A 144,179-nucleotide genomic window follows, 5' to 3' on the forward strand; every position below is an offset into this window, starting at 1 on the left:
GGACGAGGACAGTGTCATGTGGACCACTTGACACAAGGAAGCCTGACTGGCATCTTCCGTGGTCCTGCGCACACGGGACGACCCTGTCCCGAGCGCCACGCATCAACCCCGCACAACCCTGTGAACTACAGAGGTGAAAGCAGCCCTCCTGACTCGTGAGCCAACACTCAGAACGGCTGGATAATGTGCTTGAGGTCACGGGGCCAGTAAGGATGGCCTGGCCCTTCCCGGGACAGCAGATGGCACCTGGGCCAGGCGTTAGAGCAGAAATACTAAATACACGAGTCGCATACTTGCTGATGAAAAACATTGGATTCTAGGGAGCAGCTGGCCAAAACCAGACCCATATTTATTGAAAAGTAGAATTTTAAAAGAAAACTTTCCAACTCTGTTACACTCTCCATCTGAACTTTGGTCTTACTATTTTGGCATTCTGGTGCTGGGTGGGAGGAATGGTGAATGATCAGATCACGAACCAGTCAGCACATGGAAACCAAAGACACAGCAGTACAGCACCACAAATGCTTTGGAAACGGCATATCTTCAGGAGATATCAAGGAAGGGAACTGCAAGACGTGTCCAGTTAAGAGTTTCCTTTGAGAGGCACTTTGGGAGAGCAGATAGACAGCTTGAGTGCCCAAGAAACATGAGTTTGTGGCATTCTGCAGAAGCCACATGTGGGGATCCTGGTGGCTCTAGACTGTAAATCACAGGTTCTTCCTGGAAAATGAAGGCACATTTAACGCAAACATATGAGCAGTCACACAGACCACAAACCACCAGGTGTTACTGTCCTCCAATGTCTGTGCAAAGAAGGGAACTGCAAGACTTGTCCAGGGAACCTCTGGGTGTGCAGAAAGGTGACAGCACAAGTGTACCTGGATGGACTGCTGGTGATTCACATTTCAAACCACACAGGGACCCTGCTGGACACCCCTAACCCCTCCTCATGGAACCTCATAGATGCAAATTCTGATCGACCCCAGGGAGCTAGAGATCCCCTCCTCAGTTGTCTGAGATTAAAAATAATTGTCAATTACAACCATAAACCTTAAAGAGGCTCCTTAAGCCAAAACATGTGTTTGTAATGTGTCCTTTATTTCTTCCTGAATGGCTGTATCAGTTATTTTGGTGTCCAGGCACTCTCAGTATAGAGGGACTCCTGCATGAGGTCCAGGTGGAACTCACAACAGGAAGATCTGAAAGTTGGGAGGAAGTGGGATTTCCATGACAAGGCCCAGGATCTACCTGTTTTGTCTAAGGTGATGGTCTGCCTCACTCACCTAGAGGTCCACTCTTATGTAACTGGGTGCCCCCAACCTCAGATTGTTTAGTTCCTAAGTCGTGTCCGACTCTTTTGAGACCCCATGGACTGTAGCCCGCCAGGCTCTGTCCACGGGATTTCCCAGGCAAGAATACGGCAGTGGGTTGTCACTTCCTTCTCGAAGAGATCTTCCTGACCAAGGATTGAACCCACATCTCCTGCACTGGCAGGCAGATTCTCTATCATTGAGTCACATAAGCCCCATCAATTTCAGGTACCAGACACCAAATTTCTAATTTATCATCAAATGTATAACAAAGGCAACTAAAGATACAATAAACTCGCAGAGAGGAGCCTCCCAAGGCCGGCATTGTTGGGGGGAGGTGTGGTCCTGAAGCCAGACCCTGGGCTTGCCACCTGCTCCAGGAGGCAGCAGCCACACCCTTATGCAATCATCTGGTGACTCACCTTCTCCATCTGTGTGATGGGTATGATCACAGAACCACCTCAAGGAGCTGGGACAAGGATGCTGAGTCCAGCAAAGAGGGGGAGATGAGCACATGTCTGCTGCAAGCCAGTGCTCTCTGGCTCTGTATTCCCAGTGCCCAGCACTCAGAGGGGCTGGATAATGGCTTCCCCAGTGCATGAAAGGCAGGCAGGAGATGGGAAAGGAAAGCTAGAGGAGAGAAGGCTAGCTGATAACAGGTTGGTGACGTATATAATTTCCAAAGAGTAATTTTAAGACCAAACTTGAGATTCTGGTTTCTCTTGGAGTCATGCTAATTAAAATTGATTATTTCAAGATACAAAAATGTGGTCGAAGAAAAAGAAAACACACAAGTAATAAGTTTATTAGAAGTCCTCCTCAAAGCGCTCCCCTGGGGGCACTGAATGCTCAAGCTTATAGGAACCCCTTACCCACTGCTCAGTCCAGGCTTGGCAAAAGATGAACACACACAGGGTCTCGTCATAATACTTTTTTATTACAATATCCAAAAAACTGAGTATGCAGTTTAGGAGGTCTCAAGACCCCTTCCTCAACTGTAGGAATGTGCCATCTCAAGACTGTATATTGGAACTATAAAGGAGTTCAGATGTAAAGAGAAAAGAAAATGCAATTTCTTCATAAACATTCTGTGTCTCTTACTACCAATCACATATCCTTTTGTAAACCCTGAAAAATTTCCCTGTAAAGCAAATACTATATATATATATATATTTTGTGTGTGGGTGTGTGGGTGTGTGTGTGTGTATGTGTGTGTGTGTGTGTGTGTGTGAAGTGTGGGTTGCTCCCCTCCCCAAAGATCACCTGTTTTCCTTAATCATCTGCATTAGTGTCAACAAATGGCTACAGGTACTTATGACTTTGAGAATTAAATACATCACTGTGAGCTTGAAACGAGCCGAAGGGCAAGAGGAAAGAGCACTCTGCTGATGGCACGTTGGGGGGGAATTTCCGAAACCACCGTCTCCCCCAGTCTCTGGCCCCTCTTCTGCAAACCGGCATTCCAGGACCTCTTTTCTTTATTGCAAGCGCAGCCCCAAAGGCACTGGACAGCATCTTCCCTCCCGTCTTGCCCGGTGGTTCCAGTATTGCTAACAGCGCCCAGGGTTGTCCCCGGAGAGCCTGGGAGCCGTGGGAGCGCAAACAACACGGATGGAGGGCTGCTGGGGTCAGGACTGGGGGTCCCCAGGCAGGTGCCGCCTGCTCTGTGGCTCATGGACATAAGGGCAGCTCTGGTGCATCCACATGGCGCCCGAGGTCTGTAAGGGGATCTGCTGGCTCGAGCGGTGTGAATGGACTAAGGCTGTCTCCCACGGAGGAGGAATAAAGTGAACCGACTCGCTCTGTCCACCTCTCATCACGAAAACCAGCCGGGAGGGCCCGGGATGGCAAAGAGTGGGGCGGTGGCAAATAACCGACCTGGACAAAGAGGGGACCAGGCGGAGAGAACGGGGCCTGCAGGAGAGCCCAGCCAGGGCGCCTTCCAGGGGCATCACTGCAGCGCCCGGACGAGGTAGAGCTTCTCCCCGTGCTCGCTGGTGAAGATGGGGGCCTTCTTATAGTGCTCCACCAGCTCGTCCATGGTGTGGAAGCGCCGCTGCCCAATGCAGTAGACATTGTCCACCAGCTGAACCTTGAAATGCTTGTTCTTCCCTGATGCTTTGAGAGACACGGAGAAGTCACTGGGCTGTGGGGGAAAGAGAACACACACAGGTTACCACTGGGCTCCGTGCACCGGCTGGGGAGCCTGGGCTCCGGTCCACACCCAGGGCAGCCACCTCCTGATCTTTAGAACCACCCGGAGGCTGGTGAGATGCTCGTGCTCTGGATCGAAGAAAAGTGACACTGAACTCAGTACTTTCGGTGCAAAATGTACTTTCGCTATTTGAAAACGGAGACTTGTTCTGAAACGTACAGTACCGATGCTAACCAATGCACGTTTTTCATTTCCCTAGCTAGTTCTTGGATTTGTAGAAACTGGTCTGTACATAGGCAGTGGCTAGAAATACACTTCCTCTGGCTTCTACCACTATTAGGAGCTCAGCCAACAGCATGGTGCTGGCCCGAGTATAGGCACCAAGGTCAATGGAACAGACAGATGAATGAATACAGAAACTGTGGTATATATATATGCAATTGGAAATGTTACTCAGCTATAAAAGAAAAAGAATGCATGTGAATGAGTCCTAATGAGGTGGGTGAACCTAGAGCCTATTATACAAAGTGAAGTCAGAAAAAGAAAGACAAATATTGTGTATTAACACATGTGTATGGAATCTAGGAAGATGGTACTCATGAACCTATCTGCAGGGCAGCAGTAGAGACACAGAGAGAGAACAGACCTTTGGGCACACTGGGGGAAGGAGAGAGTGGGACGAACTGAGAGAATAGCATGGAAACATATATATTACCATATGTGTACGGGAGCCAGTGGGAGCTCAACCCAGTGCTCTGTGACAACCTAGAGGGGTGGGATGCAGAGAGAAACAGGACGGGGCTTCACAAGGGAGGGGACGTATGTATACCTGTGGGTGATTCATGTTGATGTGCAGCAGAGACCAACACAATACTGTAGGGTAGTTATCCTCCAATAATTGTCTTTTGTTCTATACTTCTCTATATTGTACAATTATAATCTTTGATTTACAAAAAAGTCAATGGAACAGAATAGAGAGCCCAGAAATAAATCCACACTTTCGGGGTCAATTACTCTGTGACAAAGGAGGCAAGAATATACACCAGAAAAAAGATGGTCCCTTCAATAAGCAGTGCTAGGAAAGGTGGATAACTATAAGGAATGAGACTGGAACATGATGGGTGACACAGACCCGACCAGTGAGATGGAAGGAATGTCCCCCCTGCCCCCGTCTCACTGTCACTCCTGTTCTTGCCGTTTCTGAGCCACCCCTTGTCCCTCTCCCTGCTCAACCATTCCTGAGGGTCTCAGAGCACAGAATGGCCACGTGGAGATGCCTCTGCATCCCCAGACTGGATAAGCTCCACTCTCCTTGGCTTTGTTGTTATTGTCGCTCAGTTGTGTCTGACTCTTCGAGACCCCATGGACTACAGCCCACCAGGCTCCTCTATCCATGGGATTCTCCAGGCAAGAACACTGGAGTGGGCTGTCATTTCCTTCTCCAGGGAATTGTCCCAACCCAGGGATCAAATCCACATCTCCTGCATTGCTACATGGATTTGTTTTCACTGAAAACACCTCCTTGGCTACTGTCCAGCAGAAGACATTCTGACACATCTGTGGGTCAGGGCTGCGTCTAATCCACAGCTGTGTCCACAGAGAGCCCAACAGATAGTGGGAGCTGTATGATCCAGGTCTAAAGTGAATTCTGAGCCCAGACTTTCACCCTTCCCCAAACCAGGAACTCACTGCTGTTGATGACCTATCAACCCAGCCCCTGCTCACATGTCTCCCACCAGGACAAAACCAACAAGCATCCCTTCACTGGTTTTTACACTGACTCTGCAAATGTCTGATCAAAAGTGAACAGATCTTGCAAAATGAGAGACAACTCTATATAAACTAATGACAACTCAGGGAAAGGGGTGTCTAGGAGAACCCAGATCTGGGGTGGGCCACTGGTCCCCAACAGTCACAACTGTCAGCATCACAATATTGTAATTATCCTCCAATTAAAATAAATAAATTTAAAAACAGTATCACAGAGATAGACATATTCAATTAGTTAGTAACTGTGTGTCCCTTTGCCCAAAATAGACCAAATAAATCTTTGAGGGGAAAACCTCATCTTATCTCTATACTAAACTCAGGGCCCAATGCCTTGGGGGAAACCCAGAAAACACTGGGGGGATAAAATTTCAGGAAGAGATAGGAAGCTTTAGATCCAATTAGGCTTTGGGTTGTATGTTATTTCCAGAATCACAGCCATTAGAGGATTAGGGGTAGATGTGGGATACAGGGAGAAGGCAACGGCACCCCACTCCCATGCTCTTGCCTGGAAAATCCCATGGACAGAGGAGCCTGGTAGGCTGCAGTCCATGGGGTCGCTGAGTGTCAGACACGACTGAATGACTTCACTTTCACTTTTCACTTTCATGCATTGGAGAAGGAAATGGCAACCCACTCCAGTGTTCTTGCCTGGAGAATCCCAGGGATGGGGGAGCCTGGTGGGCTGCCGTCTATGGGGTCGCACAGAGTCGGACATGACTGAAGTGACTTAGCAGCAGGAGCAGGGGGACATAGAACTTGAAAATTATTTCCCCAACTTGATCTCTTATGCCCCTTCCCCAAAAAAGAAATGAGTCATCATGAATGATTCATCGGATCAACCAGCACACTGCTATATTTAAAACAGATAACCAACAAGGACATACTCTATAAAACAAGAAACTCTGCTCAGTGTTATGTGGCAGCCTGGATGGGAGGGGAGTTTGGAGGAAAACGGATACATGTATATGTATGGCTGAGTTCCCCTGCCATGCACCCGAAACTATCACAACATTGTTAATTGGCCACTGTTGTTTAGTTGCTAACTCATGTCCGACTCTTCGTGATCCCAGGGACTGTAGCCTACCAGGCTCCTCTGTCCATGGGATTCTCAGTCAAGAATACTGAAATAGGTTGCCATATCCTCCTCCAGGGGATTTTCTTGACCCAGGGATCGAACCTGAGTCTCCTGCATCTCCTGAATTGGCAGGTGGATTCTTTACCACTGAGCCACCAGGAAAGCCTCATTAATTGGCCATACTTTAATACAAAAAATTTAAAATAGTATAAAAGCAAGAGAGTTCCAGAAAAACATCTATTTCTGCTTTATTGACTATGCCAAAGCCTTTGACTGTGTGGATCACAATAAACTGTGGAAAATTCTGAAAGAGATGGGAATACCAGACCACCTGACCTGCCTCTTGAGAAATCTGTATGCAGGTCAGGAACCAACAGTTAGAACTGGACATGGAACAACAGGCTGGTTCCAAATAGGAAAAGGAGTATGTCAAGGCTGTATATTGTCACCCTGCTTATTTAACTTCTATGCAGAGTACATCATGAGAAACACTGGGCTGGAAGAAGCACAAGCTGGAATCAAGATTGCCAGGAGAAATATCAATAACCTCAGACATGCAGATGACACCACCCTTATGGCAGAAAGTGAAGAGGAACTAAAAAGCCTCCTGATGAAAGTGAAAGTAGAGAGTGAAAAAGTTGGCTTAAAGCTCAACATTCAGAAAACGAAGATCATGGCATCTGGTCCCATCACTTCATGGGAAATAGATGGAGATACAGTGGAAACAGTGTCAGACTTTATTTTTTTGGGCTCCAAAATCACTGCAGATGGTGTTTGCAGCCATGAAATTAAAAGATGCTTACTCCTTGGAAGGAAAGTTATGACCAACCTAGATAGCATATTCAAAAGCAGAGACATTACTTTGCCAACAAAAGTCCGTCTAGTCAAGGCTATGGTTTTTCCTGTGGTCATGTATGGATGTGAGAGCTGGACTGTGAAGAAGGCTGAGCGCCAAAGAATTGATGCTTTTGAAGTGTGGTGTTGGAGAAGACTCTTGAGAGTCCCTTGGACTGCAAGGAGATCCAACCAGTCCATTCTGTAGGAGATCAGCCCTGGGATTTCTTTGGAAGGAATGACGCTAAAGCTGAAACTCCAGTACTTTGGCCACCTCATGCGAAGAGTTGACTCATTGGAAAAGACTCTGATGCTGGGAGGCATTGGGGGCAGGAGGAGAAGGGGACGACAGAGGATGAGATGGCTGGATGGCATCACTGACTCGATGGACGTGAGTCTGGGTGAACTCCGGGAGTTGGTGATGGACAGGGAGGCCTGGCGTGCTGCGATTCATGGGGTCGCAAAGAGTCGGACATGACTGGGCGACTGAACTGAACTGAACTCAAACGGCACAGAAGGACATTTTAAGTAATCAACTGCACTATTCTCACTGCTATTTTCACATTTACACAAGACTGATCAAGATGAATGTGAGCTGGCCTCAGTGTTATGAGTATTCCCACCCAAGCTGGATGCTGTATATGGTTCTGAAAACAGAACAAAGTAAACAGGTACCGCCCGACACGTGCTCTGCACAGGACGGCCTGAGCATTAGCCCCTTGGCCCCTGTCACGTTGCAGTCAGTTCTGGTGGGTGAAGACTTGAGCAGTCACCATGCCCTGTGTCCAGCAGTATATACACGTTAGCAGTATATACACGTTAGCAGTATATACATGCTCAGCTCTCTCTTGGGGTTTCCGGTTTTCAAGAAGCAATGTGTACTTTCAAGATCTGTTCATTTTTAGAAGCATATATGTTCTGTGCCAAAAGCCTGTGCCTTCTGATAAAGATAGAAGGCGACTTCAGTTTTACGTTTAGGACCAGCCGGGCACTGAGCTAGTTTTAGAGACTCTTTAATCAGTTCATAGACAAAGCAGCATCGTACGGAGGGAGTGCGTGAGACGGCGTGTGTGAGATGGCGTGCGTGAGATGGGGTCACTATGTGATAGACTCAATTTTACTTATGCCCCACAATCAGCAGATGACTTTCTGAATTTGCTTTTCATTTAAGCACCTTAATTTAGCCTCCTGATATGTCTCCTGTACATATGTATTACGGCAGTAAAACTGGTCGCTGTAGCAGAGACAGTAATTTTAATTTTGTGGGCTCCTGAGCAGGAGCTTAAACTTAAGGACATGGGAGGAATTAAGTTTATACCAAGCAGGGGGTGCCGAACCTTCGGAGAACTCTCTGTGCTTCTGATCTATGTACTAAAGTGCACTGTTACACGTCACCAAGTTCTAAAGGAAGCCTGAGGATGAACTGGGCCAGGGCATCTCAATTTGTGCTCCCAAGTCCAGTAGCATCACCTGGGTGCTTGTCAGGAAAAGCGAATTCTCAGGGCCCACCGCAGACCCCCTGAATGAGCAGCTCAGGGGCAGGGCCGTCCAGGGGCTTCAGATGCAGTTTGAGATGAGGTCTGAGTGAACCACACACAGTGCTTTCAAGCAGTCAGGGCCGTGAGAACAAGACAGGAATGTGATTCATGTGCTAAGACGCACCTTGGAGGAGGTCCATGACAAAGCCCACCCCCAGGCTGGGGAAGCCTGTCTGACTCTGTCCTGAGGGGTTTGACCTTGCTCTAGATACTCCCTGCAGGGGCCCCCCTGGGTGGCACAGCCAGCATTCTCTTCCCTTCTCAAGAAGCCAGCCCCCTGGATCTGACTAGAAAAGGGGCTGCTCCAGAGGTGGGGGTAGGGGGCGGGGAGCGGATCCCTGAGAAGTTGGGGCCATCAGTCTTGGTCCTTACAGGCTAAATTAATTTAGCCACACTGGTCTGCACTGGCCATGGGCACTGGGCAGGAAGACTCAGCAACACTCTGAAGCTAAGCATGTCACAGAAACTTGACTGCTGGCTCAACCACACTGAGAAGAGGACTGAAGCCCACGAGCCCAGCATCTGGGGTGGGACTGACTTGCAGTCACTGGCCCCTAGAGGTCGGTGAGATGCCTCAGACACCATCTCCGGTGGGCAAGTACTTTCCTTGCTCGCATCTTGAGACCAAAATGTAAACACTTCTTGCAGAATTTCTCCGCAAGTCGAGAAGGAACTGTTTTCAAAGGACAGGCAGTAAAGACTCCTGGCAGTTGAGAGAAGAGGTGGGCTTGCCAGCCTCCAGGAAAGAAATATTTATGGAGAGCCGAGCAGAGCAGAATGCAAACCCTCCTCCCTCCATCTGGGCTCCTCAGCTCATCTCATTGGACAAGGTGTTTCCCCTTCACTGGCTGAGAAACCACAGAAAACTGAAGTCATGTCCGATTCTTTGTGACCTCATGGACTGTAACCTGCCAGGTTTCTCCGTCCATGGGATTTTCCAGGCAAGAATACTGGAGTAGGTTGCCATTTCCTTCTCCAGGGGATCTTCCCAACTCAGGGATTGAACCTGGGTCTCTCACACTGCAGGCAGACTCTTTACCATCTGAGCCACCAGGGAAGCCCCCGAGAAACCACAATCAGGGCAGAAAACATTCGCTGGGAGGGCCGGAGTGTGCCTACTGGGGCTGCAGGCCCCCCACCCCTCGCTCTGGGTCTGCCTGTGCCTGAGTGCTCTTAAAAACAAGGGATACAGTTCAAAGAAACCCTAGCAATTTCTATGTTCTTTTCTCCTTGCTAAGTGACTGCAGTGATCAGCAGATTACTGGGAGCAAAGCCTGAATTACCTCTCTTCTGTAAATGAAAATGGAGCCCTCCAGCCTAGGACACTAGCCTGTTCACAGTCCTTCTGCAGTTATGGCTAACAAGAAATGGAGTAGGAAGATAGAAAGGTTTACACTGGTGCTATTAATACATGTGCCAGCTGTACACACCATTCTCATATATTAAAATTTATTAGACCCATTTCTTTTTTTTTTTAATATTATTTGGCTGCTCTGGGTCTTAGTTGCAGCATGCAGGATCTAGTTCCCTGACCAGCGATTGAACCTGGGTCCCCCACATTGTGAGCTCGGAGTCTTAGCCACTAGACCACTAGGGAAGTCCCAAGATACAGTTTTTTTTTTGTTTTTTGTTTTTTTTTTTAAATTTCCACTACAGCTTTTAATTCTTGGAGGGAATCATTTCTAACAGGTACTTGTGAATTTACATGCGAGCAGTATATCCATAAAGAAGGCTGAGCATCAAAGAATTGATGCTTTCGAACAGTGGTGCTGGAAGGACTCTTGAGAGTCCCTTGGACTGCAAGGAGAACAAATCAGTGAATCCTAAAGGAAACCATCCCAGAATATTCATTGGAAGGACTGATGCTGAGGCTCCAATACTTTGGGCCCCTGAAGTGAAGAGCTGACTCATTAGAAAAGACCCTGATGCTGGGAAAGATTGAGAACAGGAGAAGAAGAAGGTGACAGAGGATGAGATGGTTGGATGGCATCATCAACTCAACAGACATGAGTTTGAGCATGCTCCAGGAGATGGTGAAGGATAGGGAAGCCTGACATGCTGCAGTCCATGAGGTCGCAAAGAATCAGGCACAACTGAGCGACTAAACAACAACAGCAAGTATATCAATAAACATTTACATCAAGGGAGCTAATGATCTGGGGTTTTTTATGAAAATGTTTCTGAATACTGTTACAGATGAAGTATTTGACAGAGTTTTCAGGTGGCTCAGTGGTAAAGAATCAGCCTGCCAATGCAGGAGATGAGATGCAGGTTCGATCCCTGGATCGGGAAGATCCCCTGGAGTAGGAAATAGCAACCCACTCCAGCATTCTTGCCTGGGAAATTTCACCAGAGAAGCCTGGTGGGCTACAGTCCATGAGGTTGAACAGGACTGAGCTACTGAGCATGCACACACTCACACTTGCACTCTAGTTTGAAAGAGCTGTTTTTCAGTTCTCACTGATTTATTGGACACTCATCTCTCTTCATGTTACACTTGCAGCCTGAAGAGAGGTTGTCTGGACCCCTGGTGGCAGCAATCCTGAGCCAGAGGCTACCAAGTCTGACCTGAGTTCACAAGCCCAGGGGTCAATGAGCACAGAGACAGGGCTGGGCATGCTGGCACCTCCTCTGGCTGCTGCTGGCTCCCAGTCACTCTGAATCTACACACACATGCTGGACAATTGCATCATCAGTGAATGTGGAGAATATTTTCTACGGTCTCACGCAGTGCTGGGATTCAACAGCCGACAGGATAACATACCATGCACTCCAGTGCTGACCTGGCTGCCATGGGGGCAGCACAGCCACGAATGAAGGCGGTTACACCTGTGAGCACAGGCCCCATCATGGGACCCAGGAGCACGGCTCATAGAGGCTTCCCAGATGGAAAGGAGGAGGAGTGAGGTGTGAACGGTGTGTGTGCCTAGACTGGGCAGGGAGGGGGTACTGGGGGGATGGGGGCAGCTGTACTCTACAATTTTCCAGATGTATGCAAAGGTCCACAGGAGGAGAGAGCAGAGTCTGAGCAGCATGCAGGAGAGAGCAATGGGAGGTCTCCTCCCATTGTGGACCAGGAGGAGCCACTGAGCCGCCCTCGGCCACGTGACTGGGATCCCCCCAGGGCACTCAGTGACACAGCCCAGCCGCCTGCACCGCCTCCTTCTGCTCTCACCACAAATCAGGTTTCAGGTAACAAGCAGCCCTCTGTTCCACTTTCTACAGCATCTCCCTCCAAAAAAAGGGGATTCAGCACTCTTCACCTTCTTTTACACATAATACAGCAGAGATAAAACTCCATCCAAAGCCCTTCGTAATAAATGACACAAAAACATAGGGACACAAAATACAGGGAAATAGATGATCTCTTTGGGATCTTTAACATCTTACAGAGAAAAACGGCTTCCTACACCACAGGCTGATGCTTTGCAGACCTCAACCTAGTTGTAAGCTGCCACTTTCTACAGCAACTGAAAAAATAAAACACTGACAGTTTACAGAGTACACAGAAATTTAGTTACTGGTTATTCTTCACTGTAATACAGTTTTCTAGCTGTATCCACAGAATAAGTCTGAACAAATACATAAGGATTTACGATGAGCATTAGATGAGAAGGCAGGTAGGAATTTTGAATTTTCTAGATTTAATGAGATATGGATGGAATATAATGATTAAATACAAAGAAACTGACACTGTTCCATCTTTAGCTGCTAAAGGTAAATGACAATTAGAGGCGAGGAATGAGAGCAAGAGAGGGGGAGAGAGAAAACTTGATATTGAGATGAAAGATAGAAAAGGGCCAAAGCAGGGTCATCTGGTTCATTCACTGGCTGATAAACCATGTCTAACACACGCCTTTGAAATACCCACACATCACTGACCCTGGATATCGTAGGATATGCCAATGCTTTGCTTGTTGTTCTGAAATATATGTCCACCCCTCCCGCCCAAGCACAGATTTCCCAGAACTCAGATCTTTTTACTTTTCAATACAGAAAAATACGGAATATTTTTAAATGCAAAGTATCAAGCAAGAATCTTGCTCATTTATACTGAAATTGCTCAGGATATTTAAAAAAAATGAAATGCATCTTGAAGAGGCACTCTAAAAAAGCAGCTATGCTTACTGAGGAATCACAGGTCCTGCAATGACCAAAGGTGAGCCCTGAGTACAGAGACCTAGAGGAAGGAAAAGGAAACTGAATGAGGATGCCTGTGGGTTCTGCAGAAACGGGACCCCGAAGCTGGGTCAGGCTGTGGAGCTCCGGGCTCACACAGCTTTGAACGGTAGGCTCTCACCTTAGAGATGCCAGAGTGAACAGGGAAAAAGACAACAGGCAGAAAGAAGACGGGAAGGTGCTGGCAGGAAGCAGAGGCAGTGGAGGCAGAAAATGGATAAGCGATGGACTTGTCCATCTGAACGGCTCCTCACGGTTGCAGATGACAGGTGGGCAAAGACCTAGTTACGAGCATGAAGACAGCGCAGCCGGCTCGCCCTGCCATCAGGAGAAGAGCAGCAGCATGCCTGAGAGTCCCTGAGTGTCTCTTTGGCACAAGACAGGTGTGCACACAGCAGACAGCGCCACGTGTAACAGCGGGTTCCAGCCAGACAAGCAGTCCAGCACACCCTTGGGCCACATGGCAGCCTTCAGGCCGAGCTGGGGCCATGGCAGGGGCAGAGCTAAGCAAGTCCCAGAGAGCCTCTCCCCCACCCCGAGAGCCAGTGGCCCAGCACACAATGAGCTGTCGTAGCGCAGTTTTCTAAATTAAAACAGAAGGAACAAAATGTGGAAAGGCTCCCCCCGCCCCCAATGGTTAAAATAAACAAGCAATACTTTAGTTATTTAGAAAAGGCTTTCTCCTCTCATAACCCGAGACAAATGTAACACTGCTGCTTCTTCAAGTTCCTGGGAGTGGAGTGTAGATGAGAAAATTACCTTCCTCTACCTCTAAAAGGACCTTGTCCCAAGGTCTGACAGTGACCATGGCCTGTATGTGCTTGTCTCATGGACAAGTCACAGGTTTTCTCTAAGCCAGTGATACTATCTGCCTCCTGCTAAAGACTTTTCCCTTCCCCAGCCCCATAGAGAAGAACCTGGGGGCACTGTCTCCACTCCGGGGGCTGCTTTTACCCCTCTTCTTTCTAAGAAGCCTCTTCAAACCCAACGTTCCTAAATCAGGACGAGACTCCTTGACTCTGAATCATCCTTGTCCCTCGATCACCTCCTACTGTGACGGGTTTCTGGTGCTTTCTTTGAGTTTCTGCTTAGGGGGGTTGCAAGTGCTCTGGACCCGATTCTCTGGAGCCTCCTGATCTGTGCACGGAGCAGACTTCATATGAGAACAACTTAATGTGATGTCCTGCCAGAAACCATTGACTGGATGAGAAAAGCTCATTGCCCGGATTTCAGATGCAGCTACTGTCTAAGTCCCATGTGCTTGCCACCACGAGCTGCTGCCACCACTGGGGGGCCGGTTTCCATCCCATCACAGCTGCCCCCCTGTCTGAAGGGAAACCACTTCTGTGGGCTTGAACTCCCTCTAGATCAGTCAATAGGAATCTTGACTGTGCACTTAGTAATCGTAGTATCAACATTTGCAGGGGACAATTACAGTACATAGCATGGGCTGACTAGTCTTACGGGTTGCATTTATACAATTAAACTGAAGTCTATAGGAACCAACAGAAAATGATCATACTGGACTCTATCCTCAAAACTCACACTGGACTCCATCCTCAAAACTTTTGCTTCACTTAAATACACATGGCAGGTGTATTTAAAAGGACTGAAAAACCAGCTTAGGACCTCCACAATGAAAACACAAAAAGGTACCTGGAATGACAGCCCAGTTCCCCCAGACAGACTTGGCCACACACCTGAAACACAGACCCCAAATCTGTGCTGGAAACAGGTATGCTCCAAGTCGAGAGGCCTCATACCGCTGACTCAACTTGTACACACAAACCCCTCTCTTAACAATTGTCCTTTTCCTTTTTTAGTTCTGTTCCTGAGTGCTTCAAAAGCTTTTCAGAGATAAACTCAGTGGTGCCTGTGGCAGAGACGTACTGAGGATTACACATTTTAAAAAGAAAAACATACCAACCAACAAAAGATTGTGTCAGAAACAGGGTGTCTGCCTTGCTGAGAATATCTGATGCATCTCAGACCCAGAGAGGAAACAAGGTTGGGTCATCAACAGGGAAACCATGGGAGAAAATGATGTTTGGGTCTGCAGGACAGAACAGGGGTGACCCCACTCAAGAGGCAGCAAAATCTCCAGAAGCTGAGACACTCTGTACTTGCCATCTCACCTACAAGAACGCACCTTGCGGAGTAGAGATACAGCCGAGGCTGGGCAGTCCAAGTGGATGTCAGCATAAGGTGGGGCTGGGGCCTCAGGACACAGGCTGTATAGAGCATCTGTGTTCATCTTGCTTAACATGAGCCCCACATAACCCTGCTGTCTGAGGCCATTCACACACCTCCACACACTTTCATGCTCTCTGCTTCCTTCCTGTGCGCCACCCACCCACCGAGGGTTCTCTGCTCTGAGGAGGAAGCCGTCCTGCACAGCCAGTGCATACCCACACATATGTACATGCCTAGATGTGTGTATACATGCACACCCAGATGTGCACATGCACACACATGCACACCTCTCCACCCACCCTGCCCCACACTCACTGAGCACTCTGTCCTGACAAGAAAGTTGCACACATGCACACACTCTGAGATGCACATCTGTTTACACCCAGACACGTGTACACACCCCTTCACCCACCCTGCCCCACACTCATTAATGACTCTGTCTTGATGAGAAAGTCGCCCTGCACACCTGGTACACAGGTACAGAGATGCACACACACATGCACACCCCTCCACCCACCAACCCTATACTCACTGGGGACTTGCTGTTAAGCAGGAAGAAGTTGCCCTATATGCCTGGTGCACACACAGAGATGCCCATATATGTGCACACCCAGACACATACACATCCCTCTGCCCACCCACCCCATCTTGCACTCACCGAGGACTCGCTGTCCCGCACAAGGAAGTCGCCCTGAACTCCCCGCGCGTTGAGTGCGCACTCGGCCTGGTGGCGAGTCACGTTCCCGTAGTACCACTCGCGGCCTGCGAACCGGCCAGCACGAGCAGGCCCCGCGGGTCCGGAGCCAGCGTGAGGGGCCGGGCCCTCGCTCAGCACCACCACGTAGTTCTTGGGCACCAGGCCGACCTGGCCACGCGCATTGCGGCAGCGCCACCACTCGGGGTCGTTCTCGGGCTTCTCGATCACCTCCATGGTCTCGCCCTTGTCGAAGTTGAGCTCCTCCTCGGTGACCGAGCTGAAAGGGTACAGCGTCTGCACCACCTGCAGCGCCCGCGCGCCCTGCCCATTGCTGAGCGTGGCACCAGGCCGCAGGCTTGAGCCCCCGGGCGCGTCGCCGGCTGCTTCGTCCAGCTCCTCCAGCACATAGTTGGACGGGAACCAGCCCACCTGGCCATTGTAGCTGCCCCGCCACCAGCCGTCGCTGCACTTCTCCATGACGGTGACGCGTGAGCCCTTCACCAGCGACAGCTCGTCCTCGCGCTCTGCTGCATACGCGAACTTGACCACGGCGGGGATGCTGAGGTCGTAGATGCGGTCGGCGCCGCCCCCATTGGCGGGGAACTCCGCGTCCGTGCTGGGCGTCGGGGAGGCATCGCGTGCGCTCGTCTTCCGGCGGGTCCTTCCGAGGCCTGTAGAGAAACAGCAAAGCTCAGCGCAGGGACCAGGTTCAGCTGAGTGGGACCCCGCAAGGGCTCCACGCAGGGCCCCAGCCGAGGGGCAGCGCCTGCACACTGATGCAGAACGGACTTGGCCCCCTGGCTGGTGACCAGCCAGTCACCAACAGAAGTAACAGTGGCCAAATGCCTGAAAGCTGGGAATTACCATATCTCATCTCTGCTTTCCTTTAAAAAAAAAAAAAAAGAAAAAAGCCAGAGCACCAGCAAACCATGAGGATAAAACAGTGTAAAGTCTGAAAATGATGAGAGCAGCCATATGCCACTAGGAGGAAAACAAAACAAAAAGGCATCGGTACACAAATATCTTCTGCATCAGGACAGAGGTATCTTCTGTGTTGTGGGTGGGAAATTGGACCAAATGACCTTGAAGACCTTCCATGGCTCTCAGACCCCTCAAGCCTGTCCTGCTCTGCCGGCCACCACCTGTCCTCCACTCTGGGGATACTCGGCACCCTCCCAGGGTGGCAACCCTGGGGAGAAACCCATACCCTTCTCCTTCCTTCCCGTCTTTCAAAACTGCACAGATTTCGCACAAGCAGTGATGAGTGATTTAGAAAAAACAGCGCATGCAGTAAATTTAAGGCAGACTTTTTCATATTCTGGTGGCAAACCCACAAGTGGATCAGAAAATCAGTTTAAGGGGGTCTGAGCAGCCTGTGTGTATGCACTGTCTTCTTTTTAAAAGGAAACAAAACAGAAGATGTCAGAGTGCATCAAACATAGAACTGCTGCTTCGGTTACATGTGTGAGTCAGGGCCAAGCTGTCACCTGAAACATCACTTCCTGTGCATGAGGTGTAATACAGCTTGAAAAGCCCTAGGGTAAAAATGATTTAACCTGCTTAAAATGCACAGAATCCTGCAACCTTGTAGAAGCGAGCCTAGGAAGGAAGGCACGATGCCTGAGTTGGGGACGTGCCCCTGGACTGCGGGGTTGGCTGTGCTTCTTGGGCTTTCCTGAGAGGTGGCCACTTGCCCACCATGCCTCCGAGCTACACCAGCATGGGAGCTTCCACAGTAGGGAAACTGTGGCCACTGGCAGATCTTTGTTTTTTTCCCAGAAGGACAACAATGCACTTCTATGGATAGCTTGTACTTCTTTCTCCCTTAATTCCCTGCAGTAAAGACAGTTTGGGCTTCCCTGGTGGCTCAGTGGTAAAGAACCCACCTCCCAATGCAGGAGACTTAGATCCCTGGGTCGGGAAGATCCTCTGGAAGAAGAAATGGCAATCCACCCAGTATTCTTCCCTGGGAAATTCCACAGACAGAGGAACCTGGCAGGCTACAGTCCATGGAGTCGCACAGAGTCAGGCATGACTGAGGGACCAAACAGCACACAGCTTGGTCCTGAGAATTCCCTTTGTTCCTACTCCCCTGTTGGGTGGGGAGATCAAAGGAATAAGAGGAGCTGTCATGATGGCCTGGACCATGGGGAGGTGGGCACTGGCTTCCAGAGTGGACCCACCCAGGCTGGCATTCTCTGCCCCAGACACATACTCAGCTCAGCACCACTGTCACTCACTCGCTAGGTGCCTTCCCCCCAGAGGAAAATGGGGCTTGATCCCTGGATGTGCTCAGCACCAGACCCATCAAAAACATGAGCAGCACTGTGAGGTCCTCCTCATGGGCGACTGGGGCCCCCAGGCCTGCGGAGCACACACCCACCTGCCCAGCGCCCTCTCCCTTTGCTGCACTCATCTTCCCAGGGCCTGGGGCCTGGTTCAGGGCGGGCATTCAACTAACGTCTGCCAGTTTAACAAGCTCCATTTTCTATCTCACCATCACAAGTTTGTCTGCCTCATCAGTCCTTGCAGACTGATCTCTTCAGGGATACACACCTGGGCTGCCAGGAGAGCTCAGGTTAATTAGGAGCAGCCTGATACCCACCCCTGCCCCCCACCCCTAAGTACACACTGCTGACTCCTCCATATGCCTTGAGATCCTCCCCTGTCCAGGCACCACATGTCTGTAAGCCAGCAACTCCATGGCCAAGGCGGGAGGCCCTACTCTAGCCAGGCTATGTTCCCGGAACCTGAGGGCACCATTTCCTGACCCACCCTCTGTGCCCCCACTCTCCCAAGTTGCAGCAAACCCAGGAGATTTTACTTTTTTTATTCCTAGGCATGTGCACCTTAGGCTTACACCTTACCCTGCAATGAAATGTGCTATTATATGCCATACGGAGCCCCAAGTTCAGGGAGGGGATGTCTAGGACCGGAGGGAGGAAGGAGAAATGGATGGCTGTTGGATGGATGGGACCTCCCATCCCTGTGGCAAACCCACATGGCCTGGGTCGAGCTGACAGGACAAAGGAGCAAGTCACCATCCATGTGCCCAGATGGTCCCCTTTCCCATGGGCAGACTTGCCAGAAGCTGGCACAGAGGGAGATGTGTTGGGGCAAAGTACACCATCAATGGATCCACGAGTCCAGAAGCAGAACTTCCATTCCTGCTCCTAAGAGAGCCCGTTTCCCCATGAGCAGGCAGTCAAATAACATAACTGAATGTGTAAGCCTGGAAAAAAAAAAAACTGGTTCAGAAGCATAGGATTTTCTACCAAATGTGAAAGTCAAATGGTAGCACAGATGCCAGGGTAAAGAATTTTTGAAAGGTTTTCATTATAAATTGTAATTAAAAATACATATTTAGTACCTCTCAACACATATACCCGATCCATCAGCACAAGCATCTCTGAATGTGATGTGCCTGGGGGGGTGGGGCGGTGGTTGGGAGGTGGCAAGCATTCACTATGACCTTCTGAAGCATCACTTAGCGTCTGTCACTGGCAGAGGCTCACAAGAGCAACTTTTTGAGCCCACACCTGCTCGGTAAAATGAAATACAATAACGAAGAACAGAGTGCACACAGGGTCAACACATTTGTGGGGTGACTGGCTGGCAGACAACTGAACCCCAGCTCTGACCAGGCTCCAAGCTCAGCTCCTGCCCCACTGGCTTGTGGCCTGGCGGTTCTGCACTCTCTCTACTGGGTTTCTGCATCTGTAGCACGAGGATGTCAGTGGCCCTGCAGGGGTAGGTGGGGCAACTGTGAGAGTCCGAAGCCTGAGGAAAGGACATGTGCAGTGTCCAGCGCACAGCAGGAGCTGTACAACTGTGGCTGTGGTGTTTACTGCTATTATCAGTCCATACGTTGTTTTCCTTTCTGGGTGAGGACAAAGGTCCAATGGAGAAAACAACAGATGGTGCTTTCTCCAGAGATGTGCATGTGTCTGTTTTTCCCTAAAATGCTCCTGTGGGACTGGGTGGTGGGGGGTGCACAGCTGACCAGTCCTGCCTGCTGGGTTGGGAGCTGCTGAGACACGAGGGCCCCTCTGAAGTGTCCCAGGAGAAGATGCTCCTCAGTGCAAAGTGGGCCTTCAGGGAGGGAGTAAAAGAGATACTCCATCTCCCAAGGCTCTAGGACCACATGCCACTCTGGACGAGGCACACGCTGGTGACGAGGCACATGCAGGCTCCAAGAGAGGTCTTAAGGGGCTGGGCTCCAGACCCCAATTCCCGCCACCCACCCTGGCCCTGGGCTGCTCCCAGCTGTGCCACGAAGCACTTTGTTACCCGGGACAAGTATGTCAACCTGCCTGATGGTCACAGAAGAGCTCTGGGCCAGGTCATCTCCAGGGTCTTGCCAGGATTCTACAGAGACACCAAGCTGTCAAATGAACCTCACTTTTCAAACTCAACTGTACATACTAGGCTATAAGAAACAACCACAGAAGAACTGTAAGTGGTCCATCTGGTTCTTACAGCCAACTCTTGTCACTAGAGTTTGGCTGAACACATGGGCTAATATGACAGGACCATTACCTCACATCACTGCAGAAAGACACCTCGACCACTTCACCACCAATTCACGCTCCACTATAAATGCCCACTTGTAAATTTCCCAAGTCAGACCCTCAACTGTTTTGCTTCTGTTTTGCTCCTGAAAAATCAAAAATACAAAATAGATGAAGGTTCCCTGCCAGCAGCTACTCCAGGACAGCTGGCTTCCAGGAGGAAACGTAGGCACAGCCCCAGCTTGAACACTCCCCAAGATGTGACCTCCAGAGGCTTCCCAGCTGTGAGAACCACTGGGACAATCCAGACGCTCACAGAATCCATGAGTTCAGAAGCAGAGAAAGGAAGCTGAGAGTTGAGAAAAAGCGACAGCAGCCTGGAGAGATCAGGGAATGACTTGGAGACAAAGATGATGTGAACAAGTGCTTGGTGAGGAGCAAAGGAACATCCCGCCTACCCAAAATCACTGATGCCTGACAGTCAGACCCTGGCCAGCTCAGGTCAGCAGGAGCTCTCCAGATGCCCACTTGCCCTCCTGTACCTAGAGCTGTGGTGGGCATAGGGTGGGGGTGCAGGAGAGAAGGAGCCTGCTTGGCCAGCAGCCTGAGGGGCTCTGCAGTCAGCTCCATGGCACCCACCCTGAACAATGTTCCCCGCACCCACACTGGCTCCTGGGAACAGGCGTGAATGTGTAATCGGGGAAAGGAACGTTTGAGACATATGCATGGGGTCTAAAAATGAGCCAGGCCATATGGGGAAGCACAGTTAGAAACACGGCAAGAAGGCTTTACTTAAACTCTCAGCATTTTTAGTCTACGTTTCTTCTATAACTGAAGGCTCCCATTTGAGTAACTTGAGTCAAGAAAGGGTGTTCTGTAGAAAAATGATTATTTTAATAAGAAGCAACTTAGGTGCCAGTTGCTGGGAAATACCTTACCTGCTGTCCTCGTCCTTCCTTGGGGCACAAGGGGCCAGGGGATGACGCATCTGGTTTCACAACCCCCATGTCACCGCACACCTGCTTCTCCTCGGCTTCTCGAGGGGGCAGCCCCTCCTCCTTCCCATGGCCCCTCCTGGCTTTTCTCCCATTAGCATTCTTCTGAACAATCTGTCTCTATTTTCTCTCTAATTATCCACCCACTGATCTGTTGTGAGTTGTTTTACATTTTTTGTTCTAAATACTTGGACGCTCATGATATACGGAAACAAATCCAAGTTTATTTTGGGTGCTGGCACCACAGTTTCTGTAGACGTCTCCACTGTCTGTGGGCACTGCATTTGGCAGGTCGTCTGTACTGTGAATGATCTCGTGAGACAGAAAGCTAGAGAGTTCTAAATTATGGCATGTTATATGTAATTCAGGTTCGCACAACTGTATAGATTATACGGCAGAGACTGAAGAGGTAAACCTCAAGTGTTAAAAGTGGCTCTGAAAACCCAGAGTCCTTGCTATAACATGGTAAAGAGATAATTAGAGAAGCTGGATGTTTAAAATCAAACTGATCTCTCTCAATATTCTTTGCATGCGCTACATACAAACTCAGGGGGTGGCTTGTTGTTGTTCAGTCCCTCAGTCATGTCTGACTCTTTGTGACCCCATGAACATCAGCATACCAGACTCCCCTGTCCTTCACCATCTCCCGGAGCTTGCTCAAACTCATGTGCATTGAGTCTGTGATGCCATCCAACCATCTCATCCTCTGTCGCCCTCTTCTTCTTTTGCCTTCAATCTTCCCCAGATTGAGGGTCTTTTCCAACGAGTCGGCTCTTTGCATCAGGTGGCCAAAGTAGTGGAGCTTCAGCATCAGGGGAGTGGTTTGGTTTTGTACTTTTTTGAAATGAAAAAAAAAAAAAAAAGTACTTTTTTGTACTGGTTCCTTAGATGGTGACTTCATTTAGGAAGTTATGTTTAAATGACATGTAGAAAGACTATCAGTAATTTTCTTATCCTTTATGGACATTCAACCTAGAAAACCAAACTACGTATAAGACAAATGTAAAGAATGAGCTTCTCCTCTTAGGTTGTTTATAGAAAATACAAAAACACTGAGCATCCTGACCACTGACCAAGCAAGGAGACCAAACTCATATAGTAAACCTCCTTTCTAGCATGTGTTGAAATCAGGCTTTGGCAGAAAGGGCAGATACTTGAGCACCAACTGCCTGGTGACAGCCGGTACTGACTCCAGCAGGAAGTCCCCTCCGCAATCTTATTCTGATTCTACATGTATACTGAGCCAACAAATGGAAACGCCAAAAGTCATTACTTCTGGGTGATAAGATCACAAGTGATTTCTGTTTTATCCTATTTTCCAAAAATTTTTTAAATAAGTATGCCTTCCTTCAATGAACAGTTTGATAAAAGACAGGCTTTGAAAGAGATGACAATTCTGAGGGCTACCTGAGTACGGAAATCATGTCATACCAAAAGCCTGTGAATGGCAAAGACAAGAGAATGTGCTTGCTGCCAAAGAGACTGCTGCCAAAATGGAAATCAATTTACAGAAAGGGAAGAGGTGTACTCCTGGGACATTTGGCTTCTCAATCATTTTCATTAATAGCTCCCGCTCCCCTCAACATTAAAGGAACCGGGTTAGTTATTGATAAGTGAGTCCCTCGGGGCCAAGAGTAAAGGATGCTCATGAAGTAGCTAGTCCTCTACAGTCCCAGGGCACAGCACGGGTGGGAGAAAACCAACACAGCCTTGCAGGTGGGGCCAGGAGTGACTGGATGCACCAATGCTTCTAGAAGGATAAAAGAGGAGCCGAGGGGCACTGTCCAGTCCTTTCCAGTGGCCCACGGGGGACAGCACCACTGTTCCAATGAGCCCCACGCATCCGGGCCAGGGTAGTTCCTCCGGTCCACCCACACTCAAGACCCAGGGGCTGAGCGCTACCCCTTCTTCCGTCCCACTGGGCTTCACTCCTGACATGCACAAGGACACAGGGCTGGCCCCACAGCACAACGACACTCATCTCAAAGCCTTGGGCTATTGTTCCCAGAGGTGACTCAGCAGGAATCAAGGAGCTTAGAGGGACTTCCAAGGGACAGAGAAGGAGGAACAACTCCAGATCAGCCTGAGATAATCACGGACCGTGGCATTCCTTGCCCTGGGCTCATCTGGACAGATTGCCTGCTGCCTGCCCTGGTCAGACCTGCCATGGATGTTTGTGACTACAGCAGAGACCCACAGACCTGTGGGGCCCGAAAGGGCAGCCCAAGGCCGCAGCATCACAGAGGTGGGGCCCCGAGGTGCTTTCTGACCGTCTTTCTCTCCTGTCTCTGTTGTAACAAAGATGTGTTTATTGAACTGGCTGAAGCAGCCTGGACTGGTCCAGCAAGAAGCAAGATTTCCTCCCCTGCCTGCTGCAGACCCACAAAGGACTGCTGGATGATTACAGAAAGTCCTGAGCCACGGCCTGGGGATGTTCTGGGGAAGATTCAGTTGGCACGTTCACGCCCAGTGGCAGCCTCGTTTTCAGGTCTGATCTCAGCAGGTGCTCGGTGATCCTCTGATCTCTGAATGGTGATGGTGGTTTAGTCACTCAGTCATGTCCAACTCACTCTTGCGACCCATGGACTGCAGCCTGCCAGGCTCCTCTGTCCATGGGGTTTTCCAGGCAAGAATACTGGAGTGAGCTGCCATTTCCTTCTCCAGGGGATCTTCCGGACCCAGGAATAGAACCTAGGCCACTTTATATCTGTCCATTTGGTTTAATGTTTGGTAAAGTTGTAAGAACAGCACAAAGGATATCTGTTTCCCTGAGCTGTCTGAGAGCAAGCTGCCGGTATCCTGTCCCATTACCTCAATACCTGGTGTGCATTTCCACACACACAGACAGCCTCCTCCTCAACACAACTCTGCCATCAAAACCAGGGCCTTAACACCAACACATGTTCACTGTCATACTCACACACCACTCAAGCTTTATGAATAAGACCCTGGTTTTTCATCTCTAAAATAGAGAACCTCATACCACTAGAATTTCCTTTTAACATCCTGGCTGCCTATCTTTGCTATAAAGTCCTGTCAAATGCCCACCCAGTTAAATCCTGATATTCGAGTTGGTTAAAAAAACAAACAAACAAATTTACCTACATACAGCACAGAGAACTCTGCTCAATGTTATGTGGCAGCCTGGATGGGAGGAGAGTTAGGAGGAGAATGCATACATGTACATGTACGACTGAGTCCCACTGCTCTTCACCTGAAACTACCACAACACTGTTAATCTGTTATACTCCAATATAAAATAAAAAAGTTTTTAAAAAAAATCCCAAGTTGTCCCATCTGTGCCTTTTCTTGCAGAAGTAAGTCGCTCAGTCAACCCCACATGGATACACTTTGAGGAACCTGGGAATTTCACTCCCGGGACCAGTCCCTGTCCAACCACAAGCCTCAACCCAGACAGCACAAGGTGTACTTCAGAGAGTGAGCAGTGGTCCTTCAGCAGCCTCTCTCTGCTCCCGGGTCTGGCATGAACTCAGAGAGGTGGAGTCTTGGTGCTAACCACCGGCAGGTGACTAACTGGCCTCAGGTCAGGTCACATAGAGGCCAAGGCTAAGGAACAGCCCTGGTGGCAGCCCACTGCTGGTTCAAGACACCGTGGGAGGTAGTCAGCAGTGGACATGTGGGCCTTGGAGCCAACCTTCCACTGGTGGCTACTAACAGGTTATAATGGAGCCGTGGTTCTATAGGCAGCCTGGTCAGTACCTGGGCCTAAGGTGACCACTGAGAAGACAGCTAACCTTTGGGACTGCAGCAGGGTCCAGCTACTCTCGAGAAGTAGCAAGAAAGATAGCTCTTCAATAAAATACCTCCCCAGCCAAGAAGATTTAGCACATGGCTTGACAACACCTCACCTGCATGGTTTTATGAGTCAGGTCATGGAAATACCAAGGCCAGGTCGGAGCCCAGGGATGTGCTGAGCCTTTAAAACATTACCTGCACTCTGCCAGGAGAAGCAATTCATAAGGACGGCTCCTTGTTATCAGTGGAAAAGTTCTCTTTGACTGTTCATGATCATGAGCTGAATACGAGAGATCTATGGTTGCATGTATGCATCAATGCACTGCCTGTATGCAAAGAAGTGCTCATGTTGTTTTACTTAACTATAAATTATTAAAAGAAAAGAAAGAATGTTATCTGTTTCCTAACAGAGAGCTCTTCGGGGGGAAGGCTCTGCTTTTTGTCTAGGGGCTTCCCAAGTGGCACTAATGATAAAGAGTCTGCCTGCCAATGAAGGAGACAGAAGAGACTCCGGTTTGATCCCTGGGTCGGGAAGATCCCCTGAAGGAGGGCGTGGCAACCTAGTATTCTTGCCTGGAAAATGCCATGGACAGAGGAGCCTGGCAGGCTACAGTCCATGGGTTGCAAAGACTGGACACGACTGAGCATGCCTACACACACTGCTTTCTGCCTAACAAAGGATGAGAAGCGACTGAATTAAAGTGGCGACCAACCTCAACCCAGTGCGGGAATGTTAAAAAGCCAGAGAGGCTCTGTGGATCAGTTGTCTGCAACCAGAGATGTCACCACGCATGTGGTACACAGGGACTTTGCTGGGAAGTCTGTGCTGTTTTGTGCCAAGCCAGGTGTCTGCCGGGGAAATCTTAATCTGGCTTTAACTATAGCAGGAGAATCACAAACATGGATGATGTCATGAGTAGCTATTAGAAGGTTGACACATGTGGTGTGGTTTCTGAGCCTGTTTTCACTATTTCTGATGCATGGTGGAGAGAAAATCCACTGGCTCTGTAATCCATCTAGGATCACACTGGAATTCCAACAGCACGCAGGTCACAGCGATTTAAACTGGAAGCCTTGGAAGGCTTAGCTCCAAAGACCAGCGGGAGGCAGGAGAGGATGGGGAAAGTCTTCGCACCTTCCTTCTCAACACTGATGCCACATCAGGTCTGATGATGGAGAGATAAGTCACTCCACCTCTTGTCGGGTGCCTCCCTTTTCAGTGACACTGCTTGAGGGGCCGATGGAGGACTCAAGCCAAGACAACAAGGTCTCTTTGTCCAAGAAAAGCAAGGCTTTGGGTGAGCAGGGTAAACACATCAAAGCGAAAAAGACCAACCACGAAGGGGGGCGTTTCTCCCAGGCGATGGGAATACTGAACCCCATGACCCTTTAGAGCGGGGGTCCCCAATCTCGGGTATCTAACGTCTAATGATCTGAGGTGGAGATGATGTAAGAATGATAGAAATAAAGTGCACAATAAATGTAATGTGTTCGAATCATCCTGGAACCATCCTCTCCCCTCTAGTCGGTGGAAAAACTGTCTTCCACGAAAACAGTCCCTGGTGCCAAAAAGGTTGAGGACCACTGCTTAGACTATAAACATTAACTGCTGTGGATTGATACGGATGTTCAGAACATAACTTTGTTGGTGTTTCTACAGTAAATAACGGTTGGCGCAAACGTTTCCAAGGCCTGACGGGGGAGGAAGGGTGGAGAAGGGTGGTCAGTCCCCAGAAAAGGAGCACGGTTCCCCAGCACAGCTCTCAAGTGCCAAGGAGAGCTGCACGGAGAGAGTTACAGAGGAGCGAATGTTGATTCTATTTAAGGAAGAGCTTTCTAGCAATCTGTGTTCTCCCAAAATGGAACTGGCTGGCTCCGTGGAAGGAGACATGAGCCTGCAGAGCTGGGTGGCCATCTGTTGGGGCGGGGGAGAAAACCTGGCACTCCACACGTGGACAAGCTGGCTGAGTGATGCCCCCTGAGTCCTGGGAGTCCCAGAGACTGACCACGGCTCCTGAAAAATTGAACCCGAGCACAGATGTGCTTCACAGCTCAGCTGTCTTCTCGTTCTAAAAGCTGAAGGGAGGAAGGACAAGCTGTTCAAGGGGATTTGTGGGTAACTTGGAGGGCTACCTTCACCTTATTTCACTCCCCAGCAATCCATCCCATTTCTGGATGTTTCATTCTTTATTGCACTTCCCCTATGGCTCAGTGGTAAAGAATCCACCTGCAAATGCAGGAGATCCAAGTTTGATCCCTGGGTCGGGAAGATTCCCTGGAGGAGGAAAAGGCAACCTATTCCAGTATTCTTGCCTGGAAAATCCCATGGACAGATGAGCCTGGCAGGCTACAGTCCATGGGGTCACAAAGAGTCAAACATGACTTAGTGACTAAACAACATTATTCTTTACTAGAATCTTCAGAATATATTTTTTAAAAAGTATAAGAAAGAAGACAAAACAAATCAACAATGTTGAGCATCTCCAAAAAAAGGGACTTGAGTGGATGAGGAAAAGAAAAAATAAAACCAAGTTCAGGGCACTCCTAAAGTATTTACCTACTCATGCTTTCCGAAATTCTAGGTCACAGTTAATGGAGAGTTATACACACAGGACAACAGTCTTTCTTTCAAGTGACAAGCTTGGAAAAAAAGACAAACGGGGGTCACTTTCATGGAAAAGTGATGCAGTCACTTTCATGGAAAAGAATCAGATTGCTCATGAAAAGTGGAATTTCTCCATTGGGCACAGTCTACAGTAGCTGATATGATCCACACACAGGCCAGTGTCTCATTTCTCTTCCAGAGTCATGGAAATAACCTAACCCATGACACAAAATTACTCTCCAGTGGGTGAAGGCTTCACATGGTTTCAAAGAAAGTCAGTGGACTCTTTAAGATTGCAGAAAATGAAAGATGAATACTTTGCAACACTTACCACACTCAGAGCTTAATTTTCCTTTCAGTTTCCCTACCTGTTCCCCTCCCTCAAATGAAACTAATTCTCAGGTTAGAAATAAAAAGGAAAACTTCAAGGACATGTAATGTGGGTGATAACACTGACCTATTTCAAGAGCAAACTCTTCCGTGACAGCCAGTGGTCTCAGGGGTCACTATATGGTGCTCACAGAAGGAGATACCACAGACCTGACCTTCAGGAAGTAACTCTTACTCCCTCTGCAGCCGTGACTATTGCAAGGAAGCCTGATGCCCACACGAAGGCGAGACTGGACACCATCAACTCCAGTGGACCCAGGTGGCCTCTCTCATGTCCAGACACCAGGGAAGGGGACAGGCGCATGGGAAGAAAGCCAGGTGCCCAGCTGGCCCCCTGTGAGTCACCGCAGCGGCCTCGGCATCATACCACCCGCTCCGAGTCCCCACCTTAGCTGCCACCATGAGCAATTGTGGTATGAAATGCCGCCAATTCAACAGGGGGAAACAATTCGCCAGGTTCCAGGTGCTTTTCACCATCTCCTCTACTCACAAAGGCCCCATGCACAGGATTTAGTGGGAAAAAAGACTGGATGGAATGACCCGGGCAGAGCTGTGGACGTGCCTGGAGGGGCTAATTCCCATCTCAGGCCCCTCCAGAACATTGATGCCAGGAGACTGAGATGTAAAGGGGGGGAGGTGGAGGTTCAAAACACACAGAAGGGTCAGCTTACAGAATCCTCCAAACTTGAACATCTTGAGGAAATGACAGGCTATTTCTGCACTGCATCTCAAAGTCCAGAGACTTTTAAAAAAGACAAGTAGAAAGATGCCTTTTTTTCCTCAAACACAAATGAAAAAGACAACCCCTCCCACCCCCTGCCCTGAGAGTGCTCCCCCTCTGGGCTGGGGTACAGCCCAGGGGCCCACTACGCCCACCACTCACCAAGCGTGTCCTTGATGTTCTTCACCAGCGAGCCCTTCTTCAGGCTGTTTTTCCTCTCCACGTAGTTGGACGGCACATAGCCTGTCCGGTTGGCTGCGTTGCGCACCCGCCACCACGTCTTGGAGTCGTCCAGCAGCCACAGGCGCTCGTTCTTCTTGATGTCCAGCTCCTGATCCTGCTGGGCTGTGTAATCCCACTTGGCTATGACGATGACCTCCTCTGTCATCTTTCATGGAGTACTTCTGCCAGCAAAACATTTGAAGAGAGTCATTAGAGCCCTGGCCAAACACCACTGCATCCACTTGGAAAACTACACCCTGACAGCTTTTTATTACAACTTGGCAACCATCAAAAAGAATGAAGTGATGCCATTTGCAGCAACATGGATGGACCTAAAGATATCATACGAACTGAGGCAAGTCAGACAGAGAAGGGGAAACTGTATGACATCCCCTACATGTGCACTCTCAAAGGACACGGTACAAATGAATCTCACTTACAAAACAGAAACACACTCAGACACTTAAGAGAACTTACGGTGGCCAGGGGAAAGGCTGGGGGAAGGGATAGTTAGGGAGTGTGGGATGGACATGTACACACTGCTATACTTAAAATGGATAACCAACAAGGACTTACTGTAGTGCACTGGAAACTCTGCCCAATATCATGTGGCAGCCTGGATGGGAGGGGAGTTTGGGGGAGAATGGAGACATGTACATGTATGGCTGAGTCCCTTTGCTGTTCACCTGAAACTATCACAACGTTGTTAAGCAGCTATACTCCAATACACAATAAAAGGATTTAAAAAACAAGTCGGCAACTGGCTGTCTCTGGGGTCTTGAAAAAACCTTAAGATGACCTTCCTTCAACAAGCTTTAGTATTTTGTTTAGAAAGGACAAAATGCTTGACCTTACCAAGCAAATCTTAATTTTGCACAGTGGGAACTCTGTATGCTTTGCTTAAAACAACAAAAGCCTTCCAAAATCTTCTACATAAAATAACCGTACCATAATTAAATATGTTCAGTTCAGTCACTCAGTCGTGTCCGACTCTTTATGACCCCATGGATTGCAACACGCCAGGCCCCCCGTTCAATACCACCTTCTGTAGTTTACTCAAATTCATGTCCATTGAGTCAGTGATGCCATCCAACCATTTCATCTTCTGTTCATTGGTTAAGTAATACCAGATTCTTATAGCTGACATCGTTACATCCATCCATTTTCTCAGGATAAGCTGAATTTTCTGAACATATTTAATGACTGTGACACACTCAAACTGAAGTAGTATCTTGGACTGAATCCTCAAATATGAAAATAGTGAAATCCAAGTGAAGTCTGGGGCTTCCCTGGTGACTCAGAGGTGAAGAATCTGCCTGCCAATGCAGGAGACATGGGTTTGATCCCTGGGTCGAGAAGATCCCCTGGAGGAGGAAAGGGCAACCCACTCTAGTATTCTTGCCTGGGAAATTCCATGGACAGAGAAGCCTGGTAGGCTACAGGCCACAGGGTCACAAAGAGTCAGACATGACTGAGTGACTAAATAACAACAGCAACAAAGTGAAGTTACTCAATAGTTTACCACTAATCAACTCTTACTTCTGACAAATGTCCCTGGTCAGGCAAGATGTTAGCACTTAGAAAACCGAGTGGGGGATATTTGGAATGCTTTGCACTATCTTTGCAGCTTTTCCATAAATATAAAATTATTCTTGGAACCTGAAACACAGATGTTTATAGTGGCTTCATTCATAACTGCCAAGATTTGGGAGTCATCCAGCTGTCCATCAGGAGGTGATGGGTAAATCAACTAGGGTCCAGACAAATAATGGAATGTTATTGATTGTTGTTGTTTAGTTCCTGAGTTGTGTCTGACTCACTGAGACCTGCGAGGCTACTCTGTCCGTGAGATTTTCCCAGACAAGAATACTGGAATGGGTTGCCATTTCCTTCTCCAGGGGATATTCCCAATCCAAAGATTGAACCTGCGTCTCCTGCACTGGCAGGCAGATTCTTTACAACTGAGCCAGCAAGGAAGCCCCAGTGAAATATTACTCAGTGATAAAAAGAAATGAGCTGTCAAGCCATGAAAAGACATGGAGGAACTTCAGATGCATATAAGACTACGTGGAAGAAGCCTACCCGAGAAGGCTGCAGACTGTGATTCTCACAAAGACTCTTTCTGTGACCAAACTTGAGTCAGACTCCTCTGAATTCTCTGCGCAGACTAGGCATCAACTCTCTGCATTCTAGCAAGAATCCTGAGGTGACGCCTCTTCTTAGGAGGTATCCTGTGAGGTCAGTACAGCCAGAAACGCCCTCTCACCTCTGATGCTTCCTCTCTGTGCTCCCTACCCCCTCACTCCTGGACTACAAACTCCCTCCCTCTTCCCTCCTGTAGGTGGATGTGAGCCCAGTCTCTCTCAACTATGGCAAAAGTCCCTCAAAGTACTTCCCTGAGTAAAATCAGCTAAATCATGCTTTAAAAAGTGTCATGTTTTCTTCAATAAATCCAAGAACATAACATTCCAGAAATGGCAAAACTATGGAGACATTGCAAAGATCAGCGACAGAGGGAAAGATGACTGGGTGGAACACAGGGATTTTTAGAGCAGTCTGACAATTTTGCACGATACAGTCCACTATTGTGGACACATGTCATGACACATTTGTCAAGACCCACAAATGTGCAATACCAAGAGTGAACCGTAATACAAAATGACTCCAAAACTAAAAGTTTATCAAAACAACAAAGAATTCAGTATATTACATACCTCAGAAAGTCAGTTCTCGAAGTAACAAATAGTAAAAGTGTATCTGAATGACTACAATAACTATGGTTACTGTTTAGTTCTTCAGTCATATCCAACTCTTTGTGACCCCCATGAACCATAGCCCACCAGGCTCCTCTGTCCACGTAATTCTCCAGGCAAGAATATTGGAGTGGGTTGCCATTTCCTCCTCCAGGGGATCTTCCCAACCCAAGGATCAAACCTACATCTCCTGCATTGGCAGGAAGATTTTTTACCACTCAGCCACCGGGGAAGCTCCACAATGACTATAGTTATGAGCTATTTCCTAACTTCTCAGGTAGAAGATGGGCCAGTATGTTTGCAACAGAAAAATTCAACATTCAGTCCTTTAAATGACTACACATTTACTCAAAACTAGGAAGACATGAATAATGGAAAGGCTCTTGACTCAAACCCTCTCCTTTTCTGACAGGGAGGAGTTCTCATTATTTACAGGGGCTACTTCAGGATGACAGAGGGGACCTAGCGCACTGACTCCACAGAAGAATGAATCCCATTTTTAAATAACATGATACTCTCTGCTGCTAGATGCTAAAGACACTTATAAATAATACATGTTCTCCTCCTTCATGAATTAACTTCCAGACTTACAGATAACAAACCTTTGGGGACGGAGATGATTAATAAACCTTATGCATAATGTACACAATATCCAGGGAGACAGTTTACACAAAGCTCATTTCCAAACTGTAGGCAATACTGTTATCTACCTTCAGAAAATCTCAAGTCCACGGGTGTCTCCACATGTACTGAACTCACTGTCAGGTTTGATTTTTGAAGGTCATGGAGGTCATTTCTCTTTTTTCAGTCGTGAGGGGAGGGGCCTGAGCAGTAAAAGGAATGGGGTTCAGACAGTATTTTATTGGGGTACCAGGTTTGTGTCTTAAATTACAGTTGTTTTAAAGAGAGATTTTAACAAGAACAGCACATCACTCAAGACCAGTCAAAGCAATCTATAAATTTTCTGTACAATTTAACTGCATGAAAAAGCTGGTAAGTTAGGCTCTGGCTGGCATGGTAGGTTTCAGTGCAGGTTGACAATCACAGGGAAAGGAGCCTAGAACATGCTGTGCCTGGCTCTACCCTCATCGGTCACCTGGGACCCCTAGGAGCGGGGGCTGAACATCCCTAGGGTATCACAGGCCTCAGGTGACTCTGACAGCCCTCCTTGAAGGTGCTCCTCCCGGGTCCGGAGCAGGGAGTGTTGGAAGTGAGTGCTCAGTCTAGGGGAGGACATTGGTGTGCACAGGGTGCTCATTTAATCTCCAAACACCCACCTCTTGGGGAAGTGTGAACTTTAAAGAGAGACAATCAGAGATTCAGTGACTTGCTGAACAATAGAGCCAGGACTTGAGCCCAGGGTTGTGCTCCTGTGCTCACTTCTTGGGTGAGTGATCACAGCCCACCATCAACCACCACCTCACCCTAGCAATCACAGCGCTCCATCAACCACCTCACCCCAATGACCACACTCCCCCATCAACAACCACAACAATAACCACACCCCCCATCAACAACCAATCACAGTCAGTGCACAGGTCTACCCACCCCGCCCACCAGCACCCAGGCCACAGACCCCACTCTGTCTTCCCTTGGCCATTCAGGCTGTAGAGGCTGCTGGCTGGACGGCATCCTGGAGGAAGCTGTTAGTAAGGATAGGGGGGCGAGAGTGGGGGTTCCACCCAAGGTCCTGGGAAACTGCTCCAGGAGGCCAAGAGGAGCCAGTCCTTCCAGTGATGAGAAGTCTGATATGAGTGTAGGATGAACTGTGTAATAAGAAGAGGCTGGCGCTGAAATAAGATTATTCCCCAATATAAACCAGATGTACAAATGGACTTAAATTCCTAATATGGAAAAGCCATAACAGAAGGAAGTCTGAGGAAGTACCTTCTAACTGACTACAGAAATTTTATGTCAGAAATGGGACTCTGATGTGGTCTAGGACTTACCGAGGTCAGATACAAAGTGTAGTGTACATTTACCCCTCTAGCTTGGGCAGGTCAAGAAAATCAAATTTTTGCCTTCATTCACTAAGCTAGTATTCACCTACCTATAGCCAACAGAAAGAAGAGCCACAAAGTTAATATTTTGCAGCTAGATCATGTTTCATGTCATGCGACCAGTCATACAATTTTAAGAGTTAGTGATACAGATTAGCAAGAAAAACCCTATTTTATACTGAATTAAAGAAACTCAGAAAATCTAACATGCTAAGCTGCTTTTTCAAGTCTTGGGTGGAAAAAGATTAAAAAAAAAAAAAAAACCCTAAACAGACTGGAATAGTTATAAAACTTTCTTGGCCCTGCAGTTGTCACTAACTCCTAAAATAATATCAATCCTATTCTGGGACTCTCTAAAAAGGAGCCTGTTAACTTCAGCTTGCTGCTTTAGGGCTGGGTTACATAATTCTCAGAACAACCAACACCCCAAAATGCTCATGAACACTCCCAAAGGGGTCTCGGGGGCCAAGCTGAACCACTTGGTCATAACTGCAAACAAAAAATCTGAATAAAGAGTTTGGGGTTCAGGATTTCCTAGGTGGTCCAGTGGCTAAGATTTCTTGCCCACTGTGCAAGGGGTCTGGGTTTGATCGATGCATGGGGAGCTAGATCCTATATGCAGCAACCCTGAGTTCACATGCTGCAACTAAAAACCCCACCTGCCACAATGAAGATCAAAGACCCCACAACTAAGACCCAGCACAGCCAAGCAAATAAAAATTAACATTAAAAACAATAATCTGGGATCATGTGCTTAGCTGGGCCTTCTGTGCATCCCCCTGGCCTTCCTCTCATTCTGTAGGACAAGACAGCAGTATCTGTACCCAGACCCCCGGAAGCAGCCCAATGATGTCGTGATTAAGGGTCGAGGTTTCATGTCATACAAGCCTGGGTTGGAGTCGGCTGTACACCTCAGCCCAGCTGCCCTTCTGTCGTGTGGGGCAAGAAGACCACCTCCTCCAGGAGTTTGTGAAAACAGCTCTGAGCCCCGTGCCCACACACAGAACGGGAATCACAGTCAGCATGAAAGCACGGTGCATGCTATGGCACTGATGGTTAGTGTCAGGGGGCCAGACTGCCAAAATCTCCTGCCCAGTACTAGCATGTAAGAGAGGACAGTGGGGGACGCTCAGGCTTTGGGATGAGACCCTTCTCGTGGGTTTGAATCCTGGCTCAGGCACTTTCCAGCCTGTGGATGTGGACAGGTTATCTTACATCTCTAAGCCCCAGTTTCATCATTCATTCAGTGTCTCTGTAGATCCATCGTCTCTGCTTCACAGGGTGACTGCAGACCTGGGATGAGCTCACAGTCAGGAAACAGCCCCATGGGCACCAGGGGGATGCTAGTAGCTCCTCCTATGACTGGGCTTCCCTGGTGACTTGGCAGTAAAGAATTCGCCTGCCAAGGCAGGAGACATGGGTTCTGATCCCTGGGTCAGGAAGATCCCCTGGAGGAGGAAATAGCAACCTACTCCACTGTTCTTGCCTGGAGAATCCCATGGACAGAGGAGTCTGTCCATGGCAGGCTACGCTGCATGGGGTTGCAAAGTTGGACACAATTTAGCAACTAAATACAATCTTTGACCGTGTGCCCGTCCCCATGGAGGAAGGTGTGCCAAGCCCGTTCTGTTGTTTATTTTCTCTTTTACATGTAGTGTATTTTTGTGCCTTAGGGAAGCAGTAATACCTTGACTCGCGTCATGGCTTAATTAACTTGCTGAGACCTGGAGCAACATGAGATTCTATATCGTGTCCTACTTGAAGTTGAAGTCTAGCAGCTGTAATTAGTGATACGCTTGCAGAAAGCCACCAACTGGCCTTTCTGTTCCCCTCAGGGCATCACAGGCTCCTGCCAACTCCTGTAAAATGAGTTGGCATCTGGCAAGTCTTATCTACCACGCAACCTGAAACTTTAATAAAGAATTTATTAGGTCTTTTAAAGTTGCTTCTGACACCGTTTCCCTGAGTGAGTCTCCTTAAAGCAAGTGTACTATTTTAAAGTATTTGCAAAATAAACAAAGGGGGGAAAACAGTGTGATAAATGAGAGAAAACAATGAAAGTGTTATTTTTGTTTGGGCTGACCTTGGCATGGTTACTTGTGGCATTCTTTTTCCGTGGGCTGCTGTAGGCACTTGCATAGACTTAGTGGCCTGAAACAGCCCAAGTTCATTCCCTTACAGTTCTGTGGGGCAGAAGTCCCAGCTGGGTCTCACTGGAGCTGAGTCAAGGTATGGGCAGGGCCATGTCCCTTCTGGAGAGTCCAGAGAAGAATGGTCCTTACGTCTTCCAGCTTCTGGGCACTGCCCTGGTCCAGGCAGGCTCCTCTCTTATTCTTCTGCCTCCTCTCCTGCTCACAGGGCCTCTCTGGTCACAAAGGCCTACAAGGGTGTTCCCTCAAGATAAGCTGATCAGTAACCTCCTTCCCCCCATGTTTCCCCACATAGCCTAACATATTCACAGGTTTCCAAGGAGGAAGATGTGGACATCTTTGGGGGCCAGGCTAATATTCTTCCTACTTGTTTAGTTGCTAAGTCGTGTCTGACTTTGTGACCCCATGGACTGTAGCCCTCCAGGCTCCTCTGTCCATGGGATTCTCTAAGAAAGTATACTGGAGTGGGTTGTCATACTGAAAACCTCTATTTGAGTGAATTTCTATAATTGATTGACTGCATTGAAAGCACGAGCTCTTATAAAGAAAAAGCCTTAAGACCCATATTGAAGTAGATTACCTTATTGGACTAATTCAGAATGTATGTTGAACATCAAGGTAAGGATGACTTTCTCCCCCCCATGTAGTCAGTCTCTTTTCTTACCGGTTGCTCTCTAAACCAATTATCTGCTCCTAGCTCTATATCTGGATACGTCTGTATCTACGTGTGCACACAGGTATTTTTCTGAAATTACAGGGTAATATGCTAGAGGTAAAATATCACACTCGATTTGTTGGTCCTTTTGTCTCTGTTTTGAATTGAATTCAATAAATCATATTTCATCCATGTAAGTTTATATTACAAATGGGACTGGCAACATTTTAAAGCTGTTTATGACCCTGGTCTTCTTTGAGGCTGGCTAGATCAGTCATTCTGTAGAAGGGTGATGAGGCAGGTGCATATTAACCTTGAATCATCAGTGCCTTTCCTTGACCTTCCCATTAGGCCGGGTGGCTGCAGCCTCAGCAGCCGCTGTCAGCACATAACGGGCTCTCCCACACAGTGAACAGGTAACCTCAGGCGACGCAGGGGATCCTGGGGAAGGAAAGCCTCATCTGCGCTGAATGGGGCCCACCCTGCTCTCCAAGAAGGAACCCGTCCTGTGGTCACTGCCATTTCTCTTGGCTAGGTCATTCTTCTCTCTCCTGGATTGTCTTTCCTGCCTGCTGACAGCAGACACTGTCCATTAGCCATTGAAGGGCTGCCCTCTGCTCCGCTGCCTGGAGCACCCAGCCCTACTTCACTTTCTCTCCTCCTCTTTCACAGGCCCCTCCTCAAGCTTCTGACCTAGGCTGCCTGGGGGGCCTCGACTCTATCCTTTTGCTCCCTCTCTAAACAAGCTGCTCCCAAGTGCAGCTTCCAGCCCTGCCCCCCAAGACGTGGACCCCTCCCCCACCTCTGAGACACCTCCAACTGTTCTCCAACTCACCCAAACGGAACTCTTCACCATCTACACCAAACCACAGCAAAAGAAAACCAATCAAAGAGTGACCACAAAATCCACCCCCCCTGTCTCCCCAGGCCCCCTCTGAGTCCATGAGCATAAGATGAACATCCGTCCACGTGCCCAAAAGGCAAAAATCTTGGCACGTCTCGCAGAATACATGCGCCCCATTCATTTCATTTCAGTTCAGTTCACCTTCAAAATACTTCTCAAATTTTACCACCGTCAGACCCTCCACTGCCCAGCTCCAAGCCAGCCCCACCTGGGCCCAGACCATACAGTTTTTTCTCCCCAACTGGGTCAGTCTCCACCCTCGCAGTCTGCCTCCCCAGCAGTGGCCTGTGATGCTCCTAAACGGACGAACGGTAGGTTGTGTCTCCTCCGTTCAAGCCTCGTGCCCTTCCCACCACAGGAGAACACAATCCGAGGCCAGCTCTTCCTCCAAGCTCACACTTTCTGCTCCTCTTGCCTCCCCTGCCCCCTCCCCCCGTCCCCAAATTCACAGCCCACCCTGATGAAACCAAGTGTCCGCCCAGCTCATCTGAAAGAACCGCTGCACCCACAGCTGCTCCCCCACAACACACACACACTTTCCTGTTCTGCTTTCTCTCTCCCTGGCACTTACTGGGATCTCACGTACATTTTTATTGTCTGTTTTCTCGCTGAATAAGATTCCTCGCAAACAAGGATTGTGTCTCCTCATAAACCGAGCACTTTTAAGGGCCTGAGCCTGTGTACCCAGAGAGCACATGAACAGCAGCATGGGTGCTCTTTGCCAGCAGCTGTGTGGCTTCCACCACCAGAACTCTCATGGACACAAGACACTGAGATGCTGCTTCTTGTGCTTAAGTCCTGATGTGCAGCCAGAATCACAATTAAGGAACTTTATTTAAAACAATCTCACCTTAGATAGGGGCTTCCCTGGTGGCTCGGTGGTAAAGAATCTGCCTGCAATGCAGGAAGACGCAGGTCTGATTCCTGGGTAGGGAAGATCCCCTGGAGAAGGGGATGGCAACCCACTCCAGTATTCTTGCCTGGGAAATCCCATGGAGAGAGGAGCTTGGTGGACTACACAGTCCATGGGGGTCGCAGAGAGTCAGACACAACTGAATCGCTAACACATACTTTCGCACTCACCTTTGATACCGTCATTGTTATTCTACATAATAAGGGCTCTTCATTCATGAGGGAAGCCATGGAATAATTTCAATTAAAATTTAAAATTTTGTGTCATTCAGCTACTTTGAGAAAAAGGGGGAAAATACACAGAATATACATAAATATTCATGAAATACAGATCAATAAGGAAGGGCAAAATTCCAACTTTTTCTGACAACTGATAAGAGCAGCAACAGAAAAGGAAAGATGAAAGTTCAGCAAAGCTCATTAAACTACTGAGGAAGCGCTGTCTCAGACCTGGAGACATACCTGTCAATAAAATGATTTGAAAACTTTGCATTTATCCTTAACAGTCCCCAAATTTAAAAACAGGATGTTGAACACTGAAGCAATACAAAGCATACACATAATCCTTATAGCAGAGCTGTAAGAATATAAGACTCCCTTTTATAGGAAAGCATTAAAGTATATAAATAGTGGTATGCATAGCTGACACAGTAAAAAATCATTCTAGTTCAAATAAATCTCGATTCTCTAATGGGAATTACCAATCCTCCCAGATCAAAATATGATGAAACTGGCAATTTGTATGGAAACACAAAAGATCCTGAACAGCCAAAGCAATCTTGAGAAAGAATGGAGCAGGAGGAATCAACCTTCCTGATTCAGACTACACTACAAAGTTACAGTCATCAGTATGTAACACACGGACAGTATGGTACTGGCACAAAAACAGAAATATAGACCAACGGAAGAAGACAGAAAGCCCAGGGATAAACCCACACACCTATGGATACCACCTTATCTTTGACAAAGGAGGCAAGAATGTACAATGGGGCAAAGACAGCCTCTTCAATAAGTGGTGCTGGGAAAACTGGACAGCTACGTATAAAAGAATGAAATTAGAATACTTTCTCAAAGATAAACTCAAAATGGATTAAAGACCTAAATGTAAGGCCAGAAACTATAAGACTCTTAGAGGAAAACATAGAACACTCTCTGACATAAATCACAGCAAGATCCTCTATGACCCACCTCCTAGACTAATGGAAATTATAACAAAAATAAACAAACGGGACCTAATTAAACTTAAAAGCTTTTGCACAGCAAAAGAAACTATAAACAAGGTGAAAAGGCATCCCTCAGAATAGGAGAAAATGATAGCAAATGGAACAACTGACAAAGAATTAGTCTCCAAAATATATAAGCATCTCATGCAGCTCAATACCAGAAAAACAAACAACCCAATCAAAAAGTGGGCAGATGATCTAAATAGACATTTCTCCAAAGAAGACATACAGATGGCTAATGAACACTTGAAAAGATGCTCAGCATCATTCATTATTAGAGAAAAGCAAATCAAAACTACAATGAGGTTATCACTTTGTTCCGGTCAGAATGGCCATCACCAAAAAAATCTACAAATGAATGCTGGAGAGGGTGTGGAGAAAAGGGAACCCTCTTGCACAGTTTGTGGGAATGCAAATTGATACAGCCACTATGGATGTTAGATTGGAGGAGATTCCTTAAAAAAACTAGGAATAAAACTACCATATGACCCAGCAATCCCACTACTAGACATACCCTGCTGCTGCTGCTAAGTCACTTCAGTCGTGTCTGACTCTGTGTGACCCCATAGACGGCAGCCCACCACGCTCCCCCGTCCCTGGGATTCTCCAGGCAAGAACACTGGAGTGGGTTGCCATTTCCTTCTCCAATGCATGAAAGTGAAAAGTGAAAGTGAAGTCGCTCAACCATGTCTGACCCTCAGCGACCCCATGGACTGCAGCCTACCAGGCTCCTCCATCCATGGGATTTTCCAGGCAAGAGTACTGGAGTGGGGTGCCATTGTGTTCTCCGGCACATACCCTGAGGAAACCATAATTGAAAAAGACACATGTATCTTAAAGTTCACTGAAGCACTGTTTACAATAGCTAGGACAAGGAAGCAACCTGATGTCCATCAACAGATGAATGGATAAAGAAGTAGTGGTATGCATATATACAATGGAATATTAGCTATAAAAAGGAACACATTTGAGTCAATTTTAATGAAGTAGATGAACCCAGAGCCTATTATACAGAGTGAAATAAGTCAGAAAGATAAAAAAAAGTATCGTACATTAACCCATATATAGGGACTCTAGAAAGATGGCACTGATGAGCCTATTTGCAGGGCAGCAAGGGAGACACAGACACAGAGAACAGACTTGTGGACACAGTGGGGGAAGGAGAGGGTGGGACGAACGGAAAGGGTAGCATGGAAACGTATACACCCCACACGTAAAACAGACGGCCAGCGGGAATGTGCTATGTGACTCAGGGAGCTCCATCCCGTGTTCTGTGACCATCTACAGGGGTGGGATGGGGACGGAGGTGGGACAGAGGCTCAAGGGGGAGGGGATAAATGGATTCCTATGGCTGATTCACACTGACGTGTGGCAGAAACCAACACAATGTTGTAAAGCAATTATCCTCTAATTAAAAATAAAGAAATAGAAAAAATATGATGAAATTGGGACTTCCTTGATGCTCCAGTGGTTAAGATTTCACTTTCTAATGCAGGGGGTACAGGTTTGATCCCTAGTTGGAGAACTAAGATTCCCACATGCCTCTGAGGCCAAAAAAGCCAAAACATAAAACAGAAGCAATATTGTAGCAAATTCCATAAAGACTTCAAAGAACGTCAAAAAATATTTTAAAAATAGGATACTTGTAAAGTAACCAGTATATATAATGACAAAAGACCGGTTCCCAGAATATATAAAGAGTCCTGCAGTTCAAGAAGCAACAGAACAACAACTCAATTGAAAGCAAATGGAGACAAAGTCATTCATTGTCCAGAAGGACAGCATAGATGATGAATCAACTCAGAAAAGCTCACTGTGTCCATGATCCGATACCACAGGGGCAATGCCTTTTAACACTAGATGGACAGAAATGGGCCAGGCTGATGATGTGAGCATCAGGGAGGCTGGGAGGCAGTGGAGATCCTCCTATTGTGCCAGAACAGGAGGAAGGCAGTTCTGCCTGGGAAGATGATGTGGGGTTGGATGGAAAGCTGGATGCTGACACAGTACCAGGAGGCATCTCCACGCCTCATCTGCAGCACAGAAATTGCGCTCAGTCCAGAGCAACCCTGCTTCTGACAGTTAAAGAGGGGCTTTGAAAAAGTGCAAGTGTCAGTCGCTCTGTCGTGTCTGTCTCTTTGCAACCCCATGGACTGAAGCTAGCTGGGCTCCTCTGTCCATAGCATTTTCCAGGCAAGAGAACTGGAGTAGGTAGTCATTCCCTTCTCCAGGGGATTGTCCCGACCCAGGGATTGAACCCAAGTCTCCTGCACTGGCAGACGATTCTTTACTGTCTGAACCACCAGAGAAGCCCACCACATCTGGGGGTGGGTGCCAAATATCCATTTTGATCTTTGGTCCCTGTTTTTCTTGGGTTATATGCATTTTTGATACTGAGTTGCTTGTTGCTGTTATTGTTTAGGAATTAAGTCCATGGGGTCGCAAAGAGTCAGACGACTTAGTCACTTATGTCCACTGAGTCGGTGATGCCATCCAACCATCCTCTGCTGTGCCCTTCTCCTCCTGCATTCAATCGTTCCCAGCATCAGGGTCTTATCCAATGAGTCAGCTCCTCCTGTCAGGTGACCAAAGTACTGGAGTTTAGCATCAGTCCTTCCAATGAATTCAGAGCTGATTTCCTGTAGGATTGACTGGTTTGATCGCCTTGATGACCAAGGGACTCTCAAGAGTCTTCTCCAGAACCACAGTTCAAAACTGTCAGTTCTTCGGCACTCAGCTTTCTCTATGGCCCAAGTGTCACATCTGTACACAACCCCTGGAAAAACCATTAGCTTTGACTATCTAAACCTTGGTTGGCAAACTGTTATCTCTGTATGCGTCACAAAATCTACTGTAAGAACTCAGGTTAAGAGCACAGGCTCTTCATGCCCAATCCCTCCAACCAAAGCGAGGCTGACTGGGGGCCGGAGTAGGGTGGTCCTCAGATTCCCTGCATTTCCCACTCATTCCTGAGTCCTGGACTGCGGGGTGGGGGGCGCCAGAAAGAAAGCAGCATTCTACAGAAATGCCCCCTGTGGATGAAGCATTCCACTTCCCCCAGTGAGCTGGGGGCTGCCCTGGGCTGCCCCTGACCATGGCCTGCCCACTTATGCCTGGGGAGGTCTGCACACAGGTGGGAGAGCCAGGGCAGGCCAGAGAGCCTCCAACTCCATCAATTCACATGTCAATGTGACTGTTGGTCAAAGTCGACTCCAAGAGGCTCAGAAGGCAGATGTCATTTCACAGTGAGATGCAGGGTTGGCCCCCACTTGGGGACCAGCAGGTAGACACGGTCACCCCCCTCAGCAAGCACTGAGGGCCACTGGCCTCCATTCAAAACTGCTTCTGCTACTGTCTTTCTCGTTAACACAGCACCAAAAACTGCTCCCCTTAAACTGATCTTTCATGGTTTCAGTTATTCATACCTTTCATATCAGTTACTCATTCAATTCATACCATACTACTCAATATGATTTTATAACCATCTCAACATCTTGAAATCAAATAGTTTCCATAATAGCCAACAGCAAAGTTAATTCTGATCAGCAGAAACCTAAAACTCAAGGTGCTTTCCCACTCTCTGCACTGAGACAGGCTCGCAACAGGAGAAGGTAGGACCCCCGGAGCCACCAGTGACCCTCCAACTGTGTTCCTGGACCACCAGGCTGCTCATTGCGGTTTTCTACACTTCAGAAAAAGTGTAGGCAAAAAAAAAAAAACCTCCAGACTGGCACACACTGCAGTGGGTCCATACAGGAACTCTCATCCGGCCATGGATGGGCTCAGCATTTCTCAGCTTTACTGACGTACGCTTAGAAGGGACATGTATTAAATGTGTATAGATGGATGAGTTTGGACATATGCATATACCCTTGATCCCCAAAACAAGGTAATAAATACACCCATTACCTCCAAAAAATTTACCCATTTGAGGTCTAGTTTGCTTTTGAAAAGCTGACACCCCTACCCGGCAACACACACAGACACAGGACGAATATGTTTTTGCTTTTCTGGAGGAAGGATGCCAAGAAGAACTCTTCATCTCTCCTAATTTTGGAACCTCAAGTGCAGCAGCGCTCTATTTAAAGCTCCAAGTGGCTGGAGTGGCCTGTTTCTTAGAATTGTACACACGCGGTCCAGGGACGCTGAGACCAACACAGCGTCTGTGTGGTCAGCACCCCCATAGCCCCCATGCAGCCCTGAGTCAGGCATCACCATCTGCTGGGCCGTCCTGGCAAATAAAGTGAACTCTTCAGGCTCTTTTCCACCTTTTATAAAATGGGGGGGAGATAGCCACATCACCTGATCTTAGAATTTATAAGAAAATTCATTTGCAAACTATAAGGTACAATTCAGAGAGTAGTGAAGACATGACTGTAAAGCTATGAATTCATTTCTATAATCTTTCCTAAGGAAAAGAATGGGGGTGGCAGGGGCAAGGGTTTGCTTTTTGTGTTTTTAATTTGGCCACCTTTGATGTGAAGAGCTGACTCACTGGAAACAACCCTGATGGTGAGAAAGATGGAGGGCAAGAGGAAAAGGGGGCAGCAGAGGATGAGATGGTTGGATGGTATCACTGACTCAACGGATGTGAGTTTGAGCAAACTCCGGGAGACGGTGGAAGACAGAGAAGCCTGGCGAGATGCAGTCCATGGAGCTGCAAAGAGTCGGATATGATTTAGAGACTGAACAGCAACAATCTGTGTCCAGCCTTCAAGCAAGTCACACTGATGGGGCATGTTGGCTGTGACAGAAAAGGGAAATGCTTGCCTAAGCTTTGACCATCACCTCAACCAGCAGAAAAGGATGATTTTGTGGCTGCACAAAGAAACGATCAATCTTGATTTTCTGTGGCTTTGCTCTTGACACAGGTACTATGGAAAACGCAGGGGACACAAGGGATGATCACGCACACAGGAAGGGTAGGAGGTCCCTCTGCCTCCACAAATGACTTCTCTCAGAGGTCAGACGGTCAACTGGGGGCCACAAACACACAGTGACCCCTGAGACGGATACAAGTGCAGGTCCGAAGACTACTGAGCTGGCGCTGGGGTCTCGGGAGGAACAAAGCCTCTGGGGGATTCAGGTCTCGGCTCCCACCCTCAACCCCTTCCAAAGGCTTCCTTCATGCATTCCTTGAGATTCCAAAGGGACTGGTTTCCAAACCAACCTTTGTTGCTGGAGATTTTGCAAGGGAAAATAAATAAAATTCACTGTCGAGCAAGAATGAAAGGCTTTGGGTCAGAAAGATGTGGGTGCACAGCCCACTTTGTCCTACGAGCACTGGGTTGTGGCCAAGTTGTTTTATCTCTCAGAGTGGTGAGGAGTCCCTGGTTTAAGGAAGGCACTCCGATACCAGTCTCCGTCATGTCACTTCTGTGGGATGTCAGAGACAGGAAACGGAAGGAATACCAGCTTGGAAGCAGTGCACGGGCAGGGCAGAACGCTGCTGTGTGAGTTCCACTCTGAGACCCTGGGAACCATCTTCGCTCAGTGTCTCTGCCTATGCAATAGGGGGTAATAAGACCTGTATTTCAGCCACAGATAGTGTCCTGGAGGGGTCAAGCCTGAGTCAAGCCCCTGGTAAGTGCCTGGTACTTTACATCTGCCTCCACTGATTCACAAGTAGGTTAACTGTGGCAGAATCAACACTACTTTTTTTTTTTTTTAAGCAACATTCAGTACTTACTGGGCAATTATTTAAACCAATTATTGCAGCTCTAGCCACTACATCTACTAGAACATCAAAGGCTACAGCCAACCCTAGACACTGAGTAACCCCTGATGCTTTCATATTGTCATGCTAGAGAAGATTCTTGAGAGTCCCTTGGACTGTAAGGAGATCAAACCAGTCAGTCCTAAAGGAAATCAACCTTGAATATTCATTGAAAGGACTGATGCTGAAGCTGAAGCTCCAATACTTCAGCCCCTGATTCCAAGAGTCAACTCATTGCAAAAGACTCTGATGCTGGGAAAGATTGAGGGCAACAGGAGAAGGAGGCAACGGAGAATGAGATGGTCAGATGGCATCACGGACTCAATGGACATGAATTTGAGCAGATTCCAGGAGATAGTGAAAGACAGAGAAGCTTGGAGTGCTACAGTCCATGGGGTCACAAAGAGTTGGACATGACTTAGTGACTGAACAACAACAAATATTTCAAGCAAATATTAGCAGACCTAAAGGGAGAAATAGACAACAATACAGTAATAGTAGGGCACTTCAATATACCACTTTCAACAATGGATAGATCATCCAGGCAGAAAATCAATAAGAAAATTTGTACTTAAACTACACACTAGACCAGATGGACTTGACATTGACAAAGCATTTCATCCAATAGGGGCAGGCAGAACACATATTTTTATAAAGCACACATGGAACATTCTCCAGGATATACAGTATCATATGTTAGGCCAGAAACAAGTATTAATAAAATTAAGAATGAAATTACATCTCTTCCCATCACAATAATCAGTTATAAGAAGAAAATTGGAAAATTCATAAATATATGAAAATTAAATAGCATGTTACTGAACAACCAATGGGTCAAAGAAGAAATAAAAAAATATATGAGACATTAAGAGACACAAACTACCATGAATAAGGAACAAGGATGTATTCTAAAGCACAAGAGAATATAGCCATTATTTTGTAATGATTTTAAATGGAGTACAATGTATAAAGGGCTCCCCTGATAGCTCAGTTGGTAAAGAACCCGCCTGCAACGTAGGGGACCCTGGTTTGATTCCTGGGTCAGGAAGATCCCCTGAAGAAGGGATAGGCTACCCACTCCAGCATTCTTGGGCTTCCCTTGTGGCTCAGCTGGTAAAGAATCTGCCTGCAATGTGGGAGACCTGGGTTCGATCCCTGGGTTGGGAAGATTCCCCTGGAGAAGGGAATGGCCACCCACTCCAATATTCTGGCCTGGAGAATTCCATGGACTTTATAGTCCATGGGGGTCGCAAAGAGTTGGACCAACTGAGCAACTTTTGCTTTCACTTTCACAATGCATAAAAAACACTGATCACTACATTGTACATGTGAAACGAATATAACATTGTAAATCAAGTCTATTTCAATAACAAAACTATCTTGAGACAAATTAAAATGGAAACACAATAGACCAAAACTAATGGGATGCATTAAAAGTAGTTCTAGCAGGGAAGTTCAGAGTGATAAAAACCCACGTTAAAAAAAAACTGAGATCCAAATAAAGAAAACTTTACACCTCAAGGAACCAGAAAAAGAAGACCAAGTGAAGCCCATAGTTAGTAGAAGGAAGGATAGTAATCAGAGAAAAAATAAATGAAATAAAGACTAAAAAGATAACAGAAAAGGTCATTACAATGATGCCTATGCTAACATTTACACCTTGGGTATTCACATCAGCAACTGCCACAGCATGAAATCCAGTCTGGATTATTTTTCTGTGCCCATATGTCTTGTCATCTACGCACCGTCTTCCTGTATAACACCCACGTCCTTCCACCTATTAGACTGCTCTCCTGAAAAAGTCCTCAAGCAGATTTTCAAACAATCTTCAGCACAACATACGAACTATTCACATCCTCCATCTCCAGGAAATACCAGCCAGCCTCCAACAATAGTGAGTCACTGTCAATGCTGAGTTATCCAGGGAATAATTAAGGGCAGACTCTACATTGTTAAGTTCACTCCAGTACAAATGGAAGGGGCTTGTCTCCACGCTCCTCCCATGATCTCCACTCCCCTCAAATCAGGCAAAGTCAAGGCCGGGGAGTTCTCAGGACCTGGCTCCTTAATTTCAACATGGGAGGGATGGTCAGGGGAGAAAAGAATGCAGCGCAGGGACTACAGGCCTGGATACAGGGGGCTCGGGGGCCCCTCAGGTCACCCAGAGATGCAGCTGACATCCCTCAAGACTGCTCCCCTCGGTCCAGCCCCAGGGACGGCTAGCTGAGACGGCACCAACTTGGGGTGACCAGTAACGTGGAAATGTTTCCGAGGCTGACTCCTCACTTAGCACCTTACCAGGTTGGCACTGTTTTCTTTCTCTCCAGGACAAGGCAAGTGACAGGCTGACCAAACCGTCACCTTTCCCGTGGGCACATCAAAGACCACTGGCCCAATAGCATATGCCAGTCCCCACCTGTTACTGCTTAAATGATGTGCAGACTGATTACCATGGGCTTCTCAGGTGGCTCAAGGGTAAAGAATTTGCCTGCCATGCAACTGGGCTTGATCCTTGAGTCAGAAGATCCAGAAGTAGGAAATGGCAGCCCACTCCAATATTCTTGCCTGGAGAAGCCCATGGACAGAGGAGCTTGGCAGGCTACAGTCCATGGGGTTGCAGAGTCCAACATGACTTAGCAACTAATCAGCAGCAGCAGCAGCAGCCCTGTGCCTTAAGACCCATGATGCTCCTGCTCCAAGTCCCCTTCTTTAAAATTCACTCAGTTTCCCTGCCTCGGGCACTCGAGACTTGCTCTAAGAACCTGACATAGCGGTAATCCGGAAACCAGAGCTGTCAGGGTCACACCCTATCCCACAAGGCCACGAGAAAAAGAGTCTGGAACAACTGTATTCCATCTATTTTTGTAGCTGCTAAAACAGTCACAGCAGGAAGAGTAGCCTAGAATCCAGCTGTGCTCACAGTCAATATTTATTACATGAAAGGACAGATCTACTGATTTTCCCACTGGACAGTTTTCAAAACCACAAAAGCAATTCTTAATAAGAAAATCATGGTTTCGCTGTGTCTGTCATAAACTTAAAAGTCTATTTAAAATTACATGCATACAAATATTTTTCTAAGTATCTTTGCATGATAATCTGCATATAACTGTCCACCGGGCATCACCTCTTGTTTGCATGATGATAACAGACTCTCGCTGGGCACTTATGCAGAACACATCAACACTTCCTCAATTAAGCCTGTGATTTCCCCCTGACTTATGACCTTCTGGAAGAGGACCCTGACAGTCACTTAGAGTCTGCTAATGTCACCCATGACCGAGCTTCTAAAGAAGTCATGCCAAGACTCTATTACTGATGAATCACTAATGAATTCTGTTGACTAGATTCAAGGATTTACACTAATTTCTAGCTTATATTCGCATGAAATCTAACAAACCGATTGATATATGACTATACTTACAAATGAGCAAGTTTTAATAGGTTTCCCTTCAACGACTATTTAAAAAATTGAGTGGTCACAGCTAAGATTTTTTTATGAAAAGGAAACCTCCCAGGATTGGACATGAAACACCCAATGCCGAGCACTCACACAAGGTCTGGAAGAGAAACCTGGGAGTGGCTGTTCACTGCCCAGGAGCACGTAAAGCCGGAGAGAGCCAGCAACGTCCTGTGGGGAAAAGGCAGTCTCGGGGTCACTTACGGGGACACAGAGAGGAGGAGGGCTTGGATCAGCTGCTGAGATGAGCTCCAGGTTCTCAATTCCAAATCAGGACCTGACCTGGAAATCACAATGGATGCCCCGCCTCTTCCCCAAACAGGTGGGAAGAGTGTCGCTTGCTCCAAGGAAATAGTAAAGCAGAATTCACCATCGTACTCTAAGAAACATGACATATTGACTCCATGACCTTCTCCTGGCCACACATCAAAGGGGAACATAACTGAAATCCAGGTGGTTCAAAAACAAAAAGGGGGTTGAGGAGAAAAACCTGATTTACAAAAAGTTTAGTAGCAGTTTTAGACCAAATAAAAGAAAACTCTAATTTATATTAAAGTAAGAAATCTACAACATTCAAACCAAGAGATTTTGTAGTCCGAAGTCACGGGTTCAAGAATAGTTTAAAGCCAGATTTATGATTACCAAAGAGGAAAGGTCAGGGGGAGAAATAAATTAGGAGTTTGGGGTTGACATGTATAGACTACTTAATATAAAAATAGATAATTAACAAGGACCTACTGTATAGCACAGGGAACTTTATACTCAATATTCTGTAATAACCTAAAAAGGAAAAGAATTTGAAAAAATGTATGTGTGTATTTATATAAGACTGAATCACTTTGCTGTACACCTGAAACACAACATTGCAAAGCAATTATATTCTCTGCTGCTAAGTCACTTCAGTCGTGTCCGACTCTGTCCAACCCCATAGACAGCAGACCACCAGACTCTGCTGTCCCTGGGATTCTCCAGGCAAGAACACTGGAGTGGGTTGCCATTTCCTCCTCCAATGCAGGAAAGTGAAAAAGTGCAAGTGAAGTCGCTCAGTCATGTCCAACTCTTTGAGACCCTGTGGACTCCAGCCTACTAGGCTTCTCCATCCATGGGGATTTTCCAGGCAAGAGTACTGGAGTAGGGTGCCACTGCCTTCTCCGAATTATATTCTCTATTGTAAAACAAAAAAAATGTTTTTTTAAAGAATAGTATAAAGGAATTTGTGAATAATAGAAGCAAAATAAGCCTTGAAAGGAAAGCTCATAAATTGGGTGTTATTCCTCCACAAACCTAGACAGTGTGTTAAAAAGCAGAGACATCAGTTTGCTGACAAAGGTCTGTACTGTCGAAGCTATGGTTTTCCCAGTAGTCATGTATGGATGTGAGCATTGGACCACAGAGAAGGCTGAGCACTGCAGAACTGATGCTTTCAAACTGTGGTGCTAGAGAAGGCTCTCGAGAGCCCCTTGGACAGCAAGGAGATCAAAGTAGTCAATCCTGTGCTGTGCTTAGTCACTTCAGTTATGTTCAACTGGAATGGGTTGCCATGCCCTCCTCCAGGGGATCTTCCCAATCCAGGGATTGAACCCAGGTCTCCTGTACTGCAGGCAGATTCTTTACCATCTAGGCCACCAGGGAAGCCCACTCAAGCCTAAAGAAAATCAATTCTGAATATTCACTGGAAGGACTGATGCTGAAGCTTAAACTCCAATATTTTGGCCACCTGATGAGGAAAGCCAACTCACTGGAAAAGACTCTGATGCTGGGAAAGATGGAAGGCAAAAGAAGAGGGTGACAAAGGATGAGATGGTTGGATGGTATCACCAACTCAACGGACATGAGTTTAAGCAAATTCCGGGAGATGGTGAAAGACAGGGAAGCCTGGTGTGCTGCAATCCACAGGGTTGCAAACAGTTGGACACGACAGTGAGTGAACAACAAACCTCCACTTAGGAGACAACACTCTGAAGATGAATTGGACCTTCTCATAAAGCACTTTATTGCCCAGTCAGAGCCAGGACCCCAGAGGAACTGACTGCCAGCCAGCATCTTGTATCATCTAAATCAAATGGTCCAAAATCATGTTAGGGCTGAGAAATGCCTATTGTAGAGACATTCTTTTGTCCAGTACCTGTTATTCCAGGAGCCTTGAATCTCAAGCCATATGCTGTGTCACAAGTACAATTTTAACACACGAGAACATTTCTCATAGGAAAACATAAACCCTCCCTCGGAATCCTTATCCATTTGATGTTTTGATGCAACCTTATCTTCCCAGCATCCAAGCTAGGATGAAGCCTCACAAGATGGAGCTCACCCTGAAGACAGCTCCTACGTATTCTGGACACCCATCCCACACGACACAGAGAAGGCCCATCTCCCACAGACACAAGCTACCTGTCCAGCCAGGAGCTCAGGCGCCGGGCATCTCACAGGTTGGAGGCACCCACGGTCCTGCCTCCTAGCTTACCTGCTGCCACCATGCACCAAAGCAGGAACAGTGAGTCTAACTTCTGAACCACATCCCTTGGCAACTTACATTTTATAAGGCTCAACAAATCAGAGCTACATTTATTGCCATTTTACTAACGTAAAGCGTACGCCCAGTGCAACGTGGGCATCTAAGGCGAAAGCAGTCACTCCTCCTGCCTGTCTCAGGCGGAAAGCCACACTCACCTTCGGCACCCAGTTACGAGAGGTGACACACAACACAGAGCTCCTCAAAGGCTGAGTTCCTCAGCTGACTGCACCTGAAGTCACCAAGCTGCTGGAGTTCTCCAAATTCTCCTATCCAATTCAAATCTCAGCAGAGAGTGACAATCCAGGAAATTGCTCGAAGAAAAGGAACGTAGGAAATCTGAAAAGAGACAGAAGACACCATTTATCAGGGCAGCTTGCTTGCTGGATTTTAAGTTACCGCTTGAGAAATAACTGATTATTTGTTTACCTGAAACCAATATTTTACTTGTTGTTGTTGTTTAGTCACTCAGTTGTGTCCAACTCCTTGTGACCCATGGACTGTAGCCTGTTAGGCTCCTCTGTCCATGGGATTCCTCAGGCAAGAATAATGGAGTGGGTTGCCGTTTCCTTCTCCAAATATTTTTAATAGACCCCAGGAAAAAATGTGCTTTATATTTACTGACCTCGACCCAAACAAAAACTCCTTTGCCCTGCTCTATTTTCCAGACCCTGGGTCAACGTGGAGGCAGAGGGTAGGTGGGGACCCCCTTGGGGATAACCGAGGGACCCAAGCTCCCAGATCTCTTCCAGCCCCCTCCCCACAATACCGCTGCCCACACCCTCCAAGCCTGCTGAAAACAAAAGAGCAGCTGCCAAGTGGAAATTCAAAAAGCCCGTCTGGGAGCCTAATTAGGGAGAAGAATTGCAGAGAATGGATATCATGTAGAGATTTCATCTCCTGCGTGGACCATTCACTGAGAAAGGCCCCGCCAGACCCACAGCTTCGTCCTTATCGGGATGAACACACACACTCTCTCTCTCTCTCTCACTACTATATATCAAATAGATAGCTAACAAGGACCTACTGTATAGCACAAGGAACTCTACTCAATACTCTAATGACATATATGGGAAAAGAATCTGAAAAAGAGAGGCTATACTGTATGTATATGTCATGTGTATGACTGAGTCACTTTGCTGTACAATGGAAACTAACAAAACATTGTACATCAGCTAGACTCCAATAAAATTTTTTAAAAAGAAAATATCGCTACAGGAATCTGAAGACAGCATCCTGAAATTACAGAGGAGGAGCCGACAGAGGGTCCCGCAACCCCCTCCCTCCCGGCTGTGGGACTTGGCCTTATGGCCCCTGACACCTGGGTACCTATTTTCAGTCCTGATTTGTCCTTTGAGGGGACCCTGAGGCACTGTGGACTCCAAGAGGGTTCACTGGCATCTTTAATTATGCTTCAAAGCCTGAAGGGATCTGTCCTGACCATTCACTTGTACAAGATCTATTAATTCATCAAACCATGATGATGACTCACAACATTATTAAACACCCCACAGAAGAGTCGAGTTCTATTTTACTCAAATAGAAAAGGATAATTCAGGGAAGGCTTTAAGGCAAGTTCATAAATGTTGATTAAAAAATGAATTCCATTTATGCATTCTCTGGTATTATTTTAAGGGCTTGGATGATTTTTGTTTAGTTTTGTTTGAATGTATGATTTAACACAAGGGAAAGGTGCTGGGCAGACACACCAGGGATATGAGACCTGGACGAGATCTTAGACGCGCACCAGGATGGAGGCCTTCTCTCTGCCGTGTGTTTTCAGAAACAAGACAGAAAACAGACGCTTTGCTATCTAGACTCCAGGCCTGACCAAGGATTCCGATTTCTCACTGTGGGCCTGACACATGCCACTTACTGGAGAAACCCACTAGCTAAATACTGCTGTGTCTGCAAACACCACTTCTGTATTAGTATTTTCAGGGGTTCTTCTGGACATAAGTTGTAGCTTTAAAATTTTCATTGGAAAGTGAATGTGCCTGGAGTCAGAGCTCAAGCCAAGGCCCTTGGGCGTCTGGGGGGCTGTCTGAGTTGCCCCCTGTACGCACGGTGCGCTCATGGTGTGTGTATATGTGTGTGTGATTTAATCCTCCCAATAACCTTCTGGAAGAGATACTAATATTCACTTTGCCACAGGACTTAATGTTCTCATAGAGGCAGAGATTCTCCTTAGCAGGCTTGGAGTGAGGAACGCAAGCCTCCAAAGCTGAACCTACCACACCAGCAGCAAGCCTAGTGCCAGAGAATTTATCTTCCTTCCCAGTTCACCAGCGCCACGGCCTGGGTCTGGAAGTCTTGTCCTCTGACACTCGCTGTGGCCATCCAGGTGGATGCCCAGGATCTGAGCCAATGACAAGGTTCCAACCAGAGCCTCCCTGGGAAAGACTGAGGGCAGGAGGAGAAGGGGGTAGCAGAGGATGAGATGGTTGGATGGCATCACTGACTCAATGGACATGAATCTGAGCCAACTCCGGGAGACAGAGAAGGAGCCTGCAATGCTGCAGTCCATGGGGTCGCAAAGAGTCGGACGCAGCTGAACAACAACAAAGATGGCCTCGTTACCTGCGATCCAACTGTGTGAGACGGAGGGGTGGTGTTTTCTTCAAGAAAAGCATCTCACTGACCAAGCGTCAGTGCACGAACCACACACCTTCCTCAGAAGTGAACACAGAGACTAAGCTGTTCCCTTGCTGGGTTTCCATGAAGTCCACCCACTGCCACGTTTAACGTGGACTATTCAAAGCCTCTGTTAAGGACGAGCACTCCAGATCAGGTCTTCAGTACAACCTGTGATAGAATCCACCAGGAAAGCATACACTTTGTAGAAAACCACCTCTGACTGGCAACACTGCCAGGTTTAAGGTCACTGGGGCCAAGGTGGTCACTGGAGAACATTTCACAGCCTGCTCAGGCAGGAGGGGACAGTGCATGCTTGTCTTTACAGGCATTTCCCCACAAGCACCACTTGCATCTCCCCATAGGAATTAAAGCGATGAGGACAGAGTAAAGGATATTAACACAAATACTAAATGCACCCCTTTCTCCACAATGATCTGGACCCCGATCATTCTACCACGGCAAAACCAAAGGACTATCTGAATTCTCTGCAATACTGAGGTTTTCTTTTTCTTGACTGTGTTTTGAAAAGCCTGGGCACAACCTGGGGTTCTCCCTGGTCTCGGGGGGCATTTAGCCAGGACACCAGTGAAGGTGCTCAGGTCAGGTGGCTGCCAACCAGCAGCCCTGCCTGTCCCCACGGGCCTGGCCTCCAGACACCCAAACCATCTGTCCCAGCCCCACCTGAACTCCAGGTGCCCCACGAAGCCTGTCCTGGCTGCTTTTCTGGGCCATCTGGGCGGTTTCCTCTGAACCTCAGTGGGCTGGCCATTCAGGGCTGGTGTCCATCACTGACAGACTTCCCTGCAGTAGAGTCTTCAGGATTAATGAGAGGCTCATGACCTTCCATTGAGGCCAAAGGCTGGAGCCCCCCCACTCTTTGGGCAGGATGGACATGCAGTCCTGCCTACTGCCCAGATGACATGAATCCCCTAAAGGCTCCCCATAGAGACCAGCACTCCACCGCCCAACCCACAGAAGCAGAGAAGCAACTGGACAGGTCCCAGGGACACTGTGTTGGTGGCTCCACCTTCACAGCAACCCAGGAGACACAACTCATCGTCGGCTCAGGAACCAAACCACCAGACCCTCAGGCCCAGAGCCAGGATTCAAACCCAGGCCCGCCTGACTGCAGAGCCCCACTGGACTCTTTCTCCCCACATGGATCACCACTAAAGGGCCAGAACCTCCAGACCTTGGCAAAGGTCATCTGTCACCGCCATCAGTCTGGAGTGTCTGCCACAATAGGAGCCCGGCTTCTGCCTCTCAAATCAGGGAAGGACAGTATCATAGTTTCTAAGACGCAAGTCCATGACCACACATGCCACCTTAATCTGAGAACAAACTTGTGGTTACCAAGGGGTGGGATCGGGGTGGCTGGGGAGGTTGGGGTTAGCAGATATAAGCTATTATCTATAGGATGGATAAACAACAAGATCCTACTGTATAACACAGGGAATTATATTCAACATCCTGTGATTCAGACTTAGAGAATGAACTTATGGTTGCTGGAGGGAGGGATGAGGGGAAGGGATAGGTAGGGAGTTTGGGATGGAAATGAACACACTGCTGTATTTAAAATGGATAACTAACAAGGACCTACTGTACAGTATAGGAAACTCTGCTCGGTGTTATGTGGCAGCCTGGATGGGAGGGGACTTTGGGGGAGAATGGATACATGTGTATGTATGGCTGAGTCCCTTCACTGTTCACCTGAAACTATCACAACATTGTTAATCAGCTCTACTCCAATATAAAATAAAAAGTTAAAAAAAACCCTATGATAAACCATAATGGAAATGAATATAAAAAATAACATATATATGTGTATAACTGAGTCACTTTGCTATACAGCAGAAATTAACACACTGTTAAAATTAATAAAGTATATACATAAATAAAAACAAAGGCACTATTTCTCTTAGATGTCAATGCAGAAAAAAATTACTGAGTTACACTGTTTGACTGTTGAACACTGCACATAAGCTCAAGACTCTTGGATTATGCCAGATGAGTATCATGACCAAATAGTACATGAGTATGAAACAAACATGCAAGACACACGCAGTGAACTGCCCAGACCCCTCATCTGCAGGACAAGCTAAAGGCAATTATCTTTTTTCTTTTAGTAAAAAGAAAAAAACAACATTAATGCTTCCAGGGACAGGACCCCACTTGCTTCTTACTACCCTGTGCACAGTGCTAACAGTCAGATGCGGGGTCCACATTTCAGAAAGGCCCACCAAATTTGGACTTTTACTCAAGATAAAACTGTCCTGAAAAGGAAAACACCAGATTTTTCTGCCATGGGCTGGAATCAATTTAAATGATAACACTGGTTATCAGCGGACTGCATCTGTGTGAGGATCACAAGTTGATTAATGAAAATGGGGCAGAAAGAGCATGAGTTTCTAACTCTGAACAGCCTCAAGGAGATGTGGCTGGGGAGGTGTGGGGAGCAGGATCACTGGTCAGATGCCGAGCTCTGAGGGTTCTGTGTTCTGAAATAATGCACACATCTGCCTTCAAGTCTTCTAGAACTTCTCAGAGAACAAAACTGCCGGCAGTGGGTCGACCACACACGCCATGACCAAAAGACGTGGCAGGAGCCGTGGGCCCCAGACCTGCTCAGCCCCCACATGCCCCTCCCTCCTTGGTCCTGTTCCTCCACGTCCTCAGTTGTGACGAGGTCTCGACGCCCCTAATCTGTAGCTGTGAGCTCAGCACACGGGAGTGGATGTGAGAATTACCCAAAATTGATGATGTGGGACCAAAATGCATTAATACATTTATCTAAAGTACCATGACAAGGAAGTCATAAGGCAAATCTTAATATGGACTTAAATTTTACGGTCGCTGCCTCAGAATTCTAGCAGATAGGAATAACATTAGTAACACCTGTTCTAATGCTTTATAAGATTCTGTGTATATATTTGATGCTAGCCTCTTAATACAACAGTCCCCATCCTCCAAAAGGCATCATAGGTGTTTCTCTGAACCTATTTCCACTGACCCAAATCACAGTTTTCAGAATCAGCATACATGTAGGTGTGTGTATACAACCCTATATACACATACCTGTGTATATATACACATCTCAATGCCATAACTGGATAGTCCAATTACACAAAATATTTTGCAAAGGGTCACCTGCATTCTTTACGAAGTGTCCACAGGATTTCATTGTTGTCCAGGTAATTACACCACAAATAAAAAGCATGCTGACCAAGATAAACCTTAAACATGAAAACACACTATTGAATAAAACCTCTTTTGTTGAAAAAGACAGAAGGAAGGGAAGACAGGAAAGAAAGAAGATATAGACACTGAATTCTCATCTGAGATAACTTATACACACAGGTGATCTAAATGACATTTCTAACTGTATGTGGCTAATGGTTAAAAAAAATACTTTCAGAGAACAAACTCATGATCATGCCAATTGAATATGAATTTTAATATCATTGTGTTTTTAAAGTATATTTAGCTGCTTTTGAATATTCTGAAAAATGGTCAATATGACTCACCCACATTTTCCCCAAATGCCAGATACTTTCCTACTTTTGTGCCTTTATGTCCATTTCTTCCACCATTTAGGAAGAGATTCACACCTGCAGCTTCCTAAAACTACTGTCCAGCCAAAACCAACTCATCGTCCAGGAGGAATGAACCCAAAGTTCCCCTCTTCTGGAACATTCTACAGGAACGTCCTTCATTCCTGCAGCGATTGCTCTTTTATAACCAAACCGCCCCCATTCAAAGGCAACACAAGTGCCTCCAGCAAGGGACCTCCACATGCTGCCATCCATATGGTTCAGCCACATGGCAGGATCTCGACAGAATGACTCTTATCAGACATTCATCATCCAATAAACTTACACTTCCTCAGTGATTTCTATAGAATCTGCCACAATGGTACAAAAACCTAAGATCATGGCATCCAGTTCCAGTACTTCAGGGCAAATAGATGGAGATAAAGTGGAAACAGTGACAGACTACTTTCTTGGGCTCCAAAATCTCTGCAGCCATGAAGACACTTGCTCCTTGGCAAGAAAGCTGCGACAAACCTAGACAGCATATTAAAAAGCAGAGACATGACTTTGCCCTCAAAGGTCTGTACAGTCAAAGCTACAGTTTTTCCAGTAGTCATGTACAGATGTGAAAGTCGGACCTTAAAGAAGACTGAGCACCAAAAACTTGATGCTTTCAAACTGTGGTGCTGGAGAAGACTCTTGAGAGTCCCTTGGACTGCAAGGAAATCAAACCTGTCAAACCTAAAGGAAATCAACCCTGAATATTCATTGGAAGGACTGACGCTGAAGCTCAATACTTTGGTCACCTGATGCGAAGAGCCAAGAGCCAACTCACTGGAAAAGACTCTGATTCTGGGAAATACTGAAGACAAAAGGAGAAGTGGGCAGCAGAGGATGAGATTGCTGGATGGCGTCACTGACTCAACAGACATGAATTTAAGCAAACTCTGGGAGATAGTGAAGGACAGCGAAGTCTGGCATGCTGCAGTGCATGGGGCTGCAGAGTCAGACATGACTTAGCGACTGAACAACAATGGCACCATTCAGTGCTCCAGGGTTTAGAATCCTCTTCTCCCAAATTTCAACCCAAGAGACCCTGAATTCCTTACACACAGCCTGATCCAACTCTTGGGTGTCAACACGGAGCCTTCATCACAAATCAGTGCACCCGTGCCAAAACCAAATGATGGTTCTGCTAACGAACCATATGTCTTCATTTTATTGCCATAAATTTATTTTTCTTGAGTATGTCATTGATCAAATAAACTAGCAAGAAGCCAGTGAGAGAGACTGAATGAATCAAAGAGGACTTCTAAACTTTCAAGCTCAAAAATGTATAGATGACTTCCCATGGCAACGGCCCAATTAATGCCATCCATAAAGCCATTCATATGCTGTGTCTGGGCTGAAATCCAATTAAGTCATTTCTGTCCGAATATCTCCAAAGAGCCTCCCGCTGAGCTCCAAGTGGAAATAAACATAAAAGCCAGATTAGCTGTGTAAGCATTTTCAGAGCTAAAACACGACAAGAGCATGAAAATCTACATGCCCAGCCTTTCAACTGGGCACAGAGGAAACACATTTCAACGGCCACCTGGCAAAAAGAAAACCCACTTCCTCATGCAGCCAGGTTTCCTCCAACAACCCTCATCCACTGTACACATCAAAGAAAAGCTGAGATCCATTCACTTACATGCACAGAGAAACGACAAACTGGGCTCCACGATGCCATTCTGTGCAGAGGAAACACTCAGGACATGATTTCAAGCCCTCTCAGAATTCAGTGTTTCCCTGGCCTACTCCTTAAGGAGGATGCTTTGAAATCAGTAAATCCTGAAATTCACCACGGTCTCCAAGCATGTAACTTGTTCCGTGAAAACATGAACACAAAGACAGAAGAAAGTTAGGGAACGAGTTAAACCTCCTCTGCACCTTGTGATTCATTATTCAAATTTACAGCAACAGAGACACCACTTTGCTGACACAAGTCAGTATAGTCAAAGCTATGGTTTTTCCAGTAGTCATGTACAGATGTGAGAACTGAATCATAAAGAAGGCTGAGCACCAACGAATTGATGCTTTTGATCTGTGGTGCTGGAGAAGATTCTTGAAAGTCCCTTGGACAACAAGGAGGTCAAACCAGTCAGTCCTAAAGGAAATCAACCCTGAATAGTCAACAGAAGGACTGATCTTGAAGCTCCAATACTTTGGCCACTTGATGCCAAGAGTCGACTCAATGGAAAAGACCCTGATGCTGAGAAAGACTGAGGGCAGGATGGCATCACCGACTCAATGGACCATGAATCTGAGCCAACCCTGGGAGAGAGTGGAAGACAGAGGAGCCTGGAGTGCTACAGTATATGGGGCCACAAAAAGTCAGACATGACCTAATGACTGAACAAAAAGACAAAAATTATCTTCGGATGATGTGTAAGAGCTGAAATAGGAGTGTTCTAACCACACATTTCAGAAATGGAAGGGTTCCCCTTCCCTACTGCCTGTTCATTGCACACAGAACCACTGAGACCTGCTGAATCAGACCACCTGCAGCTGGTTATGACATCAGCCCCAGGTAAGAACAAAGGGATGCAAAGGGAAGAAGAGAAAGTGAGAAGGACAGAATCAAGAACATTTATCTCCAAACCCTCAGCATCTGAACACCAGGCCTGTCTGAAAGAAGGGGCACGCAGGTGATGAGGCTGGCCACGCCTTCACCCGTGACAAAGGACACAAAGACTCTCTTCCAGGGGACGCTCAGCCCAGTGCACATCTTAGCAGCTGGGCACTGTGCGTGCGTGCTTAGTCACATCAGTCGTGTCCAATTCTCTGCGACCCCACGGACCATGGCCCGCCAGGCTCCTCTGTCCATGGGATTCTCCGGGCAAGAATAATGGAGTGGATTGCCATTTCCTTCTCCAGTGATAAAGTATGAAGTGAGTGAAGTGAAGCCGCTCAGTCGTGTCCGACTTTTTGCGACCCCATGGACTGTAGCCTACCAGGCTCCTCCATCCATGGGATTTTCCAGGCAAGAATACTGGAGTGGGTTGCCATTTCCTTCTCCAGCTGGGCACTGTAGAGACTGCCATTTAGCCTCAGACACCAGGTTTCCTTGGAGAGAGTATCAGTCACCTCATTGCTATAAATAAATGGAAGTCACACTTATTCAATGGAAATGTGACACATATCTGCTCTGTGCAGACACGGTATGTAAATAAAGCACAATACAGATGCCATCCTTCTTAGGGGATTCAGTCCAGTGAGGGACTGAAGTCAGACATGAGGTGATATGGCAGTGCTGCTTTATCTGCTGCAAGAAAACTTGCCTAAAAAAAATTCAGTTCAACTTTTCTAGATAACTTCTAAAATAGATGTGTCCCATCCAAAGTACCCATTAGTATCTGAGCAGAATTTTAAAATCCCTAAAGGAGACAAGTGAGCAGTGTCTTGTATGAACATAATAGTTTTACATAAAGGTGGTTTATGATGGACTAGAAAGCAGGTCTCATCTGTCCTTCCTGAGACTAATCTCCCAACAGTGAGAGGAGCTGCAAGGTCCTTTAGGGCCTCTTCAGCAAGCAAATCCTTCCTAAGTCAAAAAATGACAAGTTTCCTAAAAGTTCTCTCTTCTGGACAGACTTCAAGACAAGTCACTCCGCAAGTATTTCTGAAGCCTTCTGAGTACTACGCGGGGTGCTGGACATACAACAGACAAGACAGACGTAGGCTTCACCCCCACAAAGCAGACAGACAGAGGAGTGGGCCCAAGCGGGGACCTCAGGCCCCTGTGGGTCACCCCCCATCGTCTCTGCACATGGTATGTGGCCTCAGCAGGGATGTCCACTGCAGAGACTGGGTATGCCGATGATGCTTTGCACGTGAGAACACTGACTGAGTCTGCGTCCCCCACAGGCAGCCTCACACCTGCACAGCCCATCTGGCCCCTCACACTACACTTGGCAGGTGGCTTTCTGAGAGGAAGCAGAGACATGTGCCCCTGGTGACCCTCCTGGTCCACTCCTCCACACCACCTGCAGTCCAACGCTGCAGGTTCTCAAGAGTTCTCATTCTGCTTCAGGCCTGGACAACCCGCCCCCCTCCATCCACTCCTCACCTGCAAACCCCACACACCTGTCTCCAGGCCACCATCCATGCTGTGGTACAGACCATGGCCAAGGGCAGGACCCACCTGACACTTTCCTTGGGGAGAATCAAACTAACAGCCCACACTCTGGGGACACCTGTACTCCCAGCCATCACTCCCCACAATGGTCCTCCACCCAAGTGGACGGGCATGGCTCTACCGGGAATGCAGGCAGGACATGTCAAAATGGACAGAAAGGACATGGCTGAGATGCTATCGGAGAGGAACAGCTTGATTAAACAGCACCAGACACTGAATGACAGGAAGTCCCAGGTGGCTCAATGGTAAAGAATCTGCCTGCCAATGAATTAGATGCCAAGAGACACAGGTTCCCTGGGTCGTGAAGATCCCCTGGAGAAGCGAATGGCAACCCACTCCAGAATCCCATGGACAGAGGAGCCTGGTGGGCTACAGTCCATGGGGTCACAAAGAGTCGGATAAGACTGAGTGAACACACATTGAAAACTATCCACTTGTAAAACAAGAGAGATGTCTCTAGGTTCTAAAGAGACAGGACTTCAAACTTACATTCTCAACTCCGAAAAGTAAGGTAAGGACATTTCAGATTCTTTTCCACATATGTATTTATCTATGAAGAAACTTAACTACCATTTTGCTGCCTGGTTAAGCTGCCTGCAATTACCGACCTGCTGTTCACCCTCCTCACGCTGAGATTCATCACCCCAGTGAACTTAACTATGTTCAGGAACCTTGGCAGGCTCATCACAGGCTCCTCCTTCTAAATGCTCCATAAAAATATGTTTTTAACCCAAGCTGCAAAGATCTTTGGGGAACCTCTGTAGTCACCTCTGACGACATAAAGATGAAAGTATTCCACTCTTCATCTTTTCTCTTCAAATCAGTCCCCAGACTCTAAGGTTACTTTTTATTAAATTGAAATGCAATTCACAGACCATAAAAATTCACCAACTAAAGTGTACGATTCAATGACTTTATTTTTTAAAAGTAAGTAAAGGAGAGATGTCTTTGTATTACAAGAAAGTGAAATGACCTGAGTAAAGCTGGTAGTTGGGTATCCCTAGTGGCTCAGATTCGGAGAAGGCAATGGCACCCCACTCCAGTACTCTTGCCTGGAAAATCCCATGGATGGAGGGGCCTGGTAGGCTGCAGTCCTTGGGGTCGCTAGGAGTTGGACACAACTGAGCAACTTCACTTTCACTTTTCACTTTCATGCATTGGATCAGGAAATGGCAACCCACTCCAGTGTTTTTGCCTGGAGAATCCTAGGGACGGGGGAGCCTGGTGGGCTGCCGTCTACAGGGTCACACAGAGTCAGACACGACTGAAGTGACTTAGCAGCAGCAGCAGCAGCAGTGACTCAGATGGTGAAGAATTTGCCTGCAATGCAGGAGACCTGGGTTCGATCCCTGGGTCTGGAAGATCCCCTGGAGAAGGGAACAGCAAGCCACTTCTGTATTCTTCCCTGGAAAATCCCATGGACAGAGGAGCTGAAGTTAAGCTGGTAGTTAGCTATTTCCAGAACAGTAGCTGTACACATAAGAAGCAGTGGTCTTGCTCCAATGAAGTCATGTGGGTGCCTGAGACAGGAGGAAGGCTTCTCCTGATGTTAGAGGTTTCAGTTGTCTTTTGAAAAAAATACATGCAGTAAAAATTTTCCAACAAAATAATAACAGTAAATAGAAGAAAACAAAACTTAACAACGAGCTAACTTTCACCCCTTTGTCTTTCATAGAATATGAAAATCCCACAGATACTTAAGTTCAAACATACATCTTCTGGAGGTAAGCGATAATTTAATCCTGGCTCTGAAATAGATGGATTACGACCGTAAATTAGTGAAAATGGGGTTGTAATTGGTTCTCCTAGGAAATGAACTGAATCAGATGAACACATCTAGTCACCCTGCAGTCAGCCCCGACTGAGGGCGATGAAACCACTTGGAAACCTGCAGTTAACGCCAGAACCTTTAGCCAGTTATAAAACCATAAACTAGCGAGTCCACACTACAACACTGAAAGGTTTTCAGTGCCAGATTTCCGAACTGGTTTTCTTTTCTAGAAGCATCCTGTTTCTTTCTTGTCGTGTTGTTCTGTTTTGGTGGGGGGAGCTACTCTTCACTGCAGTGCTCAGGCTTCTCATTTCGGTGGCTTCTCTCGTTGTGGAGCATGGGCTCTAGGGCACACTCAGTGGTTGTACAGGCTTAGTTGCTCAACGGCATGTGGGATCCTCTCAGACCAGGGATCGACCCGGAGTCCCCTGCATTGGCAGGCAGATTCTTATCCACTGCACCACCAGGTAAGTCCCAGAAGCATCTTGTTTCTACGAGAAGGCAGACACCAACAGAATTCTGCAGTTTACAGCCCTTTGCTTTGTCTTAACTGATTATGGTTACAAAAGGCTTGGCACTTGCCCGTAAGTCTGATCACAGGAGGCTGATGGTGAACCCATGATGTCTTCCTTCACTGCTAGGAGATGCCTCCCCCACCACTGGGCAGGAATCCTGCAAGGCCAGGACCACCACCCCTGTCAATCCTGAAGCCCAAGAGGCTAGCTGCCCAGAGCGTGACCGCCCACACCTGCCCAGGAATGGTTAAGAACTGCCTCCCACCTGTCCCCATCAGAAGGTCATCTGCCACTAGAGGTGCCTGCTTCTCCTCTTTAGAAAGACATGGAAACCACTTTGCCCTACACCCTGAGTTCAATATCCACCACTCAAAAATAGCACAAACCATTTATTTCTGTGCCGAAAAAATAAAAAAAATGAACCAAGGCTTCAGACCCTTGTCAATATTTAAGGGCTTCCCCCAGAATTAGTAGAAATGCTGAAACAGAAGTGAGCCCTTCAGGTTCTCAGTGTCCAAGGCTTATAAGGCTATCCTTGGGAGGCAGGGGAAACGCTGAACGAGGAGGGGAGGTGGTATAAGACTCCAGTCAAGGGCCTAAAGGACAATAAATATTGTGTCTTTGGACCATAAAGTTAAAATCAAAAGGAATTTTGGTGACTTGGGCTATTTCTGCAGGACCACCCCATAACCACAACAGGGTGCTCTCCACCCCCACGGGTCCCCTCAAAGCAGTCTCAAGAGTTGAAGTTCACAGGCAAATGTTTAACAAAACGATCAGATAAACCCAGCTCCCCAGGGCTAAAAACCAGTGAGCTGTCACCTTAGCGGCTAACTTTCCTAAAGACACCTCTTTCTTTCCACAGAAGCAACCTGTACTGTGCTCTCTTATGCCACAGACACATGCCGACTAGTGACTTGTGCAGCTGGGTGAACTGACCTGCTGGAGTGTGGGTGGTACCTGGGGAAGAGCAGTGATGTAGAAACTAGAGGAAGGGCACCACCCACCTGCCTCCTCCATCACCACAGGCAGAAGGGATGCTAAGATCCGAGGCCAGCGAGCCCATCCCTGGACCAGACACTACTGCCTCCAAACCTGCTTCCAATGCCCTGTGATCACACTCCAGGCGCCCCACTCTGATAATGATTGGGGGCAACCAGGCACCTTGTTGATACTTCTCAGGGTCCCCAGTGTGAGAAAAGGAGTGAGCCCCCCATCCACATCATATTAAACCACACAGAGATAGGACCACTCACCCTCTTTGTTAGTTGAAAATGAGCATCTCATAGGACTCTGGCATGGAAAGTACAGAGATGAGAAAGCGACCCCCAGAGGAATGCAGAATGTTGTCAATGACAAGAGAATGTCCTAAGAGGCACAGAACTGCCAGCTGCCCACTGCTGCCCACACCCACATGTGCCTCTGAATGGTCATCTTTCTAAGTGAGCAGCACGTCAGGATCCACTGTGAAGCCACAGTGCTGTCAGCACATCACAACCTCAACTTCAAGCACTACTGTTCTACAGGTGGTGGTCCATGTGCTCGCACCAAACAAGACATCCGTCTTCCTGAGACCCATCCTGAAGCAGAATCAGCTTCCCTCAAAGCACGCAGTCGCACGTGGGATTTACACCAGGGTGAACTGAACAGGGCTTCCTGTGCTGGACTCTCTGCACACGAGGTGGTAAAGCACAGTTGCTGGTGTCCTTCTGGCTTGTCTTTGTAAATGGTTTTCCTATACTCCTAGTCGTAAAAATCTACTTTTACTGGAAAAGAAGAGAGAAAGGGGAGGAAAAGGAAGAGAGGCGGGGAAGAGGGGAGGGAAGGGGGAAGGGAGGAGGAAAGGGATGAGGGACAGAGAGAGGGAGGGAGGGAAGGGGGTGACCCAAAGTCTCAAGGCCCCTTCCATCGTGCAGGGCTCTGACCAGAGGCAAATACAGGGCTGATACTTCTTGGCTGGGGGAGCTCCCTATTCACTGCAGGAGTTGAGGGCTCCCCCCGCCTGAAGTTACAATGATCAAAAACATCCCCAGACATCTGAGATGCTGCCACACGTCCCCCGGGGATGAAATCACTGGGCCGAGACCCACTGAACTAGAATATATGTAAATTAAACAGACCAAGTTTCCTTTTTTTTTTTCCAACAGCAAAAACAAGACAGAAATATTCATGTATTTTCTAACTATTAATATTTTGGAATGTGATTAGAATGTTCAGGCGGCAATTGCTGTAACTGTGTATGCTCAGTCGGTTAGTCATGTCCAGCTCTTTTTGTGACCCCATAGACTGCAGCCCGCCAGGCTCCTCTGTCCACGGGATTCTCCAGGCAAGAACACTGGAGTGGGTTACCATTTCATTTTCCAGGGGATCTTTTCCACTCAGGGATCGAACATGCATTTCTAGTGTCTCCAGCATTGGTAGGCAGATTCTTTACCACTGAGCCACCTGGGAAGCCCTAGTTCCTGTAACTACCCACTCCAAAATAACTGAATCGACAGGTATACTCAGTTTAACTCAAGGTCATGATTAACTAAGCTACAACTTGTCTCATCATTAGAAGACAATCTTCCAGTTCTAGTTTGGGGTAAGTGTGTAGACTGTGCTATTGTTTATCTAAGAAAACATTAAGTATTAAAAATAAACACTATTGATACTATGTATAAAATAAATAACTAATAAGAACCTTACTATAGAGCACAGAGCAATCAAGTCTGCTCTGCGGTGACCTCAATGGGAAGGAAATTCAAAACAGAGGGTTTATATGTATACCTGATTCACAGCTGATTCACAGCTGATTCACTTTGCTGTACAGTAGAAACAGAACACTGTAAAGCAACTAAACACCAATAAAAATTTAAAAACAAATATCTAACTTATGAAGACATGTATGTACTTTGCATTACAAGGCTATAAATAAAAGGAGAGAAAGAAAAATAACCCTTTTAAAAATAGTGATGGAAGGAGTAAGAAGAGAAGACAGAAACACAAAGCAGACCTCTCTGCAGACACCTCTTTGGCTCTGGAACCATGAAAATGGTTTACATAATTATAAACTGATAGTAATTTTTTAAGTTCTAAAAATCAAAAGCAAAATGGAAACAAATTAACCAAATTATATACTGAAGTGGTGGCATGAACACACAGGGGAATTGTTCCGGAAGACTCTGAAACACAGTCATTTGGCTGCAGTTTCCTAGTGGGATAAATCCTGAGGACAAAAACATCTTCAGCTGTTTTCACTACTCACAGTGTGAGTAAAAATATTGGTGGAGCTATTCTAAACATTTCTATGGGCTGTGTATAAATAAAGTGAGATAATCAAGCAAATAGGTAATTATGTTCATGTTCCCAGGGATAAGAATTTTCAGCATAAGAGAAAAGAGATATAAATATAAAATCAAAGAACTAAAACACCTTGTAATTCTAATTCTGAACTAGAAATACTGTGAATTTACAATAGATTATGTTTTAAAAAAAAAAAACAAAACAAGTAAATGAAACCACCTTTGAGAAATTTAAGTATTTCCTGCCATATCAGTAAACCAGGATGTCACAGCCACCAGCAATTCTAGCCCTCCAAATGCGAATTCCTGAGCCTGGAGGGTGCCCAGAAAGGAGGACAATACCTGGTATCCAGCAGCTACCAGGCTTGCAGCCACTCCCTACGAGGAGCTCTGAAGAACCAGGTTGGATGCAGGATACAGGATGCTTGGGGCTGGTGCGCTGGGATGACCCAGAGGGATGGTATGGGGAGGGAGGTGGGAGGGGGGTTCAGGAGTGGGAACACGTGCACACCCGTGGCGGATTCATGTTGATGTATGGCAAAACCAATACAATATTGTAAAGTAATTAGCCTCCAATTAAAATAAAAAAAAGAAAGAAAGAAAAATGAAGGAAGCTGGCCCCAGATAGCTGAGATGCATATGAAAGCAAAGATTTCAGGAAGCCCAGAATCTTACATCCTCCCATACACAGAAAAGCACTAAATTCCTTAACATGAGATACCTGGTTTTCTTTAATTCACAAAAAATAGTTTTGATGTTCAGACTACCTGCCCTTTGTTGCAAACTTCTATATAACCTGACTCCTACCCCATCTCCTTGGAGCAGTTCCCTCGGGGTCACTTGAGGTGCTGTCTCCTGAAGTTCTAAAAACTCCCCCCAGAATAAAACATAACTCTCAACTTGTACGTTGTGACTATTTTTTAAGTCTACACCTTTAGCCACTGAAAAGGCCCAGATTAAATGCTCACGAGTACTGAGCATCCATGTCTCCTGGACTAGGGTCCCCAAATTCCATCTTCTGATGAAGGGAGCACAGCTAGGAGGGGAGGCACTAGTGGAAGGGGCCCGGAGCCCCTCAACTCCTACCCCACCAACCCTGGGCAGTGGGCACTGGCCATGGCTGGGTGTTTCCCATAATAGCAAGGAGGTCAGCTCCTGAAATCACAGCTCCTGATTTCTCTAAAACCAAACAGAAACCTCGCTCATGACAGTCCTGGGGAAGCAACACCACTTGTGAACACTGTCAAATAAAGGGCCAACCTCCCTGCAAAACAGGCCCCTAGGCACAGCCCTAGGCTGGTATGCATGCATGGGAGTCTGGGCTGAGCGCCAGCATCCTATGGGAATGATGAACCATGGATTGAGCCCAGACCACCACACCTGCCCTCTCCCATATGCCCCTGATACCCAGCAGGACCCTGCAGAACTCCTGGGCAGGAAAGCCCTCTGTGTCCCCTGCTTTCTTGATTCTTGATTACAGGAAATAGGCTTCATTCAGCCTCCAGGTCTCCCTGAGTTCCAATGGGCAAGCTCAAACAGTTGCTAATCAGGGAAGGGAGGGGATGCAGAGACAAGGGAGGAGCAGTCAAGAAACAATAGTGTAGCCTTGGGGCAGGTCCTGGTTCCCCTCAAGGGACACATACAACAATACCTTAGAGCTTTTCTGCAGACACTGAAACCCCCACCGACTGGGAGAGGTTAACTGTCTGCTGCCCACAAGCAAGGACAGCCCAGACCTGTTGGAACCACAAGGCTGACGATGCTGATTCCTACTTACCTCTCCACCTGCTAATCAGAAGAATGTCCAGAGCTGACCATGCCCTCTTTGAACCAGGATTACAACACTCCTCATTACCTGCTCCAGGGCAGGACACACAGTTTTGCAGACTTTAACCCGCTATGGCCCTCTTTGCCTGGTAAAGCAATAAAGCTATTTTTTCCTACTTCACCCAAAACTCTGTCTTAAGATTTAACTCGGTATCATGGTACAGAGGCCAGATTCAGCTTCACTCCAACAGGAGCACACACAACATCACAGAGTCATCTTGCCAAAATCGGATCTCCATTGTGGCCAGCAGTTTCCAGGACACAAGGACACACAGGAGAACACTAACCAGGGGCCTCTATGCCAAACCACAGGTAGGAAACCCAAAGTGGGGACAAAAGACCTGTTTTCCCCAACCAATCAAACCACAATGAAAAAAAAAAAAATCAGAGGGCAGAGAAGTCAATAAATAATTCCACTGTAATCTATGGACATGAACGCCGAAGAATTGATGCTTTTGAATTGTGGTGCTGGAGAAGACTCTTGAGAGTCCCTTGGATGGCAAGATCAGACCAGTCAATCCTAAAGGAAATAAACTCTGAATACTCACTGGAAGGACTGACGCTGAAGCTGAAGCTCCACGAGAAGAGCCGACTCATTGGAAAAGACGTTATGCTGGGAAAGATTGAAGGCAAAAGGAGAAGAGGGCAGCAGAGGATGAGATGGCTGGATGGCATCACCAATTCAATGGACATGAACTTCAACAAACTCCAGAAGATAGTAGGGGACAGGGAGGCCTGGTGTGCTGCAGTCCAGTTGCAAAGAGTTGGACACAATTTAGTGACTGAACAACAATGAAGATTTATAGACCTTATTTGGATCTTGGTTTGAACAAGCAAATTTTCAATAAAATATTTGAGATAGCCAGAAAATTTGAACACCAACTTGGTATGATTAAGGAATTTTTACTAGTGGAATATTTGCTATATTTTCAGATGAAAGGATATTTAGGGTCTGCTTTAAATAAAAGTCGCTGGAGAGGGTGGCAGTTTAGATGAAAGGAGACTAGCAATTAACTGATGAGTCCTGAAGCTGACATATTCATGATTCCCTCTTTGATTCTACCTTCAGAAAACGACACTGAATTGATTATCCTGTTAACTAAGAAATCCCATTCTGCAATGAGAGAATGAAGAGAATCTGAAAATACGAGAGCTTGTAGGGCCTGCAGAAACTTCCAGGCCACTCTCTATACACAAAGGCCCTCAAAGCTCTGGGACAGAGTGTGCTGCTGGTGGCACGAGGGGAACCTCCTCTCCCTCCAGGTGTCAAGGCCTCACTGGGTAGAGGAAGAGGCTGCAGAGGAATCTCAGAGCCTTGCACACACTTGGAAGCTTGCTGTTTACAGTCAACTGCTAAGACACTAAGGCCTTTCTGTCAGCTGCTGAACATATTTCCAAAAAAAAATGTCTTTTTAACAGGTTGAAAGTGAAATTAGTTCATTCAACAGCCTTAAGAATTTACTCAAAGGTTGAATATACAACAGATATTAAAACATCTAGTTAACAGGACATAGGAACAACCTAGATGTCCATCGACAGAGGAATGGATAACGAAGTTGTGGTACATATATACAATGGAATAGTTCTCAGCCATAAAAAGAATAAATCTGAGTTAGTTCTAGTGAGGTGAATGAACCTAGAGCCCATTCTGCAGAGTGAAGTAAGTCAAAAAGAGAAAAACAAATATCATATATTAATACATGTATGTGGAATTTAGAAAGAAGGTACAGATGAACCCATCTGCAGAGCAGCAATAGAGACAAAGACATGTAGACACAGTAAGGCAAGGAGTGTGTGCGTGTTAGTCGCTCAGTTGTGTCCGACTCTTTGCGACCCCATGGGACTGTAGCCTGCCAGGCTCTTCTGTCTATGGATTCTGTCTATGAATTCTCCAGGCAAGAATACTGGAGTGGGTTACCATTCCCTTCTCCAAGGGATCTTCCCAACCCAGGGATCAAAGCCCCGTCTCCTGCGTTGCAGACAGATCCTTTACGACTGAGCCACCAAGGAAACCCAGGGGAAGGCGAGGGTGGGACGAATTGAGGGAGTCGCACGAAACGTATACACTACCGTATGTAAATTACATAGCCAGTGGTAATTGGCTATGTGACACAGGGAATTCAACCTGGTGTTCTGTGACAACCCAGAGGGGTGGGATGGGATAGAAGTGGGAGGGGGGCTCCAGAAGGAGGGAACATACATGCACCTATGGCTGATTCATGTTGATGTATGGCAGAAACCAACACAACACTGTAAAGCAATTACCCTCCAATTAAAAAAAAATTTTTTAAGCATTTAGTGTCCTATGAAAACAGTGACTAACAGCAGCTGTGTCACGTTCACACCGATCAGACTCTGCATGCTCCTCCCAGTCACAGGCTGCAGGAAGGATACCAGGCACTGATTTCTCTGAATCATAAAATTATAAGATGAAAACCTACATGAAGCCCTTCCTTACAGAGGTCACTGTGATCAGCTCAGACATTAAGTGAACCAATCACACATGCTCCTTACTCTGGAGACGTTCACCTTATAAAACAAAGCGATATAAACATACGCTCAACAACACACACGACTGTACAAGTAAAGTGTAAGGACATCCCAGGGACTCAAGATCCCACTACTGGAAACGCTCGCTGGTAAGGACATGAGAAGGATAAAGTGCATTCTTTAAGCCCACACTTCACACACCCTCAACCCCTGCCAGTCCCTCAGGACAGGCATCCTGAAGTCCACATAGCTTGCTACTAGTCCAGGGTGCGAAGGCAGACGAGGTTACAGGGAGGAGAGGAAAAATGGCCAATTCCTTACAGTGTGGCTGTAACTGACATTACTTCCCCAGGCTCCTCCAGATGAAGTCAATGTTCTCTTACAAATTGTGCATGTGTGTGTGTGCTCAGTCACTCAGTCGTGTCTGACTCTTTGTGATCCCATGGACTATAGCCCACCAGGCTCCTCTGTTCATGGGATTTCCCAGGCAAGAATACTGGAGTAGGTTGCCATTTCTTCCGCCGGGGATCTTCCTGACCCAGGGATGGAATCAGTGTCTCTTGCATGTCCCGTATTGACAGGTGAATTCTTTACCACTGAGCCATCACTCTTACAAATTACTAGATTTAAATCCTAAAGGAAAGGATGAAAACTCTTCTGCTCTAAGCCTTTCTTTTAACCGAGGAGAAAAGGTAGGTGCAGGACAGGTGAGCCCCAGGCCACAGGCTTTCAGGGTGGCTCACACGGTATCAAGCACCTTCCAGTTATGGTCACTTTGGTCCAGTATATTTCCAGAGCCCCAGGGTGTCCTGAGCTAGAGGGGCAGCACCAAGGCAGAGTCCTTCACCTCCTGCCAAGCTCCAGTGACAAGAGAACCATCCTCAGGTTCATATCTGTATTGATGCAAAAGCAGGACTGTTGGGTTCTAGCTGATTCTTTGTGAATCCCTGTGGATACATGGGCACGGGCTAGCTGGCTAGACCCCTCCTGGGGCACGACTCAAGAGGCCAAAGCTGAAGGGCCAATCCTCCAACCATGCCCTGACTACATACCAGCTGGCAGCACAAGCCACCTGGACTTACAGAAAGGGGCCAAGCAACTGAAGACAAACTCCACCTGGCTCTACCTCCATCAGCTGCACCCAGAACAGAGGCCAAAGGTGCCTCCAGCCCACGTGGTGCTGAGCTGTCCCCTAAGAGTGAAGACAGGCTGGAGGGCAGCAAGACCCCCATCAATGGTGAGACACTCCATGCAGCCTTGCCCTGAAACAGGGGCCCCAGAGGGCTCCTCTGGGTGGTGGCCTGGGTTGGCGGGAGCAATAAGGGGTCAGCGGAAGTGGTGGGGCTCCCAGGCCCCCTGCCCAGGGATCCACTTTCCAGCAGGCCAGCCCCCGGCCTCACCCGCCTAAGAGCCCAGCCCCCTGCAGACAGGGCACTGAGAAGCAGAGCCTGGCATCAGTTCCCATTTTGAGTCAGCAGTGCCACTAAAAATAGGAGGTAAGCGATTATACAAGCTGCAGGAAGTGAGGAGACAAGAGCCTGTCACTGTCATAGGATCAACCAGTTTTCATGACAGAGCAGTTTCCTAATGGCTACTTTTATCAATCCATGCAGGCCCTCCTGTGGGCTCCAAGGAAGGAGAACTGGGTGCCATGTATTTAGCTCACAAATCAACTCTTAACTCCTCCCACCGCACCAACAGGAGATAACCCTTCACGCAGCAAAAGCAATAAATGCCAAGGTGTCTGAAGGCCAGCCAGTTCTGTTTCTGTGCATTTAAGGGACGCCAGAGGATGTTATGATTTAGACTCCGAGCAGACACTCCCCCCATCAGAGCAGGGAGAAGTCAGAGCCGACAGCCACCTGTGCAAAGTTGGCTCTTCCTCCTCATCTAGGGGCTCCACCCATGCCCTGACCAGTAGCAGCAGCAGCAGCAGCATCACCTGGAAGCTTCTTAGAAATGCAAATAACTGAGGCCACTCTGGACTCCTGAGACAGAAACCAAGTGGGGTGGGGGTTGAAGAGTGGCTTTCTGTCTTAAAAAGCTCTCTGGTTAAATTGGGACAAATTTAAGAACCTCAGAGCCTGATCCTCCTAAGAGACTGATGGGCAATAATGCTTTACTCATTGTCTCTCAGACCCTTCTACTGGCCATATTAATAGGATGGTATTAACAAATTCTGGCAGGAGAATCATCTTCATCAGCCTGACCCTGGGAAACTTCTTCAGTGGAAAAGAACTCTCTTATCTGAATCGAAAGAAATATTAATAGGTCAATTTTTTTTTAATGAAAGAAGTTACTGAACACTTGGGATCAAGTGCACCCTTGGCTTGGTCATCACCCCATACAGGGTTGGGGGGCTGGGGGGGCCCGGTCAATCAGCTGATGAAGGGGGACAATTTCAATTCTTGGACCAGCCCAAGCACAGGAGCCTGAAGGCCTGGAGGAGGGGCAGATGGTCAGAGAACATGCATTAAATAGTTCACATTCATCATATACTAAGTAGGAATTTGTCTCTATCCACTGAAAATTCTGAAATGATGAAATGCAACTTGAACACACTTTAAAGAACGCAAACCAGTAACCAAGAGATCCACGGGCTCCCCCGCTCCTCCTCCTCCATCAAACACACACAGAATTAGTACAGATGGTTTTTGTCTCAAAGCACAGAGCACTGAATGGCAATGGTTTATGACTGATGTAAGCTACTTTAGAACAAAGAGGAGGAAATGGGAAACTAGTGGGGGGAAAGTATGCATTTTATGGGAAAAGAATATCGAAAGACAGACTTCCCTGGTGGTCCAGTGGTTAAGACTTTGCCTTCCTTTGCGGGGTTTGGGTTCGATCCCTGGTTGGGAAGCTAAGTTCCCACATGCCTCGGGGCCCAAAAAAAAACCCCAAAATAAAACAGAATTAATATCGTAACAAATTCAGTAAAGACTGAAAAAATGACCCACATCAAAAAATATCTTTAAAAAAAGAACATTGAAAGACAACAAAAAGAAGAAAGTCCTAGAAGAACACACTTGGGGGAGGTTGGTAGGCTCTGCATTGGTCAACAGAAGAGTCTGACACAAGCTACACAAACTGGGATACATGCTGCAGCTATTTAAATACATAGAAATGTGAAACAGTATGCTCCTGCTCTTACTCGACAAGAGATGAGGACTAGCAACAGTAGTTGCATCCTTTTAAGGGTAGTTTTATTCCTGTTAAGGAGAAAAGTTAATCCAGGGAGACAGCATGCACAGGGCAGCAGGCAGGTGCAGGTGCTTTGCAAGGTTTAATGAACTTTCACTAAACTTACCTGAGCAGGAGGAACCCCCGGGAACCTCATGTCCAGAGAGGAGCAGGAGTGGCCCGCAGTCAGAGAAGCCCCGGTGGCTTCCACATCACCAGTGCTGTGGCCAGTCTGACCTCTCCCCTGGGCTGGGCAGGAAAAGCCACTTGGGTCTGTGCAGAGCATGAGCAAAACTAAAGCCCAGCTCTCCCCCAGCTGCCTTTTGACTTGAGTCCCTTCCATCTTTTGGGATAGTAGAAATTACACGCCCTATGTCTCTCCCCATGACCACACCATGACTGCTTTCTCCCAGAACATCTCAGGAGAAAAAAACTTCTCATCAGGGAAGCCCACCATCTGGGAAACAGAAGCTGGAAGGGGCCAGGAGGGATCGACGGCCCGACAGGTCACAGAGGGAGTGCTAGCACAGTTTCCCTTGTCTTCAGACACCTACTGTGTGGTACTTTGTTTCCAAGGTCCCAGGAAAATCATACACTTAGTGCCTGGGAACTCAGGGATACCTCCAAGACCAGACTGCGGCCATCCTTCTGAAAGGCTCCAGCTTTGGGACTTCCCTGGTAGTCCAGTGGTTAAGACTCCGCCTTCCAATGTAGGGCATATGGGCTTGATCCCTGGTTGGGGAGCTAAATCCCACATGCCTCGTGGACAAAAAACATAAAACAGAAACAATACTGTAACAAATTCAAAAAGACTTTAAAAATGGTCCACATTTAAAAAAAAAAAAAAAAACCCCTTCAGTTCAGTTCAGTCACTTAGTCATGTCCAACTCTTCGCAACCCCATGGACTGCAGCATGCCAGGCTTCCCTGTCCATCACCAACTCCTGGAGCTTACTCAAACTCATGTCCATTGAGTCAGTGATGCCATCCAACTATCTCATCCTCTGTCGCCCCCTTCTCCTGCCTTCAATCTTTCCCAACATCAGGGTCTTTTCTAATAAGTCAGTACTTCATATCAGGTGGCCAAAGTATTGGAGCTTCAGCTTCAGTCCTTCCAATGAATATTCAGGACTGATTTCCTTTAGGATGGACTGGTTGGATCTCCTTGCAGTCCAAGGGATTCTCAAGAGTCTTCTCCAACACCACAGTTCAAAAGCATCAATTCTTTGGCACTCAGCTTTCTTTATGGTCCAACTCTCACATCTATACATGACTACTGGAAAAATCATAGTTTTGACTAGACGGACCTTTGTCAGCAAAGTAATGTCTCTGCTTTTCAATATGCTGTCTAGGTTGGTCACAGCTTTTCTTCCAAGGAGCAAGTGTCTTTTAATTTCATGGCTGCAGTCACCATCTGCAGTGATATTGGAGCCCAAGAAAATAAAGTTTCTCACTGTTTCCATTATTCCCCCATCCATTTGCCATGAAGTGATGTGACCGGATTGCCATGATCTTAGTTTTCTGAATGCAAGTTTTAAGCCAGCTTTTTCACTCTCCTCTTTCGCTTTCAGCAAGAGGCTCTTTAGTTCTTCTCTTTCTGCTATTAGGGTGGTGTCATCTGCATATCTGAGGTGATTGATATTTCTCCTGGCAATCTTGATTCCAGTTTGTGCTTCTTCTAGCCCAGCATTTCTCATGATGTACTCTGCATTAAAGTTAAATAAGCAGGGTGACAATATATAGCCTTGACGTACTCCTTTCCCAATTTGGAACCCGTCTGTTTGTCCATGTTCAGTTCTAACTGTTACTTTTTGACCTGTACACAGATTTCTCAGGAGACAGGTCAGGTGGTCTGGTATTCCCATCTCTTTCAGAATTTTCCAGTTTGTTGTGATCCATACAGTCAAAGGCTTTAGCACAGTCAATGAGGCAGATGTTTTTTTGCAACTCTCTTGCTTTTTCTATGATCCAGTGGATGTTGGCAACTTGATCTCTGGTTCCTCCAGCTTTTCTAAGTCCAGCTTGAACATCTGGAAGTTCATGGTTCACATACTGTTGAAGCCTGGCTTGGAGAATATTTGAGCATTACTTTGCTAGCGTGTGAGATGAGTACAGTTGTGTGGTAGTTTGAACATTCTTTGGCATTGCCTTTCTTTGGGATTGGAATGAAAACTGACCTTTTCCAGTCCTGTGGCCACTGTTGAATTTTCCAAATTTCCTGGCCTACTGAGTATAGCACTTTCACGGCATCATCTTTTAGGATTTGAAATAGCTCAGCTGGAGTTTTTTATGGACTTCCCTGGTGGCTCAGATTTATATATTTACTTTAAATAAAACAAATTTTAATAAATTTTATTTTAAATAAATAAATCATGGAATTCCAGGCTCGATGGCTGACACCCCACAGTCCAGTGACAACTAAGTGGCACCGAGGAGCCAAATTCCATAAAGAACCAAATGATTTTCTCTTCAAGTTTAATAATTTGAGGGCTCTGAATGGCTGTAAGGGACTTTCCTGGCGGTCCAGTGGTTTAAGAGTCTGCCTTACAATGCAGGTGACATGGGTTTGATCCCTGGTTGGGAAACTAAGATCCCACATGCCTTGGAGCAATTAAGTCTGTGCTGCAAGGAAATATCCCAAGTGACAGAACTAAGACTGGAAGCAGCCAAATAAATAAATAGTGTAAAAAAAAAAGCTGTAAAGCCATACATAAAACACGAAGCATTCTCTTTTAGAGATGGATCAAAGAAATTAAAAACACCTGGGACCAGACAACGATCTCAAATTTATCCAAGGAAAGAAAGAAACTGCAATAACCACTCAACTCAGTGACCACAAAAAAAAGCTCTTTGGAATTTATAATGCTCTGAGGCAACACCAGAAGAAGTGTTTGATCATTCACTCCCACAAAATAAAAGCTTTAATAGGAATGAGTCCAGAAAAGCACCTCCAGGGGGTACGCATGAAAAACCAGATATCAACACTGACCAAACAGTAATGTTGCCAGGACCAGCAGTTACTAACCTGCATCATCATCTTTTTTTTTTTTTCTCGGAGCCGGCTGCAAGCCGCTCCGGGGCTGGAGGCGGGGTGCGCGCGCGCTCATGCACGTGCGCGCCTCGGGCCAGTTCCTCGCGCGCCCGCGCCACCTCTGCCTGCAGCTAACCTGCATCTTCTTATACACCCAGCAGACAGAAAACAAAGCACTTCACGGATTATCAAGCACCCTTCAGAAGTGATCAGGGTTCAGGCAAACCCCATGCCCCAGCGGTCCTGAACTACCATCAGCCAACAGCATCACAGGGGACGCTGTGTTCTTCCCCTTCCTGTCTGAGCCATCTCCACCCACCTGTGGGAGAAGAGATGCCCGTGGGGAGGCAGACATCCCAGGATGATGCGGATCTTATTTTACCATCTCCTACTGCCTCCATCCTTGGCAGACAGAAACGTATCCGCACGTGCCTCCTCCTTAAACAGTAACAAGATGTTCTCATAAAACACAAACTCAGGCTCTCAGTTTAGAGAGGATCTGAATCCCCGCACAGTTGATCCCTGCAGTGACCACTGGCATTTTTGAGCACAGCCTCCCTGGAGCAGGGGCTGACCAGGAGCTGGTGATGCTGTATGCCATGCCATCCATGCCCCTGGACTTGGGACACCCTTGTTCGTTCACAACAAACCCACTTGCAAGAAGGGACTTAGGGAAGCCTTCTCCAGTGAATGACAAAGCACAGGCTCCCCGGGGAGGGGGCGGGGAGAGCAGGAACTGGGGGCCAGCCAGGCTCAGGCAGCTGACAGAGAACCCTGGAGGCTTCTAAACAGCACTCGACACATTCTCGCCACCCTGCTTGTTCTTTCTCAAAGAACACAGTTGAAAGAGAGCCCAGGACATCCCTGGTGGTGCAGTGGATTAAAATCCACATGCCAGTGCAGGAGACACGGGTTAATCTCTGGTCTGGGAACATCCCACATGCCGTGGAGCGACTAAGCCCACGCACAACTGCTGAGCCTGTGCTCCCCCAACAAGAAAAGCCACCACAATGAGAAGCCTGCACATCACAGCTAGAGAACAGTCCCTACTCATCGTGACTAGAGAAAGCCAGTGCCCAGCAACGAAAAGCCAGTGCAACCAAAATAAATAAATAAAAATTATAAAAAATTTGAAGAACTAAGAGAGCCCAATGTGAAGACTTGTTGTTGTCTTTTGGGTCCAAGTTCAGCAGCCACCGAGATCCAGGCTTATCCTTCCTAGGGTGCGTCAGGGAAGATCCCAGAAGGGTGACAACCACCTCAGGGTTCTGCCTTCCACTGACCCTCACTGGCCAACAAGACTCAGGAAGGCAGCTTCCCTTCCATGGATCAGAGGCACCCACCACAGGGCCTGCCCTGGAGCAGCTCGCTGCCTGTGCTCATGGATCAGTTGCAAGTGGGGCTTGTTATGTCTTGAAATAAAGGGGCAGCTTATACCCTACCCATGAATGCAGCACAGCAGTCAGCATTACTGCCCCATCTCCCATGGAAAACAGCCTTCTAATCAGGAATGTCAGGGATGCTGGGTTAGCCCAGATGACCTGAGGTCAGCTCTGGGGACGCCTGCTCTGTGGCCACTAGTGCTGAAAAGAGGCATGACTTGTACACCCCACCCCCACCCCCACCAACCCCGAGCCCTGGCTTCTCCACAGACAGGACAGCTGCAGCCAGACAATTTCAATGGGCAGGATCCTGCAACACTAAGAAGTTACCAGGTTTTAACATTAGACATCATATGAGTTGAGCTAAATTGGCCATGAAAATGAAACTATTCTAAGGAAGTAAAAAGAAAGAGAAGTATGGGAAGCAGACACTACCTACTAATAAAGTCAGGAGTGGGCAGTCAGGAACATGGGATGTTACATGCAGCAGGCACTGCCTAGGAAGATTGTGAGTAGGAGTTGCATTAAGTTCAATAGTTAGGAAAAGACTGCTTTTTTCTTCCTGAGTCCTCAAGAAGCCTTCTTTCCAACCATCATCTGAGCGGGAGACGTGGCACCAGGAACCCGGGTGGCAGAGAAACTGGCCCCTCCTGGCTGTGGCTGGGGAGCCGAGCAGGAGGGCCCAGCAGAAGCCCCCAGGTGCGTGCAGCCTGCCTGCCCACGACCAGTGCGGGAAGGCAACCTTCCCACTCAAACTATCCCAAACCAGTGATGCATCACCGGATCCCTGTGCTGTACACCTGAAACCACCCAACACTGTAAACCAACTATATTCCAATTTTTTAAATTAAATTTGTAAGAAATGTTGATGAGGGAGGCAGAGGAAGAGACCATCAAGTGGGACCCCCACAGCAGCCCATCCCCAGCTCACAGCTCACTCTCTATATCGGATGAGGCTCTTCCTTACAAGCCAGTCGTGCCACTGGCTGGCATGTGGTCATCCTTCCCTGCCCCTCCCACTCCTGCCCCCAGCTTCCAGGACATAGGACACAAGGAGAAGGGGACAGACGTCCAACCTGGGAAAGCAGCTCTCTGTCTCGTCAGAAACCCTCCCTCCACTCAAGGGATCAGGTGGCCTCAAGTCTTCAGGTCACTCAGATATGCTCACATCCATAGCTGCACATGTGGAATTGCAACTCAAGCTATTTGCAGTAAGAAACAAGCCGGGAATAATATACATGTACGTATATATATATGGGGCTTCCCAGGTGGCACAGTGGTAAAGAACCCGCCTGGCAATGAAGGAGATAAGGGTTTGAATCCTGAGCCGAAAAGATCCCCTGGAGGAGGAAATGGCAACCCGTTCCAGTATTCTTGCCTGGGAAATCCCATGGACAGAGGAGCCTGGTGCGCTACAGTCCATGGGGTCTCAAAACAGACACGACTGAGTGATGAAACTATATATAAAACATGCACACTCACAAAGTGACTCGGCAAAGCCTTCGAGCCTGATGATGCTCCCAGAGCCCCTACACTCACACAGACAGCAGCTGGAGGAACACATATGTAGGACGAGCGCTGCAGAAAGGGCACGGCCACCGCTGGCCACGGACAGCACCGACTGCAGGGTTACTGCCTGCCGAGCAGCAGGCTCTCTGAGGCCCTGCTCTGTACAAACCTCACAACTATCCCAGGAACTAACTACTACTATCGTCCCCCTTTCTCAGGTGAGAAAACTGAGGCACTAAGAGCCTTACCAGCCCAAAGTCAGTGCCAAGAGGAGGGCCAGGATCCAGGTCAGGGGACCAGGCTCTCAGCACACTGGTGCCCACTTCCCAGGAGACGGAGTGGGGGAATTAGGAGACGACGTGTATTAACCGGAGAAGGAAAGCCCGGGGGTCATGCAGAGCCTTCGAAGGGGAGATGCCATTCTAGGCCCACAAGGCGGCAGTGGAGGTGGGCAAGGCGTCGGGAACTGCACCTGCAGAGGTCGGGGTGGGCAGATGCTTCCTGGCTGGGAATGACCACTGTGGAACCCCACCATACAGGGGCTACCCAGTGGATGATGAGGCAGAATCAGATGTGTAAGGAGCCCCTTGACTTGGGGACCAGTGAAGTAAGTCTATGTATCAGAAGGTCGACCCCAGTGAAGAGGCGGATGAGAGGGAGAAAGGTCTGGAGCAGGAAGACACGAACACACAGCTGGCAAGAGACAGAGGCCCTGCGTGGACGACGGGAAGGGAGCGCCCGGCTGCTCAAGACTCTGGTGACCTCAGCCACCTCTGCTCTGCAGCTGCAGGCTCAGCACCTTCCACTCTCAAAGGGGTCCCCATGTAGACAGAAACATGGTCATCTTATCCATCCCATCTGGATAGGTTGAGGGGCACGGGAGAAGCAGGATATGTGGATGGACATAGGAATTTAAAGCCAGAGACCAAATGAAAATAAGGGTATGTGTGCATGCATGTGTGTGTGCGCGCACCATCCTTTACACAAATTCACACATATGAAGCCAAAGTACAAAACCACGGTGATGGATATCTACATGTTTATGACATCAGGCCCCAACTTATCCTAGAGGTTGAGAAGCAATGGTTTAAATACTGAAAATTTCACTTCTGAAACTTATCAAATAGTCTACTACAGTAAAACTCATTCTTCTTGATTAATCATGCAATCAGAACATTTTTCCTATTAAAAAACATATACCTCAAAAAAAAAGTACGCCTCGTTTCTCGTGCATTCAAAACATGCTTGGTTAAAATAACGTCATGTCATATAGGAAAGGCAAAAGTAAATAAACAGAAGGAGGAGTCACTTATGAAAGTCAGAGTAGAACTGAATTAAATCATTTCAGGATAGCAAACACACAAAGCCCAGAGACTTCTCAAGCACCAAGTGTGTGGGTACACGTGTGATATGAGGCGGCAAGGGAGGTCTGATCACACACGGTCCCCTGGACGGTAGTTCTCATGTGCTGTTTTTCTCACATCAGTTCCTCATTTTCTACAGCAAAGAAAATTAACCCCATCATACAGACATACGAGCTCCCCAAAATCAACATTCTGCCCAGGATGTGTGTGTGTGTGAGTGTGTGTTTTACTTCATGGACTCATCAATAGATTTGGAGCCAAAGTTGGTTCATGCTCATGCTCACTCAAGTCGTGTCTGACTCTGTGACCCCATGTACTACATACAGCCCTCCAGGCTCCTCTGTCCATGGGATTTCCCAGGCGAGAATACTAGAATGGTGGCCATTTCCTTCTCCAGGGGACATTTTCAATCCAAGGATTGAACCCAAGTCTGCTGCATTGGCAGGTGGGTTCTCTACTGCTGAGCCAGCAGGGAAGCCCATCAAACCTGGTTAGTAAGATAAATCAGAGTCCTCCGCCTTCTTCCTCCTGCATCCCTCCTCCCCTGGGGTGGGGATTAGATTCCCCTCCTGCCCTCTCCCGCCCCCACCCCACCCCCGCCTCCTCCATTGCGAGCTGGGTGAGAGCTCACAGCATGTCCTCCACAGTTGTCTGGACTCTGAGACGGAACTCTGTCCAGGATGCCCAGTTGGGCTGTGACGCTGCATCCTCCCCTGGCAGGGGGTAGAGGAGATGCTGCCACACTCTGACAAAGGACGATACAGTGATTAGAAGAGAACTATCCTAAAGCAGGCTCCTCTGGTGGCTCAGCAGTAAAGAATCCAGCTGCCAATGCAGGAAAGGAGGGTTCAGTCCCTGGGTTGAGAAAATCCCATGGGGAAGGAAATGGCAACCTACTCTCTTATTCTTGCCTGGAGAATCCCTTGGACAGAGGAGCCTGGCAGGCTATGGTCCATGGGGCCACAAAAAGTTGGACATGACTCAAGCAACTTAACACTAGCAAAGATGAAAAAGTCCTGAATGCTGGCATTTTTGTCTCTTCAGGAGGTATTCTTATAAACACTAACTGTTCCTAATAAAATTATTCCCAAAAGTTGCTCAATTCAAATATTCTAAAACCAGACTTCCACATTTAGAAGACTATATTCTTAGAGCATATTCGTAAAGCTCTTTTAAAAATAATCTTTATCCCAGTTTATGTGCACAACCAGTTACAAGGGCATCCTTCCTTCCCTCCCATCCAGCAGTAGGGTACAAGGACTCTAGCCAAGCTTGGAGACACCACCAGGAGGCTGCCCGAGCCCACGCTGCCCCCTGCCCTGTGCTGCTCTTCCCCCGTCCCCTGCACATGGTTATGACCTGGGCAACCATCCGGTCAGACTGCACTCTCCACCCTGAGGGGGATGGTCTACTGACTGCCCTGCCTGAGAGGCAGGCTTCAGAGCAGGGTCAATGCCAGACACACACCCACCGTGGCCAGCGGAGGCCACTTCCCACCATGCATACTGGAAGGGGGACTGAGGCAGGGGCTTACTTCGCCCTTATAAGCCCTGCCCTGCACCGGGTCCCCTGCCAACATCCCTTCACAAGACACCTGCCCCCTGACAACTTCCTGTCTTGCTCAGGGAGCTGGAGAAGGCGGCTGTCATCTCCCTGAGCTTGCTGGGGAAGACAGAGGTACAGGTGCCCACAAGCTGTGAGCCTCACAGTCTGGCCTGAAACGAGCCAGCTCCTCAGGTCACATGGGACCCAGAGGTAGATGGAAGAGCAAAGCCCCCTGCCCTGGTTTGACCCTCATGACCCCTCACCCCAACCCCTTCCCCTGGGGACTCAGCATCCTCTGGGCACCTGAAGCTGTTTCCTGTCTGTCGCTGGTGAACTGTCTGCACCAGAGCTTCAAAGACAAGCTTGTCCCTCTACCCATCATGTGACATGCCAGGGAAACCACAGGGCCCCGAGTCCTCACACTTGGCACCCGAATGAGAAACATGCACACTGGCGCCCACGACCTGCTCCCCAAGCCCAGCCACACTGGAGCAGCGTGCAGTCACCTGTCAGCCCAGGCCGACTGTGACAGCCCTGCTTTGGCTCACGACTCCACACCAGCTGGTGAGCAGGGTCTGCAGATGAGTGGACCCTCCACCATCTCTGCTGACCCCATAGGGGAGACACACGGCAGCTACCACCCTCGCCCACCGCAGGCAGGTGGCTCACTAGCTCCGCTAGCACCTCAAGTGTCCCCCCAGCCACGCGTGGCCTGCTGGTGTCAGGATGCAGGCATTGGCCACACTCTGTGCTGCCAGAAAAGAAAACCAGAAAGCTGTGTTCCCCAGGTCCCTGCCAGACGAATTCTGGTTAGTTCTGCAGGACAGCAGTCCTGGTGCAACACAGCCAGAGGAAGGGCACGTTTGCTGTCCCCACCCCCGCCGCCACTTAGGGAGGCTCCAGCTGCTTCCAGGGCTGGGGGCATGGGGGCCGAGTGGCCCACAGCTCTGCTTCCTGCTTGGTGACCCAGGGCAGGGGTCCTGGACTTGCTCCCAGACCAGGGACAGCAGCAGCTTCTGGTTTCCATCTCTGGGTGACTCTTCCTACCCCATGGCTGCTGCGATCCTTTACACATTTCATACACATTCCCTGTCCAAAATACCCAAGAGATTCTCGTTTCCTAAGAGAACCCCCAAGGAAGAACCCCATGGCCTGGGTAGAGCAGAGATCACCTGGGAAAGGGAGACAGCAGTGGTGACTCCCAGTGGACTTGAAACAGAAAGAGGCCAGGAAGGTGTGTCACTCTGCACCTGTCACCTGTGATTTGATGGCTAAGATCTCTGGAAACTGGGAAAAGCTGATGTCACCCTGCAGGACAGGGGTACCATAACCAGCTTGTGAAGCAGAGGGGCCGTGAAAGGTAGGCAGGCAAACTGCATCAGTCACTCAGTGGCCAAACATGGAGAAAATTCGCAAGTTCCCTTCCCTAGTCAAGTTCCAAGTATCAAAGTTTCCTCTTTGGGCCAGAGGACGGCAAGGACACTCACATGCTCTGTGGGTGGGGAGGGGAGGGGAGGCACAGGAAGCAGCCGGCGACCACAGCTGGCTGGCCCTGCCCCGGCCATAGGAATGGCCCACCAGCCAAATGCCCAGTGAAGTGACAAACGATCCTGACCCGCCCCCAAAATTTCTTTGGCTGCTTCCAGAGGACGTTGAAATTGCAAGATATTTGGAATGCTTACAGAAAGAAGGGGAAACAGTAGGAAGGGAGTTTGTTACAGAAAATCCAGGAGGTGTGGCCGTTATAGCTGGAACAGAAGCAGGGCGTCTCCCACTCCCACCCAGGACAGGAAGGGGAAGTGAGAGCTACGGGTCACACTAGACACCAGTGCAGACCCTGGGCTCCCAGGGGAGGTGGGCCACATGTGGCCTCCTCCCCCACACCCACCTTGCCCGGGGTCAGGGACACCCACAGTGCTGTGCCAAATAGGCCAAAGCAAAATACCACGGGCCCTCAAACTCCACTCTCCTCAAACCACGTCCTGGGTGGGTGTCATCAACTCCCTAAGCAACGTGGGATGGTGGGGGGGAATCATGCCTCATACTGGTTTTTGTTGTTGTAACCACAAAACCAAATGCGAATTCTGACAACCAGCGAGCCCACCTCATTCACAGATGAGGAGATTATGAGCATGACAAGCGTACAAAGAAAAAACATTCACATTAAAGAGTCCCAGGGAATCAGTGCAGCCCATGAAGCTCATACATGGGGAGGGGGCGGTGCTCTGGTTAGGCCAACGAGGCATGGGGGTCACAGAGGGAAAAGAACTAATTTTCAACAGGGTATAATTAACTGATTATTCTTCAGATGAAAGGTAGACTGAGATACAAAAGAAGCTATTTAAATTAAGCCGTAAACCCATAAATAATGTTTAAAACCCAAAGGAGACAATGAAGAACATAATATCAAGGGACCATCCTGACATGTGAGAAGAATAAACAAGTGGGAGGAAACAGAATTAATTTCAAACAAACCAATTTGAAATTAAAAATTACAGTCTGGTTAAAAATGTATCAAGAAATGATATGTGCCTGGAGTCCACTTTACAAGTAACAGGAACATGATGGTCGGGAGGGGCACAAGGCAGCAAAGATGGGACAAGATTGGTCCCCAGAAGATGACCACTGGGGCTGAGTGATTGCTGGGATTTACCACGCTCTGTAGTTCAAAACTATCTCTTAGGAATCTAAAAACCAACCAAATTCTTGTCAACTGTGTGCCCCTGCTCCCCGCACCTGAACATCACTGATTAGTATTTTCACGAAAAATAGTTAAGTCAAAAGCAGACCACAGGATATTGGGACAATGGGACGTTACTTAATTTCTTAACAGTTCCATCTGGTAGCAATTTTATAAAGTACTTTTTTCAATTACACATCATATAAAACTTTGTAACCGTGTTACATTAGATAATCACACAATTCCAAAGAAAAGTTGCTTTACTGATGATATACTGTGTATCAATCATGGGGTTTCCAGGCTGGCTCAGCCATAAAGAATCCACCTGCAATGCCGGAGACTTGGGATCGATCCCTGGGTTGGAAAGATCTCCCGGAGCAGGAAATGGCCACCCACTCCAGTACTCCTGCTTGGAGAATTCCATGGACAGAGGAGCCTGGCAGGCTGTTGTCCATGGGGGTCACAAAGAGTTTGACTCAACTGAGCAACTAAACACACACACATAGGATCAAATAAGTAAAGTGCTTGGCTTGTACCCAGCATTAAGCAAGCACTCAATACATTCTCGGAGAAGGCAATGGCACCCCACTCCAGTACTCTTGCCTGGAAAATCCCATGGACAGAGGAGCCTGGTAGGCTGGAGTCCATGGGGTCGCTAGGAGTCGGACACGACTGAGCGACTTCACTTTCACTTTCATGCATTGGAGAAGGAAATGGCAACCCACTCCAGTGTTCTTGCCTGGAGAATCCCAGGGACAGGGGAGCCTGGTGGGCTGCCGTCTATGGGGTCCCACAGAGTCGGACACGTCTGAAGCGACTTAGCAGCAATACATTCTAGGGATTCCCTGGTGGCTCACAGGGTAAAGTGTCTGCCTACAACACAGGAGACCGGAGTTCAATCCCTGGGTTGCGAAGATCCCCTGGAGAAGGAAATAGCAACTCACTCCAGTAATCTTGCCTGGAAAATCCCAAGGACAGAGGAGCATGGTAAGCCCCACTCCATGGGGTTGCAAAGAGTGGGACATGACTGAGCGACTTCACTTTCACTTTCAATACATCCTACCCAGACAGGCCACCAGATTCTGATTCATCGTCAGCCTTATTTTTGCTCAAACAGAAAAGACTGAGTGTCGGTCAGAACATCTCCACACAGGGCAGACGGAGGGCTGCTGTGGGGAGGACCCCACACCTGAAGCCTCCTTCACGCAGACACCTGTCAGTTAGGGTTCCTGGACGTGGAGTTCATTTCGGGTCTCTGGTACTTTTCTTATGATACAAATCAGGGTTCTTTTTCCTAAACAAATTGAACTAGTTAAACAAATGACCATTGAACTACCCAGAGAAGTCCACACCACCACTCACTCTCAGAGGAGCTGGGCGCAGGCCTGGGGAGCAAAGTATCTCCTCCCCTTACAGGACACCAGAGCCTAGAACAGTGCTCAGCAGAGAGCAGATGCTCGCATACGTGTCCAACAGGACACTGAAGCACGAAATCTTTCAAGGGAGAGATAACCACACGCTCAGAAGCCACAGTATATGATTCATGAACCCTGACGTGCCCCCCAAATTCCTGTGCGGAACTCCTTACCCTCAAGGTGATGGGACTTGGTGGGGGATGGGGGGTTCTGGGAGGCAGTCAGATGGTGAGTGTGGAGCCTCATGAAGGGGTTTAGTGCCTTAAAAGAAGGCCCCAAGGGCTGCTGGCGCCTGCCACCAAGTGGACACAGGGCGAGACCCTTGTGGACCAGCTGGCCCCGGGATCTCAGATGTGCAGCCCCCAAGACTGTGAGAAGTAAACGCCCGTGTTTATAAGCACCCAATGTGTGGCATCTCATGATACCTGTATGAGCTGAGCCAGACGCTGTGGTTGGGGTGCTATTATAGGACCAGGAAGCGGGGGAGCTGTAGGTGTGACAGGGCACAGATCTTTCCATTGAACCTGGCTGCACACACCTGCTCTGCAGGCTGCACACACATCACAGGGGGTCATGAGCAGAGCACCAGAGACGAGGGGCAGCGGTCCAAGGAGGGGTGGAGTGAGTGAAGCAGGATGGGTCCTGGCCGTTCCCCAGACATGGGGGACGCAAGGACTGAGTGAATCCCTGGAGAAGGACATGCAGAATGAAAGCTGTTTCAGGGGGTCAGGGGGCCCAGAAATGGAGGTCCAGAGAAGGGAGGCTACACCCCCAAGATGACCTCTCTGTGACCACGGGAGAGGCCAGGAAGCTGACTCCAGAAAGGAGGACTCAGACTACAGAACTCAGAGGCCCCACAGCTGTGCCGCCTCCTGCTGTGTCCTCTGCAGGGAGGGCCCCAAGTGGAGCCCCCAGCAACACGTCCAGGCTCAGGGTGGCTGGGCATCGAGGCTGGCCCTGAGCTGGGGTGGGTGGTCCACGCCTGGAGATCAGGCCCTCCTGGAAAGTCTGGGATGGATGGCTGAGTGCATGACGGATACAACTGAGAACCACGACGCTGCCCACACTCACAGGAGAGAGCAGGACACCTTCCTGTTTCTAGGCTTCACGCTCATCGACCACGGACAGATGGGTGGGACACAGTTGTGTTCGTGTCAACAGACCAAAGGTTCTCTCTGGGGATTAAGCAGAGTGTTTGCTGGGCCTTCAGAACATTAAAATCAACAGTCTCACTCAAGGTTCTCCAACCTGGGGCCAGAAAAGACAAGCATCCCCAACAGGCTGAGGAGAAACTGCTCTATAAGCCCCATTAGCATTCCCAGCAGGACACCTCCCCACCAGACACCTGCTGCAGGTGAGTAGGGCTTCCAGGTGAGGCTTCAAACAGGGGATGGTGCACCTGCTTGATCTCCCCAAGGCTTCAAGCTGAAGTCCTGGATGCTTCCGCAGCAGCGGGTATCTGGACGGTGGCAGGGAGGGGATGGAAAATTAGGCCCTCCAGCTGCCCCAGGAGGGAGCGAGTCTGCCAGAAACCCTGGCAACAGCTGCAGGAGAGGCACAGAGTTGAGAGGGTGGGTGGGCCTCACAGGAGAAGGGAGTCTCTGACAGCAGAAGGGCTTTCACTTGAGATGGAAGAAAGTAACGTTAGGAGCAGTGGCAAACTGTGTTAAACCAAGTGTGTAAAGTGTTAATCACTCAGTTGTATCTGACTCTTTGTGACCTCATGGACTGTAGCCCCGCCAGGCTCCTCTGTCCATGGAATTTGCCAGACAAGAATACTGGAGTGGGTGGCCATTTCCTTCTCCAGGGGATCTTCCTGACCCAGGGATCGAAGCTGAGTCTCTCACATTGCAGGCAGATTCTTTACCATCTGAGCCATGTCTGGCTTTTGTTAAAGAAGGCCCATGCTTTTTGTAGAAAGCGTTATGAAGTCACAACAAGTCTCAGTAGCTCCTGTTAAGACTGAATGTTTGTGTCTCCCCAAAATGCAAACACTGAAGACCTAAGCACCAGGGTGATGGCGTGTGGAGGTGATTCCAGGTCTAGCTGAGGTCATGAGGGGGAGGCCCCTGACGGGATAAATGTTCTCAGAGGAAGGGGATGAGGCCAAAGCCCTCCCTCCACCTTAGGAGGACACAGCAAAAAGGAAGCGACTACCTTGGTGGCTCAGACAGTAAAGTATTTGCTTGCAATGCAGGAGATGCGGGTTTGATCCCAGCTGGTGGAGATGATGGAATTCCAGTTGAGCTATTTCAAATCCTAAAAGATGATGCTGTGAAAGTGCTGCACTCAATATGCCAGTATATTTGGAAAACTCAGCAGTGGCCATAGGACTGGAAAAGGTCAGTTTTCATTCCAATCCCAAAGAAAAACAATGTCAAAGAATGCTCAAACTACCACACAATTGCACTCATCTCACACGCTAGTAAAGTAATGCTCAAAATTCTCCAAGCCAGGCTTCAAGAGTGAACCAAGGACTTCCAGATGTTCAAGCTGGATTTAGAAAATGCAGAGGAACCAGAGCTCAAATTGCCAACATCCACTGGATCACAGGAAAAGCAAGAAAATTCCAGAAAAATATCTACTTCTGCTTTATTGACTACGCCAAAGCCTTGACTGTGTGGGTGACAACAAACTGTGGAAAATTCTGAGAGAGATGGGAATACCAGACCACCTTGCTGCCTCCCGATAGGTCTGTATGCAGGTCAGGAAGCAGCACTTAGAACCGGATGTGGAACAATAGACTGGTTCCAAATTGGGAAAGGAGTACGTCAAGGCTATATATTGTCACTCTGCTTATTTAACTTATATGCAGAGTACATGATGTGAAATGCCAGGCTGGATGAAGCACAAGCTGGAATCAAGGTTGCCGGGAGAAATATTAATAACCTCAGATATGCAGATGACACCACCCTAATAGCAAAAAGCAAAGAAGAACTAAAGAGTCTCTTGATGAAAGTGAAAGAGGACAGTGAAAAAGCTGGCTTAAAACTCAACATTCAAAAACCTAAGATCATGGCATCCAGCCCCATCGCTTCATGGCAAATAGATGGGGAAACAATGGAAACAGTGACAGACTATTTTTTGGGCTCCAAAATCACTTCAGATGGTGATTGCAACCATGAAATTAAAAGACACTTGCTCCTTGGAAGATAAGCTATGACCAACCTAGAGAGCATATTAAAAAGCAGAAATATTACTTTGCCAGTGAAGGTCCATACAGTCAAAGCTATGGTTTTTCCAGTAGTTATGTATGGATGTGAGAGTTGGGCCATAAAGAAAGCTGAGTGCCAAAGAATTGATGCTTTTGAACTGTGGTGTTGGAGAAGACTCTTGAGAGTTCCTTGGACTGCAAGGAGATCCAACCAGTCAATCCTAAAGGAAATCAGTCCTGAATATTCATTGGAAGGACTGATGCTGAAGCTGAAGCTCCAATACTTTGGCCATCTGATATAAAGTACTGACTCATTTGAAAAAACCCTTATGTTGGGAAAAATTGAAGGCAGGAGGAGAAGGGGGCGACAGAGGTAAGATGGTTGGATGACATCACCGACTTGATGGACGTGAGTTTGAGCACGCTTGGGGAGTGGGTGATGGACAGGGAAGCCTGGCGTGCTGCAGTCCATGGGGTTGCAAAGAGTCAGACACGACTGAGCGACTGACTGAACTGTGTCAGGAAGATCCCCTAGAGGAGGAAATGGCAACACACTCCAGTGTTCTTGCCGGGAGAATCCCCATGGACAGAGGAGCCTGGCGGGCTACAGTCCATTGGGTTGCAAACAGTCGAACAGAACTTAGCAACAAACACTTTCACTTTTCACAGACCAGGAAGTGGGTCCCACCAGGAGTTAAATCTGCTGTTCCCTTGACTGTGGTTTCCAGTCTCCTTCCAGAAGAGTGAGAAACAAAGGTCCGCTGCTTAAGCATCCCCCTCCCCGAATCTGTGGTATTTTGTAATAGCTGTTCCAGCTAAGACAGCCGCTATTTAAGAAACACTAGCTTTTAAGAAATTTATCCTTGCCTCACAAGAAAATAACATTTAAAATAAATCACCAAAGCCATGTGATGAGAAAGAATGGGAAACAGCTCTTAAAATATCCGCCCGAAATATAACTCAGTTTTGTGTTTCTTCCTATAGAGTCAGAACGAAAACTGTGGAGGAGGATAGAGACAGTGAGATTAACAGCAGGACTGTCAACACAGAAAACCCAAATTATCAGCCATCTAAAAACCTACTTAAGACACTATGGTTTCGCTATTGCTGTTCAGTCCCGAAGTCATGTCTGATTCTTTGCGACCCCATGGATTGCAGCACGCCAGGCTTCCCTGTCCTTCACTACCTCCCAGAGTTTGCTGAAATTCAAGTCCATTGAGTCAGTGTTGCCATCCAAGCATCGGGTGCTTCAGACAGTAAAGAATCTGCCTGCAATGCAGGAGGCACAGGTTCAACCCTGGGTTGGGAAGATCCCCTGGAGAAGCAAATGGCAACGCACTCCAGTATTCTTGCCTGGAGAAGCCCATGGACAGAGGAGCCTGCTGGGCCGTGGGGTAGCAAAGGGTCAGACACGATTGAGTGACGAGCACTATAGCTTACTTCCCCAAAATGACTTTCTTGAATATCTGAACAAATAAAAAGGCTAAAAATATGTTCTTCAAACATATTTTTCTTGACCTGTTAAAAGTAAGATGTCTGAATGTAAAATAATGAACTCAGACTCCTAAATATCAATATCCATATCCTAGGCAGGCAGCCCTCTGTGACGTGACAGATGATTCAAACAGTAAAGCAGGTCTTCCTCATTTTACCAATCAATAGCCCTTGTTTCTGGAGCACACTCTTTGGAAATAGACATTCTGTAGCCTTCTATCAACAAGGAAATTATTTTAGCTGTGATTTTGATCACACACATACAGTCAGTTTCAGTACTTCTTAGCTATGGAAAAACACTGTATTTGATCACTGATGTAGCTGTAATTCTCAGAAAAATAAAAGCCAGATACAAATACCACTCTTTAAAGATCTTCAACATTAGAGCTTAGAACTAGGTCCACTTCTAACTCAAGCTCCAATAACAGAAATTTTAATCATGCCCTTTAGGCTTAAGGAATTTCACCCAAGTCACATGTAAAATATTACATTTTTTTTAGTGCTGATTCTTAGAAATTTCTTTAGCAATTGTGTTCAACTCACACAGCTCCTGGACTTCTGCTTTTACTCATTTTGCCTCATTTTCATCTCCACAACAACCCATATTCCAGTGCAGGCAACAGAGGCTTCGAGAGGCAAGACCACAGGCCTGAGACACGGTCCTCCCGGGAGACCAAGACATGAACTGTTTCCCGAACCCTGGATTTAAAAGCCTTAAGGAAGAGCTAAGAAGTAAACGTTAAGAATGCAGACACGTCACACAAGGAAGGCAGACCGAAGCCTACGTGAGAAATAAAAATCCCAGCTTTCCTCTGCTTTTCCTCCTAAACCAGTTTTCCTGGCAGTGCCTCTGTGCACATGGTCCTCCCACCCAGGGAGGAGCCTGACTGCCCAGCTCCTGGGACAGGAGCTGCCCGGACTGAGATCTAATTGACCCCGGGGTTCCACACACAGCGGAAGGCGTGGCAGCTTTTCCATACCTCCCATGTCTCAGAAAAGCTGCAGCCACAGCCCCTCCACAGTTTAATGATTCTTCAAGTTATTAGAAGCAGGGTCACAATTTCTGTGCTGCACTTATCTCTGAGCTTCCCTAGAAATGTTACTATATTTTTTCTTGCGTCTGCTTCCTGAGAACCAAGAACAGGGGGGGTGAGAGGCACGGTTAGTTCAAGGGGTGGAGAGGAATGTGACATAAGCCATGTCAGCTGTTCCACAGAGGAGGGGTGTTCTCCAAGGGGACACGGCCCCGGGGAGGAGGGACGGGAAGCAGCGCGGGGCATCCTCACATCGCTCAAACGCATGCGTGGCCTGGTCCCAGCACGGACCCCCTGAAGGTGGGCATGTCCTCAGTCATGGGGGTGTCTCTGGTTACTGATAACCAGCTCCTACGCCACACCCAAGCTGATGCTGATGAAGTGGCCCAAGGCTGCCCTCTCCCACCACCCATAGTTGAGCATGGGGCCTGGCCAGGAAAAACCAACCTTGAGATTGGAAGGTGGGACACCAGGGTGAGGAGGGGGCTGGAGACTGGGCTATGAATACTCCAGAACCAGATCTAGGTGCCCATGGGTTGGCCAACACCCTGCTGTGCTGGGAGGGCTGTGTGCCCAGAGAGGGTGCCTATACTCTGCCTCACCATCACTGACCCCCAGCCAGCACCACAACACTGTGCCCCTCTTCCCTCTGGCTGCTGCTGAGATGTATTTTTGCAATAAACCATTGACAATAAAGTGCCTCCCTGACCCTGTGTCATTATAATAAATTCTCAAACCTGAAGAGGAGGGTCATGGGAACCCCGAAATTATAGCTAGTGGGTCAGAAGCATAGCAGGGTCCAGACTCAACCCCTGCCATCTACTAAGCCCTTCATCTATAGGGTCGACCTATAAATTGAAGAAAGTAGGGAAAACATTAGATCATTCAGATATGACCTAAATCAAATCCCTTACAATTATACAGTGGAAATGACAAATAGATTCAAGGGATTAGATCTGATAGACAGAGTGCCTGAAGAACTATGGACAGAGGTTTGTACAAGAGGCCAAGATCAAAACCATCCCCAAGACAAAGAAATGCAAAATGATTGTCTGAGGAGGCCTTACAAATAGCTGAGAAAAGAAGATAAGCTAAAGGCAAAGGAGAAAAGGAAAGATATACCCATATGAATGCAGAGTTCCAAAGAATAACAAGACGAGATAAGAAAGCCTTCCTCAGTGATCAGTGCAAAGAAATAGAGGAAAACAATAGAATGGGAATGGCTAGAGATCTATTTAAAAAAATTAGAGACACCAAGGGAACATTTCACGCAAAGATGGGCTCAATAAAGGACAGAAATGGTATGGACCTAACAGAAGCAGAAGAGATTAAGAAGAGGTGGCAAAAACACACAGAACTATACAAAAAAGATTACTGACCCAGACAACCATGATGGTACAATCACTCACCAAAGGCATACATCCTGGAGTGTGAGGTCAAGTAGGCCTTAGGAAGCATCACTACAAACAAAGCTAGTGGAGGTGATGGAATTCCAGTTGAATGATTTCAAATCCTAAAAGATGATACTGTAAGTGCTGCACTCAATATGCCAGCAAATTTGGAAAACTCAAAAGAGGCCACAGGACTGGAAAAGGTCAATTTTCATTCCAATCCCAAAGAAAAGCAATGCCAAGGCATGTTCAAACTACCACACAACTGCACTCATCTCACATGCTAGCAAGGTAATGCTCACAATTCTCCAAGCTAGCTTTCAACAGAACATGAACCAACAACTTCCAGATGTTCAAGCTAGATTTAGAAAAGGCAGAATAACCAGAGATCAAATTGCCAACATCCACTGGATCATAGAAAAAGCAAGAAAATTCCAGAAAAACATCTATTTCTCCTTCATTGACTACTTTAAGGCCTTTGACTATGGATCACCACAAACTGTGGAAAATTCTTCAAGAGATGGGAATACCAGACCACCTTACCTGCCTCCTGAGAAATCTGTATGCAGGTCAAGAAGCAAGAGTTAGAACTGAACATGGAAAAACAGACAGGGAACAACAGACTGGTTTCAAATTGGCAAAGGAGTACATCAAGGCTGTATACTGTCATCCTGTTTACTTAACTTATATGCAGAGTACATGATGTGAAATGCCGGGCTGGATGAAGCACAAGCTGGAATCAAGGCTGCCGGGAGAAACGTCAATAACTCAGATATGCAGATGACACCACCCTTATGGCACAGAGCAAAGAAGAACTGAAGAGCCTCTTGCTGAAAGCGAAAGAGGAAAGTGAAAAAGCTGGCTTAAAATTCAACATTCAAAAACTAAGATCATGGCATCCATCTCCATCACTTCATGGCAAATAGATGGGGAAACAATGGAAACAGCGATACACTTTATTTTCTTGGGCTCCAAAATCACTGCAAATGGTGAGTGCGGCCATGAAATTAAAAGACACTTACTCCTTGGAAGAAAAGCTATGACCAACCTAGACAGCATATTAAAGAGCAGAAACATTACTTTTCCAGCAAAGGTCCATACAGTCAAAGCTATAGTTTTTCCAGTAATCATGTATGGATGTGAGAGTTGGACCATAAAGAAAGCTGAGTGCCGAAGAATTGATGCTTTTAAACTGTTGGAGAAGACTCTTGAGAGTCCCTTGGACTGCAAGGAGATCCAACCAGTCCATCCTAATGGAAATCAGTCCTGACTATTCATTGGAAGGACTGATGTTGAAGCTGAAGCTTCAACTTTGGCCACCTGATGCGAAGAACTGACTCACTGGAAAAGACCCTGATGCTGGGAAAAATTGAAGGCAGGAGGAGAGGGGGCAACAGAGGATGAGATGGTTGGATGGCATCACCGACATGACAGACATGAGTTTGAGCAAGCTCCAGGAATTGGTGATGGACAGAGAAGCCTGGCATGCTTTATGGGATCGTAGAGTCAGACATGACTGAGTGAGTGAACTGAACTGATAGCACCAACCTCTATTGGCTGGTATCAGAATTCAACTAAATTACAGAACACACAGCTGGTATCAGAAAACATGAGACCCATCCATTCTCTAGCCTCTGGTCATATGGCCACTTAACGCTAAGATGCAGTCAGTCTGCCGTGTCCTGCTCTAGGGTCTCACCAGGTCCCAGAGACGAGACTGAAAAAGAAAAACACACACACACACACACAATAATGTAAAAATCACCAATCCCACTAGCCATTTTTATAAGCTAAAATGATACTGTGCTAGCTAAATTAATACATTACAAAAATTAATATCTTTCTGCTTTCTTAATGGGATTACTAAAAATTTAAAGTTCCCAGGTGGCACAGTCATAAAGATCCCACTTTCCAATGCAGGAGATTCAAGAGACCTGAGTTCCATTCCTGAATTGGGAAGATACCCTAGAGAAGGCAGTGGCACCCCACTCCAGTACTCTTGCCTGGAAAATCCCATGGACAGAGGAGCCTGGTGGGCTACAGTCCATGGGATTGTAAAGAGTCGGACATGACTGAGCACAGGTACTTAGCTCATGTTTGCAGCTTATATTACAGTTCTAGTGAATGAGTGACTGAGTGAGTGAGTGAGTGTGTGTGTGTGTGTGTGTGTGTGTGTGTGTGTGGCGCTATTTTTAAATGCCTTCATTTCTGAAAATTCAGAGCCTGGAATCCTGTAGGCATCTCCAATCTTAACATGTAGAAAGAAAGTGGCTACCAGGATGGGAGGCTCTGGGTAACATACGGAGAGGTGCTGATATGGATTCAGTGTTTGTAGGTGATGTGCTGGAACCCCCCAGGCTTGTGGGGCAGTTTCACCCCAACCCCACTCCCCCAACCCCTCCACATCCCTACCCTACCACCCCCCGCAGTGACAAGCATCCCTGTCTCTTATCACAGGAAAAAGCGCTGGGCTCCTACCAGCAAAGTGACAGAGGAAGACCTCCAATCTCACCTCACCTCCCTGTCTCCTGGTACACAGGGTGGGTGGACTTTTTCTGGAAAAGGACCAGATAAATATCTCAGGCTTTGGGAGTTAGTTTCTAAGGCAATGACTCAGCCCTGCCTGGAATCAGGAAGACAACCACAGACCACGTGTAAATGGCCGAGCCGGGGCAGGTCCTAATATGACCACTCACAAGACCAGGTGGGGAGTGGGTTTGGCGCCAGGGTCAGAGTTTGCCAACCCCTGCTCTATGCTATTAAAAACAAGAGCATGGTCCTGAAGTGGAATCACCTAGTGTAAGCCCCACATCACCAAGTGGAGACTTAATACAGTTTCCACTCTCCCACAAACAGAATCTGAACTCAGTCCATCAGGGATCATGTGACCAGCACTAGTGAGGTCACCTGACTGGCAGACCCCTGCTGTCCGTTCCACACAGGAAATAACCAACCTGTGACCTTAATAACCTTAATAATTAATAATGACCTTAATAATGACCTTAATAACCAACCCACTCTGTCCAAATTGACCTCCTGGTCTCTGCTCCCTTTTGCCCATAAAGTCCTTCATTCTGTCCAGCTCCCCAGGACTCCTCTGTCTACTGATGGAAAGCTGCCTGACACATGAATCAGGGAATAAAGCCAATAGGATCATTAACACTTGTTGCTGCTGTTGTTCATCATGTCCAATTCCTTGCGACTCCACGGACTGACACACGCCAGACTCCCCTGTCCTTCACTATCTCTCAAAGTTTGTTCAAACTCATGTCCATTGTGTAGATGATGCCATCATCCAACCATCTCATCCTCTGTCACCTTCTTCTACTACCCTCAGTCTTTCCCAGCAACAGGGTCTTTTCCAATGAGTCGGCTCTTCACATCAGGTAGCCAAAGAAATGGGGCTTCAGCTTCTGTCCTTCCAATGAACATTCAGGGTTGATTTCCTTTAGGGTTGACTGGTTTGATCTTCTTACAGTCCAAGGGACTCTCAAGAGTCTTCTCCAGCACCACAGTTTGAAAGCATCAATTCTTTGGCACTTAGCTATTATGGTCCAACTTTTACATTTGTATATTCGTTCACGACTAAACGGACCTTTGTCAGCAAAGTGATGTGTCTGATTTTTAATATACCATCTAGGTTTGCCATAACTTTCCTTCCAAGGAGCAAATGTTTTTTAATTTCATAGCTGCAGGCACCATCTGGAGTGATTTTGGAGCCCAAGAAATGCAGGGCCTGGGTTCAATTCCTGGTCAGGGAACTAGATCCCATATACTGCAATTAAAGAGCTCGTGTCCCACAACTAAGACCCAGCACAGCCAAATAAAAAAATGAAAACAATTTTTTTAAGAAGAGTTAGCATGTTGCCTTGATTAATAAAAGAAATCCCACAAAAAAGAGGAGTACCAGAAAAGATAAGTCTCCGAATACCAGGTCTTACTCAGCATGTGTGTGTTCAGCCTGCACTTTCAGACTGTTACCTGTCAGTGTCACAAATCCCCCTGGGGAGACCAGAGCAACTGACCATGATCATCCAGCTCCCAGGGAGGGGGGCAGCCAGGAGCTGGAGGCACAGCAGGATGGCGCCCTCAGGGATGTGGTCCTGGCAGCCCACAGCCCACCAAGCCCTGGGGGTGCATCAGAGATGCAGACGTTTGCCCCCAACTCACCTGTCCAGCAAAGACACCCAGCCAGCCACTGCCAAGGGCCACCACACACAAGTTCACGTATAACACACCCACACAGAAAAATGCTCCAGAGAGTCTGCCAGGACTGCACTTGGATAAACTCCCTGTTTACACAGGGATGAGGCAGCCCGCAGGGGCGCAGAGAAGATCAGATCAGACGCAGCAGATGGAATGTTAGGTAAATATCAGTGGTTGTCACTGCCTTGTTCAGGCTTGAGGAAGGTTCCTCCACACCACCCAGCAGCTGGCATTTACAGCTCCATGTTCCAACTCTTTTCCCCAACTATTTCTAATTTTGTAACATGAAAGTTAAAGTGTTCATTGCACAGTCGTGTCCCACTCTTTGCAAATCTATGGGCTGTAGCCTACAGAATCCTCTGTCCATGGAATTCTTCAGGCAAGAATACTGACGTAGCCATTCCCTTCTTCAGAGGATCTTCCCGACCCAGGATTGAACCCAGGTCTCCTGCATTGCAGGCAGATTCTTTGCTGTCTGAGCCACCAGGGAAGCCCAAACCTTTCCCAAAATACTTCTAATTTTATAAAATATTTCTTCTAAATACAAGGTCAAAAACTCCAAGGACCATTTTGCTGTAACCCCTGAGAACCAGAAAGTCCAACTCTTTCATGCAAGAAATTTTTAAAAGTCAGTGACATTTTCCTGATACCAGAAGTTACTACAAATCTCTAAGTCCCAAATCCACAATGCAAACCAAACACTAGAATAGTAAATCAACATAAACCTCACAACACTAGTTACTTTAGCTTTTTTAGATAATAAACTGATATATACCTTCCCACTATAACAATTTAAATAAATTTACAAAAGCAACGATTAGGCTTTTTATTGAATTTAAAATTATTTTTGGATTTTTCTTATAGGCAAGGGATTTTATGACATGCACTGAGGGGGAGATAGAACCCGCATCTCCTGCATTGCAGGCAGATTCTAGATATGCACTCCATGACTAGAGGGAGTTCCATGAGGCAGTAAAATTAAATTACATTCTACAATGCCTGTGTGGACCATCTCTGGCCCAAAGCCTAGGTCCCAGCAGTTCCAACATCAGACAAGACAGCACCCAAGACCCATCAGCCTGGCCCCTCCCCCTGCCACACACCCCATCCCACATCAGGAGAAGAGGCTCAGGCCCTCCTTCTCAGGATGCTTTGAAATGGTTTTCATTTTATGCAACTGTATTAAAAGACAGTTACTGAAGTATTATTTAAAAAGAAGAACTAGAGACATAGAAACACATGCGTGCGGGCTTAGTCGCGTCTGACTCTTTGCAACCCCACGGACCGTAGCCCACCAGGGTCCTCTGTTCATGGGATTCTCCAGGCAAGAATACTAGAGTGGGTTGTCATCCCCTTGACCAGGATATCTTCCCAACCCAGGATTGAACCTCCATCTCCTGCATTGCAGGCAGATTCTTTACCACTGAGTCATTAGGGAAGCCCTTATAGTAACATGTGCTCCTTTATTAATACACTGACCCAGAGGGTCTGGCAGGTGTAATAAAGGACGATGAGAGCAGCCTGAATCCCAACCTGTCTGCACCCACCACAAGGTGATAGAAAAGCCCCAGTTCTTTCTCTGAAGGCCGTGAATTGAGGTTGTGCTGTGTACAATCCCAATGGAAAGAAACACAATTTCAGCTAATAGCCAATGAAGATAGAAATGTGAGTTTTTCACCCCAAGGTCATAGGCTTCCTAAAGTCCATCCTCTCTGGGCAGGGCCCCTGGGTTAAGAACGACTTTGGAGAACCACTCAGAATGTCACAGGATGTCGTGAACTGGGGCCGTCAGATTCAACAAATTCCTAGATTTCAGACTCAGGTGGGGCTGCAGAGGGACCCATCAGAGCAGAGGCCCCTGTGCTGCTGTAACAGGAGGTGCGGAGGCAGCTGGACCAGCCCCCTGGGGCCGACGCTCTGCCACCCACCTGCTGCCTGCTTCCGGAATCTGGCAAGGCTTCTTCCACCAAGCGGAAGAGATCACCTTGTGCACCCCTGCTCTTACACAGGAAGGATGCTTCCAGCAGACTTGCCAGGAAGAAAACCAAGACCAGCCAGTTCCTTAAATGCTTCCAACAAAGTGGGAGCCCTCATGGTCATGATTCTTCTGCGCACAAACGCCGACACTCACAGAAACAATGTCGGTCAAAGCAAAAACTCAGAAAAAGGGTTTAAAAAATTTTCAGAAACCCACAGGTCAAAATGGAAATTGTAAATTATACTTTAACACAGAGGCATGGACTTAAAGAAAATAACACCCAAAAAGGTCACTGTAGATGCTTATTTGCAGTCAATTTTAATGAACAAAATGCACCAATATAGGTTATATTTATGTGAATAAATGTAAGTGATTCTCTCTAATCAGAGTAGCTCTAGGGAGGGCAGAAGGGTAAGTCGAGTCCCCACAAGGGGCCTTCCACCACCCCTACCCAGAATCATACCATCACTAGGGGGCAGGGGAGGGACAAACAGGAAAGTGAAATAGGCTGCTGCCTTTAACCCTGACCTGTTCTGTACCCAAGAGAAAGGTCATTCCCCTGATCAGCCCTCCCCAAGCCAGCTCCCAGGCCCACACCTACTGGCACGCACACCTGGAGCTGTACCAGGGCAACTGGGCAGGTGGTAGGGGCCACCCGAGAGGCTGAATCCTCAGAGGGAGCACACCTGCTCTGGGCTGAGATCTCAGCGGGAGCACCATCACCACAGAGCACTTCCTCCCTCAGAAGAATGATTTCAGGCCCCCATCCTACCAGGGGTCCGCCTGAGCACAGGATGGCTCCAAAGGACCCAAGAGTCCGTCTCAGAGCACCAAGGATCGGGCGTGTGCCGAAACCAGGAAGATCTGCTGGTTTTTATTTGCCCAAACTGGACAAAGTCCACAGACATTCTGTCACACACTCTCACTTGCTCTTACACATGTGCAGGGAGCTCAGCCTGGTGCTCTGTGGCAACCTAGAGGAGTGGGATGGGGGAACGGAGGGTGCTCAAGAGGGAATATGTGTTTAATTATGGCTGGTTCATATTGTCATATGCCAGAAACCACAACATTGTAAAGCAATTTTCCTCTAATAATAAAAAACAAAATATCTATTACAATAACATGGAAAAAGAAAACATTTCAGATGAACCTGGCCCAAAGGACTTCCCTCTTCTGGTCCTGACTGACATGTCCAGGGCAGGGTTCATGAATGTGACCCCATTTCCCTCCACCGGACCTCCGAGGGCATCAGGCTTCCTTCCCAAGACTTCAATATAGACAGGGAAGTACCCGGTCACCCCTCAGAGGACCCACAGTAGACAGCCTGGCAGACACAACCTCAGCCGGGGGTTCAGGGTCAGTGGGGATAAGCCTCGATGATACCATGCACCCTGACAAGATGCAACAGCCCATAGCCCAGTTCAATCATGAGAAAAACACTGGACAGACCCCAACTGAGGAGCATTCCACAAAACACCTGACTGGTGGTCCTCCTCAACACTGAAAAGGCCATCAGAACAAGCAAAATCTAGAAACTGTCACAGCCAAGGGAGCCTCAGGACACACCACGAGTAAAAGCAGTGTGGTTTCCACGATGGGATTCTGGGGCACAAGAGAAGAACATTAAGGAAAAATTAAGAAAATCCAAAAAAGTATGGACTTTGGTTAACAACCAATGTACCAGAATAATGGAAGATGCTATTTACAGTGGGGACGGGATGGTGGTTGTGGAAACTCTATACTCTCTTTGGAATTTTTCTATAAATCTAAGTCTTTTCTAAAATTAAAGGTTTATTTTTAAATATATATGTACTGTACACATTATTGGAGAAGGAAATGGCAATCCACTCCAGTATTTTTGCCTGGAAAATCCCCTGGACAGAGGAGCCTGGCGGGCTACAGTCCATGGGGTTGTAAAGAGTCAGACACAACTGAGCAACTAAACAACTATACATACTATATATAAATCCATACATGCAAAGCATAATGTGAATACCTTTGAACAATTACAAAGTGTACTTTGGAAAAGTTAAAAAAAACTGTACTCAACAGAAGGAGATACACACACTTGTTGCTGCTGCTATTGCTGCTAAGTCGCTTCAGACGTGTCCGATTCTGTGCGACCCCATAGACGGCAGCCGACCAGGCTCCCCTGACCCTGAGATTCTCCAGGCAAGAACACTGGAGTGGGTTGCCACTTCCTTCTCCAATGAATGAAAATGAAAAGTGAAAGTAAAGTCACTCATTCGTGTCCAACTCTTAGAGACCCCATGGACTGCAGTCAACCAGGCTCCTCTGTCCATGGGATTTTCCAGGCAAGAGTACTGGAGTGGGGTGCCACTGCCTTCTCCGTAAACACACTTACTGATTAGTTTAACACAATAGAATAATTATATGGTTGAATTTTTGTACAACTCTTGTTCTTCAGAGAATATCTGTGTGTGCTTCTATAAATAAAACAATAAATGTACTACAAAGTGTAAAATAATAAATACACGAACTGATAAACAAAAGATCTTGCTCCCTTGAACAAGACCCAAGAAAAATTATTTGGCATGCATTAAATTCTCTCCTGTTAAGGTCTCTGAGAGCCAGGAATCAATATATTCCAATCAATTTTTAAAATTGCAACATAAAATCTGTATTGCAAATTAAATTCTCTTTATTCTCAAATTACGTTTATTTAAACACTAAGCATTAATTACAGTGTATCACAAATTAATTACAGTATATCACAAAAACTATTTTACACTAATCCACCTCATCAGAAGCGAAAGGAACTGTAAACGGGTTCAGTGTGAAACAAAAAGACAAATCACTAATTGTGACTTGAATTGTTTTGAATGCTAAGGATTCAAGTATTTCCAGATGCTAAACATACACACAGAAACTGGTCCACCACCTTACCGTCAACAGGGCACAACAATCTGGTACTAGATGTAGCAGAGGTCGACAAATAGAAACACTGCATTTGAAAAAGATTTAAAAAAAAATCTATAAGGAAGTAAAATACAGTTTACATTTCAAAAGAAACAAACTAAAGAAACACTTTGAACAGACTATCAGGATAAAAAACAAGCCTGCAAAATGCCTGATCCGGGCTGACTTACAGTATTCATTACGAATCCAGGCAAAGGAGTTATTTGACTAAATAAATCTTTCCTAGGTTAAAATGTAATGGCATACTGCATTTACAACATTATCAACTTAAAAAAGGGAACTGGAAGTATCAGTGGGCTTCCTGACCCCAGCATTCCACTAAAAGCAGCAATAAGTAGTTTTGCTATTTTTTTAGATAAAAGTCTTCAGCAAATAAATCACACGTAAACAGAGTTTATATAATCTGCAAATTATGGACTAGTTGACTCCAAAACCATCTGTTTATCCTAAGTAAACCGACAGCATGGCCTCAAGCAGACTCTGGATGACAGCACTATCCTAGTAAGGGTGGATGGAGAGGGGTGGTTGGTGGAGGACAGGGTGCTGACCAGCTACAGCAACCACAGAGCTTTACCACGGGCAAGTGAAACAATCCCTGCTCAGCAGACACCCTATGGTCTCAGGGTTGTCTCACTCCCCCTGAAATATTTGATGTTTTATTTAAAAAAAAAATTTTTTTTTTTAAATTTTTCTGCTGGGCTTTGAGACATGTGAGGTCTTAGTTCCCCTACCGTTGATTGAACCCACAATCCTTGCAGTGGAAGCATGGAGCCTTAACCACTGGACCACCAGGGAAGTCCCTCCCTGGGGTATCTGAAATGAATATTAACTGGCCTGGGGACTTCGCATGGGTATTCCTCGCACCTCCCACAGAACCCCACACAGAGGCATGACACTCATCTTGGAAACGTGTTAACTGAGATGAGAGTCAATCATGAACGGGTAAAGTTACCCAGGCTGGGCTGACAAGCTCCCTGAGAGCAGGTCTGTATGGTCCCCCTGTGTGTTTTGGCAGCTCCTGCCACAGCTCCTCTCCAGCCACCACTCAACAACTTAGTGACAACAAACTGGGGGGTAATCTGATCTGTGAGTCAGAGCAGGATGCAGAAGCCAGCTTTGTCCTCAACACACGCGGTCCTCCAGCCAGATTCACAAAAAAGGAACAGCATCTTCAGTTTACCATGCAGGCTGGCTGCTCTGAAGACCCTTCTTGAAAAAGGAACTGCACAGTTGCAATTCCTAAACAGGGTATACAGAGGCGCGCGCGCGCACACACACACACACACACACACACAAATCAGAATTAAGCTTCTGCTTCCCAGAACACAAAACAGAGGTGGAGAGGAGTTAGAAATGAGCTGTGCACCTTGGACAAGCCAGCAGTGTGTGTAGGGGGGGGGCGAGCAGCTTCCCTGATGGTCCAGTAGTTAAGTATTCGAGGGGACAGGGGTTCAATCCCTGATGGAGGAACTAAGATCCGACATGCCGAGGGGTACCAAAGACCATGCAGCACCACAGCTAGGGTCTGTGCACCACAGTGAAAGATCCTGAGTCCCACAACTGAGACCCGATACAGCCAAATTAATTAAAAAAAAAAAACTACTAGCAGGTGGAAAAGAGCATGCGTACCTCTACTGCTCACAGGAAGCCAGACCTTTCAAGTTCACATTTAGACCAGTTATTTATGAAGTTCAGGATGAGGCTGTTTTAATCCAGCCCCTGTTATAATTGGGCTTCCCAGGTGGTGCTAGTGGTAAAGAACCTGCCTGCCAAAGCAGGAGACCTAGGAGACACAGGTTTGATCCTGGGTCAGGAAAATCCCCTGGAGGAGGGCATGGCAACCCACTCCAGTATTCTTGTTTGGAGAATCCCAAGGACAGAGAAGCCTGGTGGGCTACAGTCCATAGAGTCAGATACCACTAAAGCGACTTGGCACACACTTATAATCAAAAGTCAAGACGTTACTGCATTCAGGCCAATGGTTTATTTTGAGGAAGGAGGGGATTTCAATACTGTAAATGCAAAGCCCTACAAAAGTCCTGCATCTGTAGTTCCAGAGCTGGGGCATCACCTGGCAGCAGGGCTCCTGCAGCCAACCCCTGTCCCCTGTGCCCCTCAGCTGCCCCTCTCCACGGTGGCCAAGTAACACTTGCTCCCTCCACCAGTGTCAGAAGTGAATGATACAATGACACACAACAATTAGAAACACACAGTGTTACCCAGCCCGCCAGCACACCACTGCCAAATTTCCAAGCTTGTCCAAAGACTTATTACTATGACTGTCTAAGAGGTCTTTCCAAAGAGTTACTACGACGCTCTCAGAGGTCTTTCTCAGTGCCCTCGAGGATGGGAGGCTAAGGAAAGAAAAGACTCATTGTACCTTAACCACCTCCACCAAGAAAAGTTCAAAAACGCCCTGAGTGCTGATTCTGTGTTTATCCTGGTAACAGAACAGGAAGAGAGCAGATAAGAGGCGACCAAGCAAAAAGGAAGAGCAAGGCAACAGGAAATGATTTACAGAAAACAGATCAAGATTAAGCCAAGAAAACTTCTAACTGGCCGCCCTCTGGATATCTAGGCTTCTCTGACTTTCTCAAGTCAGGACCTGCTCATAAGAGAAAAAAGAAAACGTACACAGAATATCATAGTCCAGACCAGGCAGCTAACAAGCAGCTCTGCCCTGAGCCAGACCCTGAGACTCAGAAACTAACAGCCAAATTATCATTTTTCCCTTCCTTTTCCCTGGATAACGTCTAATTTGTGATATTTTCATTCTCTCTCCCCTGAAGGGTTTATTTTAGACCTTACAAAAAAGGAAATAAAGCATTCAAAAGCTAACAGATGTGACTCGCTCAAAGAAGAGTAGGCTAAACCTAGAACCTAATAAACTTTAGTAATAACAAAGGAATTTTTTCTCTGTAGACCATCACCAATTGTAAGGATGCTGAGCCTAAGTAAATAGATGTATTTCACCAAACCAAACTCTGAAAATCAATTACTTACTACAAGCAATTGATAAGGGACCCCATCACTTTCCTTTTAGTGGATATTCTAAGGAGAATGTGTTGTCACCACAGTTCAGCTAGATTTCCTAATGCGTCCTACAAAATCAGCATTTCATATTTCTATGGTCCAAACGGAAGTAGAAAATTTAAAGAACAATGCATGCCCTACTTTTCCACCAACAGATAAACCATGATATGTCAGTTAAAGTTTCTCCTTTTTATATTTAACTGCAGAGATACATACTTTTCAGCTTTCTGTTGTTGTTCAATTGGGAAGTTGTGTCTGACTCTTTGCGACCCCATAAACTGCAGCACGCCAGGCTTCCCTGTCCTTCATTATCTCCCAGCATTTGCTGAAATTCATGTCTGTTGAGTCAATGATGCTATCTGTCCATCTCTTCTTCTGCCGCCCCCTTCCCCTTTTGCCTTCAGCTTTCTAAATAGGCATTATTTTTCATGTTTATAAAAATTCTGGGGATGACGGGATAGGGATGATCTCCAAGAGGGCAACTGTATGAAAGAATACGTGAGCCATTAACTGAAAGGTTTAAGCCAAGTACAGCAGTACACACTTAAAATAAGGCTGCTGAAATACTGACATCGTTGGGCAGTTAACCCTTTGAAGTCGGGAATGTAATGTGCATTGCCAAGATGGGCCAGTATCCCTGGCCTTGACCCACTGGACACCAGGACCACTCTCAAGTCTGGACAACTGGAAAATGTCCCCAGACACTGCCAATTGTCCAGAAGGGTAGAACCACCCCCAGCTGAGAACCACTAATTTATATACAAGAGTAGTGGGTCAAGTCTCAAGTTTCTTTTTTTAATATCAACATTTGAAAAGGTATTTTTACTTTGTATTTGCAAAAGTGAATCACTTATTTCTCAATTCAAACCTAACAGCGAGGAAAATCCACAGGTGGGAATTTGCACTATGTTGCACTGTGGGAAGATGCACTATGCTGAAACATTTTCTGCTCTTGATGATAACAACCCTCTGTGATCTGAGACGTGAAGAAAAAGAGGATCTCCTTCCTCCAGAAAGCGGGGCACCCTTCCCTCCCCTCCCCCCACTCAGCCCTGAGCTTGGGGGTGCAAGGCACAGACAAGTTCAAGCAGCAACAATTAAACACCAGAGTCCTCACCTGGGATCCTCAACAGAGCCTCAGTTCCACGCAGGCCCCCCTCAGCCTGACAATGACAACAGCAGAGGGTCTGCTGTCCTTCCCCTACTTTTTTTTTTGAAAGAGGATAATTTCTTTATAGTCACTTCCGAGTCTTATCTCCTGAACCACATGAAACAGACCTATGAAGGAGACTCCAAGAAGGGAAATGAAGCAGCAGAGATGGCTGAATAAAGGAAGGAGAGCTTGTACACACAAGCCAGGCTGGTCCATGGACAGGGGTAACTGTACTCCTAAAGAAAAACCACCTGAGTGCAGATAGGAAGGCAGGTGACTGAAGTCGCACCATCAGGGTGGGGAAGTCATACACAAACATGAAATACACAGAAAAGAATCAAAAGAAAGGAAAAGTCTTTTTTTATATCTGTCTTTAGATTCTGTTCCTAAATATGTTCCTTAAAAAAAAGCAGTTTGATGAAAACTCACTATTCACCTAGATCCAATGTCCAGAAACTGTTTCTAAAGTAACTCCCTGAATCCCTTGATATTTCTTGGTCTCTTAAAAATACTCAAGCAGCTTGTGGTTTTTAATACCCATGTCCCCAAACTGATTCCCGTCACTCAGAGTAACAAGAGAGCTCATCATCACCAATCCAGCGTGTCCCCACCCCCAACACACACACATTTGAAAACAGGGACATGAGCTTTTAAAGGGACTGTCCTTAAAATGAACACAGCTAGTGTTCTAATGAAGCATAATATATATTTTATTAGAAACATTTTTCTAATAAAATGAGTACTTTTCATGTATCATATTTTATAATGTTACATAACTGGTAGGGTATTGATTTGTATAACTTCGGTCTGTATCCAGTGACCTTATTAAACTCTTGTATTAATTCTTAAAAAAAAAAGTCCAACAACAACAAAAACAAACCCAGCTGGAAAGAGGGATGGAGAACTGTTCTTTTCTTCTTTAGCCAGGCTCACAAGTAACATCATTAAAATACCTGTTGACTTGCAGACATCCTTAAATGCTCAGCCAAAACTCACAGGCTTACAAAACTAAGGCACATCCTTTAAGGAAGATGGATGCAGATGCTGAAGGGCTTGTCCAAGGAGTCAGCCACTGGCGCCTTACTAAGCATCTCAGGCCCATCTCTCCCTCTTGGAAGGTTCCTCCCCAGCTGGCCGCCCCCACCGCAGCTGGGAGAATTATTAAGCTTGTTTAAGTAAATAAATCTTTGCTGCTACTCCTCCTGGAACATGCCACAGGATCAGCAGCTGGACTGCAAATCTAAGCCTGTGAATTAAGAGCACCTGCCTGCCCTACAGCCCATTGGAGACCGTGGCCTTTCTGACCTGCTAATATGCAAAGAACCAGACTCTCAGTTATACCTCAGTTCCATCTGCCCTTAAGGGAGGCTGCCCAGCACAGAGGGCCACAAGGGTCCTCTGACAACAGAAGGGGAAGTTTAGGATGGTCTGGTACTACAAGCCTCGCCTAAGATGACAGTCAATGTCAAGGTTCCTACCAAGACCTTGGAGCAGCAGTCTTCCAAAACTCCAGAGCACCTGAGAACTCATGAGAAAAGCAAATTCTCAGGCACCCCTGAAGACGCTCTGTGGGGTGGGTCCAGCCATCTGAGTTGGAAGCTTTCTGAGCTGGGGTGGGTGGCGGAACAGCTGAGACCCAGCTCTGAGCTGGGTCCGTCTGGGGCTCCCTGGCCTGTGGTTCTCAGGAGGCAGGCTGGGGGAGGAGCAGCAAGGCCGGGGATGCTCTCCGCTGCACCACCTCCAGAGCACACCCACCAGGACCACTGGAGCAGCCGAGGTTGCTCATACGTCCTTCCAGAGTCCAGGGCTGATAAGAGGTCCAGAATGAGTGACGCCCAAGCTCCACCCACTGTTGTGATTCTCCATCATGTTTCTCCAGTCCTACACCATCATAAAAGTTTACAGCTCTGTTTATGTCTTTTCTTTTAATGAAGAGATGGTGGTCTGGCTTAGGGGATAAAAGCAGAACCTCAGCAATCAGACAGGTTTGAATTCCAGATCTGCTGACCAGCTCTGGAACCTTATGCAGCCTAACCTGCTAGGTCTCTCTACTCTCATCTCTGAAGAGAAACACAGCAACTAACCACACTCAACTTCTGTGAGCACTGAATGAGCTAATATTGTGTGTAATATGGTTAGTACCATCACTACAATGTGTGTGATGTGTGTGTGTTAGGGAAGAACCTAATGATCCCTAAAGTACTATGATTTTAGGACGTCCCTGGTGGCTCGGTGGTGAAGGGTCCACCTGCCAATGCAGGAGACGTGGGTTCGATCTCTGGTCTGGGAAGATCCCACATGTCTCAGAACAACTAAGCCCATGAGCCACAACTACTGAGCCTGTGCTCTAGAGCCCAGGAGCTGCAATTACTGAGCCCACGTGCTGCAACTACTAAGTCCCAGAGCCCTAGAGCCCGTGCTTTGCAACAAGAGAAGATGCTGCAATGAGAAACCCTTGCACCAAAGACAGAGAAAGCTGGAGAAGCAACACGGACCCAGGACAGCCAAAAATAAATACATAAAAAAATATTAAAAAAAAAAAAAAAAAAAACTATGACTTTAGATTCTGTACTTAGAAATTAAGTATTTGACATATATCAGAAGTACACTGAAAACTAACACCCCAAAACAGTTATTTCACATTGGTAATTTAACCTCTAGAATTCAAAATACATTTTAAAACGTTTGTAAAATATACAAGCATTCTGATTATAGGTAAGCAAATCAGGTTCTATATTCTAAACTTGCATGAGTACATGGAATATTACAGTCTTCCTTAGCATGACAGAGATTATACCTTTCCGCTAAAGAATAATAATTACCATGATTATGATTCCAGGTTGCTCTCACTATGTCTTCTTAGCTATCTCAACTTAGGAAAACCCAGACTAAATGAAGCTTGAATTATGAAAGTGTACAGACCTGTGCTCTCCCACACAGTCACCGGTCTCAGGGGGCCAGTGAACACCCCAATGTGGGGAGGGAAGAGGCATGCCACAGATGAAGAATGCACACAGGCTTTCACAGGCTGCACATGAACAGAAGAATATGCATCATCTCATTAACAGGGTTTTATGTTGAACACTGGGAATAAAAGTACTGTGGCTCTACTGGGTAACAGAATACATTGTGAAAATTAATTTTGCTTGTTTCTTCCTACATCTTTAATGTGGTTACTGTTGTTGTTTATTCACTCATTCATGTCCCACTCTTTGCGATCCCATGGACTGTCCCAGGGTCCTCTGTCCATGGGATTCTCTAGGCAAGAAGACTGGAGTGGGTTGCCATTTCCTTCTCTAGGGAATCTTCCAAACCCAGGGATCCAACCCCTGTCTCCTGTACTGGCAGGCAGATTCTTTCCCACTGAGCCACCTGGGGAGTCCAGTGTGGCTACCAGACATTTAAAATCCCATCTGTGACTCACATGTGTATATTTGAAGGGGACAGCACTGCTCTTAACAATTGATTTCTTCAAGGGGTGTTTGCAGGAAATACCCCATGTTAAAAAAGACATAGCATTTCTGGCCCCAGCTTCTCCTCCTTCCTGAAGGGTCCAGCAGAGTTTTGGGGTACAAAGCTTCTGTGTGTCACGAGGCTGTTATTACAAGGGTAGCAATGAATCAGCCCCGAAGTACACAAGTCTTTAAAAATAAGCTGACAATAAACGCTGGTATTCTGTTATCACAACTAGCAGGCTTTCACTCACCTTGTACAGGGGTGGGAGGTATACGTAGAGGCTGGGGGAGCAGGGAGGAGCCCATGGTGCAGGCCCATGCTGAGCACTGGTGACACTGACCCGAGGGCAATGGAGAGCCAATGCTGGGACCTCAGCCAGGTTTGGGTACCAGGGTGCAGTGATCAGGCGAGTGTGGTAAACAGAGGGGTCTGCCAGCGCCAGTGAGAGAGGAGTAAGTACCTCAGGCTCAGATGGAAGAGATCTTCAGAGGTAAAACTGATAAGATGTGGGATCTGGGAAGTGAGGGAGAATCCAGGATGACACAGTGAGGCAATGCTAGGGACATTAACCCAGGCAGGCAGGTCAGGAGATAGTACTCCCAGCCAAGATGTTCAGAGTTTCCGGTGGAAATGAGTGGGGAGAAGTCGCATGATTCGCCTGAATGACCGAGTGAGTCATGAATGGACAGGTTTGCAATTGTGGTCACACAGGTGACCACCTGGAACAGCTCACGCTCGCCCTGGCCAGAAACACACATGTGATCGGAGTGAACATTACCAAACCCGCCTGTACCTGCCTGGCTCCCGGCGAACCCACAGTCACAGGGCAGTCCCAGTGATACTCCGGGCCGTGGGTTCCATTCACAGGAAACGCCTTCGTCTCCACACAAAATTCAATACTTGCATATAGCTCCTATTTGATGCTGATCCTGGTCCCAAAACCATGCTGCAGCTGAGCCAACATGGGCTAAGGGGAAATGTCCACAAAGGGCATTGGTCAGGGCTGTCCTCTCTCAAGACCTGAAGCATCTGGGCCCGGCACCCACCTGCCACAGCAGTATGAGGCTTTGTGAGGGAAACTGATCTGTCACCCCCCTCTCCCGCCCCAGTGGTGTCTTCAAGCACTTGGGAGACAGAAGCCATGAAATGCCTTAAATCATCAGCCTGGTTTTGAAGAGTGACTGTCGTGGACAGAACTGTCCCCATACTCAAGTGTTGAAGCTCCCACCACCCAAGTGACTCATCTGGAGACAGAACCTCTGCAGCAACTGAAGTTCAACAAGGTCAGAAGGGTGGGGCCCTAACCCAAGAGAAGCAGTGACCTCCTAGGAAGAGGGACAAACATACAAGGCACCTGAGGACACAAAGTGAAGGCGGCCAACGGAGCCTCACTGAGAACCTAGTCTGCCCGAACTTTGATGATCACTTTGCAGCCTCCAGAATGGCAAGAAATCAGCTTCCTTTTGATGCTGTCTGTGGATCTGTGAGGACAGTCTGAGTGGACGTGCATACGCTAAACCGGGACAAGCGCCCTTCAACCCACAGAGACCATCCAGGCCGACAAGGCTCAGACACTGAAACCAGGACATGAGGTCACCTACTGACCCTGGTCCCACCAGCAGCCAGGCAGGGGCCACACACTTGGCCTCGTTGGGACCTGCCGGCAGATCCACAGCCTCCCCAGGACCACCTCACCCAGCACTTTTTGGGGTCACCTCCTCCTCCTGAGCAGGGCAGGGGGCTCTGTCACACTGCCACTGTCCCTGGGCTCCAGGTCCTCACACTGACGTCAGGGCCAGAGCCCAGGTCCCCAAGTTCTCTTAATACTAAATATGGTGGTGAATGGGAAAGTAATTGGTAAACTGTAATCTATCATCGGAACATGAGCATCTATTATTTTTATCCGACTTCGGCATTTCAGGTTTACGTTAACCACCGACCAGCAAAAACATCCCACTTTCCAAAACTGTCTCAAAAAGAGAAACTGCAATATTTCCCTTCTGAGTGCACTTGAAGCTTCTTTTCTTAAAAACATTTAAAAACACAAACGGTATAAAAAGAAAAGGACACTAAATGACCAGCTTCCCACGGTCAGGATAACAAATGCTCTGCCCAGAGTTTCCAGTTCAGGTTAACATGCACAGACACTCTATTGAAAAAGTTAAATATTCAGTCATCCCACCAGGGGGTTATGCAGTTGGGTTTGTTTTTCATCTTGCCTTTTCTCTTTTTTTTTTAGTTTTAGGTTCAGGACTATAAATGATTCATTGGACAGAGAACTTCTCAGAGAGGCCACCAGACCAAATCCCCCCATTGTCTGGACCTGGATGCACTGTGGACAAAACCTTATGAACCTAGAGCCTTAATGACTGACAGACTCAGAATTCAAAATCACGAGCTCAATCAGTATTTTCTGGAAAGAACACAAAGAACCCACAGGGCCGACTATGACAAATGCCTGTGTGTGTGTTGTTAGGGCAGGGAGAGGGAAGCAGTTATAATTGACGAACGTCAATTACACCTTCAGAAACTGACATACTTTGGGATCCATTCAAAGTGAAATGCAGGAGAAGAAAACAGTCTAATTTTCAAAACAATGCCACTAAAATGGCCTAAAGAAATAAACTGTTTTTACTTTGGCTGCATACTTTTAAAACTGTTAAAAGGCTGTCCTGTCCTTCTAAGCTGCCTTAAGCATTTAACAATATCATCACAGTATCACTTTGAGCCTCTGAAAACATGGGGTTTCCATCACTCATTTGAGGAAAGAGAAACCATTTGGAAGTGCCATTTGCCACTCATCTGGATGGGAAAATTAATTTCGCAAGCTGTGGGGAGTTTCCTGTCCATTTTTGAAAAGTCAGCTTACTAGATTTCCAAGCATGGTCCACTGCCCTGCCATGCAGTTCTAGGGAGCAGCCTTCAGTTCCATTCTTCGTGTGGGACAAACATGTGTGGCCCTCGCCCTCGGCTCACACTGTTGGCCATGCTGGGTAGTTACAAGCATGCATGTTTCCTGGAGAATGGTGTAACACAGCCTCATCCAGTTGGGGCAACTGACGTGACCAAGGAAGAGAATCTGGTCATTCCAGACAATCAAGAAGACTTTAGGGTATTTTATCCAGGGCTTCCCTGGTGGTTTAGAGGTAAAGAGTCTGCCTGCCAATGTAGGAGACACGGGTTTGATCCCTGGTCCAGGAAGATCCTACATGCCGTGGAGCAACTAAGCTCACGTGCCACAACTACTGAGCCTGTGCTCTACACCCCAGGAGCAGCAACTGAATGAGGAGCCCACATACAGTAACTACTGAAGCCTGTGTGCCTAGAGCCCATGCTCTGCAACAAGAGGAAGCAGTGGGTGACAAGAGAGACCCAGAGCAATGAAAAATTAAAAAAAAAAAAAAAGTTATTCAGTTTGTATACACACAAGAAAGATTTTGGGTATGTTTAACATGGATAATAGTGCACTTCTCAAATACTGTGTACATATGATGCGTTTGCTGGAAAATCTCAGTCATTGCCTGATGCAAACAACAGAGGCTGGGAAACATCACAGCTTCCAAGAGATGAGAGATGGAGAGACCTGAAGTGCAAGGCATGTGATAAAGAAAACCTCAGAGCCTGACAAGTGAGCACAGCTACTTGAAATCACCTTAATCAGGCCCCACCTTAAGTGGGGAGAGAAGGTGCTGGGTCAGTCTGTTCTCTGGATGCAATTCACCACCCAACTTCATCCCATTTTCCAGGACCAATCCCGCAATGTGTCTAGGGAACAGCTGAGAAGCTTGGAGCCCAGATGAGGCCTCTTTGTTACCACCAGCTTACCACTGCTTTAAGTTTCCAATTTCAGCCTCAGCTAGCTGCAGCCAGAGGACCACTAAGATCTGGCCACTTTCTTCAATCAATACTGCTGCTAAGTCCCTTCAATTGTGTCTGACTCTGTGCAACCCCATAGACAGCAGCCCACCAGGTTCCTCTGTCCCTGGGATTCTCCAGGCAAGAGTATTGGAGTGGGTTGCCATTGCCTTCTCCGTCAATCAATACTACATCTAATCAACCTGGAGAGGAGAAACATCAATGTAGGATTTTCCCTCCTGGTCACTGCTTCAGAATCATGGTTAACACCCACATCTGGGGAAATCCCTGTTCAGACCATCTAAAAACCTACATGGACAGCTCAGTCTTGCAGTTGAACTCACTTCATCTCCTGTTCACCACTGCCCTCCTATTTACTAAACCCTTGGCCCAGGCTCGATTCCTGTTATTAATTTACCCGTTTATTAATCTCTGGGGACACCGGGTAAATGAATTAAGGGCAGTGTTTGGAAACAAAGTTTAGGTCTGCTGTGATAATTCAAAGCACCCAGATTGATTTCATTTTCAGTCGCTTTTAGCCTTGAAAAGCCCTGTTGCCAACGATACCTGATGTAGAGGGACAAAACACGCCCCAAATTACTCTCATTCCTGCCAAATCCCTTCGGCGAAGCCGAGGAGGAAGCCGGGCCGGGACCAGGCGGGACTCCCCTACCTTTGGGTTCCCCATCCCCAGGCCACACCCCGTAGCCTCTCGGGGGTTCACTTTCTGTGGGGTCAAGGGCAGGAGTGGGCCTGCGCGGGCCCAACGCTGAGGCCTGCTCATCCCCTGCGCATACCCAAACTTGCCAGGCTCAGCCCCAAACCTGTTGGCAAAATAAACAAAGGCAAACACAGGGGACCCGACCTAGCCTGAGTGCCAGAGGTCGCCCCGCGCCGGCTCCCCCTTTGTCCCCACGCGGACGAGCTGCCAGTGAGCCCCAGAGCCCCGGCACACGCGCAACCCTTTCAGGGCGACCGCCTCGGTCCACACACGAAAGCGCTTTGCAATCACGCCCCCCACTCGCTCCACGCCGAATGCTCTCACGAGGGAGTTACCGTCTACGCCTACAATCACACACCGAATTCTTCCAGAACCGCTGGGTGGTTCGATCGCCCAGAATAATCTACCAGGGCAGCGCGATCGTGAGAAACTTTGTTTCCGGGGCCGGCGATCCCCGGTCGGACGCGGAGCCGGGCACGAAGCGCCCCGGGCCGCGGGAAGCCTCCCGGACGCCAAGTGACAGCAGCTCCGCGCGGGGTCGCCAACAGTCCCGATCCCAGAAGTTGTGCGGGCCGCGCTCGCCTCCCGGTCCTGCCTGCGCGGGGCCGGCGATCCACGCGGTTCTTACTGGAGGCGCGCCCGGCCTCCCCGGTCCCCGCTCCGGGACCACCGCACAGGCCTGCCCCACCCGCCCGACCCGGGGAGGGGGCGAGCCGGAGGTGCCGGCGGCCGCGAGGCCAGGCCGCGCAAGGGACCCGGCCCCCAGCCCCGGCTCCGGCACCGGCGCGCCCCGCCCCGGCTGCCCCGCAACTCCGCGAGCCGCCCAAGTTGGCGGCCTCCGCCCGGGCCACAGCCCCCGAGCCCCGACCCCCGGGCCCCGGCCCCTGGCCCCTGCTTACCTCGCGCGCCGCCCGCCGAGGCCGGGGCAACAGCGCGGGTCCCGGGCGGCTGCCGCCCTGCGCCCGCCCAGGCGCCGCTCTTTGTCTGCGCCGCTCGCTCCTCCCGCCGCTCGGCCGACGCTCCGGCCCGGGCGGACCCCGCGGGCCCGGCCGACCCCAGCCGCCGAGCCCCGCGCCCGCCGGCCCGCTCGGCTCCGGCCTCGCTCCCGCCGCGGCGCCCCCGCCCCTCCCGGCTGCGCCCGCCGCGCGCCCTTCCTCCTCCTCCTCGTCCTCCTCCGCTCCGCCCAGTGACGCCGCCGGGGCCGCCCAGGCCCGCGCGCCCGCCGCCCGGGACCCACCTGGGCGCGCACGGCGGCCCGGCTCGGGCGGCGCCGGGACTGGTTCGAGGCTCAAACGCGGGCGCCGCCCGGCCCAGAGGACCCTGCGCTGGGCCGGGCCGGGCCGTGCCGGGCGCCGAGGGGAGGGGAGGCCCGGCTCCGACCCTGCGCGCCCGGGAGCGAATAGGAAGACGGGAGAGGCGAGAACAGCAGCAACCCGGCCTCGAAGGACCGACGGGTGGTCGGTCCATCCCCTTTTTGTTTGATTTTCTTATCAGGACGCCCTGGGGCTTGGCCACCGCCCCCTCTCCCGGAAGCCTTCCCACGACACCCTCGGCGGAGCAGGCCTGCGGTCCATCAGAAAAGTGACTTACAGAAAAATGTCACTTCCTCTGTGTAGTTGCTTCTGGGCATTTTTATTTATTTTCCTCGTATCTATTTACTTTCCCAACCAGACACTTTTTGACTCCCTCATTATCTTCGGAAGCAGTTCTTAAAAGCAGAAGAGGAAACCACAATGTGCCTGCCTCTGTGTCCAGCTCGAACCCGCCCACGGGGCGAAATCCTGGGTGGAACTGCAGGAATGTAGGTCCCAAGAGTTGTCATTGGTGGTGGGACCGTCCGGCCACCTGGCCACATGCTTACCTGTAAACACACTTGGAAGACTGAAACCCAAGAGGAGGGGCAAGACACAGGGTTCCTTAAACAGGCACATGTATCCAGATGTCTGTCATCAATCTCCCCCCATGTGGCTTCCCCAAAGGAAATACTACTATTCAAATGATTCTGATATCCTGGTGTAATAGCCCGGATCCATGTTAATGAGGGTCTTCCTTAGGCTCCTGGCCTCTCATTATATTAAAGCAATCGTAATTTACCCCAGGTGACAAGGTGATGTCACTGAATGAATGCCTCTTCCCCAACACAAGTACCCAAGGAGGGTCCTGGAACCAGTATAGCTTTGAAGTCCCAGTTGAGTGTTTGACTGTCTGCTTCTTTAACTGTGGAACAAGGGTTTCTTACCCTATCGAAAATCTATCCAACATGGAGATAATATTTGCCCAGCTCCTCTGGAAGTCCCTGGCATACTTGCAGGCAGTAGGAAGCACTCAGTGGTCAGTGGCTGAGGGGGATCAGGGCACTGAGCCACCATCAGTCCAAGGTCAGGGTATCAGAGACAGCCACCTGTTCTACATCTTTGAGAAAGAAGCTCCCTCAGTCTGTTGTTTTGTGAAAACTTTGTCTTCCTAAGAAGGAAAGCAGAGTTTATAGTAAATGGTCTGGCCCAGTTCTAAATTAGTTTACTCAAAATAGGTATAACAACATTGACCCAGTTTTTTTGCTACTCCTCTGCTTTGTAACCTTCACTGAATTGAGAGTTGAACTCCTCTTCCTTCTCTGGGTCTTTGTAAACTCACCAAGGACATTCTCTGTCTGAAACCCAACATCTCTTTCTCAGTCTTTATCTGGCACAGTTTTCTGTGCACATGGCATTTCTGCTGTTTCCTGAAATGCAGTCATCTATCTGTTCATTTATCTAACATCACTATCTTTCTGACTTGCCCACATCTGTTCTTTGGCATGTTCTCCTAACCTCCAACAGTCATATACCTGAAACAATATTGGCCCGTTTGTTTTCATTAATGTCTACCTTTCTTTTTAGAGAGGCTCAATCATTTTTTGTATATTTCCGGTCTGATGTTCGGGGATTAACTCTCAAACCTGCAGCCTCAGGGAGCTCCCAGCTCATCTGCCATTCCTCTAGGAAACTCAATTTCTTGAGTTTAATCAGGTTCAAAATGAAACTTCCCAATGGAGCTCCTCCTCCAATGATCACAGGCAACAAAAGGCCATCAGGCATCTCAGCTCCAGAGAGAAACCTTATTGCAATTCGACTTCTTCCTTCCCTCTCCCCAAGCTTGTCCTTGGCAAGACCTAGCGTGGGCTCTGTCTTCAGGGTTCTAAGCTCCAGAGCAGCAGGAATTAAGTGTGGGCATCATTGTGGTGGCGGGATAACTCATTTGGTGTCTTTGCCAAAAAATGCTGAGCTGTCAGAAGTTTACAACACTTAAAAAAATTTTTTTTAATAAAAATAGAAGTTTGGAAGTTAGAAAGGTAATAACTCAAACTGGGATGGTGTGACTGGATGGGAACAGGTCTAGAAAAGTTGAGAGGAGAAGCTCAAAAGGAATGGACAGTACTGGATGTGGGGGCAGAAAAGAACAGGCTTCCAGTGTCGCCGAGGGATTTGGATGTGAGTATCGGCAAAGAAAAAGTGCCCATATCAGAAACAGAAAAGTTGGGTAAATTGGTTTGTGTGGGATAAACAATTCTATTTTTGGTCATTCGGTTACATTTAATTAATATTTATTGCCGACTTACTAAATGGGAGAGTACTCCACAGGAAGCCAGAAATGAGCAAGTCATAGTATTTGCCCTCAAGTGACTTTTGGCTATAAAACTAGCATTAGTGCTGTGGGTCTTCCACCTGTATAAAGAGCTTTATTGCCCTTGAATTGTGTTATCCCTCTCGACTCAGATGTAAACAGCCTGAGGGCAGGACCATGTCAGATTCTCTTCTGTGGCTCCAGCACCTTTTCCTACAGACCCAGGACAAGGCAGACACTTAATACATCTTTAATGATGGATGGAAACTCCAAACCTTCATGAGTTTGCCAAGAACAGAGGGCTGTGAGCATTAGCAAAGAGGACTGAAAAGAGGCCTTTATATCAATAACCTCAGATATGCAGATGACACCACCCTTATGGCAGAAAGTGAAAAAGAACTAAAGAGCCTCTTGATGAAAGTGAAAGAGGAGAGTGAAAAAGTTGGCTTAAAGCTCAACATTTAGAAAACAAAGATCATGGCATCCGGTCCCATCACTTCATGGCAAATAGATGGGGAAACAGTGGGAACAGTGTCAGACTTTATTTTGGGGGGCTCCAAAATCACTGCAAATGGTGATTGCAGCCATGAAATTAAAAGACACTTACTCCTTGGAAGGAAAGTTATGACAAACCTAGACAGCATATTAAAAAGCAGAGACATTACTTTGTCAACAAAGGTCCATCTAGTCAAGGCTATGGTTTTTGCAGTAGTCATGTTTGGATGTGAGAGTTGGATAAAGAAAGAAAGCTGAGTGCCAAAGAATTGATGCTTTTGAACTGTGGTGTTGGAAAAGACTCTTGAGTCCCTTGGACTGCAAAGAGATCCAACCAGTCCATCCTAAAGGAGATCAGTCCTGGGTGTTCATTGGAAGGACTGATGTTGAAGTTGAAACTCCAATACTTTGGCCACCTAATGTGAAGATCTGACTCATTTGAAAAGACCCTGATGCTGGGAAAGATTGAGGGCAGGAGGAGAAGGGGACGACAGAGGATGAGATGGTTGGATGGCATCACCGACTCAATGGACATGGGTTTGAGTAGACTCCGGGAGGTGGTGATGAACTGGGAGGCCTGGCGTGCCGCAGTTCACGGGGTCGCAAAGAGTCAGACACAACTGAGTGACTGAACTGGAACTAGATGAACTCACTATCAGAATTTCAGGAACTTCCCTGGTCATCTGGTGGTTAAGACTTACCTTCCAGTGCAAGGGGTATGAGTTCAATCTCTGGTCATCCCTGGTTGGAGAGCTAGGGTCCCACATGCTTCCTGGCCAATAAACCAAAGCAGAAGCAATGTTGTAACAAATTCAATAAAGAGTTTTTTTTTTAATGGTCCAGGTAAAAAAAAATCTTAAAAAAAAAAGGAGTTTCAAAATAAATGCTGATGGAATTTCAGATTTCAGTGCTTCATTTTATCCACATTTTGTCTATTTCTCACCAAAACTCCCAAGTACATCTCCATTACCTCTTCAGATTCGAGAAAGAATTGGCTGGAAACCCATGAAATCCATCTCTTAGGGACAGACAGGATTAAGCTTTAAAAACACACACACACAAATACAGAGTCAATTTCATACAAACCAAATAAAGTAAGCTGTATTCCCCATCTGATCAATATAATTCTCCTGCTTCTAGCTTTGAATTATGGTCAGGACTTCAGGAAACAGATACGCATTATCCAATTGTTTAAAGAAAAACAGAGAAAACAACACCATAAAGTCGACTGCAATTTAGGGTTAAAATAAATTAGAGGAAAGTTAGTGTGCTGTGCAATCTTTTTTTTTTTTTTTGGACTATAATTTATGTACAATGTTGTGTTAGTTTCAGGTGTACAGTGAAGTGAATCAGTTGTACATATATATATATATATATATATATATATCCATATATATATCTCCACTCTTTTTTTAGATTCTTTCCCCATATAGGTCATTACAAAACATTGTGCAGAGTTACTTGTGCTATACAGTAGGTTTCTGTTAGTTATCTGTTTTATGTATAGTGTGTCGAACCCAATCTCCCAGTTTATCCCTCCCCTTTTCCCTGCCTGGTAACCATAAGGTTATTTTCTACATCCATTATCCTATGTCTGTTTTATACACAAGTTCCTTTGTACGATTTTTTCAGATTCTGCATATAAGTGATATCATATGATATTTGTCCTTCTCTGACTTCTCTCTGTATGACGATCTCTGGGTCCATCCATGTTGCTGTAAATGGCATTTTTTATGACCGAGTAGTATTCCTTTGTATATATGTACCACATTTTCTTTATGCATTCCTCCATCAATGGATGTGTTTTGCCAAGGAATACTTCCTGTGGTTATAAACACACAGATCAGAACTTTAAAACTTGAAGCATGCTTCCTTTGAGATAGAAAAGTGATCACACTTCAAAAAAAACTTTTTTTTGTTATTAGCAGCAGAGTGGAATTAATTTTAGATAGGAAAAATTTTAACAGGAGCTCCATAACTTCAGAAAAACTAAGAGGATTTTACTGACATTTCCATTTTGAAATCTGCCTTTAGGTGAACGAACATCACACATGAAACATTTCTGTATTTCATAATAAAACCTTGGTTAATCAGGGTGCCTCAGGAATAGGGCTGTTCTGCTAAATTAAATTTCATTTTGGGTAAGGATTAACCAGAAAGCCCCTTTAGCTGGAACATAAGTTGAAATTTTAAAAAATACATATTGCAAGTTGATATCTCCTCTTTAAAATGCACTATAGTAAATGAAAGGGCTTCCTGGTGGCTCAGATGGTAAAGAAGCCACCTGCAAAGCAGGAGACGGAGTTAGCGACTCAGCAACTGAACAACAACAAATTTGGAAATAGTGTTTTTTTAAATGTAATATATGTTTAGCTATTTATATTGCTTAAGTTATTGATGCTGTAGTTGCTCATTCATTGTATTCTTACCACTTGCCAAGTCCTTTGTCTGATCCTCACAACCCGCTGAGGGAAGCCCAGAGGATGCATGTCTAAGGCAGCACCGTGGTAGGCCTTTCAGGGCCTTCCTCCCATGGCCCCCTTTGAGACCGAGGCTTGCCTTCACCCAGGAGCCACTGTGGTGGGTCCCTGACCCGCATGCTCTCCCCACCTACCATCTGAGAAAACTCCCCTCTTGCACAGTCATTATTACCTGCTATTTTTCAAGTACATGCAGATGCCATCATGAGGAATAAAGCACAAATTTTGTGATATTACTGAATTCACTGTAGCTTTTAGTCCCATGGTTGGCTAATCATATTTAAACTACTGTCACTAACACATGAAGATATTTGAAAAGAAATATGTTTATGTTTAAAGGTATCCTCCCACTCAAAATTTTGGAGTCACTGTTCTAATCTGTAACAGAAAGACAGTTTTGACTCGGCCGAAGCTCTGTGGACAGGGACTCAGGAGAGAGTCTGCCATTTGCTTCCTGTTCACAGCCCTTCATCCTCTGCAGAGTCCCTTCAACTAGATTCACACCCAGGGTTCTTTGCTCTGTTCTTCTTGACCTCTGCTTCTCTATCTTGCTCTCATCTTCTGCCTATGTTTTATTTTTAAATTAATTTTTATTGGAGTATAATTGCTTTACAATGTTGTGTTAGTTTCTACTGTTCAGCAAAGTGAATCGGTTATACGTATGCATCTATCACTTTTTTTTTTCATTTCCTTCCCGTTTAGGTCACCACAGAGCATTGAGTAGAGTTCCCTGTGCTATACAGTAGGTTCTCATTGGTTCAGTTGCTAAGTCACATCCGACTTTTACCACCGCATGGACTATAGCCCGCCTGGCTCCTCTGTCCATGGGATTTCCCATGCAAGAATACTGGAATAGGTTGCCATTTTCTTCTCCAGGGGATCTTCCTGACTCAGGGGTCAAATCTGGGTCTCCTGCATTGCAGGTGGTCTGCTCCTTTGAAGGTGGATTCTTTACTGACCGAACCACCAGGAAAACCACCAGGGTTTCATTAGTTATCTATTTTATACACAGTATCAATACTGTATATATGTCAATCCCAATCTCCCAATTCATCCCACTCCTCCTACCTATATTTTTAATTATTTTCAGGTAGGCAAGAATACACAGACGAACAGTACAAAAAAGATCTTCACAACCCAGATAATCACAGTGGTATGATCACTCACCAAGAGCCAGACATCCTGGAATGTGAAGTCAAGTGGGCCTTAGAAAGCATCACTACAAACAGAGCTAGTGGAGGTGATAGAATTCCAGTTGAGCTGTTTCAAATCCTGAAAGATGATGCTGTGAAAGTGCTGCACTCAATGTGCCAGCAAATTTGGAAAACTCAGCAGTGGCCACAGGACTGGAAAAGGTTGCTTTTCATTCCAATCCTAAAGAAAGGCAACGCCAAAGAATGCTCAAACTACCACACAATTGCACTCATCTCACACGCTAGTAAAGTAATGCTCGAAATTCTCCAAGCCAGGCCTGGAGAACTTCCAGATGTTCAAGCTGGTTTTAGAAAAGGCAGAGGAACCAGAGATCAAATTGCCAACATCCGCTGGATCATCGAAAAAGGAAGAGAGTTCCAGAAAAACATCTATTTCTGCTTCATTGACTATGCCAAAGCCTTTGACTGTGTGGATCACAATAAACTGTGGAAAATTCTGAAAGAGATGGGAATACCAGACCACCTGACCTGCCGCTTGAGAAACCTGTATGCAGGTCAAGAAGCAATAGTTAGAACTGGACATGGAACAACAGACTGTTTCCAAATAGGAAAAGGAGTACGTCAAGGATGTGTATTGTCACCCTGCTTATTTAACTTATATGCAGAGTACATCATGAGAAATGCTGGGCTGGAAAAAGCACAAGCGGAATCAAGATTGCCAAGAGAAATATCAATAACCTCAGATATGCAGATGACACCACCCTTATGGCAGAAAATGAAGAGGAACTAAAAAGCCTCTTGATGAAAGTAAAAGTGGAGAGTGAAAAAGTTGGCTTAAAGCTCAACATCCAAAAAATGAAGATCGTTGCATCTGGTCCCATCAATTCATGGAGATAGATGGGGAAACAGTGGAAACAGTGTCAGACTTTATTTTGGGGGGCTCCAAAATCACTGCAGATGGTGACTGCAGCCATGAAATTAAAAGACGCTCACTCCTTGGAAGAAAAGTTGTGACCAACCTAGATAGCATATTCAAAAGCAGAGACATTACTTTGCCAACTAAGGTCCATCTAGTCAAGGCTATGGTTTTTCCAGTGGTCATGTATGGATGTGAGAGTTGGACTATAAAGAAAGCTGAGCACTAAAGAATTGATGCTTTTGAACTGTGGTGTTGGAGAAGACTCTTGAGAGTCCCTTGGACTGCAAGGAGATCCAACCAGTCCATTCTGAAGGAGATCAGCCCTGGGGTTTCTTTGGAAGGAATGATGCTAAAGCTGAAACTCCAGTACTTTGGCTACCTCAAGCGAAAAGTTGACTCATTGGAAAAGACTCTGATGCTGGGAGGGATTGGGGGCAGGAGGAAAGAGGGATGACAGAGGATGAGATGGCTGGATGGCATCACTGACTCTATGGACATGAGTCTGAGTAAACTCTGGGAGTTGTTGATGGACAGGGAGGCCTGGCTTGCTGTGATTCATGGGGTCGCAAAGAGTCGGACACAACTGAGCAACTGAACTGAACTGAACTGAGGCATTCCCTCCTCACCTTGATCAGCACTTTCTGTATTCTTTAATCCTTTCCTGTTATCATCATCTACCACTCTCCCTATCAGATTTGAGGAACTTACCCCAATGCAGAGATGGAGAGTTAGACTAGAGCAGATGCACACAGGTGCATACTATCCATGAAGGCTGGCTGTGCTGAGGGTAGCAGACACAGCTGGCATCCACTCACATCCAGGAAAGCACCCTGTCCCTGCCTGTGGACCCCGCTTCTGCAGCCAGCAGCATGGTGCTCCAGGCTCTCCCTGGCTCAGAGTCTGTTCTCTCCAAGTGAAGGTTAGAGGTACTAGGATAGGACACCTCCCAGAGTCCTCCAGCCACTGACTGATGGAAACTGTCTGCCAAACAGACCAGCTCCATCTTCCCTTGGGTGGGATAGCCAGAGCGCGTGTTCCACTGGCTCGCAGGGTTCCCAGTGCGATGACCCTCCAGGTGTCCGCAGTAGTAACTTGTTTCATAAAAAAACCTTCTGTCATCCCTTCCTTCTGCTGCTCCCCTGATAATGTTTCCTGGGCTCCACTCCCAAATAACCTTGTGCTGTAATCCCAATCTCAGACATTGCTTATGGGGAACTCCAAGTTAAGTCCTTTGGCCCTAATAAAGGGAAGTCCTTTGCCCTAATACCTTTTAAACAATCTGTTTCTAAATTAAAGAAAAGGGTATTTGGCTGCTTAAAGAAAAGGGTACTGCTTAGATTTATATTAATTATTCCATTACCTGGATTGACACTTACATAGTTGTGACCAAACAAGCCACTTAACTTCATGCCTCAGCTCCCTTATTGTATTGTATTGGTTTGGCCAAAAAGTTAATTCAGGTTTTTCCGTAAGATGTTATGGAATAAGGGTCCGAACTGGTAAGATGTTATGGAATAAGGGTCTGAACTGGAGAAGCAATTCTCAAAGTACAGAATTCCCCTGACGTACTTTAAAAATTCTCCAGATACCCAGACAAAACTGAAATGTGAATACAAAAAGGTGCCCTCAGAGTCATTCAAGTTAAATGACAGAAATATCAGGAGAAGAACTGACAGAGCAAGAACTCACTGGCTGGTGGGCACTGGGAGGTGGTTATGGGTCTCTTGTGTTTCTGCTCATCCTGCAACCAGAGGCTCTGACCACCTTTATTCCAGACTGTCCTTTCAAAGCTGTTGTATGGCAAAGAGCCTTGGGAAACACAGGTAGTATCTTCTAACAGGCCAGTGGGCAGGTCTGTTTACTGTCTAATGTAACAAGGACTATGAACAGGGCAGTGGGTGACAGATTTGATGGCTTGCTGCCCGTAGTAAGAAGCTCAAGTTCCCTGAGCTCTAGGGTTTTCAGTCCAGATAAAAGCCCACACCTCTTGCTCTCTGGGAGCACTAAACCCTTTGTCTCTGACCCAAGAATCTTGTATCTTCTGGTGGCATTCTTGAGTCTATGCAAGGTAACTTATTACCTCACAGGTCAGGTAAAGTCTCAGACCCTTTGCAGTACTTAACTTTTGAAAGAAAAAAAAAAATGCTGCTGAATCCTGTACTATTGGTGTTAGTAATGAGATTCAGGCTGGTAGAAGAGTTTGTACCATAAGTTGACTATCACTGTCCAAGGACAGGGTCTAAAGTGGAACCTGAGAACACACACAGGTCCAAGGTTCTGAAGCCATCGGCTTGAAGAGTGAGACAAGTAAAATCTTTATATTGCGAATAGGCAAGTATATGGATGTTGGTGGTTTCTCCATTTTTATGGGTTTGTATGTATTCTTGCAGCAAACAAGAAGCTATTTATCATTTTATTAAACACTCACCACTGACATTTTAGGAGAAGGGAGCTGTAACTGCTTAGAACACCAATAACACACCACAGATAACCTTATAAAAAGGTGGCAGTGTCTGTGTAATGTGTGATAGCAGTGGAGGAAAACTGCTCCCATAAAAATTATTGCCAATATATGTGCTAGTGTTTGTATAACAGGCCTTGGTTGTTACCAAGAAAGTAACTTTTTTTTTTGGTGTTGGGTAGCATCATACAAATTGACGGCTTTTATTAAAGGATTGTCTTCCCACTGCGAGCTTCTCAGATATTTATGGTGATAAATGTGGTGAATTGCAGAATTTTCTCTTCATACTGAAGTCACGGGTTACACTGAGAGGCACCATTACTATTATGTAACAGGAGTATCTTTAGCTAAAATCCTCAAACCTAGCAGGCCTGTGCTGTTTGCACATCTTGCTGATATTTTTAAAGAACTAAATTTGGCAACTGAGGGCCCCCTATGCTAGCATGCCTTAAATTATAATTACAATGTCAGGATTGAAACTGAGAGCTTAAGTTTGGACTCAGCATGCAAAACAAAGCAGATCATGGTATTTAGAAACTTCAAATGACCATCTGACAAAGGACTCTGCATTTCTGTGTCTGATTTTTTCAAATTAATATAATTTTATATTGTTCAAGGTTACATTTGAAAAGTATTTCCTTCCCAGTGATCATTAACATGAGCTAAGTGTTTGATCAACCACCATCAAATTAAACAACTATCAGTTAAGAACTAACAGCACTTCTCTGATATTGTTAGATAAAAAATGCCTTACTATTTCTCCATCAAGTTTCTGAATTGGCTTAATGGATATGTATCCTCACTTGCTAAAAAGTTGTGTTTAAAATGTTTACCATTTGAAACTACTTGTCTTTGTGAATTATCATCATTTGAATTCTGTTCAGCTATACTGAAAGGGCATACTGCCTCTGAGACCCATAAGTCCTAATCCTAAACTCTGTATTCATTCTATAGATCTCAGTGATTGATTTTATGAGTCAGTGTTATGGATTTGAATGTGTAAGTGTCTGACTCTGCAACCCCATGGACTGACTGTAGCATGCCAGGCTTCCCTGTCCTTCACCATTTCCTGGAGTTTGCTCAAATTCATGTGTCTTGAGTTGGTGATGCCATCCAACCATCTTATCCTCTGTCATCCCCTTCTTCTTTTGTCTTCAATCTTTCCCAGCATCAGAGTCTTTTCCAATGTGTAAATAAATTTATGTTAACAAAATACCATATTTTTTGTTTAACATATTAGAGTTTACTTAAGATTTTATCTTTGTAAGATACTTCTGGGGGAAAATATTTTGAAATCCTTAGACTAACTGGGTTTTTAAAATTTTTTTATTTTTAATTGAAGCATAATTGCTTTACAATATTGTGTTGGTTTCTGTGGCTTCCCAGGTGTCTCAGTGGTAAAGAATTCACCTGCCAAGCAGGAGATACAAAAGACTCAGTTTCAATCCTTGGGTTGGGAAGATCCCCTGGAGGAGAAAATGGCAACCCACTCTAGTATTCTTGCCTAGGAAATCCGATGGACAGAGGAGCTTGGCAGGCTACAGTTCAAACGGTTGCAAAGAGTTGGAAATGACTGAGCATGAACACAATTGATTTTTAATTGATTTTTCCTCAATTCTAAAGACTCTGTTCCTCTAATTTGAACTTGAACCTCTCAATTTTCCAAAATTATTAAACAAGAAGACAGAAATGTTACCCAAATGGACATATATACCAAACACACACACAAACTCTTGTCTTACTGTCCCAGCTTTGCTTTACCTAGCGGGATCTAGTTGCATTATTCAGTCACTGTCTGAATCAGACCTGCCAACTTTTCTGATTATTCACTTTGTATGAATAAGTCCCCATGTCTCTTTCCTCAAGCTGCTTTTGCTCTGGTTCTCTGATGATTGTCTACTTCTACCAAAGGGTGGGTAGAATATGAACAACAACAACAACAAAAAGGAAAGCAGGTCATCTGGGGATGGTTTGTTAATTAATAAAAAGCTTTTAGTGGAGTAAATTATTAGAATTATTAAGTGGGACAATAGTTGAGTCTTCCGTGCTGCCCTGTGAAATATCTGTAGGATGAATTCTGGGCAAACCTTGTATCACACAATTGAAATTTTTCTATCTCCGATCAGGGTGCTGTGCCCCAGGCTATGTATCAGTTATCTCTTGTTGTGTGACAAATTACCCCCAAACGTAACACTTAGAGTGACATGCACAGGTGAAATCACACTTTCTGTGGATGAACACCTGGAACGGTTTCCTGGGTGCATCTGAGCCAGGTCTCTCCTGAGGGCATGGTCATGCAGCCATCCAGGGCTGTGGTCTCATCTGATGGGGTACAAGGTTCAGTCTCCCAGTTTCCATATTGACCAGCATGGTTGGTGGGATTCAGCCACACAGGCTGTTGAGTTGAGAGTTCAAACTCCTCACTGGCTATTGGCTGGAGGCTTCCCTCAGTTCCTTCCCACATGGACTACTTCTTGGTCAGCTTACATCATGGCCCATGACTCCCCTCAGCATGGACAGAAGGACCATGCAGAAGAGCGTACCCAAGACAAAGACCACAGCCTTTCTGTAACCTAATCTTGAACATGACATCACTTTTCCCATATTCTCTCTCTCTCTTTGTTTTTTTTTGGATGTGGACCATTTTTTACAAGTCCTTATTGAATTTGTTACATATTGCTTCTGTTTTATGTTTTGGTGTTTTGGCCTAGCTCCCCAACCAGGGATTGAACCTGCATGCCCTGCAACGGAAGGTAAAATCTGAACCACTGGACTACCAGGAAAGTCCCACCCCATATTCTCTTTATTAGGAGCAAGGGACTAGGTCCATTGTGCCCTCAAAAGGAGGCTATTACAAGGGCTTTAACATCAGGAGGTAAATGTCGTTGAGCACAGAGACTGCCTCCTGCAGGGTAAGATGCAGAATCCTTGGTCTTCTCTGATGGTCCCCACTATCCAAGCAAATCCAGCTCCTACCTGCAGACAGCAACCTGGGCGAGGAAGCCACATTGCACAGTACGTTGTCTGTGTGGCTGACACTACTCTGTTCAGAAGAGAAAAGGAAACAATGGCTTCCTGTCTTCATCTTGCCAGAACTTTGTAACTGCCTGAGTCAGAACATGGGTATGGAGGAGGACAACCTCTCTCAGCATCACAGACGCCAAGATCCTTTCAAGACGCTCCCCTCCCCCCATCCAGCTGGAGACAGCAAGCCCAACGGCTCCCTGTGGAAACGGCAGGGCACGCGGTACTAGAGGGCCAATCCTGCTCTGTAATCAGATCTTGTCCCCACCTGTCAGAATGTTACCATGCCTCACTGCATACAAAGTGACTTTTTAAGGTTAAAAGAATTCCTGTGCCAAATCAAGGTTGACGTGCAGCAGGTCTGCTGCACCTGAGCCTGTGCTGTCCCACCCGGCTGCATGGCAGTTTCCAGAGCTTGCTAATCGGTGTATGCCCATGTTTCGGGACCAGGCTTGCTCCAGCGCCACAGAAGTGGCATCTGACAGTGCTGAGATCTCTGTGCACCGGTTTCCTGCCTCATCCCTTAGCAGAAACTGCACTGAGAGCCACCTGGGCGAAGCTCGGTTACCTGTCAGCTGCCACTGCTAAAATAGCATCTGTGTGATGCAGTTAAATGGCTTCCCTGGTGGCTTGGCAGAAAAGAATCTGCCTATGAGGAGACACAGGTTTGATCCCTGGGTCAGGAAGATCCCCTGGAGGAGGGCATAGCAGCCCACTCCAGTATTCCTGCCTGGGGAATCTAATGGACAGAGGAGACTGGCAGGCTACAGTCCATGATGTCACAAAAAGTCAGACACGACTGAAGCAACTGAGCACGCACCCACATGCAGTTAAATAAAACCCTGGATACATGTGTGGAAACCGTGTATCAACACAGAAGAACCTGTGTGATGAGTTCACTCACATCCTGAAATGCAGAGTAGATGAGAGGAGATAAGAGTCTCAATTTGGGGACCATGTGGGGTGTCACTCCTCTGAACACTCCTGGAGCATGACATCGAAATGAGCGAGGAACACCCTGGCTTTCATCAATTTGCATTAAAACTCAAAGCCTATATGGTTCCAGATGACCCAGGAGCAGATCTATTTTTGCTCAAAATTCCATTGGAATTGCAGTCTTTACCGGCTGGTCTGGACCCGACTGCTGGGCCATTGGGATCCTGCAGGACTGGCTGGTGATCACAGTGGCCAGAGCAATTGGATCCCCTGAGGTTTCAGCTGCTCTACCTCTCAATGCAGAGTGAAGGGACAGGGCAGGGAGGAGGGAGGGAGGAGGGGGAAGGTGTCAGGCCAGCAGCTATTTTAAGGCTTGTACATGAACTAAAGAGGGGCATGTATTTTTAGCCCAAATTTATAAATGTTTATTACCTTCAACCCAAGACAGATGATGGGAGGAAGTTGGTGTTTCCTTCTCTTACATCTTAAGCCTTCTTTTTAAGTCTTTAGAAGTCACTCCTGACCTAGAATGCAGGGGGTTCTGAATTATGGTAATCAGCTGTTTATCATGCAAACGGTTGGCAACATATCCTCCATCAGACCCTCAAGATGAAGCATCAGAGATTTAGAATTCTTCTCCAGGCAGTTCTTCAAACAGGCGTGATTTTTGGCTTGTAAACTTCGCCAGTGCTTTAGAGACACTCAGCTCTTCTGTTCCTGAGTTGTAAACTCAGGGGGTGTATCTTCCACTTGGAATGAAGGCTGGCCAACACAAGCCCAAGGAAGAAGCCTAGAGGTAAACCAAGGAGAGAATTCAAAAGCAGACCGGTGACAAAGGGAGCCAGGTGGTCTGAGAGGCAGACAGAGTGTGGACAGGCTTCTCGCATCTGGGTGCCCAAAATCATTCCTAAGTGTCTCCATTTGCCATGTTCAGATTGCAAAGTGTTATAATAAATAAACAATAAAAGCACAGAAGTTTTGCATTTAATACAATTGCACTCCTCTTAAATGTGATGTGTTAAACTTCAAATTTTCAGGATTGACAAAATAAGGAATTGTTTAAAACTGACACCTCTGATTTGAATCATTTTCAGGGTGTCAGCTATTACATGCTTGCATATGTTGTTTTCTTCCCCACCAAATGTCTTCCACTTTATTTCTAAAGACTTGGAAACATATCTCTGGCTTTTTGACAGAAATAAATGAATAAATCGTTGTTGTTATTTAGACACTAAGTTGCGTCCAACTCTGTAGTTGAGTTAGACTGTTCTGTGGTTGAGTTATACTGTTTGAGCAACAAAAAATTTTCAAAGTCTATTATTTTTCTTTTTTTCAAAATTAATTGTGAAAAGTTAACTGTAAAAGTAACATATGGGTGTTGGCTTTTCAGTTTGTTTTGTGAGTATGTTTTTGTTTGTTTTGGCTGAACCACTTGGTGGCTGGTGGAATTTTAGTTCCCCCAACAAGAGATTGAACCTGGGCCCTCAGCAGTGAGAGGGCAGAGTCCTAACCACTGGACCACCAGGGAATTCCCTGGCTTTCCAGTTGACGTGCAACTGCTGGTGACGCTTTGTCATAAAAAGTCCAGCTGTGATGCCTTCCTGTCTTGACTTACATGCTTGTGATTTAATTTTTTATTGCATTTGAAATGAGCCAGTTCGTGAGCTAATCCAAAATGACAGCAGGGCATTTTCTGCCAAGCAAGAACTCCAATTAAGACAGGGAGCTTGGTTCCCAGCCAAGCTAGGGAGGGCATGACCACATTGGGCTCTGGGCACAAAGCGAGAAGTGCGGGCTGGACCTTGAGTGTGAGACACTACCAAAGGAAATGGACAGAACTTCAAGGCAGAGAGAACAGGCATCCTGGCTCAAATTCTTGCCTCTGTGAACCCAGACACATATTTTTACACCTCTGTTTATTTACAACCAGGAATAATGAAAACATTGTCCTAAGGCTTAGTGTGTGTGTAAGGTCTGTGGAAGCTTGGGACACACGTGTGCCTGCGGTGCTGTGCGCTCAGTCAGTGTTAATTTCCCTTCTCCTTTTTGCTGGGCTGTGATAACATTCGAGGTGTCATGGATTTAATGAATCCACACGCTGAGAGGGTTCATAAAGAGTTTGTGGATATCTGAGATGCCTGAACATTTACTGTGCTTCTCAAATAATCAGACTGCATATTTATATAACAAGAGACTGGCCAACAGTTTCAGAGCATCAGCCAGGCCTGCAGGCACTGGAGGGGTTGTTTATACAACAGTCTTTCAGAGAGAAACAAACCTCAAGATTGGGGGAGGCCCCACCCCCCAGGTCTGGTCAGTAACCGGAGAGGCGGGTTTTGACCAGTGACCTGGTTCTAAGCATTGCACCTCCCCGGCTCTGCAGGTTTATCTGGTCTAAGTAGAGTGTGAACGTCCCTGTCCCGTCAAGGCTTCTGCATCCTAAATGCACAGGCAGCTCCTGCTAAGTCAGTTGTATTGCCCAGTTTCAAAGACCCTAATTCACTATGACTCCATCTCAGCTCTTCTCAGCCTTCCTGCATGATGACAGTGCTACAGTGACTTTGGCGAGCATGTGATGCGAAATGAAACAAAACGTTCCTGGAAGCTGGATCTAGCTTCCTCTCATCTCCCCTCCAGGAAGCCCCCAGTCCCCAGGAGGGAGTCCAGAAAACACCCTCCTTCCAGACTCACCCCTGACACTCTCTGCCGACCATCTCACCAGCTCATGTCCAAGCCCTTCCACTCACTCACTGAATTCTTCCACAGATAGAGGCTGTAGGGTGTCACGGTGGGTCATTTCATGTGCAAGGGTGTTCCTTCTCCATGTGATCGTGTAAGGACCACCATCATATCTTCAGAGCTTTGAAATGTCAAGTCACCATATACATCTATTTTACCTCTGTTGACATCTGACTGACTGAAAATTGCCATTGAATCTCGTTCAGACAGTTGAACCCTGCATCTCATTGCTTCTGGTCCCCAAGAGACGATCAGGAAATGGCACAAATCCGATGGTTGGAGGGTAAATTCCTGGGCATCTGTCTTCTGCTTTGCTAGGAATCTGCCCCAAATTCCATGTGTAGAAAGAACTAAAATTTGTGTCCAAAATTTCCAATGCACATGAGCACAGGAAAAGGTGGTCGGGTGGGGGAGGGGAGAGGTATCAGCTGATGACGAAATGGACATTCCTCAGAGATGGAAGGTGTTGTCTATTCAATAAATGCTGGATGCCTGAGGTCAGTCAATGCAGGAAGCAACAGCTGGGGTGTGGAGGGAGGAGGGTCATTGGCTAAATTAAAATTTAGAGTTAGCACTGCCCTTTAGGTGACCTAAAGCTCTTTGGGATCAAAATACTGCCAGCCTGTGTTGGAATTTCACTACCCATCACCTTTCCCTGGGTTCCCAGCCCATCGCCTCTGTTACCTGGAGGGTGTGGAGGGACTGAGCATCCACCGCTCCCCCAACAGAGCCTCCTGGGTCAGGGCTCCCACACTTGAGAGGACAGGAGGATCCCTTAGTAGGGGCGAGGCAGGGGGCGCTTCATAAAGCACAGAGTGCCTGGACCACCTCCAGAGTGTCAGAGTCAAAACTCGAGGGTGGGCCTGGAGAGAAGCAGCTCTAACATTTCCAGGTGGTGCTGACACTGCTGGTCCGTGGACCACACTTTTGAGAATCACTGGTGTATATGATATGAATTGTGAATTGTTCCTAATTTCTATAAATCCGGTGGAGCTCAATTAAAGGTGGGAGTGGAGCTGGTTTGGGATTCAGCTGAGTCCCAGCTCCACCAATCACCAGCTGCGTGAACCCAGAGAAATCCCAAGACCAGCATCCTTCCCTGCAAGACGATGCTACAGTGACATTGGCAAGCATGTGATGCGAAATGAAATGAAACGTTCCTGGAAGCTGGATCTAGCTTCCTCTCATCTCCCCTCCAGGAAGCCCCTATCCCTCAGAAGGGAGTCCAGAAAACACCCTGATGAGCAGACCTTGAATGAAGGTTCCCCAAGACAATTCCCTCCCACAATTATTCCCAAGAAAGAACGCGGACCAAGCTAATGATGAGTCAATTGCAGTGACTAAGACCAGAGGCTTGGGAACGTGGCTGAGCCCCTCCCAGTAGTCCTGTGAGTTCAGTCACTCCGTGTCCCATTTGGTTCAACACTAATCACTCAAGGTTTCTATTTTAAAATATTATTCAAATTCTTACCTATCTTTATTCAAAACTCAAGTGGCATGTTCATAGCAACATTATTTACAAAAATCACGAAAAGAAGCAACCCAAGGGTCCAACAGCAGGTGCATGAACAAACAAAATGTGGCCTTAAAGACACAGGAGTAGGAACTTCCCTGGCAGTTCAATGGTTAAGACTTTACCTTCCAATGCTAGCAATTCAGGTTCAATCCCTGGTCAGGGGCTAAGACTTCACATGCCTTGCAGTCAAAAAACCAAAGCATAAAACAGAAGCAAAATTGTAACACATTCAATAAAGTTTGTAAAATTCAACAAAGATTGTAAAAATGGTCCACATTAAAAAAAAAACAAAAAACAAAAAAAGACAGTGGAGTATTAGCCTTAAAAAGGAAAGACATTGTACCACATGCTACAACATGGAGAACCTGTCCTCAAAGAAGCCACTCGCAAAAGGACAAATGCCGTGTGATTCTCCTTACGTGAGGTGCTTAGAGGACTCAGGTTCATAGAGACAGAAAGTAGATGGTGGGGGCCAGGGGCAGGGAGCAGGGGGAGGAGTGAGTGTTTAATGGGCAGAGTTTCAGTTTGGGACGATGAGAAAGTTCTGGAAGTGGATGGTGGTGAAAGTTGCAGGACAGCATGAATGTTCTTACTGACACTAAACTGTACACTCAAAGATAGTTAGAACTGTACATTTCCTGCTATTTATATTTTGAAAGTATGAAAATATGTTAGTTGCTCAGTCACGTCCAGCTCTTTGCAACCTCATGGATTGTAGCCTGCCAGGCTCCTCTGTCCTTGGGATTTCCCAGGTAAGAATACTGGAGTGGGTAGCCATTCCCTTCTTCAGGGGCTCTTCCTGATCCAGGGATTAAACACCAGTCTCCTGCATTGCAGGCAGATTCTTTACCATCTGAGCCACCAGGGAAACCCCTATGTATATTTTACTGCAATTAAAAAAAAATAACATACAACTCAGTGAGTTCAGCTCACCGTTGGGTGTGTCACTAGGTAATTTCTGAGGACAGGAGAAGTCTGGTTCCATCAGCTTCTAAGTTCCATCTTCAACAGGAGGGTTAATCCATTGAGAGGTCTGGAGGCAGTCTGCACCCCCTTGAAATCCATTTTACCAGCAAATAGCAGGAGGAAATAACTTACACGAGGGAACAATAATAATCTGATGAATCAGATAGGCTTATAACACAGGTGTGTCACGTAAGAGCCCAGAAACAGAAGGAAGCCATTGAAAGGTGGTAGGATTGAAATCTTTTATTTCCCTGTACAGCTCAGCTACACTTTTCTTACATCCATCGGCCAATTCTATTCCCTACAGTTGAATCTCTTGGGGAGTCTTTGGACATTCTAGAAAATGACTTTTACTGATAAATTCATTTTGTAAAAGCAGTGGAGGAAGAGTCTATGGCCAATTCTATAGCTCATTCAAAGATAGCCTTAAGCCCTTAGAGAATTGCACAGATGGGACAAGGCACTGGATCAGGTGGTGGGGGCGGGGGTGGGGGACAGGTATGAGTATGTAGCTGCCTGATGCTATTCATAGACTTTTCTCCTGTGTTCCTCACAACTTTATGTATTGGTGTTATGCTTATATTATAGCTGAATAAGTGAAGACTCAGAGAAGGCAATGGCAACCCACTCCAGTACTCTTGCCTGGAAAATCCCATGGACGGAGGAGCCTGGTAGGCTATAGTCCATGGGATCTCGAAGAGTCGGACACGACTGAGCGACTTCACTTTCTCTTTTCACTTTCATGCATTGGAGAAGGCAATGGCAACCCACTCCAGTGTTCTTGCCTGGAGAATCCCAGGGATGGGGGAGCCTGGTGGGCTGCTGTCTCTGGGGTCGCACAGAGTCAGACACGACTGAAGCGATTTAGCAGCAGCAGCAGCAGAAAAGTTTAAGCAATCTAAATCAGATCCTAAAGCTGGTAAGTAGACAAAGTAGAACTTGAAATTCTATCCTTTGCATTTTCATTACCACAAATGAAAAACAAACCAATGACCGATCTTCGGTTTCCCTTTGTAATCTCTGATATATTTATTCCTTTAAAGTCAGGAAGAATCAAGAATGTTTACTAACACTTTTTCTAGTCCCTGTTGTACTTGAAGTCTCAGTGCAATAAGAAAAATAACAAAAATAAGGATTTAAAATTACCATACTTGAGGTCTTCTAGTGTTTTTCAATGAGAGAATTGTATAAAAGTCAATTACCTCGGTTTATTCAGTTTAATGGCACTTAAGACATAATGATTTTGCTTTTCTTTTTAATTTTTATTTATTTGACTGCACCAGGTCTTAGTTGCAACATGCAAACTCTTAGTTGTGGCATATGGCATCTAGTTCCCAGACCAGGGATCAAACCTGCGTCCCCTGTATTGGGAGCTTGGAGTCTTAACCACTAGACCATCAGGAAATCCCAAGACCAAGTGGTTGTTGCAAGGAAAGATTCTGGCCCACAGGTGGTTTGTGCTTGAACATCACTGCAAAGGAAACCCAATGACTCAGAGAGCTACTTGTAAAATGTGCATGCATGCTAAGTCGCTTTGGCTGTGTCCAGCTCCTTGCAACACTATGGACTATAGCCTGCCAAGCTCCCCTGTCCATGTGATTCACAAAACTAATCAAAACAAAAAGTCTAAAGGATATGGGCTGTCACAGCATTCATGTATCAACCATCTATTTTGTCAAATATGTATCACAAATGAACTCTTTGCATGAGCCCTGGAAGTCAGGCATTTTAATCACATTTTATATGTTAGAAAACTAAGACCTGGCCAAGTTCTACTTGCTAGACCCCAAAGAAAGCTCAGCTCTCATGGTCCCTTGGCATAAGGGTCCTGGGGTGGATGGTGAGCGGGCTCATCATCCACAGGTCCCCAGGGCAGGTGACCAGAAGTGCCGCTCCTATCTGTGTGGCCTGGCCTTTCCACCCCACAGCTGCCCCAGTAGCTTCCTCCTCCCGCTCAAGGTGGCTCCCAGCCCCCACACCTCCCCAGGTGACCTTTATCTGGATCTCCTATTTTTCCATTCAGTTTGTGGAGGCAAACTCGAGACCTTAATCTTCCTAGGCCTTCGCTTTTGAGTCTCAAGAATCTTTTCTTAACCAAAAGCTGACACTTGTAAATCAGAAACTCTGGCTTTCAAAATGATCACTTCTGATGTCAGCTTCCAGAACTTATTTTAGAGATCAAAAAATTATGTCGGCTGTTTCTTGCTCTTTCCATTCCTGCTACAGCCATCTTCAATTCTAATTTACCTCTTAGCAATCTGAACACCACGAAATGAAACTTGGAGAAACACGCATATAAAAAACTTTAAGAAAGAAAAATGCAAAGATTAATATTCCACAGTATTATCTTCCAGCATACGTAGCAAGATTTTTTCCCCCCAGAATGAAATATGTTAAAGTTTATTTTCTCCTGCTCACAGTATTCAAGGTACCAGACTATAACAAGGGGAATGAACCAGACCCACCTTCTCTGTTGGTCCTTCTAGAGCTTGTATTCCAGTTGGAGCCATAGACCAAGAGCTAGTTAATGAAATAATAGCTTAATGACAGTTACGAAGCATGCTTCCGACTCACAGAATGTAGCCAGTGTGAGATATGGGCAGGGGGAGGGGGAAGAGAGGCTTTCCTATGTCTTCTGGACTTTTTTTCTGGATTTTCAGTGAGGAAACTGAGATCTCAGAGAAGAGCAGAGTCAGGATGGAGAAAAGGGCAAAGGGAAAATTTCTTATCAACCAACACTTTGTGTCACTTGATTTTAAATGACTGAATAGTGTTTCTCTCTTTTATTGAGGGCTTCCCCAGTGGCTCAAATGGTAAAGAATCTGCCTGTGATGCAGGAGACCTGGGTTCAATCCCTGAGTCGGGAAGATTCCCTGGAGAAAGGAATGGCTACCCACTCCAGCATTCCCACCTGGAGAATACCAGGAACAGAGGAACCTGGTGGGCTACAGTCCAGGGAGTCACAAAGAGTTGGACATGACTGAACAACTAACACTTTCACACAGAATTTATTGAAGAATTAAAAAAAATTTTTTTTGATGTAGACCATTTTTCGAGTCTTCATTGACTTTGTTATAGTATTGCTTCTGTTTTTCGTTTTGTTTTTTTGGCCCCAAGGCATGTGGGATCTTAACTCCCCAACTAGGGATGGAACCCACGCACCCTGCTTTGGAAGGCGAAGTCTTAATCATTGGATGACCAGGAAAGTCCCTATTGTTGCAAGTTTGAATCATTTCCTTTTCACCCTTCTATTATCAACATCGTTCCAAAGTAGGCAAATATCTGAGTATATATATATTTAATTCCTCAGGATAGATTTCTAGAAGAGAAACTCTTTTGTTAGAGGGGATGCAAAGATTGGGATGTCTGATACATACTGTTAAAATATGCTCAAGAAAGTGTGTACAAGTTACATCCCCATCAATATGGAATCGAAAATTCATTTTCACATATCTGATGATAATTATTACCATGTTTAAAAATCTTGCCAATTTTATAGTGTACACATAGTATATACTTATTTTACTTACATTGTGTGATGAATGTTGACACATATTCATATGTTTTTTTTAAAACTGGAGGATAATTGCTTTACAATGTTGTGTTGGTTTCTGCCGTACAACAATGTGAATCAGTCATAATTATAGTATATATATCCCCTCCCTCTTAAGGCTCCCTCCCTCATCCCATTCTACTCCTCTTGGTCATCACAGAGCACCAGCTGGGCTCCCTGTGTTATATAGCAGGTATTTCAATTTCTTCTTTAATTAACTGAACTTATATTCTTTGCCCATTTTTATAATATGGAGTTTTTTCCTTGATTAAGTTTTAGGGCTCTTCATATATTAAGAATAATCATCCTTTTCAGCACATTGTAATTGGTTTTCTACTTTTCTTTCTGGTGTTTTTTTTTTTTCACATACACAGACATGAATATTTCCATATTAGTAGGTATGTATCAGAGAAGGTGATGGCACCCCACTCCAGTACTCTTGCCTGGCAAATCCCATGGATGGAGGAGCCTGGTAGGCTGCAGTCCATGGGGTCGCTAAGAGTCGGACACGACTGAGTGACTTCACTGTCACTTTTCACTTTCATGCATTGGAGAAGGAAATGGCAACCCACTCCAGTGTTCTTGCCTGGAGAATCCCAGGGACGGGGGAGCCTAGTGGGCTGCCGTCTACGGGGTCACACAGAGTCGGACACGACTGAAGCGACTTAGCAGCAGCAGCAGCAGGTATGTATACACACACATGTGAATGCGTGCTAAGTCCTTTCAGTCATGTCTGACTCTTTGCGACCCCATGGACTGTAGCCTGCCAGGTTCCTCTGTCCATGGGATTTTCCAGGCAAGAATACTGGATTGGGTTGCCATGCCCTCCTCCAGGAGATCTTCCCGACCCAGGGATTGAACCCACATCTCTCCTGACTCCTGCATTGGTAGGCAGGTCCTTCACCACCAGCAACACCTGGGAAGCCTGTACACACGCATATCTGTGCAATCGTGTCAGTATATCTGTAACATAAATTCCTGTAAGAAAACGCAAGTAAAACTACTGGGTTGAAAAGTAGGTGCATTTATTAAGTAAAATGCTGATGGCTGTTCCTGGGGACTTCCCTGGAGGTCCAATGGTTAAGATTCTACACTGTACTTCCAATGCAAGGGGCATGGGTTCAATCCCTGGTTGGGGAACTAAGAGCCCATATGCTGTGAGGTATGGCCAAATAATTCAAAAACATTTTTAAAATAAATCAACAAAATGTTTGTGGCTGTTCCTAATTACCCAGCTTGTTTGATGGTCACAGCAACACTGAGATTGTTACTTTAATACAAGGCTCTGGTGGCAACTTGCTCAAAGGCAATCAGCTAGGAATTGAAGAGCCCAGAACAGAGGCCAGGTTTCTGCTTCTTACCCCTGTGTGTACTGTCTCTGATTTTCTCCAAGGACAAAAAGAAGGACTTGATTTTCAAGTTCTCAAACATTTCCTCTACCAGAAATTAGGATCATAGAGACCAAATGAAACAGTTTATTTTAAACATCAAAAGAGAACATGACCTCAGCTAGGAAAGGGAAATCTAAATTTACTGCCAAGTGATGGTCTCAGCCCTCGAGCCTCCTCCAACATTGAATGTGTTGTTTTGCTGAGAATAGACATCTGGTTCTATTTTCACAGGGGATGGCCCTTCATGTCACAGTAAATACACCCCTACATCCTTAGTAGTATTTATTAAGATCTGAGTCTTCTAGAACTGGTGAGAAATCCCCCCCCAAAAAAAAATTGCAGGCATTGAAAATAATAGATTTTCTATTTTATTCTGCACAGTAAAAAAAAAAAAAAGTTTAGATGAAAGCAATTGAATCTAAAAAATGATTTCAGCTTGTAACATGAGAATATATGTGATACTATTCATTACTCTTTTTCAACTGAGAAACATTGTGGCGTTTCAAAAGGGGATCATGTAATGAAGTTTCTGTCACAGGAAATAACTTCAGTTACTGCCATGGAAGTCACTGAGGAGTTCAGAAAAGGCTCCCAGAAGAGCTGATGGAGTACCACTGAACTTGACTCTTAAAGAGACCACGTCTTCAAGCTCCTGGACTCTGCTACAGCTACACAATAAAAGCGCCTTGTGCCAAATGAAAAACTCCCTTCTTACGGAATGGTAATGACTGGAGACTCCCACGAACAGAGGAGCCTGGCGAGCTATAGCCCATGGGGTCGCAAAGAGTCGGACATGACTGAGCAATTAACACAATGCCTCTTTGGGTGCAAAGTAACCCAATAAATTATACAAGAGGAGGAGCAAGGTGACGTGGCCACTATTAAGGATCCTGGACCTAGGATCCAGAATCCACTCTGGACAACCACGGGAGGTGAAAATGGAGTCAATGTGCAACTCCCAGGGAGGAAGCAAGGATGAACTGGATCTCCCCACCTCAGAGGTCCTAGAACACATATCTTTTGATGTTTTCAGGCGCAGGTGGCTGGTCAATGGCATCTTACATGGACAGCTCGCCCATTTATTTGTCCCAGATCTTTCATCCTTAGTGGTGCAGAGAATGGTGTATCTTCTGTCCCCTGGTACCCTAAGTTCGTGGAGGTAGGAATACTGACATCCAGACCAGCAAGACATGAAGAACTTTACAAAGGAGCAAATGGTCGTTTTCCACATCCCTGGTTATCCGTTTATTGTAATTACAGTATCAGGGACCAATACATAAGACTTTAGAGCACAGCTACAGGGATTAGAGCATTTGGGGAGGAGAGGAAGGTAAGAAAGGATGATGGAGCTGCTCATTCACTGTTCAACTGAAACCACTGCCCGAGCCCAGTGAGAGAAACCAGCAAAAGACCTCATCTCCCAGAAGCAAAGTATGTGTTAGCCTCTCAGTTGTGTCTGACTCTGCAACCCAGTAGGCTGTAGCCTGCCAGGCTCCTCTGTCCATGGGATTCTCCAGGCAAGAGTACTGGAGTGGGTTGCCATGCCCTCCTCCAGGGGATCTTCCTGACACAGGGATCGAACCCAGGTCTCCTGTATTGCAGGTGGATTCCTAACCATCTGAGCCACCAGGGAAGCCCCCAAAGTGTAGCAGCTTATTCTTTAAAAGTGTATTTCATGTAGTAAACTTAGAAACTGAAATCTAAGTCAATCAGGGTTTTTTATCGAAAAAATTGGGTTGTTTTGAAAATATTGGATTGTATTTGTAGCTATGGATTGTGATTTGTAGCAGTTAATTAATACTCAGATGTAATATCTGAACAACATGCTTCTGTTCTACAACGTGATTATAGAATTGATTTTCTACAAAACATTTCATTTTATTTATTTATTTTGGCCATGCAGTGCTGCCTGTGGAATCTTAGTTTCCAGACAGAGCTTGAACCCATGCCTCCTGCAGTGGGAGCGCAGAGCCTTCACCACTGGACTGCGGGGAAGTCCCATTCTGCAAAGCATTTTAAAGTGATGTGAAGTACACAGCTAGGGAGGTGCAAGAAGAGTGGCCTTAGAATTTGAACTGGAATCAATTCCAGCCTTTTTAATTTAGAAAAGGGATAACAGGACACCAAGCTGCGAACTCAGACCCAATACTGCCTGAGCCTTGCTTCCTCACAGAGCCAGAAGTTGGGCAAGATGTCCGTGAGGTCCTTTCTAAGCACACACCATCATCGTGTGGTCAGGCTACCTGGCCAACCACCATCACATGAGGCCCGAGAGGGGAAGTAATAGCGGGAAGTAAACACTATGAGTATTCGAGTGACCAAGGCATCAGGCCTGGTTGGGCTGGAGGAGGGAGAAAGTTTCAAGGAAAAGCCCACATGAGACGGGCTTGGAAGGGGATTCCATGATGATTCCATGATGAGAAGGAGGCAGATGGGCTGTTCCGTGGCGAAGGGAAAGGACCTTCTGAAGCAGAGTGGCAGGAAGAGCGATGCTTAGGACAGTGTCTCTTGGGTCTGCCCATGTGTCAGTATCACCTGGAAGACTTTACACAAGTGATGCCCGGGCCTGGGGCTGCCCCACCTCGTCCACTTGCCCAGTGCTCCGCCACACAGGATTCCCCCCAACCTCAGATCAACAGAGGTAGGATGCTCTGAGGGTGGGGCCCAGGAACTGATATTCCAAGACATTTCTGTTGAGGAATTCTGACATGCAGCTGAACTGAAGGCCTCTGACTTTTGGTGCCCTGTGGTAGAGGAATCTCCTTGAAGCCCAGGGTTCACCTTGGGACAGTCAGAGAGAATGAAGACCAGATTTTTCTCTTCCAGTATTTTCTCCAGAGGGTTTGCATCATGACAGTTCTGGAAGGAAATTGAATCCAATTTAGCCAGATCAAAAGGTCATGGGCAGTGGTGGGGGCCTCAGAGAAAGATGCAAGAGCATCCGGATATGGG

At 46.9% G+C, this 144,179-nt stretch overlaps 1 protein-coding gene across 2 annotated transcripts; it reads right to left on the reverse strand.

The window, feature by feature from the left end:
* Window positions 1-2,226: 2,226 nt before the first annotated feature.
* NCK2 (NCK adaptor protein 2) lies at window positions 2,227-117,315 on the reverse strand. Of its 2 annotated transcripts, none has more exons than XM_027555448.1 (5): window positions 117,228-117,315; window positions 51,395-51,575; window positions 28,892-29,133; window positions 15,713-16,422; window positions 2,227-3,456 (listed from the first exon to the last, which is right to left on the reverse strand). In XM_027555448.1, exons 3-5 carry the CDS (start codon window positions 29,115-29,117, stop codon window positions 3,262-3,264), a joined length of 1,131 nt encoding a protein of 376 aa, XP_027411249.1. In that variant the 5' UTR covers window positions 29,118-29,133; window positions 51,395-51,575; window positions 117,228-117,315; the 3' UTR covers window positions 2,227-3,261. The 2 variants fall into 2 exon arrangements, with proteins under 2 accessions (XP_027411249.1, XP_027411248.1); XM_027555447.1 differs by lacking the exon at window positions 117,228-117,315 and adding an exon at window positions 116,890-117,001.
* Window positions 117,316-144,179: the final 26,864 nt, after the last annotated feature.

The sequence above is a fragment of the Bos indicus x Bos taurus genome, chromosome 11 (assembly GCF_003369695.1).
Source record: "Bos indicus x Bos taurus breed Angus x Brahman F1 hybrid chromosome 11, Bos_hybrid_MaternalHap_v2.0, whole genome shotgun sequence".
Lineage (NCBI taxonomy): Eukaryota > Metazoa > Chordata > Mammalia > Artiodactyla > Bovidae > Bos > Bos indicus x Bos taurus.

Excerpts from the sequence above, each read along its gene's own strand:
- NCK2 (XM_027555448.1), bottom strand. The coding sequence starts at position 29,117 with ATGACAGAGGAGGTCATCGTCATAGCCAAGTGGGATTACACAGCCCAG. Across the intron at positions 16,423-28,891 it reads GAACATCAAGGACACGCTTG|GCCTCGGAAGGACCCGCCGG; the intron begins GTGAGTGGTGGG and ends GTTTCTCTACAG. Across the intron at positions 3,457-15,712 it reads TGCGGGACAGCGAGTCCTCG|CCCAGTGACTTCTCCGTGTC; the intron begins GTGAGTGCAAGA and ends TTTCCCCCACAG.